Source organism: Sus scrofa, chromosome 14 (assembly GCF_054392235.1).
Source record: "Sus scrofa isolate SSC_HxYL_T2T_F1_AM1 chromosome 14, Sscrofa_HxYL_maternal_Yorkshire_Landrace_v2.0, whole genome shotgun sequence".
In the NCBI taxonomy this organism is placed as follows: Eukaryota; Metazoa; Chordata; class Mammalia; order Artiodactyla; family Suidae; genus Sus; species Sus scrofa.
Window position 1 is genome coordinate 33,038,846 of NC_139396.1, and position 144,179 is coordinate 33,183,024.

The 144,179-nt window shown below is 40.6% G+C and overlaps 1 protein-coding gene across 1 annotated transcript; it reads left to right on the top strand.

The window, feature by feature from the left end:
- Positions 1-1,442: 1,442 nt before the first annotated feature.
- On the top strand, positions 1,443-108,913 carry ELP3 (elongator acetyltransferase complex subunit 3). Its single transcript, XM_021072278.2, has 15 exons — positions 1,443-1,535; positions 6,542-6,641; positions 9,745-9,883; positions 18,506-18,576; positions 20,513-20,576; positions 22,330-22,398; positions 25,571-25,725; positions 49,202-49,363; positions 52,210-52,336; positions 60,687-60,880; positions 71,399-71,489; positions 73,793-73,858; positions 75,703-75,930; positions 76,832-76,913; positions 107,653-108,913. The coding sequence occupies exons 1-15, from the start codon at positions 1,517-1,519 to the stop codon at positions 107,727-107,729; spliced, it is 1,644 nt and encodes a 547-aa protein (XP_020927937.2). The 5' UTR covers positions 1,443-1,516; the 3' UTR covers positions 107,730-108,913.
- The last annotated feature ends 35,266 nt before the right edge of the window (positions 108,914-144,179 follow it).

The following is a 144,179-nucleotide window of genomic DNA, read 5'->3' on the forward strand; positions in this document are numbered from 1 at the left end:
ACCAAAAAGACTGAGAAAAGTAGACAAAACCAATAGGGTGTGGGGTCCATTCGTAAAAGACATTCTGGGTAGCTAACTTATGCCACTTGGTACCAGAATAACAATAAGGACAGATAAATACTACTGCTTTTGTCCTGATGGGCAGTCACAAAAGTTGACCGGGATAGTTTCAGGGTCATGATGGAGTCAAAGACTTGGAGTTACCTCAGTTCTAGTGGGAAGCAAGAAATTGCAACAGCACATATTCCTGTCTTTATGTTAATGAGAGGGGTTCTTAATTTCTGGTCCATGAATCGAAAGAATCATGGATGGGTTTCAGGAAAACATGATCATAAGTCCTGCCTCCAAACTTTACAAAACTTAAGTGTGTGTTGTGGGGTGGGGTGGGGAGGGGAGGGTTGTTGTTTGCTTGGGTGTTTTGGGGGTTTTGGCTGCACCTGTGGCAAATGAACGTTCCCCAGCAGGGATCAAATCTGTGCCTCCGCAGAGATCCAAGACAGTCCTTAACCCACTGCACCACACCAGGAATTCTGTGTGGGTTTTTTTTCTGGAGACACCTCCAGAGCTTTCATGATGGTTATTGATATGTGCCATTCATTTGAGACCAGGGTGATCAATAGGTTACTTCATTCCTGCAGGGTCCTTTCTTGGCTCTAAATTTAATTTTCACTCTGCCAGCTGGCTCCTCCTCCCAGATCCTCACTCACATTCCCACCCAGCCTGACAGAATGCACCCTGGGCTCCTACACCTTTATTAATTTTTTAATTTTTTAAATCAAAGCGTAGTTGATTTACAGTGTTAATTTCTGCTGTACAGAAAAGTGATTCAGTTATACACATATATATTCTTTTTAATATTTTTTTCCATTATGGCTTATCCTAGGATACTGTATATAGTTTCCTGTGCTATATAGTAGGACCTTGTTGTTTATCTATTCTACATGTAATAGTTTGCATCCACTAACCCCAATCTCCCATCCACCCTTCCCCCACCCACTGCCTTTGGCAACTCCAAGTCTTTTCTCTGTGTTTGTAAGTCTGTTTCATAGACAAGTTCATTTGTACCATCTTTTAGATTCCGCATAAAAGGTATTTGTCTTTTTGTCTTCACTTATAATGATAGTCTCTAGCTGCATCTACACCTTTATTTACAAACCACTCACATTCACCCTCTTATTGAGTTCCTGCTCAGCCTCTGTCCCTAAGCTTTGTCCAGCCCCTGACCACCACATCGAGGTTTCTAATGCCTATACTGCCACTGTATTCTAAAGCTTGCATCCTGCAGCCCTTGACCCCTGCCCGACTGCCTCCGGAGCCGTTTTACCCCGCCTCCTGCGGCTCCGCGAGCCGCCGCTGGGAGGCGGGGCGGACCCTTGCCCTTTTCAGGGATCAGCTTTACGATACGTGGACCGTCATTTTACGACAGGACGGGGTTGCTTTGTGGCTGTCGATTTTCTCTGAAGTCCGAATTCGAAGATACTTTTTCTGCGGTGGCGGCTGGCACGGCAGTGGGGAGATGAGGCAGAAGCGGAAAGGTGCGCAAGGGAGGGGAATCTGGGCGGGAATGGTAGAGAAGGGGCGAACCTCGGGCCGTCACGTGCTGAAGCCAGTTGTTCCCTCGGGAATCCGCTGCCTGACCCAGTCGCCGCACCACCTGTAGCCCATCTGTGGACTCTAGCCTCTTGCTTTCTCATTTTTACCTGTTGTGCCTTTTAAACAAGACTATCCTTTCTCTTCCTTTTTGGCAGTCTTTTGCATAAATGACAAGAAAAGCTTTATTTCAGGGAACGCCCTCCAAGAAGTTAACGTGGTAGTTGGATTTAACGCGTTTGTTTTTACGACTCATTTCACGTGCTTTATAAAAAAAAAAACAAAAAACCAACAATGGTGCCTTTCAGGAGCCTTCTACTTAGTATCTAGGTTATGTGTATTCTCTTTATCTTCAGAATAATTTTTTCTATCTTTATTTTCTTTCTTTTGTACACTGTTGACCCTTGAACGGCGCGGGGGTTGGGGGGCACAGATCCCTGCACAGCTGAAAATCTGAGCATTGCTGTCTCTGCCTTAGAAACGAAGGAACTGGTAAATAAAGCACCCAAGGGCAGGAAGCCGAAACGTTTTGGATGGAATCAGGACACAAATCCTAGTTCTTTTGATTCCACATATTATAATCTCTAATCAAGGGCAAACTTCCCCATACTTAATTTAAGGATCTGTAAAATAAAAATATAGATACTATATTTATTGAAAAAATCCACATTATCAGTGGAGTACGCAGTTCAAACCCACATTGTTCAAGGATCATTTGTACTTATTTTCTTTAAATACTACTTTCATGTTTTTAACTCCCAAAACTTGAGAACATATAATTCTCCACCGTGTATTGTGTCCTATTTAAATGCTTTTGCCTTGTAGCCAGCTTGTGTAACCTGTACTCTGTTCTTACCAAACCCTGTCAAAAAGCCTCTATTCTAGTCAGCACTCCTGCACATACAGATGTTCCTTCTGGATTACCCTGTTTTGCTTGTCCAAATCTTGCCTTTTCTTTAAAAAATCCCTCTGTGATTGATTACTTCCATGAAGGCTTTTCTTACTGTTTTACTTCTTCAGTTAATTCTTGACACCTTCAGTGCTGTACAAGTGTTTTAAAAAATCTTTACATGCATACTTCATTTTATTGCACTTAGCTTTAGTGCACTTCACAGATATAGTGGTTTTGTTTTTTGTTTTTTTTTTATTTTGTTTTTCATTTGAAAGTTTGTGGCAACCCTGTGGCGAGCAAGTCTATCAGTGCCATTTTCCAACAGCATTTCCTCACTTCATGTCTCTGTGTCACATTGTGGTAATTTCCACAATATTTCACGCTTTTCCATTATTTTTACCTTTATTATGATAATCTGTGATCAGTGATATTTGATGTTACTATTGTAATTGTTTTGGGGCCCCATAACTGCCGTGTAAGTTGGTGAACTTAATTGGTAAAATGTGTGTGTTCTGACTGCTCCACCTGTTGGCAGTTCCCCCCATATTTCTCCCTTCAGGCCTCCCTGTTCCTTGAGACACAATGATATTGAAATTAGTAACCCTACAGTGGCGTCTAAAGGTTCAAGTAAAAGAGTCCTACATCTCTCACTTTAAATCAAAAGCTAGAAATGATTACGCTTAGTGAGGAAGGCATGTTATGTCAAAAGCTGTTAGGCTGAACACTAGGCCTTTTGCACCAGAATTAGCCAGTTGTGAATGCAGAGGGAAAATTCTTGAAGGGAATTGGAAATGCTGCTCTAATGAACATATAGAATGTTAAGAAAGTGGAACGGCCTTATTGCTGGTACGGAGAAGGCTTCAGTAGTCTGGATAGAAGGTCAACCAGCCACAACATTCCCTTAAGTTAAAGCCTAATCCAGAGCAAGGCCCTAACTCTTTAATTTTGTGAAGGCTGAGAGAGGTGAGAAAGCTGCAGAAGCTAAGTTTGAAGCTAGGAGGGGTTAATTCATGAGGTTTAAGGAACGAAGCTATCTCCATAATGCGAAAGTAAAATGGAAGCAGCAAAATACTGATATAGAAGCTGCAGCAAGTTATCCAGAAGGTCTAGCTAAAATAATTCATGAAGGTGCTACACTAAACAACAGATTTTCAGTGTAGATGAAACAGCCTTATATTGGAAGAAGATACACCATCCAGGACTTTCATAGCTTGAGAGGAGATGTCAGTGCGCTGGCGTCAAAGCCTCAAAGGGACAGGTTGACTCTTGTCAGGGGCTAATGCAGCTGATGACTTTAAGGTGAAGCCGATGCTTATTTACCATTCTCCATATCCTAGGGTTCTTAGAATTATGCTAAATCGACTCTGCCTGTGCTCCATAAATGGAGGAACAAAGCCTGGGTGGCAGCACATCTGCTTACAGCATGGTTTACTGAATATTTTAAGCCCACTGTTGATAGCATATTCCTTTCAAAATATTACTGCTCATTGTCAGTGTACCTAGTTCCTCAAGCGCGCTGATGGAAATGTATAATGAGACCAAATGTCCATTCTGCAGACCATGGAGCAAGGAGTCATTTCATCTTTCAAGTCTTATTATGTAAGAAATAGGTTCTGCACATGTCGAAATGGCAGGAGAACTAGAAGTAGAAATGGAGTCTGAAGATGGGACTGAATTGCTGCAGTCTAATGATAAAACTAACGGATGAGGAGTTGCATCTTATGGATGAGCAAAGAAAGTGGTTTCTTGAGATGGACTCTACTCCTGGTGAAAGATTGCTGAAACTACAATAAAAGATTTAGAATATTACATTAAACTTAGTTTATAAAGCAGCAGCAAGTTTTGAGAGGGATTGACTCTAATTTGAAAGACATTCTCCTGTGGGGGAAATGCTATCAAACAGCATTGCATGCACCAAGCAATGGTTCATGAAAGGAAGAGTTGGAGTTCCCGTCAGTGATGGCTCAGTGGAAACGAATTTGATTAGTATCTATGAGGATGCATGTTTGATCCCTGGTCTCGCTCAATGGGTTAAGGATCTGGCGTTGCTTTGATCTGTGGGGTAGGTCGCAGACACTGCTCGGATCCTGTGTTGCTGTGGCTGTGGTGTAGGCCAGCAGCTACAGCTCTGATTCGACCCCTAGCCTGGGAACCTCCACATGCTGCAGATGCAGCTCTAAAAAAGGAAAAAAAAGAGTCAATCAATGGGGCAAACTTTCACTGTTGTCTTAGTTTAGGAAATTACCTGGATTTCCTGTTGTGGCTCAGCAGTAATGAACCCGATTAGTATCCATGAAGACATGGGTTTAACTCAGTGGATTAAAGATCTGGCATTGCTGTGAGCTGCAGTGTAGGTCGAAGATGTGGCTTGGATCCAGTGTTGCTATGGTGTAGGCCTGCGACTTCTGCTCTCATTCAACCCCTAGCCTGGGAACTTGCATATGCCACAGGTATGGCCCTAAAAAGACAAAAAAAAAAAAAAAAAAAGAGGAATTATCACAGCCATCCCACCCATCAGCACCCAGATCAGTAGGCAGCCTTCAACATTGAGGCAAGCCACTCTACCAGCAAAAATACTATGATTTGCTAATGGCTCAGGTGATGGTTAGCATTTTTGGGCAATAACTCATTAAGTGGTTTTTTTAAAAAAAGAAATGCACATTTACCCTACAATACAGGGTAAACATAACCTTTGTATGCACTGGGAAAACAAAAAATTCATGTAATTTGCTTTATTTCGGTATCTGCTTTATTGTGGTGGTCTGAAACTGAACCTGCAGTATCTCTGAGGTCTGTGTTTTTATCACCTGAGTCCCCTCTTCCCCTCCAAATAAATTCTTATGCAGAACCTCAATATTTAAACAGATAAAAGCCTAACTGCTTTCGTTGAAATGGACAAAGAGACCCTCCCTCTTCTCCTGCTTCCCCTCTACCGTCACCACCCCCAGCCTCTGTTACAGGTTTCCTCGGGTGCTTTTATAGAACTGGGTTTCAGGGTTTAGAAAGAATTTAGCCTTCTGTTATAATAGACTCCTTTTTCTTTCATATTGTTTTGTAGGTGTTAGCTTTGCCTCATTAAACTAGAGGTGGCTTAGTACTGTGAAAAAAAAACCACCTAAACTGTGGAGAAAAGACCTGGATTGGAGTCTTAACTATGTCATTTACAATGATGTCTTAACTTGCCTTAACTTTTCACACCTGAAGAATGGGATAACAGTAACTCCCTTCCAGTGCTGTTGTGAGGTTTCAAATGAGATAAAGTCAATGAAAGGGCTCCCTAAGCACTGTGCTTCTCTCTGATTACATCATTATTTTCAAACATCAGCTTTCTTTGCAGGCAGGAGGACTGCTTGCTTGGAGCCCCCAAGCTGAAATCTCAGTTTTTATCACCTGAGAGGGACTGGTGTTTTTTGTCTTGAGAGAAAGAGGTTAGATTGGCCTGACTTGGGTAGCTGCCCATCCTTGAACCAGTCAGCTGTAATTGAGGAGATGGGGTCATGTAAGAACTTGTCAGCATCTGCTGTTGCCTTTTAGATAAGAAGGGCAGCCTAAGTTGCCAGGAAAAGGTTATGATGGTGGATACACTATATTTTAGAGATGCGTTAAGATCACGTCTTTGTATTTCAAAGTAGTATTACATTGCTTTGTAATTCTACTTCTGGATACCTGAGACAGACAACTCTTCCTATTCCATCTACCTCTATTCTGAGAATTGGATGAAATAATGCATCTGAATGAAATTTCGGGAAATAAAAGGAAGCTATTTTAACTACTTTGGCCCTTTCCTGTGTGATTAGGTTCTTTTTCCTCATGTTTGTCTTGACTCTTTCATGTATGTTTGCTTCTAAAGTGAGCTCTTCCCAAATATGGGTGAAGCCAGGTTTGTTTTAAAGATATAAAATATATGAAAAAATTGTAAACAGTAAGGGTTTGGTGTCTTATGAACTTGAGCTATTCATTTAGCATATTGGAATGAGTTTGGAAGGAACACTGCTAATAAATTCAAAAGCTTTTACTGAATAATATGATTTTTTACATTGTCAAATGTTATCTTTCCAGGAGATCTCAGCCCTGCCGAGTTGATGATGCTGACCATAGGAGATGTTATTAAGCAACTAATTGAAGCCCATGAACAGGGGAAAGACATTGATCTGAATAAGTAAGTGAGTCTATAAAAAAGAAGGTAACCTTTTTCTTGGATAGTAGATCTCTTTTCTGGAATTATCAAATACTACTGATTCTATCTCATGTTTCATGTTTTAGTTGAGACTTTAGCTTTCTGCCCTGTCCAGTCATTATTTATGACAGAATTGTCTCATAACTTAATAATGCTGATAGCTTTAACATTTCTTGGGAAGTTACACTATAGCAGTCACTGTTAGTAGTGCATTGCATATATTAGCTCAGCTGATCCTCTCAAAAACTGTTAAGAGGTATGTGCTTATATCACCCTCATTTGACCGGTGGGTGCCCTGAGGCAGAGAAAAGTTAAATAACTTATCCAACAGCAAATAAGTGGTGATTGGCAGAGCTAGAATTTGGAATCAGGTCTTCTGTCTCCAGAGCCCGGGTTCTGTCCTTCTGTGTTATCTCATTTCCATCCTTTCTCTCTTCCCTGTGTTCTCAGAAGAAGCGGTAGCTCTCTCCCAAGAAAACTCTCTCTGGGGCCCTTGATTTCATCCAGCCATTCCCTACTGTTGAATCTCCTTGACAGGTTCATCCACTTCCACTACACAATCATGTTCGCCTTTGACTTTATTACATCTTCAAGTAAGAGTGGTCTTTCATCATAGAGAACAGACTTGTGGTTGCAAGGGGGTGGGGGAATGGGAGGAAGGAGCAGGAGTTTGGGATTAGCAGATGCAAGCTATTATATATAGGATGAATAGAAAGTTCCTTGGTGGCTCAGCAGGTTAAGGATCCAAACACACTGTCACTGCTATGGCAAGGGTTTGATCCCTAGCCCTGGAGCTTCTGCATGCTGTGGATGCAGCCCCCAAAAAGGGAGAGGGGGGATGGATAAACAACAAGTTCCTACTTTATAGCACAGGGAGCTATATTCTATATCCTGTGATAAACCATAATGAAAAAGAATATAAAAAAGAATGTATATGTATATATAACTGAATCGCTTTGTTGTACAGCAGAAATTAACACATTGTAAATCAACTATAATTTTAAAAAAGAGAGAAGAAAGGAAGAGTGGTCTTTCCTCTCTGCATCTTTTTGTTTACTGTATATTCACTATATAGGTCTGCTCTGGTGTAAGTGTCTTTCCCCCACCACCCCCAGGTCAGCAGCAGTCAAACCTCTACACACACAGCCTTTTCTCAGCCCCTGGCTTCTATTGCTTGAGATACTGCAGTGTTTTTCACCCCTTTCTTGGAACATTGTGCTCAATAAAGATTTGTTAAAGAAATAAGTAACCATTCTTTCTTTACTCTGAAGACATTATATGTTATTGATGTGTTTTTTCTATCACATATTTAGCATGTTTTTTTCCCTATCTTTGTTGGCGATACCCCTGATTACTCAAATCTTTTGTTTCTCATGAACATTTCTACTTCTTACATATTTTTGTCATTCTCTCTGATTTGGCACCTCTAAAGCTAAAGTGGTATCTTCCTTAAAACCAGCCCCTACTCAGATGTCCTCTTTGCCTAATGGTTTAAACCTTCATCCAGGCTTGAAACTCTAGTGTCATCTTTGAATCTTTTTTCCTTAGGTCCAATTAGGGTCGAAGTTTTGCCTACTCTTCAGTATGACTCCTACTTCCATTCCTTTTAAAACTTAAGTCTAGACTACTGCAGTAGTTTATGCTTTCAGTTCCTTTTACTGTCTAGCTGAATTAATTTTCCTTCATCTCATCTTTTATCGTGTCATTTCCATGCAGGAACCTTCAGCCTAACACCAATGCTTATGGAATTAAATGCAGCTTCCTCAGCCCCTTATGTAAGGCCTCTTGGTCTGGCTTCAGCTTACTTTTCAAATTTTATAAACTTCGCTACCTTTACATTGAAAACTACCTACTTTCTGTCAAGTTGGCCTACCTGTATTTTGTAAAATATGTTCATTCCTGGTTTTGCATCTTCACATAAGCTAGCCCATCTGCCCGCTTTTAGTGTCATTTCTGTGTCTTCACTGCCTTTCTGAAGCCTGTTCTCTTTTTCTGTGCCTGTTTTCCATGAATATCTCCCCAGCACACACCGAGTTCCTCTCTTGAACTCTGAAAGTGTTCATTGTTGTGTGTGTGTTTATTACATGCATATTTATGTCTGGCAGATTTTTTGTGCATACCTGTGTGCAAACATGCAAACATAAAGCATGAAACAGCTATGGCTTACACCTCCCAACATACCAAGTGGTCTCCCGTACTCATGTCAGAGACTCGATCAACATTTGTTGAAATGATTCAAACACCCCATAATATTTCTAGATGGATTAAAATGAGAAGAGAAAGGGACTATTAGGATTTGGCTAGCAGCCGCAAATCTAAGAGAAGCTGGTAAAACCATAGAGGAAAGCAAAGAATATTAGTTGGGATAGGATTCCTTCTGGGGGTGAGGGGTAAGGTTACAATGAGAAAGGGACCAATGGGTCTTCTGAAGTGCTGATCATACTCTCTCTTGGAGTGAGTGTGGTTGTTAAAGTATATTTATATGTTTTATGTTCTGTTCTTTAATATTTTGTGTTAGAAAAATCTTAGAAAAACATATACTTTATTTCCTGTTTGGTTCTGCATAGCTTTGCTTTAAATTGTTTTTGTTTTGTTTTGTGGCTTGAGACAGTGGTTTGCAACCAGGCATGGCACCCTCCTCCCCCAATCAACCCTGAAGATATTTGGCAATGTTTGATGCATTTTTGGTTGTTATAACAAGAAGGGGTGCTGGTGGGTAGAGGCCAAGGATGCTGCTAAATATCGTAGCATGTACTGAATGGTCCCCCACAACGGAACTGATGTGATCCCAAATACAGGAGAGAAAATGGTAGCATCCTTTGAAGCTGGAGCCCTACTGTGAAGGAGACCTACATTGTGTCACTGTCCTGGGCCCCTTCCCTGTAGTCATTAGTACTCCACAGTGAGAACAGGAGGTCAGGGATTTTGTTCTCTTTCCCTCACAGTTGTAAATGTTAAAGCCACTTGTCATCTAGTGAAAGCATAGGGAGTGACCAGAGGTGATGATGTTATTTACAGATTATCCTCTTGGTAGCTTGTCCGTGAAATACTGTGGTCTTGATAATTCTAGATGCTTTATTTTCAGGGTGAAAACCAGGACAGCTGCCAAATATGGCCTTTCTGCGCAGCCCCGCCTGGTGGACATCATTGCTGCAGTCCCACCTCAGTATCGGAAGGTCTTGGTCCCCAAGTTAAAGGCAAAACCCATCAGAACTGCCAGTGGGGTGAGTGATTCAATTCATCACATATTGATTGTGTATCTGTTCTGCCACAGATTCCTGCCTCCATTTAACACCTAGGTGATGAGGTGGGGGTGGGGGATTCAGACTAATAAAATTCATATGTTATGATACATGCTGGAGTGGAGATGTGCAGAATTTGCTGTACTTTAAGGAGTAGCTGATGTTACGGTTTTTGGTGTCTTTAAAGTGTAGGTCACAGCTTGGTGACTACCATAAGGTGGTAAATAGTGTTCAGCTTAAGGTCATGTCTTAGAAGATTGATTTTATAAAAGGCACTTTTAAAAGTTAATTCTATATGAGGTATCTGTGAAACATTCGACACCATGGAGGGTGATATGGGAGTTCAGAGGACAGAGATGTCCCTGAGTAAAAGGGACCAGGGAAAGCCCAGGAGGAAACATAGAGCTTGATTGGCATATAAACGGAGCTCGTGTAAGCAGAGAAGAGCAGCTGGAAGAGCAAAGGAGGCAAGGGCATGGGACCTAAGGCACAGAGGGAAAGATGACATGAGAGGTGTGTGTGCAGGGAGCTGCGGGTGTACCAGACCCACTGGGGCTAACAATTCATTTTGGAAAGCAGCAGGAAATTGGGGTGAAGAGTTAGTTTGCGATGAGCTTGTAAAAGATCTTAAATGTCCTGCAGAGATGCCAGATAATAGGAAACTGAAAGATTTTTACAAAGGGAACTGATCAGAAGCAAATAGATTTTCAGAAAATTATTTTGGGAACAAGATGTAAGGTAGCTTGGAGTCAAAAAGACTGGCTGGGATATTCTTGGTTTGACCTAGGTGTGAAGCATTAAGAGCCTGAGTTAGTGTAGGGCCTCTAGGATAAAAAGGATGAGTGTGAGAGATATGAGGGAGGAATTGATAGGATTTGGGCCCTCTTAAAACGTGGTACCCAGAGTTGAAGTCCGTGTTCCTGATGTGATCTAAGATGTCCAGTCTGTTATTTGGATGGGGACAGTACACTTCTGGTAAGTACAGCTTATATCACTTGCTGGGGAGCCATATAACCTGGTTTTTATTGCATTTATGACTAACTAAACCCCCAGAACTTTGACGCATAATATACCACAGTCCTGGTCTCTTCTCCTTTGTACCTAAGTGTTTTGGGTTTGTTTGTGCCTAGTGTAAAAGGCTTTTACAGAAAATTTAATAGTTCCAAACCTCTCACCTCCCATTTTCCCCTCCAGGAAACCACTTTTAAGTCTTAGCTGATTTCTTGGCATTTACTTCTGTGTCCATAAATAAGGTGCTTTCTAGATGTCTTGAATTTTCAGTTTGTGGCATTATGCATGGCCTTGCCTCTATGGAAGACGCAGGTTTAGCAGCCTTTGGACTGGATGGTGCACCTGCTAGATAATACTAAATAATAAGGATGAAAGCCATACAAAATGGGATAAAGTATAGAATAAGTTTCCTATTTGTCTCAGCATATTTTCCATTCCACTTCTCTAGAGGGAGTCACTTAATCTGTTTCTTAAGATCCATGATATAATAATCTGTGTGAATGTAATTGTTTAAATGTATGTATTTTATTCTGTAAAAAAAAATAAAAGTTTCAAAAAAAGAAAAAAAAATTGCCTGTTAGACCTCTCCCCTTTGACTGTCTATACACCCTTAAGTGTAGTATGACTAGAACCTCAGACTTGCTCATTCATCTTTCTTGTCTGTCTTAGTTCATGGTGCCCCCATGCCCTTAGTTTCCAGAAGATCTGAAATGCATTGTCCATTCCTGCTACCACTGGGGGGAACATTCTGGCCTTTATTATTTCTTATTTAGATTATTTCAGCCCTTTCTTAAAGGGCCTACTTTGTCTTACCTGCACCAAATAAATCCATCTTCTGCAGTGTCAACAGAGTGACTTGTTGAAAACATCAGAAGTACACAGCTGATTGTCATTCCCTGGCTTATATGCATTTTAACCTCCATGCTTTTATTCCCTGTGATTACTGTGGTGCTTTGTTTTTATTTTTATTCATTTTTATTTATTGTTTTTTAATGGCCGCACCTGTGGCATATGGAAGTTACTGGACTAGAGGTCTAACTAGAGCTGCAGCTGCCAGCCTACAGCAACGCCAGATCCTAGCCACGTATGCGACCCACACAGCAGCTTGTGTCAACGACGACGGGTCCTTAACTCCCTGAACGAGGCCAGAGATCAAACCGACATTCTCAAAGAGACAACATTGGGTTGCTAACCTGCTGAGCCACAAGTAGAAATCTCCTATTTCTATTTTTATTTTTTATTTTTGGCAGAAGTTAAATGTGTTTCTTTACTTTGTGTGTAATGATTTTTATTTTCTTTCCATTATAGCTGGTTTACAGTATTCTGTCATTTTTCTTTTCTTTTTTTTTTTTCTTTGTCTTTTTGCCTTTTCAAGGGCCGCTTCCCACGGCATATGGAGGTTCCCAGGCTAGGGGTCTAATCGGAGCTGTAGTCACTGACCTACGCCAGAGCCAGAGCAACGCGGGATCCGAGCCGCGTCTGCAACCTGCACCACAGCTCACGGCAACGCTGGATCCTTAACCCACTGAGGAAGGCCAGGGACCGAACCCACAACCTCATGATTCCTAGACGGACTTGTTAACCACTGTGCCACGACGGGAACTCCATTCTGTCATTTTTCTACTGTATAGCGTGGTGACCCAGTTACACATACATGTATACATTCTTTTTTCTCACATTATCATGCTGCATCATAAGTGACCAGACATAATTCCCAGGGCTACACAGCAGGATCTCATTGCTAATCCATTCCAAAGGCAATAGTCTGCATCTGTTATCCCCAAGCACCCCATCCATCCCACTCCCTCCCCCTTGGCAACCACAAGTCTATTCTCCAAGTCCATGATTTTCTCTTTTGTGGAAAGGTTCATTTGTGCCTTATATTAGATTCCAGATATAAGTGATATCATATGGTGTTTGTCTTTCTCTTTCTTACTTCACTCAGTATGAGAGTTTCTAGTTCCATACATGTTGCTGCAAATGGCATTATTTCGTTGTTTTTGTGGCTGAGTAGTATTCCATTGTGTCTGTATACCACATCTTCCTAATCCAATCATCTGTCAATGGACATTTGGGTTGTTTCCATGTCTCGGCTATTGTGAATAGTGCTGCAGTGAGCATGCGGGTGCATGTGTCTTTTTCAAGGAAAGTTTTGTCTAGATAGTTGCCCAAGAGGAGGATTGCTGGGTCATGTGGTAGTTCTATGTATAGTTTTCTAAGGTGCCTCCATACTGTTCTTCATAGTGGTTGTACCAGATTACATTCCCACCAACAGTGCAGGAGGGTTCCCTTTTCTCCACACCCTCTCCAGCATTTGTTATTTGTGGACTCATTAATGATGATCATTCTGACTGGTGTGAGATGGTATCTTGCTGTAGTTTTGATTTTCATTTCTCTAATATTCATTTTTTGAGCTTGTTGGCCATCTGTATATCTTCCTTGGAGAAATGTCTATTCAGGTCTTTTGCCCATTTTTCAGTTGGGTTGTTGGTTTTTTTGCTGTTGGGATGTATAAGTTGCTTGTATATTCTAGGGATTAAGCCCTTGTCAGTTGCATCATTTGAAACTATTTTCTCCCATTCTGTAAGTTGTCTTTTTGTTTTCTTTTGGGTTGTTTTTATTTTATTTTTTTTATAGAGCAGCTTTAGGCTTACAGAATAATTGAACAGAATGCATACAGAGTTCCCCTGTACTTCATTTCCGCCTCTCTCAGGTTGCCCTATTATTTATTATTAATACCTTGCATTGATTTGATACTTTTGTTGTACTTGATGAACCAATAGTGCTACGTTATTATTAACCGAAGCCTGTAGTTTACATTAGTGTCCCTCACAGTGTTGTACATTGTGTGGGTTTTGCCAAATGCATAATGTCCTGTGCCCACCATACAGTAGTATATGGAATAGTTTCACTGCCCTAAAACTCTCCTGATCATCCTTTCCTCTGCTTCATACTTCTGGCAACCACTGATCTATTTACTGTCCTTGTAGTTTTGACTTTTCCAGAATGTTACACAGTTGGAGTCAGTATGTTGTGTAACCTTTGCAGATTGGCTTCTGTTACTTGAAGAGTACACTTAAGGTTGTGCCATGTCTTTTTAATGGCTTGCTAGCTCTTTTCTTTTCAGCACTGAATAACATTCCATTGTGTGAGTGTGCTACAGTTTATGTTTATCCGTGAACCTATTAAAGGACCTCCCGGCTGCTTCCAGTTTTTGGCAATTGTGATGAACAAAGCTGTGATAAACATTTGTGTGAAGGTTTTTGTGTATACAAATTTTTCAACCCATTTGGGTAAATACATACTCAGGGGCACGATTGCTAGGTCATATGGTGAGAGTATGTTTAGATTTGTAAGAAACTGCCAAACTGTCTTCCAAAGTGGCTGCACCATTTTGCATTCCCACTAGCAGTGAATGAGAGTTCCTGTTGTTCCACATGCTTGCCAGCATTTGGTGTTGTCAGTGCTCTGGATTTTGGCTGTTCTGTTACATATGAAGTGATATCTCATTGCTGTAATTTGCAATTCCTGAATGACACATGATGCTGAGTATCTTCTCATTTTTTTTCTTTTTTCTTTTTTTTGCTTTTTTAAAACCACACCCATGGCATATGGAGGTTCGCAGGCTAGGGGTCCAATCCGAGCTACAACTGCCAGCCTACGCCACAGCCACACCAGATCCGAGCTGTGTCTATGACCTACCTCACGGCAACGCCAGATCCTTAACCTCCTGAGTGAGACCAGGGATCGAACCACAACCACGTGGTTCCTAGTTGGAGTCATTTCTGCTGCGCCACAACGGGAACTCCCATTCTCATGTACTTATTTTTGCCTCCTGTATGTTGTCTTTGATGAGGTATCTGTTCAGATCTTTTGTGCTATTCTTAATTGGGTTGTTTGGGTTTTTTATTGTGAAGATTTAAGAGGTTTTTTGGTTTTAATATTTGTAAGATACATATTTTTTATCAGACATGTGTTCTGTAAATATTTTCTCCCAGTCTGCGGCATGTCTTTTTAGTATCTTTCTCAGAGCAGAACTTTCAAGTTTTAAAGTAGCCCAACTTAGCAACTTTTTCTTTCATGGTTTGCATTTTTGGTGTTGTATCTAAAAACTCATCTCAAAACCCAGAATCACCTAAATGGTCTCCTATGTTATCTTCTAGAAGCTTTTAAGTTTTGCATGTACGTTTAGGTCGATGATCCACTTTGAGTTGTTTGTATTTGGGTTTTTTGTTTGAACATCATGATTAGTATCATTAATTACAACAGTAGCTACCATGTGTTGCCCACCTACTGGAGCCTGGCCACTGTGCTGCTGTGTTTTCAAATTAAATCCTGAAAATGGTTTTGAGAATAGGTAGTATTGTCTTCACTTTACAAAGTCGGAAAATACACAGAGGCAGAGAAGAGATTCAAAGCTTCCTCTCTCTGGCTGACTCCAAAGTCATTGCTTTTTCTACCTTATTGGTAATTTTTAAGCTGTATCTTAGAAAACTACATGATCCTTACATGTTTTTTAGGAGCTGCTGTAGGGAATAATAGGGAAGCCATGGGAGCAGGTTCCATCTCTGCTTCACCCAGGGCTATTGCTTTTCTCTCCTCTATAAATTGAGGTTTCAAGTAAAACATTACTTGAAAGGGGCATTCTACCACTTAAAAAATGTTTGAAAGCCACAGGACATTGCTTCCCCAGTCCACACTACCCCCTGCCTTCTTAGCTTAGTTAACCCTTACTCAGCAAGGCTATCAGCTCCTTAGGAAAGCGTCCCTAACTCCCTTGGTCAGGCTAATTAATTGCCTTCTCTGGGTAGCCTAGTATTTTCTACATGCTTCTTACCATGTGGTTTTGAAAAACCCTATTTCTCTTGTGCCTTTATCCCCTGCTAGGTGGTAGGATTTCAGAGGACAGAGGCAGTGCAGTCATATTTTTGTAGTCTTGGGACCCACCTGCTCTGTGTGTCTCAGAACCTGGCCTATGTAGTAGACCCTCAGTGAAAGGTTGGGAAATTAGATTGACCTCATCGGTGAGTGGTATGTGTGGTTTTGTCTCGTTTTAAATAAGAGCATTTGTTTGAAAATTGTAGTTGTTAATTCAGATCTGCAGATTATTTTAGAATTTCTCTAGATTGCTATTTAATGATTTAAATTTTAATAATTTTTGTTATGAAAAACAATCACAGACTTATAGAAAAGTTGAAAATCCAGTACAAAGAACCCTTTCTCCCAGAAACATTTGAGAGTCAGTTGCAAAGGCGATGCCTTTGAATACTAGAGTGTGTATTTCCTGCAAACAAGGACATTTTCTTCATCACCACAGTACAGCCATCAAAATCAGGAATTTAGCACTGATACCCTATCACTATCTAATCCTCAGACCTCATTCAAGTTTCAACAGCTGTTTCAATAACAACCCTACAGGACCCGGTTCAGAATCACTTGTGGTGTTTAGTTGTCATGTCTCTTCAGTCTGGACACTTTCTCTGTCTCTCCTTGACTTTGCTACCTTAATACTTTTAAAGATTTCAGGCAAGTCATTTTGTAGCATTTATCTGGATTTGGTTTAATCAGATGTTTCCTCCTAATTAGATTCAAGTTTGCATTTTTGACAGGAACATCACAGAAGTGATACTGAGTTCTTCTCATACCTTGTTGGGTGGTGCGTAGTTTGTTGTCCTCACAGGACATTCTGATTAAGGCGATGTCTACCAGGCATCCCTTTTGTAGTTAGTTATTCTTTTCCACTTTGTAAATGAGAAATTTTCTGTTTTGAAATACTTTGACGCTTTGTAAATATCCTCTTATCAGACTTCCGATTTCCTCATTCATTTGTATGAATGGATCAATGGTTTTACCTATTTGGTGGGTTGTAATCTGTTCGTATTTTTTTTTTTTTTGATGTGCAAATTTCCCCCGCTTTTGACCAGTGGGACCCTTTCATGCTCATTTCTGTTTCTTTTTAAAATGTCCTCATCATTCTTTGAGCAGTTTCTAGCTTTCTGTCATAATAAAATGTTTCAGGCTTATCTTGTACTTTCATTGCCCCAGACCTGGAATCAGCAGTTTCTTCAAGGAGCCCTGGTTTCTTTTCATGCAGAGGGGTATTTAGAGATAAAGATCTGGAGTTCCCGTCGTGGCGCAGTGGTTAACGAATCCGACTAGGAACCATGAGGTTGCAGGTTCGGTCCCTGCCCTTGCTCAGTGGGTTAACGATCCGGCGTTGCCGTGAGCTGTGGTGTAGGTTGCAGACACGGCTCGGATCCCGCATTGCTGTGGCTCTGGCGTAGGCCGGTGGCTACAGCTCCGATTCAACCCCTAGCCTGGGAACCTCCATATACCGCGGGAGCGGCCCAAGAAATAGCAACAACAACAACAAAAGACAAAAGACAAAAAAAAAAAAAAAAAAAAGGAAATAAAGATCTGAGTGCTAAACGTGCTCAGGGATGTCAGCATGCTCCCAGACTCTCTCAGTGGACCAGGCTAGGAAATATATATGTATATGTGCATACATGTGTGCATACACATTTATGTAACACATTTGCATCTATTTATTTGTGTATATATATATGTCTATGTATATATTTAAAACTGTGATTCTTCAATAGTACCTTTAATTTCATCCAGCCCACAGAGTTCATTTTAGTTTTTTTCCATTTTCATAACTTTTTTCTCTGACAGTAAGAAACCTGGCTTGCATTCATCTTAATGCACACCCTTATTTGACCAGCTGCTCCCATATGTAACCAATCTTGTAACTCCGCCATCACCTGCTTTCACAAGGAGATGCTCTTCTTACCCCTTTTGGGTTCTGAGAGATTTCTCTGAGAATATCTTGCACACACTCTGAAGTCTGGCTCCAACTAGTTACATAGTCTCTACGCTAAATATCATGGTCTAGTGGGAGGAGTTTGAATAAAAAAGGTTAGGTTTAGATATAAAGTAATTTGTTTCTTGTAAGCTATTTTAGTAAAACCAATCAGACACAGCAAGGAAGAATAAAAATCACCATGACCTCAAAAATTAGTGTCTTACTTTGCACTTAGTTTATTGTAAAATGTAATACAAACCAGTGTATACAATGTATATGTACATTTTGACATTAACAACATTAATCTTCAAGATTAACAATATTGGAAAGAGATCACCCTTGTACTCACAGCTCAGTTAAAAAATTACAGCATTACCCTTTGAACCCCTTTGTGTGCCTCCTTCTGTTTGCATTCCTCTCCCACTTCCTTTCTTTTTTTTTTTTTTTTTTGTCTTTTTGCCATTTCTTGGGCCGCTCCCGCAGCATATGGAGGTTCCCAGGCTAGGGGTTGAATCGGAGCTGTAGCCACCGGCCTACGCCAGAGCCACAGCAATGCGGGATCCGAGCCGTGTCTGCAACCTACACCACAGCTCACGGCAACGCCGGATCGTTAACCCACTGAGCAAGGGCAGGGATCGAACCCGCAACCTCATGGTTCCTAGTCGGATTCGTTAACCACTGCGCCATGACGGGAACTCCGTCCTCTCCCACTTTCTGAGAGATAGCCACTCTCCAGAATTTTGTGTGACTTATTTCATAATTGTTTTTTATTAATCTTTCCTTTATAGATTGCTGTTGTGGCTGTCATGTGCAAGCCCCACAGATGTCCACACATCAGTTTTACGGGAAATATATGTGTGTGAGTATGATGGTTTTGATCAGCTGTGTATGTGTCTTTATGGAACCAGTAAGTCCCCTAGAGCCTTGATTGATCAAATCAGTGCATGCTGGTAATATTTAAAACTTTGACTTAATAGAGTCATAAGTTAGTTCTTTGAAACAAGCAGCCGTTAATAGGATATTTCTTTTCCTTTTTTTTTTTTTTTTTTTTTTTTTTTGGTCTTTTTAGGGCAGCACCCACGGCATATGTAGGTTCACAGGCCAGAGGCAGCCTATCAGGGCTGTAGCCTCTGGCCACAGCTCCACCAGATCCGAGCCAAGTCTGCGACCTACACCACAGCTCAGGGCAACACTCGATCCTTAACCCACTGAGCGAGGGCAGGGATTGAACCCACATCCTTATGTATGCCGGTCAGATTTGTTTCTGCTGAGCCACAATGGGAACTCCTAATAATAGGATATTTTTTTTTTGCATTTGCTTTTTAGGGCTGCACCCGCGGCATGTGGAGGTTGCCAGGCTAGGGGTCTAATAGGAGCTAAAGCTGCTGGCCTATACCACAGCCACAGCCACGCCAGATCCGAGCCGTGTTGGTGACCTACATCACAGCTCATGGCAATGCTGGATCCTTAACCCACTGAGCGAGGCCAGGGATTGAACCCACAGCCTCACAGTTCCTAGTTGGATTCATTTCTACTGAGCCAGGATGGGAAGGGAACTCCTAATATTTCAATGCTATAAAAATGAAATATAAAGATTTTCTTTTGTTACAGTATACACTAAAAGATACATAGGTTGGACTGGGAGTTTGGAGTTGGTAGATGCAAACGATTACATTTAAAATGGATAAGCAATGAGATCCTACTGTATAGCACGGGAAACTATATTCAGTCTCTTGGGATAGACCATGATGGAAGATAATATAAGAAAGGGAATGTATATGTATGTATGACTTGGTCACTTTCTGTGCAGTAGAAATAGGCACAGCATTGTAAACCAGTAGTACTCATAAAAAATTTTTTTAAAGCTGAGAATGTGAAAAAGTGTTTAAAAATAAATAAATTAAATGCATGGATCAAAAAAATATAGGTTACAAAACTCAAAGCAGTAGATTTTCTGTTAAACTTGATGAATGAAACATGGACATAGGAGCTGCCTAAATTCCATATGTCAGCAGTTTAAAGTGAATTTGGATCAGAAAAGTGTCAAAATAAAAAGTAATCCTTGTAAATATTTTTTAATTTAGATAATTGGAAAAATTAGTATGTATGATTAATTTGTATGATTAAAAATTAACATGTATGATTCCAGATGAGAAGGTTGATTGGGAGAAAGATTTTCTTAAGGGTAATCACCATGGGTATTGATCCAAATTTAGGAAAACTTGAGCCCTGTTATTTGTCCCCAGAAGCTTATACTTGTAAAATAATGGTGACTTGGGAGTTTCCTGGTGGCCTAGCAGTTAAGGATTTGATGTTGTCACTGCTGTGGCATGGGTTCAGTCCCTGGCCTGGGACTTTCCACATGCTGTGAGCGTGGGCAAAAAATAAAATAAAAATTGGAGTTCCTGCTGTGGCACACCAGGATCAGCAGCATCTCTGGAGTGCTGAGATGCAGGTTCGATCCCCTGTGAGGCGCAGTGGGTTAAGGATCCAGTGTTGCAGCAACTGCTACATAGGTCGCAAGAGCAGCTCAGATCTGATCCTTGGCCCAGGAACTCCATATGCCACAGGGCAGCCAAAAAATAAAATTACATAAATAAATAAATAGTGACTGCAATATTCTGAAAATGGCTGAAATAGTGTACTATTGCAGATATTGCAAAGGTAGACTCTTCAGTTAGGATTTGAAAATGAAACTGGTTCAATCACGATTTTATGGAGACTGTAGATACTTGAACTAGACTGTTGAACTGAGTTTTGTATCTGACATCTTCATCCTTTTGTTGCATTGGCAGATACTGCCCTGGTGGACCTGATTCAGATTTTGAGTATTCGACTCAGTCTTACACTGGATATGAGGTAAAGTAATGTGACACTGTCCTGAGGCATGCTACATCCATGCTTGACCCATGGGGCGCTTTTACAAGTACTGGCTTTTAAAATTTTTGTATTTTTAAATTTTTTTCCTGATTACAAAAGTTATTCATTCACCAGAGTATTTGCTGAGTGTCTACATATATTGCTGTAGTCACTGGAGAAATACTTTCATAAGCCCTTACTGTTATTGCTATATGTCAAACACCGTACTCAGTGCTTTACAACTTTAAACCATATAGCGGCATTTTGAAGGGTGACGCTGTCATTCTCCCAGTTTGTGCATAAGGAAACTGAGGCCTAGAAGGCTTACACAGCTGGCCTTGGAAACTCAATCCCTAATAAGTGACAGAGCTAGGCTTTGACTTCTGTGCTTCTCAGCAGTACATTGCCCTGCATACAGCCATGAAAAACAAGTCAGGACTCTGGTCTTGTGGAATTGTCATTCTAATCCTGGGGGTAAGACGGGTAAGGAAGCAAAGAAAGAAATAGCAGGCACTGGTAAATGCAAAGCAGGGAAGTAAAGTCAAGTAAGGTATAGTCCCGGGTACATAAGGTGTATTTCAGCATTGGTGGCTTACGAAGGGATGGTCTGAGGAGGTGACATTTAAACAGCCCTCAGTGACAAGGAGGAGCCTTTCAAGAATATCAAGAAGGAGCATTCCCAGCAGAGAGAATAGCTAGAGCATGGAGCCGGGGTGGGAGTGACGGTGGGTGCTCTGGAGCAGAGCATGTAAGGGGAGAATGAAACTGGGGAGACAGATGACACAGGGGTTGTAAGCACTGCAGAGAGTTGAGGTTTTGTTATAGGGGTCATGAGAGGCCATTGGGGTGTGAGGCAGGGGAGTGATACACCCAGTATAGGTTCTTCGAAGATCATTTATTTGATGGCTCTAGGGGGGGCAGGATTGGAGAGGGGGCAAGAGTGAAGCAGGAGGCCAGTGAGAGGCCTTCGAAATATTCAGCCTCTTCAGAAGAGGCCAGCAGCCAGCAAGCCATGTGACTTTCTTTTCATATATGTGGTTTTTCATTTTCTTACCTGTTTTTTCATAGTGCACATTTTTAAAAAATAAAAAAAGGAATTTTTCAGTGAAAAGATTGCCTTTCATTGCTCTCCCCTAAGCACCCCTTTTCTGCTCCCAGCCCCCTGAACAATCAATATCATCCCTTTCCTGTTCAGCCCTTCAGAGATATTCTATAGATAGGAAAGCACAAACATATTCTTTATCCTACCTTTTTATGCCAAGGTAATCTGTCAAAACCAATCACCTTGCCTTTCCCACTTAACAGTGTATCTTAAAGAACTCTTTGTATCAGTGCATTGTTTCATGGCCATAGACTATTCCATTGTGTGATAGCATAAAGGCTTTTTGTTAAGCCATTACAAACGATGTTGTATTTAATGACCTGGTTTAAAGGTTATTTTATCAAGTAACCCTGTTGAATATGTGTGCACATCTCTGTCTGTGAGCAGTAGAACCAGTTGGTGGCCCTGGGCATTCTACAGGGTTTACACAAAGATGTAACTTACATGATCCAAGAAGATGCCTGCTGTTGAGACACTTAGGACAGCGGGAGTGCGGGCCTCCAGATGCTATGCAGGACCTTATTTTGAACCCTGACAAGACTGAGAAAGAAGAAAGCCCAAGAGAATTTTATTTTTAATACAACCCTTTTGAAACTACTTTTTATTTTTAATTCAGTGTAGGCATAACAGAATGTTTCTCTTTTTTCTTAGCCAACCTCCATGCGAGCTATCCGTGCCAGGTATGACCCTTATCTGCAGACGAGACACCGAATAGAACAGGTGAGGTTTTAAAAAGCATTTTAAAATTAGATTTTTATACTTAGATGGTATTATTGCTTGATTTGAGTTGAACCTGAAATAAGAACTAAAAGAGTCTTTCTCTCCTTTGTAGGTTTTTAATACCTATCTGAGGGAGGGGTACTATTTTGCAGTACCTCCCAAGGTCAAAAACACCGCTTCCTTTAAAGCCTGTATTATTTTCTGTAAGCTTTTTATTCTCTGAAGTTCTTTCAATTTGTAGAAAGTTATTTATGGTATGAAATTTATGGAATGTGGTTGTGTGGAAGGTCTTAGTAGGTGGGTGGATTAAATCTTAGCTTCCAAGAGGCAGGTGAGAATTGCTCTGACTTTTGTTGGGGAAAGAATAGGGAATTAACTGCATAGTGGGATGAGGGACACTTGGGAGTTTTGGAGTTTTTCTTTTCTTTCTTTCTTTCTTTCTTTCTTTCTTTCTTTCTTTCTTTTTTTTTTTTTGACTTTTTAGGGCCACATCTATGGCATATGGAAGTTCCCAGGCTAGGGGTTGAATTGGAGCTACAGCTGCTGGCCTGCACCACAGCCATAGCAACGCCAGATCTGAACTGTGTCTGTGACTTACACCATAGCTCATGGCAACACTAGATCCTTAACCCACTGAGCGAGGCCAGGGATTGAACTTGCATCCTCATAGATACTAGTCAGGTTCTTAACCCACTGAGACACAACGAGAACTTCCTGGAGTTGTTCAGTATAACAATTGTGGTGGTGGTTACACAGTGCTAACTAAGGATTTATAAAAACTCACTCACTTGTACACTTAAAGTTAGTAGGTTTTATTGTGTGTAATTATACCTCAGTATAACCGATTGAAAACAAGTACTGTGTAAATGGTCTTGCCTTGTTCAAGAAATCTGAACTTAATACAGATTTTCTTTTTCCCAACTTTATTTTAAACTTGTCTAGTTTAGGAGTTCCCATCGTGGCGCAGTGGTTAACGAATCCGACTAGGAACCATGAGGTTGCGGGTTCGGTCCCTGCCCTTGCTCAGTGGGTTAAGGATCCGGCGTTGCCCTGAGCTGTGGTGTAGGTTGCAGACGCGGCTCGGATCCTGCGTTGCTGTGGCTCTGGCATAGGCCGGTGGCTACAGCTCCGATTCGACCCCTAGCCTGGGAACCTCCATATGCCGCGGGAGCGGCCCAAAGAAATAGCAAAAAGACAAAAAATAAAAAATAAATAAACTTGTCTAGTTTAAAATAACGTGAGGACTGTCTGTAGTTTTTACAGTTTCTAGTAGGGCAACTAGAACATCTCAGAGGGAAAGTAGCACATACCATAGTCATAAGTTTCATCTGTGTTTAATTGTAATTATTAGTGAATACCATCCAGTTCTAATTTTCATGTCACTGTTCCCTAAGCATATGTGGGTCAGGATTGTCAGGTAGGAGACAACCAAACCTGGGAGGAGCCTACATAGATTCTAAACTGACCATTGTTCATTTTTGTTTTTAGCCATGATACTTAATTCATTTGAAATGTTTCAGTAGAGTTCAGAATGTTGATGTTTATCAGAAAGGAGCATGGTTTTGAAAGATTTAGAAACCAGCAGAGAGCAGTGATTCTTTTCTGAACTGTAAATGTACTGGGATCACCTGAGTGACTTTCCCAAAACGCATGCCAGATCTTCACCTCTGGAGTTCTGATTAAGTCTGGTTTAAGATCCAGGCAAGGTATTTTGAAAAAACTACCAGGAAGATTGTTATGTATCCCTTGTAAACACTCATAGGTATAGAGTATTATTTTAATGTTGATAGCTTTGTACACATTCTTACAAATATATATTACGTGTGTATGCATATGCATGCACGTATGCTTATGAATGTGTAACAATTTACATATGTATAAGGATGTATGTATGTATAAGCTATTTACTATTTTCAGAAACAAATATAAAAAAAGGTAACTTTTTGCCTATATTAAATGTGGACATCCTCTTTACATTGGAGTTCATAATTTATAGTCTACCTGACCTAGTTTTTTCCAAGCCTAAGATATGGCAGGAAATTTAAATATTTGTTTTTAAAAATTAGAATCTGAGCTTATTGTAGTTGAAAAACTGAAAGATCTGTACCATTCTGTCCCCAAGTAGAGGAGACAACATATATCAGATTTTATCAGACTTTTCCTACTCCCCCCACCCCCAAACAGGCTGAAGTGCCACCTGTGCCTAGAATCTTCACAATTGATTTAAAATTTTAACATTTTAGGGAGTTCCCTTTGTGGCACAGCAGAAATGAATCTGACTAGAATCCATGAGGATACGGGTTCCATCTCTGTCCTCGCTCAGTGGGTTAAGGATCTAGCCTTGCCATGAGCTGTGGTGAAGTTTATAGTTGTGGCTCAGATCTGGTGTCACTGTGGCTGTGGTGTAGGCTGGCAGCTGCAGCTCCGATTCTACCCCTAGCCCAGGAACTTCCATATGCCATAAGTGCGGCCCTAAAAAGCAAAAAACAAAAACAAAAACAAAAACAAAAAAAAACTTTTAACATTTACAATTGCTTTCTCACTTTTTCTTTCTGATCTCGTGTTTGTTTTCATTTGCATCAAGTCCTGATTATGTTGCGTACAATAGTCTTCTTTGTCCCCAGTGCTGACCACAAAGTCTGGCATAAAATATATAATCAGTAAATATTTGTTTATTATGTATTATTATATTTGCTTTACTGCCCTCTAATTTATATTCTGTGTCTTTTTAAATTTTCACTTAACTTTGCAGGTATTGACATCAAACTTCCTGTTCCTTACTTTTAATTCTTAATCTTCCTCATTTGAGCTATCATCATTTTTCTTTAATATCCTGGAGTCTTTTTTTTTTTTTTTAATCCCATTGAATTCACTTAATATGTTTAATTACTTCTGTCTCTCTCTCTCTCTCTCTCTCTCTCTCTCTCTTTTTTTTTTTTTGGTCCGCTCCTGCAACATGCAGAAACTCTCAGGCCAGGGATATAAGCCACACCACAGCAGTGACAACACGGGATACTTAACCTGTTGAGGAAGCCGGAAAACTCCTAATTGCTTCTCAGTTTTAAACTATACTGATGAAGACATTGGTGATGTAAAATTAGAAATTTGCAATACCCTCTTAGGGTAGTTGACTGTATCTTTCTAATGGCTAATGAATTTATATGTCTTTCAGTTAAAACAACTTGGTCACAGTGTGGATAAAGTGGAATTTATTGTGATGGGTGGAACATTTATGGCCCTTCCAGAAGAATACAGAGACTATTTTATTCGAAATCTACATGATGCCTTATCAGGGCATACCTCCAACAATATTTATGAAGCAGTCAAGTAAGAAATGCTTATTTTATCATATTCTCCACAGTGGTTGTCAGTTTATCCTCTGAGCAGCAGCTTATGAGAATTTCTTTTGCTCTGTGTCAACATTCCCAGTTCTTTTGGGATGGGGAGGGGAGAGGATTTCGTTCTTTTTATTTGCATATTTTTCATGTGTTGTAAGATTAAATAAATTTGTTCCCCAATTTTTTGAGATATAATTGACACAAGGCACTGTGTAAGTTCAGGGCGTACAGCATAATGATTTGATTTCGCATGCGACATAAAATGATTGCCATAATAAGTTTAATTCACATTCATCTTCTCATGCAGTCCTAGTTCTTATAGTTACTTTTGTTTTGTGAGGAGAGGGATTATGTTTCTAAAAAGTGATATGGGTCATTGGCATTAGTATTCTCATAGAATCACTGCGAGATCTTTTCAGCCTTAGTAGGCTGGCCTAAACTGCAGGAGTAGCTTTGATTGGGCTGGGTGAGCTCACCCTAAAGAGCACTGGGGGTGCTCTTAATCTGAAAGACTGCTATCAAATCAACAAAACAAGTGACTGTTATCTAATAATTATTGCTTTATTAATAACTATTTTTTGAATGAATCATTTATTCATTTCAAATTCTAGTTGACAGAACAGAAGAGAATTACGCATTCTTTTAATATCTTACATCTTAATTGTTAGTAAGAAGAATACTCAAGTTTCATATATAGTTCTATGATTTAAAAAGTGAAAGTCTTAAGTAGTTTTATTGTCAGAAATTTCAGGAATGCCTAGCTAAGTTCCTACATACTATTCCCTCTTATTTACTAAATATTAATTGAAGGCCCGCTAGGGACCTTGCACTGCCTGGACATTGGAACAACACAGTGAACAGGATGGATGTTGTCCTTGCCCTCATGAGGCTTACATTCTACTGGTTCAGCAAATAACAAACAGTGCATGCTATGATGGAGATAGACTACTGTGATGGAATGGTTCTATGGGTTCTGTCCATGAAGTGGTATTTAAGCTGAGACTTGAAGGCTAAGGAGAACTCAGTCAGGCCAAGCTCAGGGAAAAATGAGACAAAGACACTGAAATGAGGAAGAACTTGAAGTGTTCCAGGAACAGAGAGGAGCCAATGTGGCTAGATCCCAGCACACAAGGGAGTGGATGTTATGAAGTAAGCTCGAAAAGTTAGGTATGGGCTGGATCATGCATGCTCTTGAGGACTTAAAAACTGTTTTGAAATGCTGTCGGAAGTAGGTGAATGGTTTTAAGCAGGAGAGTGACATGTTCAGGTCTGTAAGTAAGAAGGTCGTTCTTGCTGCTGTCAGGCTTTGGTTGTAGGACGTGATCGAGGGCAGTGCTGTACACTGAGATGGAAAAGACGGAAGAATACATTTGTGGGAGAAAAATCAAGAATCTTATTTTGGATTCCCCAAGTTCGAAATACCCAGGATACTTTCAAGTGGAGATGTCCATGGGCTATGCCAGAGATGTCTGGGCTGACAGTATAAAATTGGGGATTATCAGCTCATAGATGGTGTTTGTAGCCATGCAAATAGACAGGATCACCGTACGGGAGAGTTTCAGATCTCAAAGATATACCACATGAAGAACAAAATTTTTTTATTCTTTTTTTTAAATTAAAGTGTAGGTGATTGACAGTGTTGTGTCAACTTCCACAGTATAGCAAAGTGACCCATCATCCCTTTCTTTTATTATCTTACATCATGGTCTATCCCAAGAGACTGGATAGAGTTCCCTGTACTGTGCAGTAGGACCTCATTGCTTATCCATTCTAAGTGTAATAATTTGCATCTGCTAACCCCAAACTCCCAGTCCTTCCCACTCTCTCTCCTCTCCCCCTTGGCAACCACAAATCTCTTCTCTATGTCTGTGAGTCTGTTTCTGTTTTGTAGAAAGGTTCATTTGTGTATTTTAGATTCCACGTATTAGTGATATCATGGTATTTGTCTTTCTCTTTTTGACTTCATTTAGTATGAGAATCTCTAGTTGCATTCATGTGGCTGCAAATGTCATTATTTCGTTCTTTTTTTATGGCTGAGTAGTGTTCCATTGTACATATATATACCACATCTTCTTAATCCATTCATCTATTGATGGACATTTAGGTTGCTTCCGTGTCTTGGCTACTGTGGATAGTGCTGTTATGACTATATGGATGGAAAAAGCAATTTTTAGGGCAGTTTTTACTGTGTGATGCCATCATTTTTGTGTACATGCATGTGTTAATATAAACACCTGGAAGAGATGGTAGAGTGATAATGGTCATGGGCATTAGAGTTGAGGAGAAATGGACTTGAGAAATGACATTTATATTTGTTCCGTGTACAGTGTGCTGGGCATTGTGAAAAGTATTCACTTATTTAATACTCATACGAAATCTTTGCGTTAAATATTTAAATTATCCCTATTTCACACTAAGACACAGAGAGATTAAGCATTTTGCCCCAGGTACACAGTTGGTAGAGTTGGGCTGAGAAACCCAGTCAGCTTTGCTTTCAGAGCCTGCATTTCGCTATAATGCAGGCCGGTGTACTGAGCATGTATCCATGTGTGTATGGGCACGTATGTGTGTATACCATCAGAGCTTCAAAATGCTGGGAGAAGTCTGGTTTCTTTTCTCTTGCATGCCCTCTCTTAGTGCCTTCAGGCTTTTTCTCTGGCTTTTCTTTTATATTGGGGAAGAAGGCCATGTAGCTAATTATAAGGTTGTTCAAATAGCACCCCTCTTAGAGAGTTTTTGGTAGGGAAATAAGTAGGACCAAATTTTGAATGAACATAAGGGTGCTTTCATTACCCTGTAATTAAAACAGTTCTTGGCACATAGTAGCCATGAGCAAATGTGTGAATGCATTTTGAATGTTCAGCCTGTTGGCCAGATATTGACAGCTTATGACCTGGGTAGAGCTGCCTCTTGGAATTAGGGACAAGGGCATCTTTTTGTGCTCTCCCTTCTCCTATTTCTTAACTTCTTTTGCTCTCCTTTGGGTTTATAAAACTGAAAAAAATGGAGAGACCTTTTCATAAGTGTAACTAAATCTTGAGGGTAGTTTGGGAGGCCTGGGTAGAATTCAACAACTGAGGGAATATGTGGGAGCAGCCTGCTTTGTTGGGTTGCCACTAGAGGATGCGACAAGTTAGTTCTATGTCCATGAATCTGGACTTTGAGCAACAGCTGGCCAGGGAGATCTCCATCCTGCAGGGGCTTTAGTAACAAGATGAGATGGGACCATATTTTTACTGCTCATTGAAAACTTTGATCATTCACGAATATGAGTCATACTTAGTAAAATGCTGAAGTCTGTCAAACTTTAGAAGAGTAATGATGTAATCCAGCTCATTCTTCCTAATAATACTGAAAATCAGATGATAGCTTAGAATAAAGTGCAGTTGGAGGAAAAACAGCCTTAAATAGTTCAAAGCCCCATAACATTAGGACATCAATAGTACCTAGGAGGGTTACTGACTGAAAACCATTGAACTCTTGAGAATTCCCTCTCAGGATAATGTGTTTGGACCATCTCATCTTTCCACCCGTGCTTATGCATTATATATTCTTTTCTCAGTGCAGCTGTTTTCGTGTTGCAGACCTTGCACATTAAGTGGATTTGAGCCATAAATATCTTGGTCTTCTCCTGCCCCCAACCCCCTTGAAAGTTTGCCACAATGCTATTCAGCCTATAGTTTGGGAGCCCTGGGTCATGTGAGCTTGGCCAACTGGAGATCTGCATAATGAATTTTTAGGATGTGGTTAGTTTGACATTTTCACCAATTGAAACTTAAAAGTTTTTGTTTTGTTCTTTGTGTGTGGTTTTAGCCTTATTTTTACAGAAATGGTCCTGTGTCTAGTGGTAAATTATGTTTTGGGGATGAAAGTGGACTTTTGTCCTATAACCTCAGATCATCATGTGGGTGTAGAAAAAGCCCTTTGGAGAAGAAAGCCTCTTTCTGTAATGGACTAGGCAGAGCCAGCGTTGTTTTGTTTCTGTTCTTGAATTTGCCTCAAGAGGGCAACAAACACTCTACTTTCAGATAAAAATTTATATGTGGTTTGAGTCTTCATTGCAACAAATCTCATGAATGGCTCTTGGGAAGTAATAAGAGTACACTGTGGGAGCCATAAAACCACCCATAAATGTTACACTGAATCCTGCCAACCCACTATTGACGTGTTTTGCTCTTTTCTCCTGGTCTCTGTACTTTTATGAGATAATCTGCAAAAAGGTGATTTGTGGCATCATGTTTGCTTCATTGAGGTAAATGTTTACTGCCAACCCCCTATAATAGAATCGATATTTGTTTTTTAGAGAAACTGTACAATTTGAAGTAGTTGTTTGCTTCTAGAGACTAGAACTAGAGACATAGAACAGTATTTTCAGATGTTAACATCTTTGCAAAATAAAGAGCAGTCCAGAGATACTGTTTTTTGAACATGTTTTCTTCAAAATTTTTGGAAGATATATTTAACTTGCTATTCTCTAAGTTATCTTGCACAGAGGGTGTTCATGAAAACTGTTTGGGTTACCCAGGGAGGCCCACCTCTCAGATGTAGGGTGATGATTTCATATTTATTTTACTAGTAGCTGACATTAACACAACTCCACAGCTATAATACTGACTTTGACTAGCTTGGCATGGGTGATTGTTTTTCTTTTAAAGATTAATTTTAAGTTAAAGGTTACATTTTGTGACGGATGCAGCAACGATATGTAAGGTTAGAAGTCTTTGTTCTAATTAGGGTCAGTTCTGCTATCAGCTCAGGTGTGTCCCTGCTTTGCTATCATGTGTCTTGTCTGATTCAAGTTCGGCTTTTTTCTTAAAAGATTAGAGTGAGGATAAGGAAAAGCCCTAACAAGGTGAACTTGGTTAGTAGCAAGCAGTATGTTGTATCCTTGCAGATGGAAACATTGGAAAGTGAGTGAACACAGAGTTCAAGGACAAAGCAGGTATGGTTTCTGTGGAGGCTCATTAAATCAAGCAAGGTGATAGTCACTCATTACTATCAGCTAGACTGAGACATCGGTGGTCTCCAGAGAGCATCAATTACTGGTGACTGTCATCCTCTAAAAGTCATAGCTCTGGAAATGAAAAGGACCGGTGGTGGGATCTGAGTCACCCGCTCGCCAGAGTGCAAATGTTGTCAAATAACTCAGAACAGCTTTTTAAAATAGTTTTATTCCTTTTTAATCAGCCTTGCCCAGAAGCAGTTTTGCATTCAGTTTTTAATGCTCCTTGGCTCTTTTTACACGATGCAATTTAAGAGGGTAGTTACCCATCAAGAAGTGGGTGAGTCATACCTTCTCCCTGTGGAATTTTTAATTCATTTCCGTTCTTTCCTCTTTTCCCCCTCCATCAGTGACTTCAAATCTTCCAGTTATCTCCTCCATTGTCTTGAAAAAGTGAGGGTGCGAGATTATGCTGAGTACCAGGCTCAGAAGACAATTTCATAGACTTGCAGAGTAATGAAGAAAGCAGAGCAGCTTGAGCAGGCCTGAAAGTGACCGCTCTCCTCCTGGCGAGCCTCAGAACCTCCTGCATTTCTGGGCTTTGGCTCTCATACCTGCCAGCCCTCCCTTTGCATATTGACCACTTTTACTTCCTCCCTTGGTCAACTAGATTTTTATAGATGGTGACCAGGATTATTAGCATTGGCAGGCTGCCCTAGGACATGATCTTAGCCATCATAGAAAGAGTTGATATTAGTTATTTTCTTCCAGTGTTTTATTTCAAACAGAAATTGAAAGAAATTTCCAGTGAACATTACATACCTGTTAACCTAGATTCTTAAACCTCCTTATCCAACTCACCAGTCTTCTCTCCATCCATCAACCCCTCTTTTTTTTTTCCCTGAGCTATGGCATTTGGAAGTTCCCAGGCTAGGGGCCAAATCAGAGCTGCAGCTGCCAGCCTACACCACAGCCACAGCAATGTAGGATCCAAGCCGCATCTGCGACCTACACTGCAGCTCACTCACCATCCTGAATGAGGCCAGGGTTTGAACCTGCATCCTCAGAGGCACTGTGTGGGTTTCTTAACCTGCTGAGCCACAATGGGAACTCGTGCTCTCTCTCCTTTTTCATTGCATTTCAAAGCAGGCTATAGGAGTTCCCTTTGTGGCTCAGCAGTAACATACCCGAGTAGTATCCATGAGGACTCGGGTTCGATCCCTGGCCTGACTCAGTGGGTTAAGGATCCAGCGTTGCCATGAGCTGTGGTGTAGATCGCAGATGCAGCTTGGATCCCATGTTGCTCTGGCTGTGGCACAGGCCGGCGGCTACAGCTCCGATTCAACCCCTAGCCTGGGAACTTCCATATGCCGCATGTGCGGCCTGAAAAGACAATTAAAAAAAAAAAATTACGCTGCAGACTTCAGTCCACTTCTCTCCAAATACATCGTCATGTACATCATTAGTTCACTGTGGTATTTTCTTTTCAAGTAAATTTACATATAGTGAAATGCACAAATCTTTTGGGTATTATTTGATGGGTTCCAACATGCATATATGTGCACAACAAAGCACTAAGATATAGAACATTACCATCATTCCAGAAAGCTTCCTCCTGCCTCTTCCCATTAAATCCTTACCTGCACCTCCCAGAGGCAGCCATGCTTCTCATTTTTTTTCCCTTTCATAGATTGGTTTGCCTATTCTAAAACCTCATACAAATGAAACCAGATAGCAATATACTATTTGTATAAGGGTCTTTCACCGAGCATTATATTTTGAGATTGATCAGTGTTGGGTGTTTCAGTAGCCCTCACCTTGTTAGTGCTAAATAGGATCCAATGTACTCAGAGACCCAGACCACAGTTTGTTATCCATTCTGTTGATGAGTAGCTGAGCTGTTTTAGTTTGTAGCTATTGTGGTAAAACTTCAGTGAACATGCTTGTGCTAGTCTTTGTGAATATATGTATTCCTTTCTCTTGGGTAATAACTAGAAGTGGAATTGCTGCATCATATGTTCAGATTTAATTGCCAGACATTTTTCCAAAATGGTTGTATCATTGGGCTCCCACCAGTAATGTAAGAGTGTTCAGTTGTCCCACATCCTCACCAGCATAAAGTGTTGTCAGTCTTTGTAAGTTTAGCCCTTCCACTGGGTATGTATTGGTATCTCACTGTGGTTTTAATTTGCATTTTCCTGATAACTAATGGTGTTGAACACTTTTTTTAGGTGCTTATACTTTCTGTATATATTTCCTTCGTGAAGTGTATGTTAAAATCTTTTGCCCGTTTATTATTGGGCTGTTAGATAACCTGGATTCTAGTCCTTTGATAGATCTACATTTTGCACATAGGAAAGCCCAGTCTGTGGTTTGACTGTTCATTATGTTAATATCTTTGAGCAGAGTTTTTTGTTTTGGTAATCTATTTTAGCAGTTTTTTCCTTTCAGTTACTACCTTTGTATTAGCTCTAATAAACCTTTGCCTGCCTCCCAAAGCAAGAAGATATGCTCCTGCATTTTCTTCTAGAATGATTTTAGCTTTTGTATTTATCTTTCATACTTAGGCTTGTGACCCATCTGGAATTAATCTTTATGTGTAGTGTGCGGTAGGAGTTGAAGTTTTTTTCCATATACGTATCTAATTGTTTCAATATTACTTGTTTAAAAACTTCTTCCCTTTCCCATTCATATTGTATTGGCATCTTTATCAAAAATCAATTGGCTATAAATTTGGGACTGGACTGTCTTCCGTTTGATCTGTTTTTCAGTCCTTGCCAATACCACACTGTCTTGATTACTGTAGATTTATAGTTTATAGTGTATGTCTTCTAACTCTGTCAGTGTCTTTCAAGATTGCTTTGGATACTTTAGGTCCTTTGCATTTCTATATAAAGTTTATTCTTGTCAATTTCTATTAGAAAGTATGATTTTCAGGTAGATGTAAGGTAGGATTGAAGTTGTATTTAAACTATATAGCAATATGGGCTAAATTGCCTTTTTTTTTTTTTTTTTTTGGCTGTACCTGTGGCATGTGGAAGTTCCCAGGCCAGGAATCAAACCTTCACCACAGCAGCAACCCAAAAGCTGCTTCAGTGACAGCACCAGATCCTTAACCTACTGTATACCACAAGAGAACTCTAAAATTGACAACTTAACAATGTTGAATAGTCCTATCTATGAACATAGTCTGTCTCCTCTTTTCCTTCAGTGTTTTTTAAAATTTCTCTTAGTAGTCTTCATTGGAGAGATTTTGTAAGATTTTCATTAAATTTATTTAAAAATATTTTTGTTTGTTGATGCTCTATTAAATGAAACCTTGAAAAATTTTATTTTCACATTGTTTGCAGCTAGTGTCTAGAGGACACAGTTCCTTTCTGTGTATTAACCTTATATCATATGACCTTACTAAATTCACTGTTTAGTTCTAAAAGTTGTTTTCGTGAATTTGCTAGGATTTTCTTCAAAAACAATCACGTAATCTGCAAATATAGTGACTTTTAACTTTCCTTTTTGAATTAGCATGCTTTACTTTTTCTTGCCTTTTTACTCCAGCAAGGACACTGTACAGTAGTTAAATAGAAGTGGTCAGAGCAAGTCTCTTTGTTTTATGCCCAGTAAATATAGGGAAAACATTTAATATTGCAATATTAAGTACAGTGTTACTTATGAGTTTTTGGATACATTTATTGGATTGAAGAAGTTTGCTGAAAGTTTTATCATTAACTCATTTGTTTAATGATTTCTCTGCAACTATGTAAATGATCAAGCTTTTCCTCATTATTCTGATAATGTAGATTAATTTGATTGATTTTTATTTGGTCATAATGTATTTTCTTTTTTATATATCACTGGGTTCATCTTGCTAGTACTTTGTTAAAGGATTTCGTTCATGAGAAATGGTGGTCTGTGATTTCCTTGTATGTAATTTCTTTGTCAAGTTTTGGTTTTACTGCTATGCCAGCCCCCTATAAAACAAGTTACAAAGCGTTTCCTCCTCTGTTTTCTGAAAGAGTTCATATAAGATGAACATTATTTCTTCTTTAAGTGTTTTCTATCCAACTATTCAAGACTGGAGTTTTCTATATGGGTTTCAGATGGGTAATTCAGTCATTTTTAATAGGTAAAGGGATATTCAGATTTTGTTTCATCTCTGTCCATTTTGTTAAATTATATTTTTCAAGGAATTTGTCTATTTCATCCAAGTCATCAAATTCCCGTATGCATAATACTCCCTTACTATGTTTTTAATGTTTATAGGATGTTAGTGGTCGCCCCTCCTTCAGGCCTGATGTTGATAATATTTGATCTCTCTTTTTTTCTTGACTAGTTAAGATTTATCAATTTTGTTGTTCCTTGCAAAGAGTTAAGTTTTGGTTTTGTTTATGTCCTCTACTTCATTCATTTCTGCTTTTATCTTTATTATTATATTTTCTTTGAGTTTTCTTTGCTCTTCTTTTTTCTGTGCCTAAGTATATAGATGGTATAGAGCTTTTTTCTTTTCTAATATAAGTATTTAAAACTTTAAGTTTTCCCCCTAGGCACTGTTTTGGCTGAATCCCACAAATTTTAATATGTTGTATTTTAATTGTTTTTCAATTCAAAATGTTTCCTAAGAGTTCCCATCATGGTGCAGCAGAAACAAATCCGACTAGGAACCATGAGGTTGTGGGTTCAATCCCTGGCCTTGCTCAGTGGGTTAAGTGGGTTAAGGATCTGGCGTTGCTGTGAGCTATGGTGTAGATGGCAGATGTGGCTCGGATCTGGCGTTGCTGTCGCTCTGGCATAGGCCAGTGGCTACAGCTCCGATTCAACCCCTAGCCTGGGAACCTCCATATGCCACAGAAGTGGCCCTGAAAAGACGAAAAAGACTTAAAAAAAAAAAAATGTTTCCTAAAATCCTTTGTATTGTGACCCATAGATTATATAGAAATGGGTTGTTTAATTTCCAAATTTCCAAAAACGTGGAATTTTTTTCTTGATTTCTTAATGTTATTGATTTCTACCTTAATTCTGTTTTGGTCAGAGAAGGGTCCATTCTGTAGAGTTTCAGTTCCTTAGTGTTTTTTTGATTGTTTGTTTATTTGTTTGTTTGAGACTTATTTTGTGGCCCAGCATATATGGTCTCTCTTGGTGAACATACTTATATATATTTGAAAGAACATGTGTTCTGCAGTTGTCAGATGTGATGTTCTATAAATATCAATAAAGTCAAGGTGGTTTATAGTGTTGTTCAGATGTGATTAGAGAATTACCTATTTCTCCCTTTAGTTATATTAGTTTTTATTTCACTTATTTTGAAGATCTGCTGCTGGGTGATACACGTTTATCACTGATATGTTTTCCTGGTGTATGAGCTTTCTATTATTAAGAAGTCACCTTTATATCATTGTGAAATGTTCTTTATCTCTGGTCTTGAAGTTTTCTCTTTTTTTTATGTTACTACAGCCATTACAGCCTTCCGGTGCTTACTGTTTTCCCTATGTATTAGCTTTTTCTATCCACTTTCCATTCAGATGTGTCTCTCTATTGAAAATTGGTTTCTTACAGATAGTAGTCTGCAGTAGTTGAGTCTTGTATTTTTATCCATTTTGACAATATCTTCCTTTTGTGTGTGTGTGTGTGTCTGTGTCTGTGTCTGTGTGTGTGTGTGTGTGTTTGCCTTTTCTAGGGCCACTTCCTTGGCATATGGAGGTTTTCAGGCTAGGGGTCTAATCAGAGCTATAGCTACCGGCCTACACCACAGCCACAGCAACGCCGAGATTTGAGCTGCGTCTGCAACCTACACCACAGCTCACAGCAACGCTGGGTCCTTAACCCACTGAGTGAGGCCAGGGATCGAACCCGCAACCTCACGGTTCCCGGTCAGATTTATCAACCCACTGAGCCACGACGGGAACTCCAGTGTCTGCCTTTTAATTGAAGTGTTTAATCTGTTAACATTTGACATAATTATGATATGATTGTATTTGCATCCATCAATTTAGTCATCCCCCTACTTTGATTTTCAGAGGCCAAGAGTAATGGTTTTAGTTAGTGCTGTCATTATCTAATCCTGTATGATGCATTTTTTCTATATCCTTTAATAGGGAATGTCTTAAGAGAGAGAATCCCATATGTCTAGCACAATGCCTTGAAGCGAGAAGGTACTTAGTATATGTCGTTAGATGAATGTAGTGGAAAGAACCAGCATTATAATTTAAGAATTAGATTTCAGGCTTATTTCTGTTATTATATTATTATCTGGTTTAAGCCACTTATTTGTTCTGCGCTTTAGTTTCTTTTATAAAATATGAGGAAGTAGGACTATTATCTCTAAAATTACTTCTTTTTCTAATATTCTGTGGTTTGAAGATTTCTCTTAGAATGAGAATCTTTATCTAAAATGTGTGTTTGAAAATTATTTTTCATCTGCTAGTCACTTTCTGCTAATGACAATTTTTCTGTAATGCATTTATGTGTATAGCCTTTAAATTGGAACATGAATACCATAGTAAACGAATGTGTAATAACCGTGATTGCTTTTTTCTTTTCTATAGTACTGTGTTGCTGTTGGTTCTTCAGCTGTCTCATTAGGAGTGTAAAATGGTAGCATTCCTGTCAACTAATGAAAGAAACAAAACCCAAAATATCAGGAGCTGTTACTCATTTATCTTAAACTTTGTCAGCTAGCGTGGTCCTTGATTAGACTCTAAGCTGTGTTAAACAGGTTAGTTTTTCATAGGTTTAACTCATTTAAAAATCAGAACTCTGTTCCTCTCTATATGATCAGTTTGTGTTGGGCAGAACCTTTATTTTATTTTATTACTCAATTTATTACATTTATAGTTGTACAATGATCATCACAATGCAATTTTATGGAATTTCCATCCCACACCCTGGCGCATCCCCCCACCTGCCAGCCTGTCTCCTTTGGAAACCATAAGTTTTTCAAAGTCTGTGAGTCAGTATCTGTTCTGCAAAGAAGTTCATTGTGTCCTTTTTTCAAATGCCACTTGTCAGTGAAAGCATTTGATGTTGGTGTCTCATTATCTGACTGACTTCACTCAGCATGATAATTTCTAAGTCCATCCATGTTGCTAAAAATGCCTGTATTCCATTCCTTTTAATGGCTGAGTAATAGTCCATTGTGTATATGTACCATATCTTCTTTATCCACTCCTCTGTCAATGAACATTTAGGTTGTATCCATGTCTTAGCTATTGAAAATAGTGCTGCAATGAACACTGGAGTACATGTGTCTTTTCGGGTCATGGTTTTCTCTGGATAGATGCCCAGGAGTGGGATTGCCGGATCAAATGGTCGTTCTAGTTTTAGTTTTCTGAGGAATCTCCATACTGTTTTGCACTGTGGTTGCACCAATTTACAGTCCCACCAAAGTGTAATAGGATTCCTTTTTCTCCACACCCTCTCCAGCACTTATTGTTTGTAGACTTTTGGATGATGGCCATTTGGGCTGGTGTAAGGTGGTGCCTCATAGTGGTTTTGATTTGCATTTCTCTAATAATGAGTAATGTTGAACATTTTTTCATGTGTTTTTTGGCCATCTGTATGTCTTCTTTGGAGAACTGTCTGTTTATATCTTCTGCCCATTTTTTGATGGGGTTGTTTGTTTTTTTGGTGTGGAGCTGCAGAAGGTGTTTATAAATTTTGGAGATTAATGCCTTGTCAGTTGATTCATTTGCAGAGATTTTCTCCCATTCTGTGGGTTGTCTTTTCATTTTGTTTAGGATTTCCTTTGCGGTGCAGAAACTTTTTAAGTTTGATTAGCTCCCACTTGTTTATTTTTGTTTCTATTGTCAATACTCTGAGAGGTGGATCTGAGAAGATGTTGCTGTCAGTTATATCAGAGAGTGTTTGGCCTATATTTTCCTCTCAGAATTTTATAGTGTCTTGTCTTATATCTAGGTCTTTAATCCATTTTGAGTTTATTTTTGTGTATGGTGTTAGGGAGTGTTCTTATTTCATTCTTTCACATGTGGCTGTCCAGTTTTGCCAGCACCACTTATTGAACAAGCTGTCCTTTCTCCATTGTATATTCTTATCTCCTTTGTCATAGATTAGTTGGCTCTAGGTGTGTGGGTTTAATTCTGGGCTTTCTATCCTGTTCCACTGATCTATATTTCTGTCTTTGTGCCAGTACCATACAGTTTTGATGATTGTTGCTTTGTAGCTGGGGAGCCTGATTCCTCCAGCTCCGTTTTTCTTTTTCAGGATGTCTTTGGCTGTTCTGGGTCTTTCGTGCTTCCAAACAAACTTTAAAATATTTTGTTCAAGATCTGTGAAAAATGTCCTTGGTAATTTGATAGGGATTGCATTGAATCTGTAGATTGCCTTAGGTAGTATAGTCATTTTGATAATACTAACTCTTCCAATCCAAGAGCATTTGTGTTCTCTTTGATTTTTTTGATCAGTGTCTTAAATAGTTTTTGGAGTACAGGTCTTTTGTTTCTTCAGGCAGGTTTACTCCTAGGTATTTTATTCTTTTGGATGTGATGGTAAACGGGATTGCTTCCCTAATTTCTCTTTCTGATCTTTCATTGTTAATGTATAGAAATGCTGTCAATTTCTCTGTATTAATTTTGTATCCTGCAACTTTGCCAAATTCATGGATGAGCTCTAACAGTTTTCTGGTAGTCTTTAGGATTCTCTAGGTATAGTATCATGTCATCTGCAAATAGTGATAGTTTTACTTCTTCCTTTCCAATTTGGATTCCTTTTATTTCTTTTACTTCTCTAATTGCTGTGGCTAGGACTTCGAAAACTATGTTGAAGAGTAGTGGCGAGAGTGGACATCCTTGTCTCGTTCCTGATCTCAGCGGGAATTCTTTCAGCTTTTCACCATTGAGAATGATGTTTGCTGTGGGTTTGTCGTATATGGCCTTTATTATGTTGAGGTAGGTTCCCTCTATGCCCACTTTCTGAAGGGTTTTTATGAGAAATGGGTGTTGGATTTTGTCAAAGGCTTTTTCCGTGTCTATTGAGAGGATCAGATGGTTTTTTTTCTTCAGTTGGTTGATGTGGTGTATCACACTGATGGATTTGCAGATATTGAAGAAACCTTGCATCCCTGGGATAAATCCCACTTGATCATGATGTACAGTCCTTTTAATGTACTGTTGGATGCAGTTTGCTAGTATTTTGTTGAGGACTTTTTTTTTTTTTTTTTTTTTTTTTTTATTAGGTCTTTTTGCCATTTCTTGGGCCACTCCCATGGCATATGGAGGTTCCCAGGCTAGGGGTCCAATCGGAGCTGTTGCTGCAGGCCTACACCAGAGCCACAGCAACACGGGATCCGAGCCGCATCTGCAACCTACACCACAGCTCATGGCAATGCCAGATCCTTAACCACTGAGCGAGGCCAGGGATTGAACCTGCAACCTCATGGTTCCTAGTTGAATTCGTTAACGATGGACCATCACGGGAACTCCCATTGTTGAGGACTTTTGCATCTATGTTCATCAGTGAAGTTGGCCTGTAGTTTTCTTTTTTGGTGGTATCTTTGGTTTTGGTATCACGGTGATGGTGGCCTCATGGAATGAGTTTGGGAGTGTCCCTTCCTCTGCAATCTTTTGAAATGGTTTCAGAAGGATAGGTGTTAGCTCTTCTATAAATGTTTGATAGAATTCGCCTGTGAAGCCATCTGGTCCTGGACTTTTGTTTGTTGGACATTTTTTAATCACAGTTTCAATTCCAGTTCTTGTGATTGGTCCATTCATCTTTTCTATTTCATCTTGGTTTAGTCTTGGAAAATTGTACTTTTCTAAGAATTTTTCCATTTCTTCTAGGTTTTCCATTTTATTGGTGTATAGTTGCATATAGTAGTCTTTTATGATCCTTTGTATTTCTGTGATATCTGTTGTTACTTCTTTTGCATTTCTAATTTTATTGATTTGAGTCCTCTCTCTTTTTTTCTTGATAAGTCTGGCTAAGGGTTTATCAATTTTGTTAGTCTTTTCAAAGAATCAGCTTTTCGTTTCATTGATCTTTTGTATGGTTTTCTTCGTTTCTATTTCATTGATTTCTGCTCTGATCTTTATGATTTCTTCTACTAACTTTAGGTCTTGTCTGTTCTTCTCTCTCGAGCTGCTTTAGATGTAAAGTTAGCTTGTTTATTTGAGCTTTTTGTTGTTTCCTGAGGTGCGCTTGTATTGCTATAAACTTTCCTCTTAAAAGGGCTTTTGCTGCATCCCATAGGTTTTGGAGTGTTGTAACTTTGTTGTCATTTGCTTCTAGGTATTTTTTAATTCCTCTTTGATTTCTTCAGTGATCCATTGATTGTTTAGTAGCATGTTGTTTAGTCTCCACGTGTTTGTGTTTTTTGCAGTTTTTTTCTTGTTGATTTCCAGTCATATAGCGTTGTGATCGGAAAAGATGCTTGATATGATTTCAATTTTCTTAAAGTTACCAAGGTTTGATTTGTAGCCCAGTATATGATCAATCATAGAGAATGTTCCATGTGCCCTTGAGAAGAATATGTATTCTGTTGCTTTTGGCTGGAGCATCCTATAAATATCTATTAAGTCCATCTGGTCTAATGCTTCATTCAGGGTCTGTGTTTCCTTATTGATTTTCTGTCTGGATGATCTGTCCATTGCTATAAGTGGGGTGTTAAAGTCCCTGACTATGATTTTGTTATTGTCCATTTCTCCTTTTATGGTTGTTAGCAGTTGTCATATATATTGTGGTGAACCTATGTTGGGTGCATAGATATTTAAAATTGTTATATCTTCTTCTTGAATTGATCCTTTGATCATTAGTTAGTAACCTTCCTTGCCCCTTAAAATGTTCTTCCTTTTAAAGTCTATTTTGTCTGATATGAGTATTGCTACTCCAGCTTTGTTTTGATTCCCATTTGCACAGACTGTTTTCTTCCATCCTCTCACTTTGAATTTGTATGTATCCCTAGAAGTGAAGTGGGTCTCTTGAAGACAGCATATATATGGATCTTGTTTTTTTATCCATTCAACCAGTCTATGTCTTTTGGTTGGGGCGTTTAGTCATTAACATTTAAGGTAATTATTGATATGTATGTTTTTATTGCCATTGTATTAGTTGCTTTGGATTTGCTTTTGTTGCTATTTTTTCTTTCCTTCTCTTGTTCTTTCCTCTTCTGGTTTGATGACTATCTTTAGGGTTGTATTTGAGTTGATTTTTCTTATTTTGCTTGTGTATCAATTGTAGATTTTTGGTTTGCAGTTATTCTGAAGTTTTGGTATAAGAGTCTATATATATACAAGATTGTTTTAAGTTGTTGGTCTCTTAATTGTAAGTGCATCTCCAGTGTCCTGCATTTGTACCCTCGTCTTCTCACTAGTTCTGATTTTGGTGCCATAACTGTGTGTGGATGATTTCGTATCTTTATTGTATACATTCCTTTACTGGTGAGCCTTGTCATTGGTGGTATTTTTGTTTCTGGTTTTGGCCTTTTCTTTTCTGTCTAGAGAAGTTCCTTTAGTATTTGTTGTAAGGCTGGTTTAGTTTTGCTGAATTCTCTTAGCTTTTGCTTATCTGTGAAGCTTTTGATTTCTCCTTCAAATCTGAATGAGAGCCTTGCTGGGCAAAGTAGTCGTGGTTGGAGGTTTTTTCCTTTCATCATGTTAAGTATATCATGCCACTCCCTTCTAGCCTGCAGAGTTTCTGCTGAAAATTCTGCCAGTAACCTTATCAGGGTTCCCTTGTATGTTATTTGTTTCTTTTCCCTAGCTGCTTTCAAGATTTTCTGTTCGTCTTTAATTTTGGTCAGTTTGATTAATGAGTGTCTCCAGGTGTTCCTCCTTGGGTTTATTTTATATGGTACTCATTGTGCTTCCTGGATTTGAGTGAGTGGTTCCTTTCCCATGTTAGGGAAGTTTTCAGCTATTATCTCTTGGAATGTTCTTTCTGTCCCTTCTCTCTCTCTTCTCCTCTTTGCACCCCTATAGTACGGATGTTGGTGCATTTAATGTTGTCCCAGAGTTATCTGAGACTCTCTTCATTTGTTTTCAATCTTTTTTCTCTTTTCTGTTCTGCATCCGTAATTTCCACTAATCTGAACTCCACCACACTTATTCATTCTTCTGCCTCCTGTATTCTGCTGTTGGCTGCTTCTAATGAATTTTTTATTTCAGTTATTGTATTTTGCATCTCTTCTTGTTTAAGTTTTATATCTTGTATCTCTTTGCTTACTGTTTCCTCTAAATTATCCATCTTTGCCTCCAGTTTATTTCTGATGTCTTGCATCATCTTCAGCATCAACAGTCTAAAGTCTTTTTCCTGGAGGCTGAGAATCTCCTAATCACTTAGCTGTTTTTCTGGGGTTTTTCCTTTCTCCCTCATCTGAGTTATAGTTCTCTGTCTTTTCATTGTTATAGGTTTTTGGTATGGTGACCTTTTCACAGATAATAGAGTTGTAGCCTCTCTTACTTCTGGTGTCTGCCCCCCTTGTGGCTGAGGTTGGTACAGGGGCTTGCTGTAGGCTTTCTGATGGGAGGGACTGATGCCCGCCCACTGGTAGGTAGAGCTGATTCTTATCCCTCTGGTGGGTGGGGCTTAGTCTCTGGATGAGATTAGATGCACTCTGTGCCTGGAGGGTCTTTAGGCAGCCTGTTTACTGATGGGTGGGGCTGTGATCCCACCTGGGTTGTTGTTTTCCCTGGGGCTTCTCAGCACTGATGGGTGGGGCCAGATTTTCCCAATATGGCCACCTCCAGAGAAAGGCACACTGCTGAATATTCCCAAGAGCTTTGCTTCCAATGTCCTTCCCCCACGACAAGCCACTTTCACCCCTGTTTTCCCAGGATGTCCTCCAAGAACTGTGGTCAGGTTTGACCCAGATTCCCATGGAGACTTTGCTTTGCCCTGCCCATGGGACCCTGTGCAGGTGAAAATCTGTGTGTGCCTTTTAACAATGGGGTCTCCTCCCCCAGTCCCATGGAGCTCCTGTGCACCAGCCCCACGGGCCTTCAATGCTGGATGCTCCAGGGGGCTCTTTCTCTCAGTGCCAGATCTCCACACATGAGAGTTTGATGTGGGGCTCAGAACTCTCACTCCTGTAGGTGAGTCTCTGTGAAACAGTTACTTTCCAGTCTGTGGGGCTTCCCACCCAGGAAGTATGGGGTTGCTTATATGGTGTAATTGCCCCTCCTATCTCTTGATGTGGCCTCCTCTTTGTCTTCTGGGGTAGGACATCTTTTTGACAGTTTCTGGTCGATTTGGTTGAAGATTGCTCAGCATTTGGTTGTAAATTTTGTTGTTTTTAGGTGAAAAGTTGAGCTCCAGTCCTTCTAGTCCGCCATCTTAATATGAAGTCCAAAAGCTTATTTTATAGACCCTCTTGACGTAACTGCCAGTGTCTAGAAAGCAAACTTGACAACCAGACCACCATCACAAAAGGAAAATATGTTATTTTTAAATCCTCAAACATCCAACTCAATCATTCTTAAAGTTAGAATGTCATTAGCAAGCATTATAAAGAACATAAAATTTTGTTGAGATATTTTCTAGATATGATTATAGCCAAAAAAGAGAATGTGTTTTGTGGTGCTGCTACTGAAGAATTACACCAGTAACCCCAGATTTTATTTGGCAATTCAAACAAACCTTCGGCTGTCCAATGAAGCTTATAAATTCTGCTTACTTGTTTTGGGACTGCAGTTGCAGAAGAGAGTTTGTACATTGTGAGTAATAAAAATCAATATTTTGTCTACATACCGTTACTGTTTTCTTTGTGATTTGGTTTGAGCAGGTTGAGTTTGAGGTGGAGAGATGTCCACATTGGAAAGGTTCCATAAGCCTCTCAGGAATTTGGCCTAGACCTTCAGTGACATTTCACAAAGGAAATGTAATGTAAGGCACATCCAACTTAATGAATGACAGAGGTTTTAGAGAGGACTGCAGCATATTACTCAGTAATCAGAGCTGTCCTTTGATGCCACAGCCTTTTTGGAGTGAATCAAAACCAGTTTATAGAAAGTAATAAAGGGTCTTGCACATTGGCGTGCTGTCTTCCTTCTGTGTCCCCCTTTGGCAGGGGGAGCTTAGTATGAGGGGACAATAAGTAGTAATAATAGATGTCACCTTTATAGGTCACTTTCTTTCTTCCAGAAATAGAAGCATGCTTTGTAAGAAATCATTTATATTCACTTACATTTCTGCCACTTCTAGCTCTTTGTTTTTAAGTGGTTCTTGGTTTTACCTGTGTGTCTTATCCCACAGCTAGATTGTTGAGCATCTCTTGGACAAGAACTGCTGTATCTTTTACTTTCTGTAGAATACCCAGCCTAGTGTTAGATACCTTCTAGGGTTAACTGCTTGCAAGAGTAGAATTATCTAGAGGCTGCTGTGGGAATAAAGAGAGACCTTCTATATCTTCAGTTATGCCTAATTCATTTATTCATTTTCATGTTTGTATTTTTCCCTTAATACTGAGGGAGCATTTTTATTGCTGAAGCCCCTATCTCCAAACATATATGAGCCTTCTGCCTTCCAGGAGCTTCTAGTATAGGTGGATAGACAGACATATCCACAAATAACAGGACAAACTCTATTCATAGTACTGGCAGGGTACTTTGGGGATGGGAACACATACCTACTGAAGGGCTCTGGGAAGATATCCCGGGAGGAGACATGTATTTGAGCTTTGTCTTAAAGACTGGGTAGCATTTGGTTTTTCTTTGCTTTTGTATTCCCAGGTGATTGTCCCATCTTCTCCTGCTACCCAAATGCCCCCTAGTTTAAAAAAAAAAAATGCTATCAACATAAGTTATTGTCTTAAGTTACGCTTCACAGAGCACATTAGCATCTTTTATAGTTGGTGCCCCTCCTATGACATATAAAAAAGTATAGGATTCAACATAGCCCCACACTGGTAGAGTATAGGCTTATATAAAATAACCCCATAATGCCGCAAGAAGGGAAGTGGAATTGGAATCAGAAAACCTGGGCAGAAGTCCTGACTTTGTTCCTTGAAAGCTCATGATTAGAGTTGGAAAATGTACATTTCCTAAATGCCCAAGAACATAACAAGTCTGCATCCTCTCCCTACCCCCCAAAGGTATGGTGGTTGAATTCATTACTAAAGGCTGGCTCTCTTAAATGATATGGCAGGTTATGGCAGGCCATAAAATTCCGGCTCAGATATTTTGCTTAGATAAATTAAAAGCCTTTATGCACATATTTGCATATTTTAAAAACCAATCCTATTGATGTCTTCACATCTGTGTTAAATGAGGAGGCAAGATTTATTGATATGTAGGACTAAATATAGCATTAACAAAAAATCCTTTAAAAATGATCTTATACTGTATAAGATGACCTTATACTCTGTCCTTTAGAAAATACTCCACTGTTTTTGCTCAAATTTGGTAAGAATTTCTGCTTAATTATTTTTCAGAAGAGAATACAATTCTAAAGCGAAGATAACAGTAAAAGCCTTTTGTAAATAGAAAATAATATCTTTTTAAAACTTCAGTTATTTTTTATTCCTCCATTTCTGTTTCTGTAAAAGGTAATGGCATCCTCCCCCCACCCCAAGGAAAGATGTTTTTGAAATAGAATTAACTTATTGTTTGAGAATGAAGTTTTTCTCTATGTCCTGTACTATATTCTAACTGCTTATGAAGAGACCTTATCATCCTTGCAGCAGCTTTCTCTATCAGTCTTGCGTGCTGCTTTGATGATTTGTGCAACAGAGATTAGCTAGTGAACGTCTCTTTCCTCTAGACAAATTCCCATCTGCGCAGTTGCCTATGGTTTTTCTCAGTAACATGGGGTAATATTGTACTGCCAGGCTTGCTTACCTAATGGCATCCTTTTCAGAAATACTGTTCTTTGGAAGTTCCTGTCATGGCTCAGTGGAAATAAATCTGTCTAGTATCTATGAGGATGCAGGATTTGATCCCCAGCCTCGCTCAGTGGCTTAGGGATCCGGTATTGTGGTGAGCTGTGGTGTAGATCGAAGACTCAGCTTGGATCTAGCATTGCTGTGGCTATGGTGTAGGCCAGCAGCTACAGCTCTGATTCGACCCCTGGCCTGGGAACCTCCTTATGCCTCAGGTGCAGCCCTAAAGAGACAAAAAAAAAAAAGAAATACTGTGCATAGATTTCCCACTGTGGCTCAGCAGGTTAAGAATCTGACTAGTATCCAGGAGGATTCGGGTTTGATCCCTGGCTTTGCTCAGTGGGTTAAAGGATCTGGCATTGCTCTGAGCTGTGGTATAGGTCGCAGACGTGGCTCAGATCTGGTGTTACTCTGGCTATGGCGTAGGCTGGCAGCTGCAGCTCTCATTGAACTTCTAGCCTGGCAACTTCCATCTGCCACAAGTGTGGCCCTAGAAAGCAAAAAAAAAAAAAAGAAAAAGAAAAAGAAGAAGAAGAAAGAAAAATACTGTGCTTTATAGAAATATCAATTAATAGGTTTTATGATATAGTTTTGGAATACCTGGTTATAAGATGCTCTCCCTTTGTTAAATACACTCATTTATAACTTTCTGCTTCTTGGTTTTGTTTTGTTTTGTTTTGTTTTCCAATTAACCTTCATGCAGTTTACTTTCTCCATAATATATTAGTGTTTTAATTTTTAAAAAATAATGTTTTTCTCCAAAGACTATAATTGGTATTCCAAGAAGGTGAGTTGAGTATATTCCTGTGGCATTACAGACTGCTGTTACTGCATGCATGCCTTGGTCCCTACCTCTTTGAGAGGCATGGGACTTTCTGATCTGATTGTCTCAGAGAAGCCAAGTGGTTCAGTATCCTGTCATAGGCAAGATGTGATAAGATCCAAGTCCTTTTTCATCTTAGGATTCATCATTTGGTAACTGTGAACTAGTTCTTTAGTTTTTGCTGCCTCTGGTAATCCTATATAAAACCTTAGAAGTACAGTAATAGTGCAAAAGGCTTTGAATGTCTAGAGTAAATGACTTCAGAATCATTAAGGTGATTCTTAACCTTTTTACTAATGATTATTATTAACATTTAAATAAGTTAGTTTTTATTGACAGTTTTGAATGAATGAACTTAAAGGGGAACAGTAGTTAGAAAACTATGAAGGTTTTATTGTTTTTATTTTTTACGAAAAAAATATGAACTTCTTTGGAAAGAAGGAGATTAAATGGTTAATAAAAGACTTCTCTCATCCTACCCAAGGCATTGAGAAAATTGTGAAAGGGGGCACCAAGAATATTTATTTCATTCTAGAACGTTTGAGCAGTTGCAGAGTGAGAAGAATTATTTCATTCTAGAAGTTGAAGAGGAGACATCTAATGTCCTATGCTGAACTGTTCAAGCAGTGTGGTAGAGTGAAACACACAGCAAGGATTTTGAAGTCAGGTAGACCCACCTTCAAATCCTGACTTGAATTGAACTCTGTGCCCTTGGACAAAGTATTTAATCACTTTAGGCACTTCAGTTTCTTTATCTGTAAAATGGGGATGGTAGACGCTGTGCAAATTGCTGCCGGGAGCATGCACTGTATGGAGAGTGTCGCACAGTCCCTAGCCACAGTGGCTTCTGTAAATACTAGTTCATGTCCCATCACATCATCAAAGAGCCCACTCAGCAAGTCATTTTTTACTTTTCTGGATTTTAGGCCACCATGAAGGCTGTTAACTCAAACTGCTTGAATCTAAAATGGTACTCATGGAGTTCCCTTTGTGGCTCAGTGGGTTAAGAACCCAACTAGTATCCATGGGGATGCAGGTTCAATCCCTGGCCTCACTCAGTGGATTAAGGATCTGGCATTGCCACAAGCTGTGGTGTAGGTCTCAGGTGTGGCTCGGATCCTGAGTTGCTGTGGCTGTGGCATAGGCTGGCAGCTGCAACTCCGATCTGACCCCTAGCCTGGAAACTTCCATATACCACAGGTGCAGCCCTTAAAAGAAAAAAATAAAATACAATGAAATAAAATAAAATGGTACTCACTACTCTGATACCTGGTTTTCAGTGAAAGAGAAAAGTGATTTGTAATTTTGTAAGTCATTGCAAAAATTAATAAGTTTGGCAAAAAGACTTTGTGTGTGTAGAAGACATTTCATGTGAATTATTCCTGTGATCATTAAATACCCCCGCCTCTCCACTTTCTTTTGTTTTATTTAATATGACTAAAATATGGAGTGGAAAATAAGTAATGCAGCTGGCTTTCACTTACATGAAAAATCGTTGCTAGGAATTGGAAAGTGGGGTTTTCACAGTTGAAATCACCGCTTTCAGGAGATGATGGTTGCAGCACCCTGCAGGAGAATAATAATGATAATGGTGATGATAGCATTACTGTGCTGGCTCAGTCACGGCCATCCCAGGAGGTGTAGGGACTATTATCCTCATTTTGCAGATAATGAACCTGGAGCACAGAGAGGTTAATAACATCCCCGTTTTCATAGTTAGGAGGTAGCAGAGCCGGGATTTGAACTCAGACGGTCTTGCTCCAGAGCCCATGCTCTTAACCACTGGGCTAAAGCTGGGAAGACAAGGGGAAGATGTCCTTTAAATGAGAGCGAATGTCCTGAAGTTGTATCAGGTTGCTTACCTTCGGTTTGCTTAACAGGTATTCTGAGAGAAGCCTCACCAAGTGCGTTGGGATTACTATTGAGACCAGACCAGATTACTGCATGAAGCGGCATTTGAGTGACATGCTGACCTATGGCTGTACAAGGCTGGAGATTGGGGTGCAGAGTGTCTATGAGGACGTGGCCAGAGATACCAACCGGTAAGACGGTGGCGAATAGTCTTGCACAAGCCTTCCTCTCCCCCACTGATTAGATCTGTGTTCCACCCCGTCTGAGGCAGAGGTCTAGGTCCCCTCCTTGCCAGGGTCATTCTTCCATCTGCTTAATTACTCCATCCTTGAGTTTTTCAGTCTTTCTCTGCTGGCTCTTTTCCAGTGGCTTATAAACATGCTCATCTCTCTTCCTAGTCTCATCAAAAGAGCCTTTCCCATATGGAAAGCAGAAGGCAGGGCTCAGGGTCGGTAGTTTAAAGTAGGAAAGAAGGCCAAGGAGAATAGGCACAAACAAAAAGGTTTGAACAAGAAGGAAGCCAGGATGAGGCTGAAGAGGTTAGTTCTTATAAACCAAATGCCAGTTGGCAGGGTGGTGAAAGAAAGGCTAGTGAGGTGATGGGTATAAACTTGGAGACATTTGGGAGTCTAAGGAAGGAGAGGAAGGAGGGTCGATAGAGCCATATGACATTCCGGCTTCAAGGAGGAAGTATATGTTGAGCTGGACCTTAAAGGCTGCTTCATTTTAATCGGTAGACATGGTGGAGGGTGGTGCTCGGAGATGGAAGGAAAGAGAAAGGCACAAGTCAGCATCTTAGAAACAACCAAGAAGAATCAGGCTGAGGGGGGTGAACACTTCCCTTGAGCTAATAGAGGTCTATGAAATATTTTTGAGCACAGGAAGAATCTGATGGATCTCTGACTTGAGAAAGCTTACCTTGACCCGGGTGCATTCTTGTAGGGGAAGGTTTGATACCAGAACGTGGGTTGAGCTGCTGCAGTAACCCAGGCTGTGCTGGAGAGGTGCCTTGGAGATGGAAGGTCTCTCGAAGGTCAGGGAAACTTCCTGAAGACAGTGACATCGAAGCTGAGACTTCCAGGAAGAGTACCAGAAGTCAGGTGGAGAAGAGGAAGATTGTTTCAGGCAGAAATTAAAATACGAGAAAACTCCAGAGGACAGGAGCACATAGCGCATTTAGGGAATCTGAGTGGTTTTGTTTGGTTGGAGTGCAGAGCGTGAGGTGGGAGAGTGGTGAGAGGTGAGGCTGAAAAGGGTAAGCAGAGGGGCCCTAGGAGTCAGCCCAGCGAGTCTGGGCTTTAATCCAAGGACAGGCCGCAAGCTGAGTTGTGCTAATAGCATATTTGCATTTTAGAAACATCGCTTTATGGGGGTCTCAGTGTGAGGGTGAATGAGGAACAGTCTAGAAGGGAGACCAGGTAAGAAGCTATTACAGCAATTTAAGCAAGAAATAATATCCTGGAAAGAAGTGTTTGGTGACTGAATGGAGATGAGGGTAAGAGGGAATGGGTAGTAGTGAGGCTGGAAGGAAGATGAGTTTCATTTTGGATAAACTGACTTTTTAGATACCTGTGGAACAACCAGTTGAAGGTTTGCTTTAGAGCAGGGCTGCCCAGCAGAACATTCCACAGTGACTGGAATGTTTTGTACCTGTACTGTCCACTGTGAGAGCACAGCCGAGGAACTGAATTTTTCATTTTAATTAATTAAAGATAAACTTGAGGAGTTCCCATCATGGCTCAGTGGAAACGAATCTGACTAGTAACCTCGAACATGCAGGTTTGATCCCTAGCCTCGCTTACTAGGTTGAGGATCTGGCGTTGCCTTGAGCTGTGGTGTAGGTCTCAGATGTGGTTTGGATCTGGCATTGCTGTGGCTGTGGTGTAGGCCAGCAGCTACAGCTCTGATTCAGCCCCTAGCCTGGGAACCTCCATGTGCCTCAGATGTGGCCCTAAAAAGATGGGGGAAAAAAAAAAAGCTTAACTTGAATAACACATGTGCCTCGTGACTACAGTATTGTCCAATACAAGTTTGGAGTGTAGGATATTTGGGTGTGGTGTCGCAAGAGAGGCCTGGCCCAGCTGTAAGTGGAGAAGTCATTAGCAAAAAGCCATTCGAGATTGAAGCCGTGGAAATGGATGGGAACCTTCACAGAGTAGGATGGAGTCCATGGTTTCTAGGATTTTTTTGTGGTGAATGGGAACGTCTCAGTGGTGAAAGGATTGACACAGGGCTTCAGTCTATGGTAGCCCCAAACTGTTATTAGTGTTTGTTTCTTCCTTGGGTGTAGCATTAAAATGTTAAGATGATTTATCCTGCTGGCCCCAAATGAGTTTGTCTTGTCACTAAATCATTCTCTTACTTTTTTTTAGGACTCTCCAACCCACCAGAGTGAAATCTACTTTGCATATAGATATCTCTCTCTCCCTCTCTCCTCTCCTTTCCTTCTCCCCTCCTCCCTCCCATCCCTCCTCCCTCCCTCTCTTTCTCCAAGTAAAATTATTTGTAAAAAGAGAGAGCAGAACAAGATGTTGCTTCTGCATGGTTTTGAGCTCATTATTCTTTGTGTGTGTGTGTGTGTGTGTGTGTGGCCACACCTGTGGCATGCGGAATTTCCTGGGCCAGGGATCAAACCTGAGCCAAAGCAGTGACAATGCCAAATCCTTAACCACTAGACTACCAAGGAACTCCCTCATTATTCTTGTTTTTTTACTTATTTACATTAGCAAGCTTATTTGCGTTGATGCTGCCAAACCAAATAATTTGAATTTACATTGACTCTTGTTACCCCCAGTTACTTACTGTCAGAACTTTGAGTAGGGGCATAAGGGGATTCTGAGAAACAGCTCAGAAGTAGAATTATCTTTTCCAGGCCTTCTCAGAGGTGGAGATGTAGAAATGACTTTCTAGGATTTCTTTTACCCTAACCATATTATTCTTTATTGTGGAGCTGCTGCTACATGTCTCAGAGATCATTTTCCTTCTGTACCTTGTACTCATGTATTTGTGTAACAGATAGTGACTTTTCTTTACTCAGGGGCCACACTGTGAAGGCAGTTTGTGAGTCATTTCACCTGGCCAAAGATTCTGGTTTCAAAGTTGTGGCTCATATGATGCCTGATCTGCCAAATGTGGGACTTGAAAGAGACATTGAACAGTTTACGGTAAGTGTCCTGAACTCCTGGAGCGTGCCTCTGCATGCTGCCTCTGCCCTCTCTGCTCTTTTTGATTATTTACTGTTGGTTTTCTCCACAGTATTAAAGCAGTACATCCTCATTATAACAGAGTAGAAAGGAGGGGTCACTTATAGCCCCAACACCAGATAAAACCCTCATGTTGTAATACACTCCCGGGACTTCCTTATGCATTAGCTTTTTTAGGGCATGAGGTGGTTTTTACATCTGTACACACAGACAAAACTAACATGTGTGACAGGTAATTATTTTCATAGCTTTTTCACTTAACATTATAACAAGCATTTGTTCCTGTTATTGCCTGGTCTCTGTTAAAATGTGAGTATGCTTAAATGCTTAATTTCTTTGGATAAATTGGCCACACTTTGCTTAACCACTTCCAACATTTTTTTAAACTGAAGATGTTATTAATTTTTGATATTATAAATAGACTGCATGTAAACGGTTTTATGCCTATAAGTTTTTGTAGTATTTAGGATTATTCCTTTAGGATACATTTCCTAGAGTAGAATTAACAGGTGAAGGTATAAACACTTTAAGAATCTTAACCATATTAATTAGTTGCTTTTCCAAAGGTTGTAACAATTTATACACATTTTAGCAGAGTTATGTTTTTCCCCAGATAATTCTCTCCTGTTTATGTATTTTATACACACACACATACACATACATACATTTAATGTTTTTATTTTTGTTGGTTTGTTGGATAAAAGTGCCATTTCAATTTGTATTTTGTGGAGTTCCCATCGTGGCACAGTGGTTAACGAATCTGAGTAGGAACCATGAGGTTTCAGGTTCAGTCCCTGGCCTTGCTCAGTGGGTTAAGGATCCGGCGTTGCCGTGAGCTGTGGTGTAGGTCGCAGACTCGGCTCGGATCCCGCGTTGCTGTGGCTCTGGCGTAGGGCCACAGCTCCGATTCGACCCCTAGCCTGGGAACATCCATATGCCCAGGGAGCAGCCCTAGAAAAGGCAAAAAGACCAAAAAAAAATTTGTATTTTGTAATTATAAGTAATACATTTTCAGGTTTGTATTTAATGTGTATAATTCTTTCATCTTTTTGGATTGTATGTTTTTGTCCTCTGACTACTCAATTGAATGTGAATATTTTTAATATTAACTGTATGAACTTTCTAGGTAAGGACATTATGGATTCATTGCTTTTTATATTTGTTAAAAATATTCCCCCCCCAAAAAAAACCCAAATATTTTCCCCAACCTAACGTTGGCCATTTACTTTTGTCTCTGTTGTCAGATCTGTCGTATTTACTTATTTATCTAGTGATGATTTCTTCAATACTTCTAAGCTTAGAACTGCCTTTTTCTTCCAGGATTTCATTAAACAGTGAAAGAAAATGTTCTGTTTTCTTCTAGTCTTCTTTTCTTTGAATTTTTATACCTAATTCTGGGGCTTGGTTTTACTTCTCACATGTTAGCTTGATTCATGTTGTCTTGGGAAATGGGATTGGTCAAAACTCTATTTTCCTTCAGATTCTCAGGTAGGGAAAGGAAAGTGCCTGAGGGATATCCTTTTATCTTATGGCTGCAAACACAGCACACAGCAGTTCCCGCCAGGGATCAAACCCATGCCATAGCTGTGACCTGAGCAACAGCCGTGACAACGCTGGATCCTTAACCTTCTGCACCATCAGGAAACTCCAGGGATATCCTTTTAGAGAAGAGGATGAAAATAATTATCAAGTTATTTCATCTACAAAAATACATTTATTTTGCTCTGATTATTAGAGTAGAATTTATCATGCCTTATTTATGAAGTTAATAATTCTTTTAAAGTATATTTTTATTATTTCTAAGCCTATGAATTACAGCTAAAGTCCCATTTATAAGACAGCATTAATTCACATGTTCACAGATATTACTAATTTCCCCACATTGACTGTATAATAGACATGAAGTCTAATATCTTCTCATTAGTACTCTTAGCCGAGTACTCAGACTTCAAGCCCTAAAGGTACCTAAGACACACTTTTCTTTAATATAGCTTAGGTGGGCCAGTGATATAGCCAGAACTCATAACTTTAAGTACCCTTGGAAAAAAAGACATGTCAAGTAATAGCAAATGGCTGAATCTCACTATTCATTTTCCTATAGTGTCTTTAAAATAAAGAATAGTTCAGAAATAATATTGCAAAGACAGCCCTTCATGTAAACAGCTTTATCTGCTTGTTTATAATCTTCTCAAAGAAACCCACAGGGAAAATGCGTAGACCATATGCCTTTCCTATTGCAACCTAGCAAATGAGTGACAAAATAGAGCTAAAATGAGAAATCTGATTTCTCTCTAGAGGAAAATTCTCTGAAAAGTTAATTTATAGATTGCTTTCATAGGATAATGGGAAAAAATAATAACAAACCTGAACATGCACTTCACAAACAGGATATTCAGATATTCAATAAAACTATTCAAAAGTTCTCAAAGTCATTAATCTTCAAGGAAATGAAATTTAAAATTATAGCGCATGGCTACTATATATTTGTCAGAATAGCTAAGAATAGCTAAAATTAAGAAAGACAATAGCAAGTGCTGGTAAGAGTATGGAACAACTGGGATTCTCATTTACTGCTAGCAGGAATATAAATTGGCACATCATATTAGAAAACTGTTGGACAGTATCTGCTAAAACTGAACATATATGCATACTCCATGACCCATGACCCAGCAATTCTACCCCTACGCATATGGACACATATATTTACAAAAGACATGGTCACAAATTACTGTGGGTATTATCATCAGATTGGGAACAACCCACATGTCCATTAAAGCAGAATGTATAAATAAGTTGCATTGTAGTCAAACAATGAAATACTATAAAAGTAAGAGTCAATTAATTATGACTTCATGCACCAACATGGCTGATTCTACTCAACATAATATTGAGCAAAGGAAACCAGGTTCAAAAGATGACCGAACATACAGTTCTATTAACATGAAGTTCAAAAGCTTTGGGTGGAATTGTAACTGGAAACAGACATGTGGTGGGCTTCTAAGGTTTTGGTAATGTGTTTTTTTCTTGATTTGAATATCTGGGTGCTGGTTACATGATTTGTAAAAATCTCTCATACACTTAAGTTTTGTGTACTTTTCTATATCTAAGGTATTTCCATAAAAATTTTACTGAAAAATCTCAAAACTAGTTTTTGTTTAGGAACTCTTGTTTGGGCCTATTTGGAATTCACAACTTTTCCTAAATTAGTAGGCAGTACATTTTACACTTTTAAAACTTTTTTGGAGTTCCTGTCGTGGCTCAGAGGTTAACGAATCTGACTAGCATCCATGAGGATATAGGTTCAATCCCTGGTCTTGCTCAGTGGGTGAAGGATCCGGCATTGCCATGAGCTGTGGTGTAGGTTGTAGATACAGCTCGGATGCTGTGGCTGTGGCGTAGGCCAGCATCTACAGCACCTCTTGGACCCCTAGCCTGGGAACCTCCATATGCCTCGGGTGCAGACCTAAAAAGCAGAAGGAAAAAAAAAAGCCTTCTTTTTTCCCTATTTGGATTCTGGAGCCAGACTGGGCCTAGTTTGAGACTCCTGGTCCCACCACTTAGTAGTGGGTGGTTATAGTTTGTTCCACAGTTTCATTTCTGAAATGAAGCTTTTGGGAAGATTGGCAGAGATGATACATGCAGCACACTTAGAAAAATGCCTGGTGCATTGTGAGGTTCGGTACATCTTTGCTGCTGCTGTTGTCACTGCTCCCACTACCCTGTATGTCATCAGACAAGAAGTCCTGTTTGCCACTCCCTCTGAATATCTTTCAAAGCTGTCTCCTACTCTTCATCCCCACTGCCACATCTTTATAGTTGATGCTTTTGTCAGCTCACTGCAGAGGTAAACAGCTTAGTTAAGTCACATGGCCACAGTAATGTTCTCTTCTAATGTATCATCCACATTGCTACCAGAATGATATTTACTAAATTAATTTTTACCTTTATAATATAAAAGGTATTAGTTAATAAAATTGTTATTAAATAATATTTGAAAATCCACTGAGTCTTTTAGGAGTCGTCTCAAAACACAGTTGTCCTCTGCTGCTTTCAGCTGTTGGTGGGCTTGGGGATCCTAATATTTACCGCTGTTTTCTTCAATCCATTGCTTGGCTTGCTTTTTTCTGATTATCAGTAGATAGATTCTCTTATAACCTGTTAATTCTTTTTTTTTTTTTTTTTTTTTTTGGTCCTTTTTGCTATTTCTTGGGCCGCTCCCGCGGCATATGGAGGTTCCCAGGCTAGGGATCGAATCGGAGCTGTAGTCTCTGGCCTACGCCAGAGCCATAGCAACTCGAGATCTGAGCCGCGACTGCAACCTACACCACAGCTCACGGCAACACCAGATCGTTAACCCACTGAGCAAGCGCAGGGACCAAACCCGCAACCTCATGGTTCCTAGTCGGATTCGTTAACCACTGCGCCACGAGGGGAACTCCTAACCTGTTAATTCTTTTAACTCTCTTCCCATTCTCCCAGTATTGTTAAGTCACTATTTTAGTGACATTAGTAGTCAATGTTTACACTACAATTTTTATGTAAATTATTATGGTTCACATGGAACCAAGTAATATACTATGCTATACTTTCTTTTCTTAAATAACTTTTGTTTTTCCTAGCATTGGCAGTAAAAATGTCTTTTTTTAAATTTGCTTATCAGTTACCTGAGTTGCTGTAACCTTCAGATGTGCCTTCTGGGTGTTAAAGCCTCTTTCTCTTTCTCTTGCACATGCCTATCAGGTCTTCTCTGAGATTCTGCCCCCCCCCCTTTTTTTTGGCTGTTTGGGCTGTACCCCAGGCATGTGGAGGTTCCCAGGCTTGGGGTCAAGTCGGAGCTACAGCTGCTGACCTACACCACAGCTCACGGTAACGCTGGATCCTTAACCCACCGATCGAGGCCAGAGATCAAATCCACAACCTCATGGTTCCTAATCAGATTCATTTATGCTGTTCCAGAATTCCTCTTAATTATTTTTTTAGGCCAGAGACATAGCTCCTGGAGGTCTTATCTTCTAGCTCCACACTAGACTGGCACTTCTCTGTGCCTGGTTCACAGGGCTCTTCCTGAGGGCTCCTCAACTCTACTCTCTGGGGTTAGATCCTTTGGTTTTGGAAATCAAGTTAATGCTTTTTATTGGTTTATTCCTTTATTGAAACACATTCCCTGGAAGCTTTCTAAGAGATAGTTCATCATGGGAAGTGAGCTTTTTACATGCTTAAAAATGTCTCTCTTCTACCATTACTCTTCAAGAATTCTATAAAATTATTTCCCCTCGTTTTTTAAAGACATTGGACCACTGTCATATAGCTCTTGTAGTGCTGTTTAGGAGCATAATGTTCTTATTCCTTAATCCTGTAGTATGTATTACCCTATTACCTGTTTGTTTTTTTTTTTTCACTCTGGAAAATTTTAGGACCTTCTCTTTGTCCTATATGTTGTGAAAATTCGCAGGGGTATGTCTGAAAAGTTTTTTTAAATTAACCATACTATGTTTTGAAGGACTCTGTCATCTGAGAAATTTCCTTGTACTACTGTGTGTTTTTCCTCTTTCATTTTCTGTGTTCTCTTTCTAAAACTCCTATTATGCATATTCTTTTTCATCTGTCTTCTTTTTCTGCTTATTATTTTCTCACTTTATCTTTCAATTTTCCTGTTAGATGTTTTTGTTACAGGTTTAATTTCCAAGAGTTCTTATATTATCATTGTTTGGTTTTCTGTAGCATCCTATTGTTCTATGGGTGTAATATATCTTATCTCTCTAAAGGAATTATAGGATTTTTTTTAAGTTTTATTTTTCCTTCATGCAATGCCTCTGTTTCTTTCAAGTTCCTTTTTGTCTTTTTGTTTTGGTTTGACCTTCATGTTCTAGACTTTGCTCCAAGTATCTGCTAATCCTTAGCCAAATGGTCAACTTTAAAAGTAAGGGGTGAAAAACCAAGCTCTTTGTGGCTATCTGCTGGGATGCCTGTGGGATGTTCATGCAATAAGCCCTCCTTTCCTTAGGGGATTCCCATATGTCAGTATCTTGAACTCGTATTTAGGGCCATTTGATTAAACCAGAGGTGAACTCTCTTTTTCTTGGGGAGTGTGTGTAGGTCACAGAAAATTGGCTGCTGGCGTCCAAAGCACTGGGCAGGAGTCCACCAGTCACTGTGCTGGCTTTCACTTTATCTTCCTGTTGTCAAGCTTTGATCCTCACCCAGATCTTCTTTTGTACCTGGAATCTCAGAGTCCAGTGACTTTTAGTTTCTCCAGGGAATGAACAGGTAGGTGACTGCCTATAGAAGGACTAAGGAATAGGGGCAAATCCCTCTGTGTACAGACTTTGCTCCCACGCTCTCTTGCATCCTGCCTGGTTCCTGCTACTTCTGCTCCATGAGCTTTCCTGGGACTCTGATGTGACTGAGCTACTCTTTCATCCATATCCCCTTGTGCAGATAGTATGTTTGCTGTTTTCTTCATTTGCAAAGTCATTTACCAATCTTCCATTTTCTGTCTTGCCAAAATTTATTGCCCCTCCTGTCTCATCTGATGTTCTCTTTGTTCTTCTGGGTTTATGCTTTTGAAAAAATTATTTGCTGTTATTTTAGTATGATTTTGAACACGAAGGGAAAAAACTCCACATATTTTAATTCTCTATGTTTAACCAGAAGTCCAAAACTAATTCTATTCATCAATATTCTTATGAAAGAAGTATTTCAGCCCACATGTCTCCTAAATTTATTATGTAAGTAACCAGAAGTAATTTACTGAAGTCCTTTGTTCCAGTATGGATGCAGACTAGGTAGAGAGTGACTTGCATACATACTCTTTGTGGATGGCTATAGAATATTTATTACAGATGTGATGAATCTTTAATATATAAATGTTACAGAGAAAATTACAGTTGCAGTAGAATAGCCCTAAGAGCAAATGGTGCACAAAGATTATAGCATTTAAGACTACAACAGAAATCAATGAGAGAGATCGAAAAGTCTATAGTCATATTTCTTCGAAAAGCAAGTTAAACAATAGAAAGCTCTGCAAGAAAAATGTAGCACAGGATAAAAAAGCATTTTCACAGTTCACAGATGCAGTACCACTGGCTGCATAGACGCCAGCGCTGGGATCGGGGTGAGAGGGAGCTGTGTGAGTCCACCCTGACTCCTCCATCACATGCCAAGCAAAAGCAAGATAAGAGCAGCTTGGCAGTGCAGAGTCCTGGGAAGGAGAATGCCTGTGTCTCCTTGCTCCATCCCAAGTCAAGAAATAAGGCAGCCAGCGGGGACGATACAGCACAGGAAATGACTGTGTCAGAGGAGACAAATCAGATGTATTGCTCAGTGGCCAGATAATGAATGGCAGTGTCTATCTGGGTTAGGATTGGTGCCAGTTGTCCTGAGGACAAAATACTCATATCCAGGGGTAGGCATACTTTTTCTGCAGGGGGCTATTTAGTAAACATTGTAGGTTTGCAGGCCAGCTGATGATCGGTGTCAGAACTTTCAAAAGCTTAAACAGCTAAAGGTATTCCAGTATTTATTTATTGATTTATTTGCTTTTTAGAGCTGCATCTGTGGCACATGGAAGTTCCCAGGTTAGGGGTTGAATTGAAGCTGTAGCTGCCGGCCACAGCAACTCGGGATCTGACCCACACGTCTGTGACCTACACCACAGCTCATGGCAGTGCCTGATCCCCAACCCACTGAGCAAGGGCAGGGATCGAACCTGCATCCTCATGGATACTAGTCGGTTTCCACTGCGCCACAATGGGAACTGCCTTTTTTTTTTTTTTTTTTTTTGTATTCCATTTTTAAAGGAGGAGACAGTCTGGAGGTGAAAGGTGAAGACAGGCATCAGAGAAATTGTCACTGTGATGATGTTAAGAAAGCAATAATACAGAATTCCAAAAAAATTGTTTTAAATGAAACAATTTGTATTTGAAGGTCAGGAAGGCTTCTCTAAAGAATTGGCATTCGAGCTGAGACCTGAAGATTAGCTCGATGAAGAAAAACTGATGAAATTTCCAGGTGGAGGAAATTGCTTCTGCAGAGGCAGAAAGGCGAGGTGGTGAGGGTGGCATGCCGTGACAGCGTGGCAGCGGACAGGGGCTGGGTTAGCAAGGGCTTGGCCGTCCAGCACACACATTATTTTGCTCCGGTGAAGACTGTAAAAATAGTGAGTTTCTATTCTGTCTGCCTTCCCTCACTTGATGGAAAGGAAGGGCAGTCTAAGGACCAAATAGGTGTGAGAGAAACCAGTCCAGAATTGCAGCCTTACTGTGAGTAACCTCTGCCTAACTAATGGAGAAGTCACTTTCTCTCTTCACAGGAGTTTTTTGAGAACCCTGCTTTTCGTCCCGATGGTTTGAAACTCTACCCTACCCTGGTGATTCGTGGAACTGGGCTTTATGAGCTGTGGAAATCAGGAAGATACAAGAGTTACTCTCCCAGTGACCTGATCGAATTGGTGGCCCGGATCCTGGCCCTTGTACCCCCATGGACTCGAGTGTACCGAGTACAGAGGTACTGTGTTATTTTCTGTGCCAGAAATAATCAGTGACAGGTCTTTCTGTCCACAGTTCCAATGAGAATAGTCTGAGTGCAAATTGAAGGGTTTGAATTTTTTTAATTAAAAAATGGGACACCTAGAATGCTATCTGTAAATAGGATGAAAATGAAAGAATAGCAGGTCCAAGCCACTTTGCCAGTATCACATTTATTCCTGTGTTCATTCATCCACGAGCCAGGAGATGAGGATGATGGCAGGTAGGCATGGTGTTTGGTTCCAGGAGCTGATGATCTGTCTAGCATTTCCTTTTTCAAAGATCTGCTTCAATCCAGATACAGCAACGAGTGTGGGAGGAAGACCTGTAACCATGTATCTGATTTCCTTGTTCTGGAGCCTCTGATGAAAAAGAGTAGCAATAAGCATTCTTTACAGATATTAATGTAAACGTGGGGAAAGAGTGGTGTATTCCTAATGGTGTGAAGGAAATCATCTTAACAGGTTTTTTTCCCCCCAGGAGTGAGAAACTAAGATCTCATTTACAGTTGTGAACATTTTTTAGACTAGAAACATAACTTTGAAGAAAACATTTAGAAGCCGTAAATTTACCTATTTACCTACAGTCCTGACAAAGCCATTCCTGCGTTTCCTGGTCATTAAGGCACATTTCCACCACCCTGCCAAAAATTGCCCAGATTCCAGTATTACCAATACAAAGTGAAATGGGGACTGGCAGATGCTGTCCAGTTAGCTGCTGTGACTAGTACTCCACTGAGCACAGAGATTGTGCTATTAATAATAGAAAGCAGAACTGTCAAGTAAAGGAAAAGTATCAAGGATATATAATTATGAATTTGCTTAAAGGTCAAAGGCTATACATATTTCTGCCACAGTGTATTGATTTTCTTAAATTTTTAAAATGATTGGCCCACATTAAGAACCTAAACTGCTTAATGATCTCTATTTCTTAAAATTCAGTTAAAAATACTAAGGAGATAGTGGATAGAAAATTCACCTTTCAAAATCGTTTGCATTAGAGTTCCCATTGTGGCTTAGCAGGTTAAGAACTTGACTAGCATCCATGAGGATGTGGGTTTGATGCCTGGCCTCCTTCATTGGGTTAAGGATCCAGCATTGCTATAAGCCGTGGCATATGATGCAGATGCAGCTTAGACCTGTTGTTGCTGTGGATGTGGTGTAGGCTGGCAGCTGCAGCTCTGATGTGACCCCTAGCCTGGGAACTTCCATATGCCATAAGTGCAGCCATAAAAAGAAGAAGAAAATTATGTACATTATCCTTCCTCTTCTTTTCAACTCTTCTGGAACAATTCAGTCTCAAAGACATTAGGAGATACTGAGCAGTGCAAGCATCCACATGGGGTGCCACAGGGCCCAGAGCTCAGAGAGAGGCTGCTTGAAGAGGAGAAAGAGGTGTGGTTCAGGCTGTTGCAGCCCAGATGTGTAGGAGGGCATCTCACTGCGGGCTGACCTGGCACCAGCTGTCAGAGCTTAGCAGGGGGAGGAGGATGTCTCCAAGGGCTGCAGAGACAAGGACAGCAACAAAAGGTCGGTAACTTGTAGGGGGTTGATCTGATAAGCGGATAATATTAAAGATAATGGGAACTGGGTTTTTTGTTATCCCAAAAGGTAATTACAAATATGAAAAAGGAGAAAATTAGAATGTCCCCCATGGTGTTTTGAAATAGGAGATATTGGTGTGAACTGGTGGTTTTTGCCATATTGGTAGATATAGAAATAATTGTAAATGTAACAAAGGATAATAAGTGCCATGTGTGCATGCATGTGTCCTTTTCACAGGCTATTTAATGGCCATGGTTTTTGCATTTTTGTGCTATTTATTGGTGATTTTACTGTTTAAAATGGCCTCTTAAGTACAGCGCTGAAGTGTTGTATAGTGTTTCTGAGTGCAAGAAAGCTATGCTGTGCCTTGTGGAGAAGATGCATATGTTAGATTAGCTTCATTCGGACATAGCACCATTGGCTGTCAGTTCAATGTTAATGAATCATCTATCTATCTATTTAGAGAGAGAGACCTTAAACAGAAACACATGTACAACAAGGCCATGTATTGATCAGTTGATGGGATGTTGTGACCAGAGGCTCACAGGAATCTAACCCTGTATTTCTCCTAGGAATAGTGTTTTCATATTCACTAAGTTAGTGTCCCTGGCAACCCTGTGAATAAGGAGAATTGACTGTACATTGTTTCAAAGTTTCAAAGTACCTCCCACAATATGCTCTTTAGTTACAAAGTGAAAAAGAGTAACTTGACCATTGATAAGCCTGGCAGCTGATCAAAGTCAATAAAATTGGTAATAGTACCAGTCACAGTTGTGTGCCACCTGAAATTATGTGTCGAAAACACAGCATCACTTATGTGTTACGCAGCCAGAAGTCCATAATGTGAATCTAGTTATGAGGAAACAACAAACAAATGCAAATTGAACATTCTGAAAAATAACTGGCGGAGTTCCCTTTGTGGCACAGTGGCTAATGAATCCGACTAGGAACCATGAGGTTGTGGGTTCGATCCCTGGTCTTGCTCAGTGGGTTGAGGATCTGGCATTGCCACAAGCTGTGGTGTAGGTTGCAGATGCAGCTTGGATCCCATGTTGCTGTAGCTGTGGTGTAGGCCGGTGGCTACAGCTCCGATTCGACCCCTAGCCTGGGTACCTCCATATGCCGTAGGAGCAGCCCTAGAAATGGCAAAAAGACAAATAAAATAAAATAAAATAAAATAAAATAAAAAACTGGCTTGTAACCCTCAAAAGTATGAAAATCAAGGAAAGAGTTTCATTTTGAAGGAGACCAAAGAGATTTGATAATTAAACACAACACAGTGTTCTGACTAGGTCCTTTTGCTGTACAGGACAGTATTGAGACACTGGTGAAGCTGGAATGGAGTCTAGGATCCATCTGTAGTAAAGTGCCAATGTCTGTCCTGATTTTGATGGTTGTATTATGATTATATAAGAAAATATCCTTGTTGTAGGAAATATTCTGGGCGAGTTGAGACATCTTGTTCCCAAATATACTTTTAAATACTTCAGGAGTGTAGTTATTTATACTGCACTTGGGAATTTTTCTGTGACTTTGAGATTGTTAGAAAAATGAAAACAATAGAAAACAAATATGCAGTTAAGTAGTTAACAACAGTCAAAGGAAAATATCATTTGCATTTAAGTGACTGGGGCAGCCAGACAACAGTGTAGACACCACTTCCCAGCAGTAGAGCTTGACAACAAACATCACAGACTAGATAGAAATTTACAGCCATATACACCATAGTTGTTTTTTGGTTTTGGTTTTTTTTTTTACCAAGAGTAACAAAGCATAGATCACATGGGCAATCAGATAAGAATTCATATTCTCCTCATTCATTTTTAGTTTTAAATTTCTTACTGCTCTAACCTTTGGGTCAAAGCAACAAACACATTACTATAACATTAAAAGCTTAATTTTATAGACATTATGAAATATCATTGTGGACATTATCCTGACTTCCCACCAGCTGAGAAAATAAGGACTTGAGACAACAGGAGCAGCAAGTATAATCTCTTTAGGAAAATTGTAAAGGAGTCATAACAGGAAGAATTAAAAACACATATTATACAACCAAAAGATTGTATGGGGAGAAAGGCATGATAGTATGGATAACCAACTTGAGGCTGATTAAAAAAAAAACCTCCATGGCTCAGCAGCTAAGGATCCTGACTAGCATCCATGAGGACATGGGTTCAATCCTTGGCCTCACTCAGTGGGTTAAGGATCTGGCATTGCTGTGATCTGTGGTGTAGGTCACAGACATGGCTCAGATCCCCCGTTGCTGTGGCGTAGGCCAGCAGCTACAGTTCCAAATGGACCCCTAGCCTGGGAACCTCCATATGCCACTGATGCAGCCCTAAAAGACAAAAAGACAAAAAAAAACCAAAAAACCTCCCTGTTCCCAGTTCTGTCTTGACTGCGTCCCAGCTCCCTGGAGAATCGGCCAGTAGAAGAGACCCCTGCTCTAGTCCAGGAGGCAAGACTGTCAGTTATATTTCTCTATCAATACATCACTTACAGGGTTTATGTGGAACAGGTGGTGCAGAGGGATGTAGACTTGAGATTTTATGACACTCTATTACTTTACCAATAAGCGGCTGAATGAAAACTTAATAGGATCGTGTAAAACAAGAGGTAAAAATCTCTTTCAAAATGTAAAATTGGTGATGTCCTCAGTGAGTCTGAGGATAGTTTGTTGTTTGAAGAGAGTAATGACCCAGTTCTTAACACAGCGAATGCCTTTGGTGGAGAGTCATCTGCAGTCTAGCTGTGATGTCAAATTTTCATGCTTTGGGACTGATAATTTACTTTTTTTTTTTTTTTTTTTTTTGGCCTCCCTGCAGCATATGGAGTTCCCAGGCCAGGGATCAGATCCGAGATGCAGTTGCAGCCTAAGCTGCAACTGCCGTAACACCAGATCCTTAACCCATTGTACTGGGCCAGGGATCAAACCTGCGTCCCAGGATGCCGCTGATCCTCTCGCGCCATAGTGGGAACTCCTGTTTAACTTTAAAGGCAATTATTTTCTGCATTTTTTTAAGATAAAATCTATAATATTTTTCATTTTATTTTTATACTTTTTATGTTTTTCATATAGCTATAATATTGTTATACAAGTTTCCATTAGAATTCTGGTTTTTATGTAGCTTACTGTGGACTGATGGTCAATAAAGCATTTGTTTTTCTATAAGCATGGGCAGAATTCCTTAAATATATTATGTTACTTTATGTTTTACATTGACTATTACCAAACTGTTATTGTGGCTACCTACATAGGAATTTATTCAAATTTATTATATTTTGCTATGTTTTTTATTCATTTTATATATTTTTTTCTTTGTATATTATATTTTGCTTAAAATGATTCAAATTTATATTGACTTGCTTTTTTCCCTGTAGCTAATTATTTTTCTTTCGATAACAGTTATCTCTTTATATATAATTTGCCAGTCATGGAATTTGGATCGTAAAGGAGATAGATGATGCTTTTTATTGAGATATTTTCAGAAAAATCTTCATAAATTTTACCTTTCAGAGGACTTTTGAATGATCTTCTCTTTACTGGTCAAATATGGAGGCTAAGGAACCAACAAAGCCATGTCCACGTTCATATAGTACACTAAACACTTAATAACAAATTGATAGGTGCATTTTGGTAAAACAGCTTCCTATCTCTACATAAAAACTTTATACTCCATTAACTATTGTTTTTAAAGTTATATTCAGATATAGCTAGAATTTGGTATATCTAGACTTCTAGAAAGAGACTTGCATCAGAAGCGCTAAGGAAAGTGTTAATGGGTAGCTCAAGCATTATATACAAATGTGAACAAGAGAAGGCTAGTGTTTGGACATTGTTAAGGGACTGAGAAACCTTCTGATTTGGGAAAAGAGAATCATATGGTTCTGACTGCAGTGTGTCTTCCAGCTTCAGTTTTGAACTTTTAATTAAAACGTATCTGAAAATGTAGAAAACTGATCGTGGTCTTCAAGTGCAGTTCACCACCCTCACTCTGTTGATTTGGAAGCAGTTGGTATGTTTTACTAGAAAAAAAACGTTGGCAAAGCAGAAAACCTCCTCCCAGTATGTTTAAGCCATGTGACTTTAATAATTATAGTTTATTTTTGTTTTAAATCATAGTAATGGAAAATCATATGTGTCTTTGTGTTCTGTGCCTTTGGGAAATCTGGCTATTTCTTTGTAGGTTCATCTAGTGACAGCTTCTACTCATTATAAGCAATTTGCTTAGTGTTGGCTAGTGAAGCTAAATTTGTACATGGAGAAGATGATTTGGGAATTATTTTTTAGACATGTTATCAGAAAGGAGGAACAGAGAAAGGAAAGTGGGAGGAAAGATATTTCAAGTGAAAACAATGTTTTACACTTGTCTTAAAAAAAAAAAAAAAGTACAGGTGTTCCCATATGGCTTAGTGGGTTAAGGATCCGGCATTGTCACTGCAGTGGCTTGGGTCATTGCTGTGACACAGGTTCAATCCCTGGCCTGGGAATTTCTGCATGCTACAAATGCAGTGCCCCCAATTAATTAATGTAAAAATTTTTTAATAAAAAATACTATAATTTACTGTTAGATTCCCTGATTTTTTTTAATTGGTCATTTTTCCCTCACTGCCCCCCCCTTTTCTTAACAAACTTACACATTAAATGTTTTGACAGTTGATTTGATAACATCTTACTGGGTGTTTTTATGAAGTAGCAACCCAAGAGATGATTCTGTACTGCAGCCCTGAAGGGTGCAGTCAATGATTAAATGTAAAATTCTGTCCAGACACATGATGGAACCACATTAAACGGCAGCTGCCCACAGGCTATTTGACAGCTGTCTGCCTTGATGTGATTTTTAAGTCACTGTGAAGCATTAGAATAGAATACTAATTTGCAACCAAAACATGCTTCTGAAGTGTGAGAAACTTCAGACCACAAAAGCCCTAGACATCACTTTGAAAGGTTTTTGATGAGCAAATTGCAAATATTTGTGCCTCTAAGCTTGAAACATTCATTGCCTGTTGAAATAGAAAAGCGAATATTCTTTTTTTTGTCTTTGTCTTTTTTAGGGCCTCACTGTGGCATATGGAGGTTCCCAGGCTAGGGGTCTAATTGGAGCTGTAGCCGCTGGCCTACACCACAGCCACATCAATGCTGGATCTGAGCCGCATATGCGACCTACACCACAGCCCACAGCAACGCCAAATCCTTAACCCACTGAGCAAGGCCAGAGATCGAACCCGCAACCTCATGATTCCTAGTCAGATTCTTTTCCCCTGCGCTATGACGGTAACTCCAGAAAAGTGCATATCAAGCCAAGAAAGTGAAACTAGTTTGAAACAAATTGAAAAACCTAAAAAACAAATTGAAAAACCTAAAAAATTAAAACCTAAAACCAACTAGATAGATGTGGCAAGTTCAGATGGTCAGTAATCTCACCTGGGTTTTGAACTCCTCAGAGACTGTAGTAGTGTCTGTTTATTCTTAATATATTACTTTGCGCAGAGATGATGCTCAGCATATATAGAACATGCTCCCTTCATTTTCAGTGAAAAAACTTTATCATTGAAGGTGGAGTTTACCACATTTTTGTTACCTAATGAGGAAAAACTCCCATCTGGTATGCTCCAGGCATTTCACTGCCAAAGACCATTAAAGCCATGTTGCATTTTTGTACTGACAGACATAAGTTTAAGGACATTCATGAACTGTCAGCATCATCATTAAAGCCCTATGTCACCAGATCCACAATGACTTGTGCTTCATGGTAGTCAGTGTCAGGTTCAGGGACCTGGGACCTGTGTTCCATAGGTCCTTAAACTTAATGCTCTGCTCTCACCATCTTGAAATTATTAATAATTTTTTAACAAGAGGCCTCCCTCCCCGTCATTCACATTTTGCACTAGGCCCCACAAATCATTAGCCAGCCCCTTTTTTTTTTGTATTGACAGCAGCATACCTGGCATCTGAAGAAATGGAGAGTAGAAGTAGTGAGTGCAGGGGTGGCAGCTAAAGTAGTTGGGAGATTGGTTACATTGAGCAAAAAGTTGTCTGAATGAGCAAATTATCCACATAATCTCACAGCTTTTTAAATTTATGTATAGAAATAGTTATATATATAGATGGAGTTCCCGTCATGGCTCAGTAGAAACTAATCTGACTAGTATCCACGAGGACGCAGGTTCGATCCCTGGCCTCACTCAGTGGGTTAAGGATCTGGCGTTGTCATGAGCTGTGTTGTGTTGTAGGTTATAGATGCGATTCAGATCTGACATTGCTGTGGCTGTGGCATAGGGCAGCAGCTACAGCTCCAATTCAACCACACTAGCCTGGGAACCTCCATATGCCTTGGGTGCAGCCCTAAAAAGACTATATATATATATATATATAATATTTTATTTATTTATTTATATTTTATTTTTATTTTTATTTATTTATATTTATATTCATATATATATACAAATGTATATACATATGTATTTATATTCATGTGTGTGTATATATATATATGTATATATATACACACACACATATATACAAACATAAATTTCTTAGTGGCATACATTGGGAAGATCTAGAGGCAATGATACCTCAGTAGTGATGAGCACAGTGATGCCCAGATCTTGGTTCCTAAATACCACTGTCCTCTAAAAGGAATCAGGGTTGCTTGGGTAAATGGCCGACTCCAGGGCTGGGGCAGCAAACATCTTGTTGTTCCAGAAAGTCAGGAAATATTCAAAGAATGATGGGGGCATGTCAAAAGCACCAAGAAGCTAGTCTAAATTCATGCCCACGGACCAAATCTAAACAACAAAATAAATAATGTTAATATCAGATTAAATTTCATTGAATAAAATAGAAATCTATGAATTCATAAATAAATGAATAAATAAATAGAGAAGGGAACATTCTTCCTTGAAATAAAAGCTCAACTAATAAATGCAGAAGGGGCTCTAGAACCACTGACGACCGTTACGGGGAAGGTAATAGAGCAGGAGTCATCCGTGGATGCTAGACTGTAGTTGGAGGGTTGGAGATCCAGCTCTCATACTGTAGCAAGTGTCCTTTCAGTCTGGTTACTAACAGATTTTGCACATTTTTGTGCTTTTTGTTGATTTTGCTTTTTAAAATGGCCCTTGAATACATTGTAGAGGTGCCATCTATCTAGTGTTCCTAAGCAAGAGAAAGATGTGATGTGTCCTAGGAAGAAAATAAGTGTGTTAGATAAGCTTCATTGTGGCATGAATTACAGTGCTGTTGGCCCCAAGTTCAATGTTAGTGAATCAATTCTGTGTTAGTAAAGCGTCTTTAAAAACATAAAACAAGGTGCTGTGTTGATCAGTTGAAGGAAACTAAAGGCTCACAGGAACCTATCCCTGCATTTCCTGTAGGAGCAGTGCTGCAGAATTTGCTAGTTCTTGGCACATTATAGAACTTCACTGCCCTGAATAACCAAAATCAAATGTATCTCTCACATAATGGGTACTAACAGTCATTAATAACAGCAGTTGATTTTATCAGATTAATTTCATATCATGCATAACAGTGTTTTAAAAAAAAGTTGCTTGCACATTCCTTGCTAAAATAAATTATTTTTTACTTCACTAACCTTATTTCAGTTTCATCAGATTACTAATTTAAAATGTATTTGATTTTAAGAAATTATAGTTCCCAAGATAGTTTATTTTACTAAAAAGTACAAGTAAACCATATGAATTAAGTAATCACTCTAAAAATTTTCTTATATCACTCTCGTTTGTTTGTTTTGTTTTGTTTTTTAGGGCCGAACCCATGGCATATGGAAGGTCCCAAGCTAGGGGTCAAACTTGGGAGCTACAGCTGCCAACCTACGCCACATCCACAGCTATGTCACTCTCACTTTGAACTCTCTAATACACCATTGTCTTAAAGGATTTGGGCTTATTATTGCTTTATGGTAACTTACAGAGCCTAATAGATTTATTGAGTATAGTTTTTAATGCTAATTGATTGGCTTTTGATACTTTTGAGTGAGTGGGAAATATGAGAATCAAATGGATGAATTAACTGTTTTTATGTAACACTTGGAGAGATAAGTGAAAAGGAAGACTCAAAATGATTCAAAAGCAAAAATGAGAAGAAAAGAATTGGCATATTCTTTAAGTCTTCTAATGGAATACACATTAGACAAAACAAACTGGAGACATGTCTTTAAATAGGAGATGGGCTGAGCACATTCTTCAGATTTTTTTGAACTGTTCTGTCTTTAGATACTCATTTTTGTATGGAAGGGGTGTTGAGGGCTACTAAAATGAAACTCATAATTTCAACTTTTGGTTGAAATTTCCTTGATACCTGGCACTTTACACAATATTAAATGCCAGGAAATAAATTTTATCTACTCCCATCTTTAGGCGGGTTCTTATTCTAACGTGAAGTCACTTCTAATTTAGAGTTTTAGGAAACAAGAATTTATTCTTTGAGACCAGTTGTCATCTAAGCCAGGCTTTTGCTCTCTGGTTACTTGTCATTTAGCAACTGTGTGGGAAAGTGTTTATAAGCTACAAATCAGTGTGTCAGTAATAATTTTTACTTTTCCTCTTTAAACAAGTTGGATTTTGTTTTTTTAAAAGTTTTATTTCTTGTTTTGTTTAGTACAGATGCCTCTTCAGCCAAAAATCTTTAGCGATGGTTATTGGACATTTGTTTTGTACTTTGTAATCTTATACAGTGATTTTCATTAGGTGTTTCTCACAACAACCCTGAGTGATAGGTAAAAATCATAATTGCATAGATGGGAAACCTGGGGATAGAGAAGCTGTGAACCTTGCTTTCTGGTTAAGAAAATTCAGCCTCTGCTTTCCTGGTCTGCTTTGTAGGTTTTGGGAGGGGGGGCTTTTTTTTCCCCCCTTTTTAAAAATATCCCTGCCATACTGCTGTAGGGCATGATTTATATTTTGCAACAGCTGATGTTCTTCTCCTACAGAGATATCCCAATGCCTTTAGTGAGCTCAGGAGTAGAGCATGGTAACTTGAGAGAGCTGGCATTTGCAAGAATGAAGGACCTTGGAATACAGGTAAGAGTCTATCCATGACTATTGAGATTAAAGTAATCTGAGACACAAAAACTTGTGATACTGTCACATTACAAAGTTATAGGTTTCATGTATCAAAAGCTTTCATGTATCAAAGCCATTCTTACTGTGTAACGTGTTGAGGTTGAAGCTAGTGGTTGCAAAGCCTGCATCCTATTCCTTACACCCCTCTGCTTTCTTCCAAAAGAGTGTAGGTTTGTCGATTTAATGGTTGTTTTCTTCTACCTACTCAAATAGCCAACTATGTGTTTGACTCCTTTTTAAAGAACATTTTTCTTTTAAAGTATTGGGTGTTCAATTTTTGACTGGTGGTTATAGAAGAATATGACATTTGAAAAAATGTGGATTACTTGCTGAAATAATTACCAACGTGATTCTCTGGATATACCAGTCTCCCTCGCCCCAACCCATGTCTATTCATTAACTTATTTATTTCACAAATAGTTACAGAGCATCTCCTTTTTGTTCTCCCTGGAAATACAAAGAACATAGGAATCTGCAATTTCACAGTCTTTGTGGGTGGTTTTGAAGTCATGATAAGGTTTCCATGCCCAGGGAACTGCTTCTTAGAGCTAAAGAGAAAAAGCCAGGAGGGTGTTCAGGCCTGAGCACTGATTCCTGGCCTCTGCCTTCAGAGAGCCTGATTCACTAGGTCTGGGATGGAGCTGCAGGATGTTCTCACGCACGGCACAAACATGGAGCACACTTTGAAAGACACTATTTTAAAGACTGCATATCATGTTTGTGAACCTACCCAAAACATTTCGTTCTCTCTATTGCGGAGGAAATTTTTCAGAAAATTGTTTGTCCAGGGGAGAGTTTGTGAACGTTATTGGTTTATTCTACTAAAAAAAATAAACAAAGTTCTAGAGAAACAGCAAATGTGTGTACAGTAATTAACAGCCCCAGACAAGAGTGTGTACTTGGCTCTGCTTCCCAGTCCCCTTGTTCTCCAGCTTCTCCCTCCTCTGAGAATATCGCACATGGCCAGAGTGACCTCCTTGGCCTGATTAGCCTGATAACCTCATCATCCAGCCATCATCTTTAACCTTGTAGCCCTCATAAACCTTGATAGTCTCTTGTAAATAAACTGGGATCGAGCCTAAAGACTGGAATTCAGTCATAGCCAAAAAAACGTCTAGTTCGTACTGGCAGTGTCTTTACTAGAAAATTAAGCACACACCAATCTCTGCCTTAAAAAGCATTCACCTCCCTTCCAAAAAAAGCAAAAATTATGCAAGTGTTCATTATGAGCATGTAATATGGGTTCCTGGGACATAGAAATAGCTTTGTTTTTACAGAACTAAATAATGAGCTCTTACTTTCCTCATGAAATTCCATCCATATATAGCAGTCTTTGCTAAATAGGCTGTTAGTAGTATAGCTATATGGTATCATCACATTTCCTAGGGCCATCTTTTCTCACTGGTAGAAAATATTAGAATCCTAGAAATAATTTTTACAGTTTGTTCTATAGGGGAAAATATGCCATAGAACATAGAGCAGATTACTATAAGTGTTTTGTAATTATAAATGTCAGGCTGTATAGCATGCACATTGGGTTATGGAATAGAAGTGAGCATTGCATCCTTTAATTTGGCCATGCAGACCTGTCACTGCTTCCATATCATCTCCAGGCAGCTTTGTGCCTCTCAGGGGCACTTGAAGAGCCAGTCTCTGACCATGGTTCAGATTGAATAATAAATAGCTCAAGTTTTTTTCTTTCCTTTCTTCTTTCTTCCCTTCCTTCCTCCCTCCCATCTTTTCTTCCACAGAATGCTTCTCTGCAAAAAAAAGCCATCTTAGCATCCCTCTTTTTGATATTTCTAAAATGATACAAATATGGTGATGCTAAAAATAGTAAAGGAAGAATTAAGAATTCACTTTTTACTCTTCTATAAACATAGGTTTGGATTGCACTTTCAGATCATTTATATCATCTGGGTAAAAACTTTTCAGATTTTTAGGATGTATGTTCTTTACTTTCATTATTACCTATTGATCTCCTTTGGATTCTAAACTTATTTTAATAGCAGTACTGTACTAACTTCATGTATTTCCATTTAGTTTTTCCCTGTCCTCAGATTTATTAAAGGTAGCTTCATTTTTAAATTCATTTGTTTTTTCTCAATGTAAATTATGTCTAAACTTAATTTTGAGCCTAGGATTTGGTGAAAGTTTCAATAAAAATTGAATTAGTTACCAGTTTTATATTTGCCCCTCCTTCCCACTTGTTTTTCTTTTCTCTTTTCCCTTCCTTCCTTTTTTTTTTTTTTTTTTGGCAGTGTCGAGATGTGAGAACCAGAGAGGTTGGAATCCAAGAAATTCATCACAAAGTACGGCCATACCAGGTTAGTTAGTTTCTTCATTTTATAGAAAGATTTGGTCCTGTCCATCAATCTTTGTCAAGCCTGGGCCTACACCTACTTACCAGTAGAATCCTAGAAGTTATTGAGTAAACTAAGAGCAAAGAATAATTGAGAATCAGGTAAGATGTCAAGCCAGGAAAACCAGATATGAAGAATCAGGTTAGGAAGACCAAGTTTGAACTTCATTGTAGGTCAGCACTGTATGGTAGAGCTTTCCAAAGTGTTGGGAATGTTCTGTAATCTATGCCACTTAGTATGGTGTCAACTGCCAGTCACAGATGACAGTTAAGCACTTGAGAGGTGGCTAGTGCGAAGAGTACTTAAGTTTTTAATTTTATTTAATTTCAAATAATTCAAATATAAATAGCCAGATGTGACTTGTGGCTACCTTCAGGTAAAGCTGAATGTGGTCTGCTTATTTCTATGTGCAGCTGTTAAATTATTGCCCATTGGTGGTAATCAGGTGAATAGATCAGCCCTATTAATAGGGGTTCCATAAATTTTATTTATAATGAATTAACTTCTCTCCTACAATGTTATGTTAGCTATTTGTCAGCTTTGCTGTGGGGTTTAGCTCTCCTGTGGGAACCCATTTGAAAAAGGCTAGAATAGATGATGTTTCTGTTCTCAAAATGAATTGTTTATTTAACTGACATTTTTCACATTTCAGACCTTTTGAGGAACAAAGTTTTAGACCCAGGCACAGTTAGCTGATTGCCAGATTCATGTGCAATCCAGTTATTCAGCAAACATGATGTACAGAAGGAATGTAAATATTATTCTAATTACTCACCTCACTGTGGGTCCAGTCTGCCCATTGTCAGAATATATCTAGGTGTGACCATCCCCACAGTTGTGGCTTTCCATGTATTGTTTGTTTATATATTCCATGTAGGTATATCGTTTATTTATGCAAAGTACAGGGGCCACTTGAGCAGTGAGCAAGGGTCAGAAGCCCATGTAGATTGCCAGCATAGAAGCTTCCCCCAAAAGCTACTCTCTGGTGATTAGATTTTATTTGATATGTTAATCTCATAACTAGACATACTATTTTAAAGGTCCTGTGGGGTATTTTTTTCTTAAAATCCCATCAAGGAATAAGTGGCTAGTAACACAGTTTTTCCACCAAAGCAGGTTTTAGCGGCAGAGGGAGGGACTAGAAAATGACACCCTGGAGTTCCCTTCGTGTCTCAGTGGTAGTGAACCCAAATAGTATCCATGATGATGCGGGTTTGATCCCTGGCCTCACTCAAGTGGGTTAAGGATCTGGCGTTGCTGTGAGCTGTGGTGTAGGTCACAGACGCATCTCAGATCCTTCATTGCTGTGACTGTGGTGTAGACTGGCAGCTGCAGCTCTGATTAGACCCCTAGCCTGGGGACTTCCATATGCCTTGGGTGCAGCCCTAAAAAAGACCAAAAGAAAGAAAAGGAAAGAAAAATAAAATAACACATAACAATTCTGGGGCCCCAGGGGGCTCGAGAGAGCTACACAGGTGACATGATAATTTCACCTTGGAGACTCTTCAGGAAGGATCAGAGATTTAAATACATGGGAGCATTTACTGAGCCAATCTCTGTAAGAATCTCAAGGTTAATGAGGTTCAAATATTTATGAAATTGTGAAATTGTTTTCCTTTTATAGTAGTCCATGAACAAGGAATGAGCTCTCACTTAATCTGTTATTTAAGAGACAAGTAAAAAGAACTTAGTTTGTGATTATTTAGTCTTTACCCCTAATTGTGGATATTAGTCTAAATAAATACATGTAATGATAAAAATGTACTTTGCGCTCTAATTTTAAAGTTTTTGGTGTGCTTATTGAACAGGTCGAATTGGTAAGAAGAGATTATGTTGCAAATGGTGGCTGGGAAACATTCTTATCATATGAAGATCCAGATCAAGACATCTTGATTGGCCTCCTGAGGTTACGAAAGTGTTCAGAGGAAACATTCCGCTTCGAATTGGTTGGAGGTGTTTCCATAGTCCGAGAGCTGCATGTGTATGGAAGTGTCGTCCCCGTAAGCAGTCGGGATCCCACTAAATTTCAGCATCAGGTATCCTGGATTCCATGGCTAGTTGACTCTAATTAAGAAATTGCCCAAAGGAGGAAAAGAGAAAAGGAATTGGGGGGTGGGGTGGGCACAAGTGGGAGCAGAGGAAGAGGAGAGGGGAAAGGGAGGTGCGGAAACACAGGAACCAATGTTGTTGTTCAGAGATGTTTCCTCCTTAAACTACATCCCTCTGGGTGTGGGGGTGGGGAAGAGACAAACTGAGACTCAGTCAAGTGGAATATAATAATAGATTGAACCGCATGAAATTGCTATTTTTGAAAGTCAGAAATGCTCTAATACCAGCAATTTTGTGTGATTCAACTATTTTGGAATCAAAGGAGATGATAATGTGAAAGAGGGCACTTACGAAATGTTAAAGGACGTCATAAACGCAGCTCTGTGGTATGTGGTGGAACACTGTTCCACTCCCCCCAAACAGCCTAAATAAGGAACTCACTTTTTTAAATTTCTGGAAAATAGGTTAAAACGACGAGTGGAGGATACAGTTTACACCCCCAAATTGCTGATTTAAGAATACTGCCTGGTTTCAAAAAGCCTTTTAGAAATTGAAGGGGTGACTAATAAATACAGGATTAGATGCCCCAGACTTTCATCACCTGGAGATTGCCCAGAACATGTTTAAAAAGAGACCGAGGTTGAGAGGCAGGTACCCCCTTGCTGTGACTGGATTATATCGTTCACAGAACACCCTTTGATGACTTCTGTTGCAAAGTTATTCCTAGTCTGCTGCCGTGTGCTTTGGGTGTAACTGAATGGTTTCTTTCCTTACGTGCATGAATGGTTCTCTCTCTTTTTAAAAGAGTTTAGCAACTAAATGTAAATATTAGCTTTCTTGATGACTTCTTTCTTTCTTCATCCCTAACCTTTGTGTTGCTTCATTTAGGGATTTGGCATGCTGCTGATGGAGGAAGCAGAGAGGATAGCTAGAGAAGAACATGGATCTGGGAAGATAGCTGTTATATCAGGTAACTGGGGGAGGGCAAAGTTCACGGTTCATTCACATTTTTAACTTGGTACCACAATTAAAAGTACCTCAGGCCTCTTTTGCCCTTGTTTGTCACTGTTAGGTTCAAAATTGGGCAGAGTCAAATAGGGAAAGACGGGGGCTCAAACGTAAAATTCCTAGAAGCAGTGTGGCAGAGTAGAGCTGGCAGAAGCTCCCCATCTCTGAGGGGCAAGATCAGTAATCTGTACACTGTCTTCCCCGTGGTCTGTCAAGCAGGTCATCGTTCTCAACTCCTCTCTTGTGCTTTGTGCCCAGTGACTCTGTCTGGGAAAATGAAATTTGATGATATGGATCCAAGAAAATCGTAAATCAGTGTGGAGATTGTCAGTATGGTTGTTCAGAAAATTAGAGTAGACGCAGTTGCCTGTACAAGATGTTTGAAGGAAGAGTTCCTTGCACTTAAAAATTGTCTTCAATGACTTTGTTCCTTGGGAACAGCCTTCCCCGTTTGGAAACTTTCCCCTTACCTAACCTAGGACATAGGTAGTCGGGGAAGTAGGTTTGAAAAGGAGAGTCTGGTTGTAAGTGGAGCAAGAAATAACATATATACCCTTTCACTGCTTCTCTTACAAAATTTGCTATTCCTAATGTGAAGCTAACAGGGTAAAAGCCATTTTCCATCCATCATTTCCTTTCCCATTAGACTATAGCATTCTTAAAGTTGGAATGAGGCTTTTTTTTTTTTTTTAAAGAATAAGTTGTTACCAATCAATAAGTCGGTAACTTTGCCTAGATTTTAATGATTATAATTATGAAAATGTAATGACCCGGGCTCACTTAATTATTTAGTCTGACTGTGTTTTTTGGCATTACCCAGACATATTAATAAAGCTTTTTTTGGAGGGCGTGTTGTGCAATGACTTGATATGAGATCTCAGTTCCCAGACCAGGGTTTGAACCCAGGCTGCAGCAGTGAAAGTGCTGAATCCTAACCACTAGACCACTAGAGAACTCCCAATAAAGCAATTCTTAACATGGCCAGCTCTGTATATTTCTCTGTTATCTTTAATCCCACTAAAAAAGTAGCAACTAAATGAGGTTCACCTGGTTGGTACTGATACTGGTAATAAAAAGAAAATATTTGCAGAATTCCCCCAGTGGCACAGGGGGGTTAAGGATCTGGTGTTGTCTCTGCTATGGCTCAGGTCACTGCCTGCCCCTTCCCCGAACATCTGCATGCCATGGGCATGGCCAAAAAAAAAAAAAAAAGTTCTCAGTTGTTTAGCCTGTGATTGACCAGAAGGCAGCCTCCCCAGGGAAGGGCCAGAATGATTCAGAACTCACTGTACATGTGCATCTGTGGATCACCTGAGAGTTCGGGGCCTCTTTTGCCAGAGCGCTGTCAGTGTTTTCTATGCACTTCTTCCCAAGCTTTGTGAATCATCTGGAGATCTTGTTAAAATGCAGATGCTGACTCATTGGGTCTGGGGTGGGACCTGAAAGCCTCAATTTCTATCCCACTCCCCATGATACGTATGCTGACCATCTTCAGACCACACTTTGAGCAGCAGGTTTTGGTATTCTCTTCCAGATCATGAAGGAAAGGTATTCTCTGTGGCACGGGCAGTACTTGCATTCCCAAAGTCTGATGTGTGTTTGTGTGATTTTCTGGTATCTGGGGGAACCTGATCAATTGTAAAAGTGAAGAGCATCTGTATTCTATCACTTCTCCACATTATTTAGTTTACCTTCATGATACCTATCTCTTTGGAGAAATGTCACATTCAGAGAGGGCCTCTGACTTGCCTGAGGTCACATTCAGTTGCCCTTAAAAACCTCAGTTGCTGCTTTTTGAGCAGTGTCTAAGTGGACGTCAGCATCTATCCTCTTCCTAGCTTTTATTGTAATCTAAATGATAGCTCAATTTCAGATCATCTGCTTGCAGACTCTAAAATAACAAGAAGAGACTTACTAAAAATAACGGGGAAGAACCTTTCTCCATATTAGTGTCACAGTAGGACTACTAGGTTTCTTCTGCACAGGGATTTCTTTGGCCAGCGGGATTCTACAGGAGCAGCCCTGGAATGTCTCCTTGGAATTCAGGGGAGTTCTGTACAAGGAGTTACTTCCTGTCTCTGGTCCATAAGCCCCATGGCTCTCTATTTAGGAAACCAGGGCCTTGACTTTGTTTTTGCCTCAAGATATGATCACCCTTCAAATGAAAACACCAAGTGGAACATTTACTCTGTGTATGATACGTCTTATTTCTCTAATTTAATAATATATTACTGTTCTATTTAAGTTTCTGAATCAGACACCTGAGGTGTCCATTATTTAGAACTTCCAAGAAAGCAGATTTAAAGTGTTTTTTTAATTGTAATGTGGGTTTTTTTGGTTGTTTTTTTCCTGTATTTGTTCAGTTTTGACTTTGATCTTTCTGATTTGAGTATAGTACTTTTTGTGTGTGTGTGTGTTGTTGGTTTTTGTAAAATGTCCATTATTCTCCATAGGTTGATCCTTAGAATGAAAATCTCTTTGTGACTGGTGTTTGTGTGCTGCATTTATTCACAATACTTCAGTAGATGTGTATAAGAAGAGACACCTGGGTGGGGTGGTGGGGAGGGTGTGTGTGTGTGTGTGTGTTAGGATTCTGTTTCTGCTTTGATAGTAACTCTTCTTGTGATCTTGAATAATATTGCTAGATCTCCATGGACCTTTATTTCTTTACTAAAAGTAAATGTGTCAAGTTATCATTTACAGTTCTAACACTCTAGAATTCTGCCCCTCAATATCTTCATTTCTTTTAGTTCTCAACAGACCGATTGTGTTTTACTGATTGTATTTTAAGTAGATTCTTTTCTGAAACCATGTTAGGAGACCATTTAATTTTATTAGTAATTGATCTCAGTCTCATTGTAGCTTGGGTATTTAGATGATAACATTTCCCATAGGTAGCCAATCATATCCATTATTTATGAATGCATATCAACCTGAGCATGCCAACTAGCGATACTTTGTGACCTGTAACCTACATTTTGGGGGGTTTTTGTTTTTTGTTTGTTTTCTGACCTTGTCCTTGATTTGTAAATCCATCCTTATTCTGGTCTGTAGGCTTTTGTATAACTCCTACACAGTGGTGGCCTAGATACTCTGTCCTGGCATAACTAGTGGCTCAAATAGGGGAGAGACAGATCATTTATCATTCTGGTTACTGTGACTGTAAGAGTAATGAATTTATGTAGCATTTATGTATTTATTTTTAATAATGCTTCTCTCTTTGTCTTTTTTTTTTTTTTTTTTTTTTTTTTTGGTCTTTCTAGAGACACACTCGCGGCATATGGAGGTTCCCAGGCTAGGGGTCCAAGTAGAGCTGTAGCTGCTGGCCTACGTCACAGCCACAGCAACATGGGATCTGAACCCGCCTCTGCAACCTACACCATAGCTCATGGCAATGCCGGATCCTTAACCCACTGTACAAAGCCAGGGATCAAACCCGTGTCTTCATGGATACTAGTTTTGTTAATCACTGAGCCACGACGGGAACTCCATATGTAGAATTTTTTTTAAATTACATTCTGATTCATTATGACTTCGCTTCAACTTGCCAGCAGATTTCCTCTGTTACTTGGATTTATAATCTTTGATTCTGCTTCTAGACAGTTTTGTTAACTATATGGGAGACCTGATTTGAATCACCAGTCAGAAAGACTCCATACATACTACTTTTCCACATTAAAAAACAAATTGTTCTTTACCTATTACCTCAATATATTTTGTTTATAAAAGGTATAGGGCATGTCTTTCATAGCTGATTTATCTTTGAAAAGATTAACTGTACAGCTACCTGAGAAAATCAAAAACTCATTTCTCAGAGTCAAAGAAAGCACTTTATCACAGTGACTTTTAAGTTTATTCAATTTATTCATTCGGTTTGTTATGTATAATTGTCTTAGTAAACTGTTTTGAAGTTAACCATCAACTCTAAATGTGAAAATTAAACAAAGCAAAATGAAATGTCCAACTTGATCAACATCAAAGTCCCTCCATATTGAGCAGCTCCTCTGTGCCAGGGCCCAGGACTGAAAGGGCAGATAGAGGAAGGGGCGGGGGTGCCACCCTGACTATTTAAGGATGTTTGTGGTGGGCTAGAACAGCTCATTCAATCTTCAGCCTTCACATTGTCCTAAACTGCGAAGAAAAACAAGGTTTTCCCTACTTAGACTGTTTTCTTAACTCAGAATTAGTTGCTTCAGAGTAAAAAAATAATCTTTTTCTATGTAGACAAATGGGTAAATCAGTAGCATGAGAACAACCAGCTTATAAAATAATGTGTAGGCAGGAAATAACAGATAATTGCTGCTAAATATCTTGAGCAATTGATTAGCCCCTATTAAATCCAAGTGCTTTATTATCGTTCACCAACTTACTCATGTCGCTTCTGTCAACACACATGTGTTGAAGAGCAACAAATCTTATCTTCTTAAGTCCATGATGTTTATCTACTTGGTTGATCAGTATTCTTTCATTATACATGTTGAGATGGAACAGTTTTTTCTCTCCCCTCTCCCCTCTCTTATGGTGGAAAGTGCAAAGATTACACTGCAGAACCTAACCACAATATTTGAAATGCCATCACTAATAATCACCATGGAAACTGGAGATCTCTGATGTCACACTGCCCGTACCATTTCTAAAAGGGCAAATATAACTGTTGGTAGACACTATTTAAAAAGCTACTTAATACTCCCAACAAAACGATTTTTTTTTTTCCCTTTAGGCAGTTTTGGCTAGGTATCAGATCCAATCATGTTACCGTTCCTCTTTGCCAGGCTAATTGCTATGCATCAAGACGAACAGCTTATTCCCCAAGCTCCCCCTTCTACCTTCGTCATAAGCAGTATCCTATTTGTGTTCCTTCAAGTAGAAAATTAACATGGCCATTGGCCAGGAATTGTACAGGGCTGACGGATCAAACAATGGTGATGAGAAATGAGGAAAATGTCTGAGTGTTTGATGACAGAAATCACTGAAGTCAGAGACTGATAGCCATTTTGTTTAAACCTATTCAAAAGGCAAAGAAGAGGGAAGAGGAGAAGAGCTTAAATATAGCATGAGCAAACGAGGCCCTGTGGGGATGAGATCATTCTAAATCATGATGCTCAGAGTTGTATGACTCTAAAGCCACATCTCCAGTCCCTACTAGAGAAAAAAATTAGTGCGCCTGAGACATATATCATCCAGTATGGCTTCCTAGGACTGAAATTAATGGTCTTGTACTCGAGAACCACTGATTAATCAAATGACACGTGGGCAGAAAATAACAGTTGTTTTATGTCATTGAACTACAAATGGCTAAGATGTGCTTGCTGGACCCCAGAAACTTTGCCTGTATTCCAGGCTGTGACACACCTCCCTACATTCAAGGTGAAGGTAGTTTTATTCTTTGCATTATAATCTAGTTGGAAAAAAGGGTACATTTGTAACTAGATCTGTCTGGTAATGGACTCATAAGCCTTACTAAAATGCCTAAAAAAGCTTTTCCTCATTTTGGCTTACCTATTTGCTAATGGACCCAGAAAGCCTCCCAAGTGCAAGCCAGTTTGTGGCACATATGTTAATATAGGAATTCTCAGAAAGAAAAGAAAAAGATTGCTCTTTTACAGTTTCTGTTTCGTCCCTTTACATAATTTATCTTTTTATAAATTATCCCCTAACAAAGTGCATGTTTGTTAGGGTTCTGTATAGTCCTCTGTTTCTTTCACTTTGATACTCTAACAGTGGTCATAAGTATTTCTGATGCACGTTCCAGTGAGATTTTGTGGTGGTGGTAAATATCTTTCTTTTCAGATGCAACATAAAATATTGCTTTATTACAGAGCTTTGTTAATTTCAGTATCATTATTAATTAGACCCACAGTAGGGACATAGAATACTGTTTCACTGGATAGCAAAGTAGCTAAATGTTTGCAAAGTGGTGACTGTATTGCAGCTAGACTGAGGAGGCACTGTTGCATAGCTCCCTCAGGATGGTTTACTCCCTGACTTGATGTTTATTCGTTTGTAGGTGAATCAGATACCATGTATAGTACATTGCCTGTCAAGTGCATAGGCCCCATCCCTCACTTGGCATCACATGTGTATATCAATGAGTATGTATTTTTTAAATATTCCCAAATAGGCCACTAGTGAGTTTCCACTGTTGGATCCTGTGGGCAGCTGTATTTTTGTTAATGTTTCCTGGGCAGAAACTAGTGATACTGGAGTTCCTGTCATAGCTGAGTGGTAACGAACCAGAATGGTATCCATGATGATGCAGGTTCGATCCCTGGCCTCACTGAGTGGGTTAAGGATCCAGTGTTGGCGGTGAGCTGCAGTGTAGGTTGCAGATGCAGCTAAGATCCCAAGTTGCTGTGGGATGTAGTATAGGCAGGCTGGCAGCTACAGCTCCAATTTGACAACCCCCGGGGAACTTCCATTTACTGCGAGTGCAGCCCTAAAAAGATAAAGAAAGAAAAAAAGAAACTGGTGATACCAGTAGATACGCTGATTGGCAAGTGCTGTTACTCTTCCCAGACCCATGTTGTTGGGTCTTCTTGTGTCTCCAAAACATGTGCACTAAAGTCCTGAAGGACAGCCTTGCTGATGTTGACATAGCTATGTCTGTAGACTTTTTCTCCCCATCCTAGTCCTCTTCATTTATGGATATTGGGGATGATGCTTGTATAGTTTTGCTTGGGTAGAGGAACGATGTTGGATTACGTGGTTCCTACTAATATTCCTGAGAGGTCTGGGAGCTTTGATAGAAAGAACTGCCTTTTTTGTAAAATTACACACTTCATAGGCTTTTTTCTGAGGAAAGATGTCTTTTCCAAAGTGGTCTAGCCCACACCGCTTACCATCTGCTGTCTATCACAAAGGCTCTTTTGTAGTTTGGTGCAATGTCAACTCCTTATCAGGTGTAACGTTCATGTGATTTGTACTGTTCTTCTCTCTACGTATTTGGCATTGCTATAACCTATTTGGTTTGATAAAGCTTTTTTCTTTTAGATCTTTTAGAGGCAGGAATTTGGCAGATTCTTCCCCTTTGTGTGAGCAGATAACTAAATAATGCTGGAAAATATTGATGGTGCCTTTTTTAGCAACAAGCAAGGTATTGATATTATAGAACCTTTTTAGTTGGGGCATTTATAATTCCAACAGGACACACAGGGAATTTCTTTGGTTAGCCTGGCTTAAACTGTCATCTCTAACCAACAGCTCACATTTATAAGACATTAAGTGGTAAATTTAGGGTTTTAAATGGTGGCTGTGGAATAATGTTTCCTTATGTTCCTCACCCTCTACCTCCCAAAGCGGTTTTCATGTTGTCCACCATTTATGAATGAACAGATCTATACCCTATGTTACCTCTTACTGCAGATTCTACTGATCAGTGCTTGTCTGGGTTATATTTGTGGTGTAACACATCACCCCCAAAATTAGTGCCTTAAAAGCAACCATTTTATTTGCTGAGTGATTCTGTGGGTCAGAAATTCATCAGGGCATAGCAAAGATGGCTCACCTCTGTTCCGTGAGGTCTAGGGCCTTGGCTGGTGGCTTAAAAGGCTGGCATCTGACTGGGGTGGCTTGTCTGGAGTGTCTCTTCTAGCTGGTAGGGGGTACTCGGCCAAGGCTGTCAACATGAGCGCCGTGGTTCTTCTCTATGACTTGAGCGTCTCCTAGCTTGAAGGAGGTGAAGGCCTTGGCCTCGAAGTCCCAGAACACCTTATATGCATTATTTATTGCTATGTAATAAAAAATAAAATAAAAAAAAAAACTTAGTGGCTGAAAACAAGCAGTTCTCTCACGGTCTCTGTAGGTCAGGAATCTAGAAATGATCTAGGTGTGTGCCTCTGGCTCAGAGCATCTCATAAAGCTGCAGTTAAGGTGTCAGCTGGGGCTGTAATCATTTCAAGATTCAAGTAGGATTGAAGGGTCCACTTCCAAGTTCACTGTGTGCTTTTGGCAGGCATGAGTTCCTCATAGGCCGTTGGTTTCAGGGCCACAGGTTCTCCCAGTCCCATGTGGGCCTCTCCGTAGCGCTGCTCATCACACGTCAGCTTGCTTCCCCCAGCAGAGTGACCACAGGCAGAGCCCCTTTGAGATGGAAGCCCTAGTTTTTATAAGCTGGTCTCAGAAGAGAGCCGACAAGTCCAACCCATCTTCAATGGGCAGGATTTAGACATGACTGTGAATGCCAGTAGACAGTGAACTTTGGGGGTCATTTTAGAAACTGTCTACCATGATGTGACTTCTGCCCCATTCTTTTGGTTAAGGAAGTCAGTGGGCCAGCCCAGATTTAAAGGGAAAGGAAAAGCTTCCACTGCTCAAAGAGAAAGGATGTGGTAGTGGCTGTCTTTGGATACTAAGTGAAAGGATACATTTTCATTAACTTGTGATTAGTAGGCATCCAGTCCCTTTCCACAGGAAACTTCATTTAGCCTTCTCCCAGGATGGACTCTCTTCGGGCTTACCTAGATTCAAAGGTTCTTGCCCCAATCCATCATACAGCCATCATGGCAGCGGTTACACCTAACGCTGTCCTAAGCAGAGTTTGGCAGGCTCCACAAGAGCACCTGCATCTGACCTTCAGTCTGCCATCGCTTCCATGAGGACATTCCTCTACTTCCCCTTACAGGCCTGTCTAAATATCTTGTGCTTTGGGTCTGTGATATTGACCATATATTGTCCTTCTAGGTAATGGATTATATTAAGGCTATCTTTGGGCTGAGGGCAATGTTTTCCCTGGGGAGAGCTGACCTAATTAGATATTCCTTCCTCTCCCTAACACGTGAAGATAGTTAATGCACTTTAAAGTTTTTTCTACCCCCATTTAGGGAAGAAGTGAATTGTATACAACATAAAATTTGCCATTTATAACCATTTTTAAGTGTACAGTTTAGTGGCATTAGTTACATTCACAGTGTTGTGCAATCATCATCACTACTTCCAAAACATTTTTACCACCCCAAACAGAAACTCTGTACTTACTAAGCAATAATATCCGATTGCTCCATTTCCCAAGCCCATGGTAACTTCTAATCTACCTCCTGTCTCTATGAAATGGAATCATACATCATGTATCCTTTTGTATCTGGCTTATTTCACTAACCATAATGTCTTTAAGGTTCATCCCTGTTACATGCCTGGGTGTGTGCGCGTGCGCGCACACTCACACACATTTGTGTTGTTTCCATATTGTGAATAATGTTGCTACCATATTGGTGTACAAATACCTATTTGAGTCTCTGCTTTCAGTTCCTTCAGTTGCTGGATAAGTGGTTATTTTGTTTTAACTTTTTGAGGAATCACTAAATTGTTTTTTATAGCTGCTCCACCATTTTACTTTCCCATTAACAGTGCACAGGATTTCAGTTTCTCCACATCCTTGCCTGCACTTGTTTTTTTTTTTTTTTTTTTTTTTGGTGTGTGTGTGTGTATAGCCATCTTAATGGATGTGAAGTGATGTTTTATTGGAATTTTAACTTATATTTCCTTAATGACTAAAATGATGTTGAACATCTTTTTATGTGCTTGTCATTTTTGTATCTTTAGAAAAATGTCTAGTCAAGTCCTTTGCTTATTTTTAATCAGATTGTCTTTTGTTTCTGAGTTGTAGGAATTTTCAGTATTTTCTGGCTACTAGAATCTTAAATGATCTCTAATGTGCAAATATTTTCTCCTGCATATACTCATAAAGATAGTGGTCTGTAGTTTTCTTCATGTCTTTGTCTAGCTTTGGTATCAAGGTATTACTAACTTCATAGGATGAGTTAGGAAGTGTCCCACTTCAGTTTTTTGGATGTGCTTCAGAAAGATTGGTATTGATTCCCTAAATGTTTTGTAGAAATCACCAGTAAAGTCATGTGGTCCTGGGCTTTACATTGTTGAGAGGATTTTTATTATTCATTCATTTGCTTTACTTGTTATGGAACTGTATAGACTTTCTCTTTGTTCTTGGGTCAGTTTTTATAGTTTGTATTTCTAGGAATTTGTTCGTTTCAACTGGGTTATCCATTGTGTTGGTGTACATACATATTCATATTGTTATTTGTGTTCTCTCATAATTCCTGTTATTGCTAGAGAGTCAGTAGTAATGGTTTTCATTTCTAATTTTAGTGACTTGAGTCTTCTCTTTTTTTTCTTTGTGCTTTATTAAGACCTGTTTTATGCCTGATATATGATCTAAGCTGGATAATGCTCTGTGTCCACTGTGGAAAATGTGTAAACTGTTTTTGTTGGGTGATGTGTTGTGTTAGGTCTAATAGGTTTAAAATGTTGTTCAAGTCCTCTATTTCCTTATTAATCTGACTTTTCTATCCATATTGAAAATGTATATTGAAGTCTTCAACTCTTACTGTAGAACTATTTCTCTCTTCAGTTCTTTTTTCCAGGCTTTCAGCAGTCTGCCTGTAATGTTCTCTGGTGCGGATCTCTTTGAGTCTATCCTGCCTGGAAATTGTTGAACTTCCTAGAAATGTAAATTTAAGTGTTTTATCAAGTTTGGGGTGTTTCTGGCCATTATTTTTGTAAATATTTTTTCCTACCCTTTGTCTCTTTCATCTCCCTCTGAGACTCATATAATGTGTATGTTAGTATGCTTAGTGGTGTTGATGTAACATAGGTTCCTTGTTTTAGCTATTATACTTTTCAGCTCCAGTATTTCTATTTGGTTCCTTTTTATAATTTCTTTTTATTGAGGTTCCCCCCTTCATTTATAGAGTGTTCTTATTTTTCCTTTAGTTATTTTTATTTTCTTTTTGTAATTGAAAAAATATTTGACATACCACTGTGTAAGCTTAAGGTGTAGGACCTGTTGATTTGATACGTTTGTGTAATGCAGTATCATTACCACTGTAATGTTATGGACAACTGCAAGATATCACACACTTAACATTTCTTTTTTGTGGTGAGAATAATGAAGATCTAGTCTCTTAGTAGATTTGATGTTTGCCATACAGTATTGTTATCTATGATCATTATATTGTATAGCAAATAACCACGACTTATTTATCTAGAGGTGTCAAGTTTGTACCCTTAGCAATATCTTTCCTATTTCCCTATCCTTCAGCCCCTGGTTACCACCATTCCACTCTCTTTTTACAACTTTGGCTTTTTTAGTTTACACATGTAAGTGATATACTATATTTCTCTTTATCTGACATATCACTTAGCATAATGCCCTCAAGATCCATCTGTTTTGTTTCAAATGGTATAGAAAAAGCTTTCCTCCTTTCTTGTTTTTTTAAATTTGTGTAATGATGTTTTTTTCCATTATATCTGGTTTACAGTGTTCTGTCAATTTTCTACTGTATAGCATGGTGACCCAGTTACACATACATGTATACATTCTTTTTTCTCACATTATTGTGTTCCATCATATGTGACTAGATGTAGTTCCCTGTGCTAAACAGCAGGATCTCATTGCTAATCTGACTTCCTCCTTTCTTAAGGCGGAATTATATTTGTGTGTGTGTGTGTGTGTGTGTGTGTGTGTGTGTGATAGTTTCTTTATCCGCTGACAGACACAGGTTGTTTCCATATCTTGGCTATTGTGAATAATGCTGCAATAAACATAGGAGTGCGTGTATCTCTTCAGTATGCTGTTTTTGTTTCCTTTGGATGTATGCCCAGAAGTGGAATTTTCTGGATCATATGGTAGTTCTAAATTTTTGAGGAGCCTCCATCCTGTATTCCACAGTGGCTGTACGAGTTCACTTTCCAGCAGTGTGTAAGAGGCTTCCCTTTTCTTCATGTCCTCACCACCAGCACTTGTTCTCTCTTATCTTCTTGATGGTCATTCTAACAGGTGCAAGGTGATATCTCATTGTGGTTTTGACTTGCATTTCTCTGATGATTAGTGATGTTGAACACCTTTTCCTATATCTCTTGGCCATTTTGATGTCTTCTTTGGGAACATGTCTATTTAGTTCCTCTACCCATTTTTAAAATTAGATTGTTTTTGGTTATTGAATCGTATGAGATTTTATATATTTTGATATTAACCCTTCATCCATTAATATCGTTTGCAAATATTTTCTCCTGTTCTATAGGTTGCCTTTTCTTTTTGTCCTTTATTTCTTTTGCAATGCAGAGGCTTTTTAGTCCGATGCAGTCCCATTTGTTGACTTTTGTTTTGGTTTGTGCTCCTTTTGTTCTTTGTCCATGGTTTCCTGTAGCTCTGTAAGCATAATTAATACAGTTGACTTTGCCTAATAATTCCCAGTGTTTAGGATCCTCAGGCATAGTTTCTGTCAACTCCTTTTTTCTTGTGAATGAGCCTTAGCTTCCTGGTGTAATCATTACAGTTTTTTGTTTGTTTGTTTACAGCTGCACATACTCAATTATAAAAGTCAGATTCTCTCCCTCAGGGATCTCTCCCTTGAGGGCTGCAGTCATGCCTTTATATTCTTCAAACTGCTTTTTTGCAAAGTCAGTATTTATTGTTGCATGTGGTCACTAAAATTTCTGTTTCATTCTCTCTGCCATCAGCCTGTTACCTGACAGGGATTTCCTTCAATATCTTGATCTTGAAAAGGGGGTGGTGAGGGAATCTATCTCTTCAAATCTTCTAGTAGATATGCTTATAGCCCACTGTGGCTCCAGCCAGCCCCTCTAGGACTCGGGGGCTGTCATTGGTTCACTTACAAAGGTTCAGCAGCCTCTCCCTTCATCAGGCACTCCCTAGGTTGCTCTAAGTGCCTTATCAGGATCTGGGATCTCCAAATAGTTGGCTTTGATTGTTTTTTCCAGCTTCATGCTTGTTTCAGCAAAAGGACTGATCTCTAGAGTCATCTATTCTACCATTTTCCTTCCTATTTTTTTAAAGACTATAAATAGAGGGGATTCCTGTTCCTACCACATTATCCATGGCAGTCTTTAACTTCTGCAGAAACACACTCATGATCTGGGACTTGAGCAGAGTAGTGAGAATGATCTGTGACAGCAAACATTCTGTGCTGGTGGGCATAGAGCCACTCCTTTTTGAGGTAGATGATTGTGGGCTCTCCTCTGTCAGACTTCCTCTGAAGAATAAACCCAAGAACTGTAAGATTGCCCTCCATCATCACCCTACTGTAAGTTACCACAGTGGCTTCTATTAGTTTCTCTATACTTGCTTTATATCACCTGCTTTTATTCTTTGTTCTTTTTACTTTGTTATCATCTTTGGTACAGCCATTTCAAAAGGGACAGGGGAACCTTCGGGCTGCTGGGTAACCAGCTGAATCTTAAGCCTCTCCTAAAATGTTCTCTGTATCTTCCAAGGTGGTGGAGAATAATGTACTAATGTGCTGTGTTAATGACCTGCAGTAGCTGACTACTTTGAAGAGCTAAGATTATTTGTGGGTAACCTTGTAAGGGTTTGTTTTTTTAACAGAACAGGGAAAAAAAATTCTCTCTCAAAGATTTTGGGTCATTGAGTTAATTGGCTCTTTTTCAAACGTTCAAAATAAAAACCTTTCCCTAACTCTGATATCAGTGTGCATTGTTGAAGAGTGAAATATTGCCATCCTGCTAAGAGATCAATGAGATGTAATAACATCTCATTTCAGTAGCAAATGAATGAAACTAATGAATACATTTGCCTTGTATTAATGCTGCAAGGCATATATCAAGCACTCAATAAATAGTTGATTAATTGAACCCAAAAATAATTAAAATAGTTTTTTGAATTTGTTTTTATTTCACTGATTTTTTTATTAAAAGGATTATGAATCATCTCAGTCTTGCAGCTAATCAGAAAAGTCAGAAATTTAAGTTTTAAAGAATAGATTTAGCATATTTTCTCTTTTTTCGAGTTTGGCTTTAGGAATGTGATGTGAGCTCATTATTAATTCATTTCAACACCTATCTAGCCATGAAACACAACCTTGTGTCCTACAAAGATAGTGTCAAAGAACAGAAGTGAACCTCTAGATTTCTAATTCATTTTCCTTCTTCAGACATGAAAATGTCTGCATTATTGGGCCAGAGTTTTTCTTTCCTTGAAGAATCCCAAGCAATAAAAATCTTTAATTTCCAGGCTCCTAGTATATACTCAGTAAATACATGATCAGTTAAACTTCCTTCATTATTTCTTCCTCTATTAAATAACAGTAGAAATTTCATATTCTTTCTTTGTCCAGTTGGAATCACTAAACCCGAGTTTTCTCATTTTCATTTTACATATGCATAAAGGATTGCTTTCCCCATTTAAACAAGGATTCATGTGGTGGGAATTACTTAATCGTATCTTCTCCTTTTCATTTTTAAAAGTTGGCAGTGAACTATAAAAAATAAACAGCAAAGTTCATTCAGTGTTAAAAAATGAATTGTGGGAGTTCCCATGGTGGCACAGTGGTTAACGAATCCAACTATGACCTACACCACAACTCACGGCAATGCCGGATCCTTAACCCGGATCCCTGCCCTTGCTCAGTGGGTTAAGGATCCGGCATTGCCGTGAGTTGTGGTGTAGGTCACAGACTCGGCTTGGATCCTGCGTTGCTGTGGCTCTGGTGTAGGCCAGCGGCTATAGCTGCGATTCGACCCCTAGCCTGGGAACCTCCATATGCCGTGGGAGCGGCCCAAGAAATGGCAAAAAGACAAGAAAAAAAAATGAGTTGTTTAACCAATGCCCATTTAAGACAAGAACATAACCAACATCTAAGAAGTGTCCCCTCTTGTCCCTACCCAATCCTAATCCCCTCCCCTCTCCTTGCCTTCTTCTTTCCCCCAGTACCCTCTCTTTTCCTGTTTTCTTCCATCTGTTTCTTTATATTCCACTACCTAATTATGAATCAGTTAACTATATATACTTTTGTTATTTTTAATTTTAAATAAGTAGGATTTTAGTATATTTTCCTTTTTGTTCTGGCTATTTTGTGCAACATTATTATGAGATTGAGTCATTTTGTGTGGCTCTGTTCATTCATTTTCACTGATAGACAGGATTCCATTATGCCAATATCTCATAATTTACCTGTCTTAATCTTGCTGAATATTTGGGTAGTTTCCAATTGGGCTTATGAATATTCTTAAATATGTATCCTAGGGCCCATATACACACATTTGCAGGTATATATACCTAGGAGCAGCACTGCTGGATTTCATGGAGTACATATGTTTTAACTATAAGAGTCTGCAGAGTGGTTTTCCAAGGTGCTACCAATTTTCACTCCCACCAGAAATGTGTGAGAGTTTCAGTTGTTCAATATGATGAGTATATAGTATTAATTCTTTATAGTTTTTACATTCCCTGGTGACTAATGAAGTTGACCACCTTTTCATATGCATAGTGGCCATTTAGATAGCCTCTTTTCTGAAGTGTCTGTGTGTGAGATATATTTTTTCAAAATTCCACACATCATTACTATTACAGTTATAACTGTTGTTATATACAGTCAATATTCACTTAGATTTATTGGTATATTTACCACTTTCTTTGCTCTTCAGTTCTACTGCATCTCTAAGGTAGTTTATTCATTTTCATTGATGTGTATGATTCTATGGTGTGGATATATCACAATTTATGTTTTACTTCTGATATATATTTATTTGGATAATTTGCAAGTATTATTTCCTCTGTGCCTAAATGATTTATTTTAGTAATAATCTGCTGGTGGCAAATTATTCTAGTTTGATTATATGAAATATATTATGCTTATTCTTTTCATTGTTGTTGAAACTGTTCTGTTTTATTATTGCTGAAATTAATCTTTCATTTTTTAAATTTTAATTGAAGTATAGTTGATTTTCAATGTTGTGGTAATTTCTGCTGTACAGCAAAGTGATTCAGTTATACAGATACACACATCCATTCTTTTTCAGATTCTTTTCCCGTATAGATTATCACAGAATATTGGGTAGAGTTGTCTGTACTATACAGCAGGTTTCCATTAGCCAGTCATTCCATATATAACTTGTGTGCATATGCCAGTCCCAAAGCCCTAATCCATCCCTACTCCCCCCAACACCAGTTCCCTTTGGTAACCGTAAGTTTGTTTTCAAAGTCTGTGTGTCTGTTTCGGTTCTGCAAATAAGTTCATTTGTATCCTGTTTTTAGATTCTACATATAAGTGATATCACATGATATTTGTCTGCTTACTTCACTTAGTATGATAATCTCTTCTAGGTCCATGCATGTTGCTGCAGATGACACTATTTCATTCTTTCTTATGGCTGAGTAGTATTCCATTGTGTATATATATATATATCACATCTTCTTTATTCCACTGTTGATGGACATTTAGGTTGCTTCCATGTCTTGGCTATTGTAAATAGTGCTGCAGTGGACATTGGGGTGCATGTATCTTTTTGAATTATGATTTTCTCCCAATAGATGCCCAAGAGTGGGATTGCTAGATCATATGACAGTTCTATTTTTAGTTTTTTAAGGAACCTCCATACTGTTTTCCACAGTGGTTTACCAATTTACATTCCTACCAACAGTGTAGGTGGGTTCCCTTGTCTCCACATCCTCTCCAGCATTTATTATTTGTAGACTTTTTGTTAAAGGCCATTCTGACTGGTATAAGGTGGTACCTCATGGTAGTTTTGCATTTTTCTAATAATTAACGATGTTGAGCATGTTTTCATGTGGTTTTTGGTCATCTCTCTCTTTGAAGAAATGTCTGTTTAGATCTTCTGCCTATTTTTCTGTTGGGTTGTTTATTTTTTTTTATATTAAGCTGCATGAGTTGTTTGTATGTTTTGGAGATTAATCCCTTGTCAGTCATTTGCAGATTATTTTCTCCTGTTGGATGGGTTGTCTTTTTGTTTTGTTTATGGTTTAATTTGATGTACAAAAACTTTTAAGTTGAATTAGGTCCCATTTGTTTATGTTTATTTTTATTTTCATTACTCTAGGAGATAGATACAAAAAGATATTGCTGTGGTTTATGTCAGAGTGTTCTGCCAGTGTTTTCCTCTAAGAGTTTTATAGTATTGAGTCTTTTAGGTCTTTAATCTATTTTGAGTTTATTTTTGTACGTGGCATTAGAGAGCATTCTAGTTTTATTCTTTTACATGTAGCTGTCCACTTTCCCCAGCACCACTTAATGAAGTGTGGTGCTGTTTTTTTGTGCCAGTACCATACTGTTTTGATGACTGCAGCTTTGTAGTATATAGTCTGAAACCAGTGACCCTGATTCCTTCAACTCCGTTTTTTGCTGCATTCCATAGATTTTGGATCGTTGTGTTTTCGTTTTCATTTGTCTCTAGGTATTGTTTGCTTTCCTCTTTGACTTCTTCGGTGATCTGTTGATTGCTTAGTGACATATTGTTTAGTCTTCATGTGTTTTTGTTTTCTGCAGTTTTTTCCTTGTAGTTGATTTCTAGTCTTACAGCATTGTAGTTGGAAAAGCTGCTTGATACAAGTCAATTTCCCTAAATTTACTGAGGCTTGATTTGTGGCCCAGAATGTGATATAGCCTAGAGAATGTTTCATGTGCACTTGAGAAGAATGTATATTTGGCTGCTTTCAGATGGTATGCTCTATAAATATCAATGTTCTATAAATATCAATTAAGCCCATCTGGTTTAATGCGTCATTTAAGGCCTGTGTTTCCTTACTGATTTGCTGTCTGGATGATCTGTCCATTGCTGTGGGTGGGGTCTTAAAGTCCTCCATTATTACTGTGTTATTGTCGATTTCTCCTTTTGTGGCTGCCAGCAGTGCCATTATATATTGAGTTGCTCCTGTGTTGGGTGCATATGTATTTACAATTGTTCTGTCTTCTACCTCAGTTGATCCTTTGATCAATGTTGTGTCCTTCTTTGTCTCTTCTGTCTTTATTTTAAAGTCTGTTTTGTCTGATATGAGTATTGCTGTTCCAGCTTTCTTTTGATTTCCATTTGGATGGAATACCTTTTTCCATCCTCTCACTTTCATTCTGGAGGTATCCCAAGAACTGAAGTGGGTCTCTTGCAGACAGCATATATATGTTTTTGTATCCATTCAGCCAGTCTGTATTTAATTTAGAGCATTTAATCCACTTATATTTAAGGTAATTATTGATATGTATGTTCTTATTGCCATTTTGTTAATTGTTTTGGATCTGTTTTTGATTGTCATTTTTCTTCCTTTCCTCTTTCGTTCTCATCTTGTGGTTTGATGACTGTCTAGTGTTGTATCTGGATTGCTTTTTCTTATCTGTGTGTGTATCTCTCCTGTATTTTTTGGTTTGAGGTTACTGTGAGGTTTTGATATCGGAGTCTATTTCTATACAAGATTGTTTTAAGTTGCTAGTCTTTAATTGCAGTTGCATTTCCATTAACCTGCATTTGTACTCTCCTCATGATTGCTGGTTTTGATATCATATTTGTGTGTGGATGATTTCCTACCTTTACTATATGTTTGCCTTTACTGGTGAGCTTTCTCATTTGTAATTTTTTTTTTTTTCTAGTTGTGGCCTTTTCTTTTCCACCTAGAGAAATTCCTTTAGTGTTTGTCATAAACCTGGTTTGGTGGTACTGAAATCTCTTACCTTTTGTTTGTCTGTAAAGCTTTTTATTTCTCCATCAAATCTGAATGAGAGTATTGCTAGGTAGAGTAGTCTTGGTTGTCATCACTTTAAGTATATCATGGCTCTCCTTCTGGCCTGCAGAGTTTCTGCTAAAAAATCAGCTCATAACCTTATTGGGGTTCCCTTATATGTTATTCGTTTTTTTATTCCTAGCTGTTTTCAGTATTTTCTCTTTGTCTTTAATTTTGGTCAGTTTAATAGATACATATCTTGGGGTATTCTTCCTTAGGTTTTTATTCTATATGGTATTTACCATGCTTCCTGGACTTGAGTGAGTGATTCCTTTCCCATGTTAGGGAAGTTTTCAGCTGTTATCTCTTCACATATTTTCTCCGGCCCTTTCTCTCTCTCTTCTTCTGGCACCCCTATAATGCGACTGTTGATGCATTTAGTGTTGTCCCAGAGTTCTCTTAGACTGTCCTCATTTCTTTTCATTCTTTATTCTTTTCCATGTCAGTAGTTTCCACCAGTGTGTCTTCCATCTTGTTTATTCATTCTTCTGCCTCCTGTATTCTGTTACCGATTCCTTCTAGTGAATTTTTCATTTTGGTTATTGTGTTGTTTCTCTACTTGTTTGTTCTTTAAATCTTCTCTCTCTTTGTTAAATATTTTTTGTAATTTCTCAATCTTTGCCTCCAGTTTTTTTTTTTTTTTTTTTTTTTTCCTCCAAGATCTTGGATCATCCTGTCATTACTCTAAATACACTGCTTATCTCCGTTCTTCTGGGGTTTTTTCTTGTTCCTTCATCTAGAGTGTATTTCTCTGCTGTTTCATTTTGTCTAGTTTTCTGTGTTTGTGTCCTTCCTTCTGCAAGCTGCAGGACTGTAGCCTCACTTGCTTCTTATGTCTGCCCCTTGTGGGTGAAGTTGATACAGGGGCTTGTGGCAGGCTTCCTGGTAAAAAGGATTGGTGCCTGCCTACTGGTAGGAGGGTCTGTGTCTCTGGGTGTGTGCCTGAGAAGACTTCCCACAGCCTGTCTACTGATGGGTGGGGCTGTGTTCCCACTCTGTTTGGCCTGGGGCTTCTGAGCACTGAAGCCTGCTGGCTGTTCTTCCTTGGGACCAGATTTTTCCAAAATGGCAGCTTCCAGGGGAGCGCACACTGATGATTATTCTCTGGGGACTTCACCTCCAGTGTCTTGCCCCCACACTGAGCCACAGCCATCCCCTGCTTTCCCAGGAGACCCTCAAAGACCCACAGGTAGGTCTGGCCCAGATTCTTAAGGAGTCCCTGCTTTGTCCTGGGACCTGGTAGCCATGAAACCTTGTGTGTCTCCTCCAAGAGTGGAGTCTCTGTTTCCCCCAGTCCTGTGGAGTTCCCTGTGCTCAAGCCCCACTCACCTTCAATGTCAAATGCTCCAGCAGCTTCTCCTCCCAATGCTAGACCCCCAGGCTGGGGAACCTGAAGTGGGGTTTGGAACTCTCACTCCTGTGAAAGAGTCTCTGTGCTATAGTTATTTTCCAGTCTGTGGGTCACCCGCCCACCTAGTGGGTATGCAATTGCTTATATTGTGAAAGTGCCCCACCCACTATCTCATTGTGGCTTCTTGTCTTCGGGTGTGGGATATCTTTTTTGAGAGCTTCCAGTGTATTTCATCGATGGTTGTTTAGCAGATAGTTGTGATTGGGGTGTTTTCTTGAGAGGAGGTGAGCTCAAACCTTCTTTTCTTGTCTCCCTATCATTGTCTTGCTTATTCTTAAGTAAGTTTTCATATGTTGACTTGTCTCAGAGTATACCTCATCATTCTCATTATTTGCTGAGCGTTTTGAGAGAATTTGCCATCCCGAATACTTCAAGACTTAGATGATGTTAGCTTCCTCCAGGGAAGATCCCTGTTTTCTTTTGCCAGGCCTCTCTGAGGGCACTAGTTGTCCAGGAACAAGACTTGAGGTTCATGTATGTCATTTAGATGATCCTTCCCCCCACTTCAAAGTGGAGCCCTCCAGAGAACAGTCCAGAATGAGGACCTTTAGGCTGGGGTCTGTGCTTTTGCCAGGCTCTGAATTCAGACCCTTGTCCTTCACCTTCTTCAGTTTTCAAAGCAACTCTGCCTCTCATTTGCTCCCGTCTTCCTTGTAGTGTAGCTATCACCCTTCATGAAGGGGAGTGAGATGCAGGGTGTTACAGCTGCTTCTCTGCCTCTGGTGCTCATGTACCTCCTCCCATCCTGTTTGTCTCTGGCCAGCCTTTGTGGATCTCAGCTGCCCTTCCTGGATTGGGATCACCACTGAAGCAGAAGAGGCTCTACTCCCTTCTCAAAACTCACATTTTCTCCTTAGTCTCTGCCTGTTAATTAATAACTGTTAGATCTTTGATTTTTTTTTTTTATTTAGTGGAAGCATTTTTAATTTTGTCTAAAATTTTACAAAGTGTCTTCAGCTGGAAAGTTGATCCTAGTCACTTAGTCTGTCATAATCAAGCCTGAAGTCACCTTCTTTTTTAGCTTAAATACTCCTGATTTGTCTTCTTTTCCTCTGGGTCTAGCATCCACCATCAATCCATCTTTGTTGCCTTTTTAACCCAAACTCCATATCATATTTCTCTTCATTTTAAAAAGAGTGACCATGTTCATCAAGTTGTTATTGAAAACTATCTCCCTTCCTAATAGTTCCCACATTAAGCCATACCTGTTAACAAAGGTTTAATTACCTGCCTATGTTATCAGAACCTTTTATGCAATTAGTCTTTTCTTGCTGAGCCCTGTTAGTGAAATGGAAATACTCCACCATGTTTGTTTCATCCAGTGATTTATCCAACAAAGGACACCAAAAAACTGGAAAGAGATATAGGACGTAAAGTGACTGAGACAAGTCAGATGTCTTTTCTGTGCTATTAAAAAAAAAAAAAAAAAAAGATGTTCTCTTACCAGAGCTGACTTGATGTTTAAAGCCAGAGTGGGGGAAGCAGGGTTACGCATCACCCACAGCACAGGCTCTGTGGCTTCTTAGGAACACCCCTGCCAGCCATGGAGTCAAGCTGGCTCTGAATTACAGTTCTTCCATTTCCAAGCTCTCTGGCCTTGAATTGTGACCCTTTCTGAAACTTACACGCTTCACAGAATAGTGACCTCAGTCTCCTTGGTGCATGTCGAGCATCTGGCATGCGTGCCCAGCCTGTATTTAAAGGCTCAAAAAAGTGTCACCTTCCTCTCGCTTTGTACTTCACAGTCACTCAGCTGTTACTTCTTTTGTTTTGAGATGGGGTTAGCTAGAATCACAAGCTACACTGAGTTGAAGCTCATTTCCTGCTCCTGACTTATTTTCCCCTTTAAAGGGAAGATGTGTTGATTTTCAGTTTCTAAGCTTTCCTCTGGTATTGGATTTATCCCCTTAGAAAGAAAGGGCTCTAGTAACCTGGAGAAGCAAAGTGGTTTGCAGTCAAATCAGGTACCACATTGGCGAGTTTACTTTTGCCCACATCCTCTATATTTATATAAAAATAGATTCCATATTTCCTAATAGAGAGGCAGAGTAGAATTTTAAGTAAACAGGTAGGTGTGTTCCATTTTCATCTTTGATTCATCTTTTTAAGGTTTTGTCATCCCCCCCCCCCAACCCAACCACTTTTATTGAAGTGCACTGAGCCAGCACATAATTAAGCTGCTCTGTGGCCCATGGCCAAGGCAGTTGGCATGTACATTTTAGGTGATTTCCTCTTTCCTCAGTATTTAGGGTAAGGGAGATTGTCTTAAGCTAAATAGTATACATCTTTCAAAGAGAGGGGGAGAAAGCTGAAGCGTTTTTGTCCACCTTGAGGGGCTTGAGTCTTGAAGGCACTTGGCACAGAGAAAGGCGGTCGCCCTGGCCTCGCCCAGCTGCAGGTTCACTGGGAGGCCAGCAGTTCTTGACAAGCAGCCTTGGAGCTTTAGGCCAGAGAGCAGAGTTGAGACACAGGCTTTCCCACCCAGTTGGGGCCTGCCCCGCCCTCTGCTCCTCTCATCCCACCTAGAACAAACAGTGTACTCTGCCCTGATTTAACACTGGGCCCTGCAGTGTGTCCGTGTCATTAAAACATCACCTCCCATTTTAATAATCTAATTTTTCATATGTAAAGCTTGTACACCCACACAAAAGTTTATTTTCTTCCAAAAGAGGTGCATGCTCTGGGGCAGTGTTGACAGCCAGGAAGGTAAATACAGAAGCTGGACACTAAAGCCCCAATCTCAGATTATCACTATCACTTTGGGCATGATTCAAGGTATTCTTTTTTTACCATATCTCCTTTCGCCTCTCATAGCTAGTAGTAGTGAAGATAGCAATATTTATCCTGCCTCCCAGGGTATAGGTAAACGCCACTTGTGGATTCGGGAACTCAGAGGATGAAACAAAGCAAGCATCTGGACTGCCCCACTCCCCTTCCTTGATGCTGTGCTGACAGCTGCAGATTCTGCCCGTAGGGTACCCTGGGGACTGCTGCAGGGAGGTCACTCCCGCTCACCCTGCCCAGGCCATCGTGGAGAGGACCGTTACTTGTTACTTGTAAGGCTGCCGCCAAGCCTCTCCTCAAGGGCAGGAGCAGCCTTACGCAGAGGCCCGTGAGACAGCTGCCCGCGTCAGTCCAGGAGGCTGGCTGACGTCAGCTATGAAATGTAATTGCTTTTTCTTGGCAGGGTAACAAGAGGAAAGTTACCGTGACAGGACTGTCTGGGAGCCCTGCTAAACCAAGGAGAGGAGGTGGGAGCCGAGTGTGGCCTCCTCCCTCCCTTTCTAAACTGCCTAAGAATGCTAGTAATTTGCCAGCTTGCTCTGCAGAGTGTAGAAATAGAGGAAAGTCTTTCTTTCAAGAAACAAGAGGCACGAAGAAATACAAATGGGGAATATTTTTGTTTAGTTGTTTAAGTAAGAGATTGGAATCCAGACTGGCTAGAGGTCAAACTTGTCTCCCTAAATACTTAACGTGTCCCTGAAGGTCCAGAAGTAGACTTTCCATCTCAGTGCTATTGCATGTTATTGAAAACAAGAATAAGAGTTTGAAGATAGGCCCATCCTTCAAAAAGGCACATAATAAGCTTGAGTGCTTCTCCTCAAGCTGGAATTTGGTTCCAGGGCCCACCCCTGTATTAGGACACAAGTAGAGCATTCAGGAGGCCTCCTTGCTCAGGGGGAGTCTGACTAAGGAATGCTTAGTTGTACTGCAGTAAAGCTATTCCTTCAACTGGAACACCTAAGAAACCAGGGCCCCCCAGATCACAGAGCTTTGTGGTTGTCCAGGGGCTGTCCTGTCCTTGGTAGGTGTAAGGAACAGCTTCTCTCTCACCTGCAGCTATTTATGATGGACAGATGTAGGCTGTGGCATGTTTAGAGAAGTAAAACACTTTGACCAACTGCATACCTTCAATCTGATAATAACTGGTAAAGAAGATGGTAAAGATTACCATCATCTTTATTTGAAAGAGAATTAGACATGTCGCTAGTGTTTGAGCTGAGCAGAACCAAAAGGAAATATTAAATCTGTTTTGTGACTTCAGGTGGGTAGAGAGCTAGCAGCTCTAAAAGGTCTGATGGATTAATTGATCCTTGTTAAGCTGGGTAGTGGGTATATGGAGGTTCAATATGCCATCATCTCTACTTTTATATATTTGAAATTCTCCATAGTAGGTTGTTTAAGCCCATGGGAAGTGACATCTGTTGTGTAAAAAGGTGTAGGAATAATAAATGCTTATCATTTGTGGGTTTGAAGAAAAGGGAACCGCCCTCCTCCACTGTTGGTGGGAATTGGTACAGCCCCTATGGAGAAGAGTATGGAGATTTCTTTAAAAACTAAAACTAAAACTACTCTATGGTCCAGCACTTTCACTCCTGGGCATATATCTGGTGAAAACCATAATTCAAAAAGATGCATGCACCCCCAGGGTTCATTGCAGCACTATTTACAATAGCCAAGACACAGAAGCAACTAAATGTCCATCAGCAGATAAATGGATAAAGAGGATGTTGTCTGTGTATATCTACACACACACACACACACACACACACACACACACACACACACACACACAATGGAATATTACTCAGCCATAAAAAAGAATGAAATAATGCCATTTGCAGCAACATGGATTGACCTAGAGATTATCACACTAAGTGAAGCAAGCCAGCCAGAGAAAGGCCAGTATCACATAATATCACCGATAGGTGGAATCTTAAAAAAAAAAAACATAAATGAACTTATTCACAAAACAGAAATAGACCCACAGACATAGGAGAAAGGTTGGGAGAGGGATAAATTAGGAGTTTGGGATTAACGTATGCACACTACTATATATAAAATAGATAAGTATCAAGGACCTACTGCATAGCACAGGAATCTCTATTCAATATCTTGTATGTATATAGAACTGAATCACTTCCTTGAACACTTGAAATAAGTAATGCAACATTGTAAATTAAATATATGTCTATTTTTTAAGAAAGGCCAGAAATATTTCTAAAAACTTTAGGGGAAGTTTCTATTAGAGATTATAGTGTAAGTCAGAAAGTTGCCTCGACATCTTTAAACTGAAAAAGTAGGAAATCTAACTTGATTAAGAAGCCCTGCCTTTCATCCCTTTTATATTGAGTCATTCCCACTACCTAGCAGCTAACATAGGGCTAGTTCTTCTTTCATTTCTCTTTTTTAAAAAATATATCCCAGAGTTCCCGTCGTGGCTCAGTGGTTAACGAATCCGACTAGGAACCATGGGGTTGCGGGTTCGATCCCTGGCCTTGCTCAGTGGGTTAAGGCTCTGGCATTGCCGTGAGCTGTGGTGTAGGTTGCAGACACGGCTCGGATCCCACGTTGCTGTGGCTCGGGCATAGGCCGGTGGCTACAGCTCTGATTAGACCCCTAGCCTGGGAACCTCCATATGCCGTGCGAGCGGCCCAAGAAATGGCAAAAAGACAAAAAATATATATCTATATCTAGATACAGATATAGACATATCCCCCAGGAGCATATTTCCTTATGTGTTCACAACATAACAGTAACTGAATCTAGTACAGAAAATCTGCAAGCATTTATCACTTGTTGATTATATGCAGACACTGTACTAAGCCCTGAAGATAGAACTCACTACTTCAGAAGGCTTACATTCTAGGAAGACCTGCAAGTAGAATAAAGCACAGTGTGACAGCTAAGTCGGTCGAACTCTACCTAAAGGATACAGCCAGCGTGGAGAGGGGGATTATGAATTTCAGTTTCTCTGTAGAGAGGGTGGGTATGTGCAGAGTCTCCTGGTGATGGCAGTGTCTGGGTGGGAGTTCAAGGACAAAGGGGAGTGCCCTTCTGCTGATGGGCAGCATTGAGGGGCAATTGCCAAGCCAGCCCAGTGGTTTCGTGAAATTATGCCTAGCTTGGTAATTCCGGTCTGTAAGGAGTAAGGTCAGTTGCAGCAGAAACTAAAGCTGAAGCGGTAAGCCAGCCTGAACGTGAAAGACCCTGTCTGTCAGGCTGAGGAATCTGAGCTGTCCTGGGACTTGCCCGCAGGAGAGCAGTGTGGTCAGGACTACCACCCTGAGTTGTGGTTTTAAGTGGTGACTGGACCTCATGTTTATCTCTTCCTGTCCTCAAGCTCAGATGTCAGTTACAGTGTTTTCAGTCACAAGTAACACAAAACTCAATTCAAATAGCTTAAACTCAACACGGATGAACCAGGAACCGTGAAGATACTATGCCAAGTGAAATAAGCCAGTCACAACAAGACGAATACCGAATGATTCTACTTACATGGCATACCTAGAGTAACCATATTCTCAGAGACACAGTAGAACGGGGGCTGCCAGGACAGGGGGGAGGGGGAGTAGGGGCTATTATTTAATAGATACAGAGGTTCGGTTTTACTTCTGGAGACACATGATGGTGAGGATTGCACAACAGTGTGAATGTACTTACTGCCACTAAAGTCTAGGCTTAATAACGGTTGATTTGGAAGCTCCCGTGTGGTACAGCAGGTTAAGGATCTGGCATTGCCTCAACTGCATTCCATCCCTGGCCTGGTAATTTCCACAGACCATGGGTGCACCACCCCACCAAAAAAAAAATTGATTTGTCTTATGTATGTTTTATCATAATACAAAAAAATACCGAAACAAAATGGTGGAGTTCCTGTTGTGGCTAGCTGGTAACGAACCCAGCTAGTAACCATGAGGATGCAGGTTCGATCCCCGCCTTGCTCAGTGGGTTAAGGATCCGCAATGCTGTAAGCTGTGGTGCGGGTCACAGATGTGGCTCGGATCCCACGTTGCTATGGCTGTGGTGTAGGCTGGCAGCTGCAGCTCTGATTGGACCCCTAGCCTGGGAGCTTCCATATGCCGAGGGTACGGCCCTAAAAAGAAAAAAAAAAAAAGCCTCAGTGAAATAGGAAACATTATGTTGTAACTCCTTCCTAGGTAGAACAGCTTCGGGGTTGGTTGGTTCATGGTTCAGCAATTTCAGAAAGGACCCCAGTTGTCTGCAGCTTCCCATTCTGCCAGCCTCCAAACATCTGCTTCCTCCTTGGTCACTTTTCCCCAGGAAGACACCTACCCTGGTCAGAAGTTTCTTTCCCAGAGACTCACAGATATGAAGAAAAAACTAGTGGTTACCAGTGAGGAAGAGGCAGGGTAGGGGTAGGGGATTAAAAGATGCAAACTACGATGTATAAAATAAATATGCTACAGGAATGTATTGTACAGCATGGGGAATATAGCCAATATTTTATCATAACATTAAAGGGAATATAATCTTAAAGAATTTTGAATCATTGTGTTGTACACCTAAAACTAATTTAACATTATAAATAACCATACTTCAATTTTAAAAACATTATTTCCAAAGCATCCAAGAAAGGAGACCATGTAAAGAGCAAGAAAGGCTTCCAAAGTCACATATCATTCAACATTCCACTCGAATGTCTAATAGCAATTTCACCTACAACAGAGCCAGAACCAAGCTCCTGATGTCTTGCCACACCCCTTCTTCTCATCATCTTTCCATCTCACTAAATGGCAACTCATTCTTTCTCCAAACCATTCCTTTACTCAGGCCAAAAACCTTAGAGTCTTCTTGGGCCCCTCTCTTTATATCACCCTCTACATCTGTCAACCAATTCTTTGTACTCTGCCTTTAGATGTTTCCAATTTCCAGCTACTCTTTACCACTGTGACTCTGTTTTGGGCCACCACCATCTCTTACCTAACTTTTGCAATAGCTTCTTAACTGGTCTCCTTGTTTGTGCTCTTGATCGCTTATCCACTCATTGAACAAATATTTATTGAGTACTTATGTGCAGGCGTTGCTCTGGGTACTAGCAATTCTGCAGGTACAAATCCCTGGCCTCCTGGAACTTTCATCCTGTTCTCAAAATAGTCAGACTGATGTCTTTGAAATGTCAGTCAGTCATGTCACTTCCTTGATCAGAATTCTTCTATTTATGCTGTAGTCTGTACATGTAACTGAGGAGGAAGAAAAGCACATTTTAATCTTAAGGTGCCTGTGCCTCAACCAAATGCTGTCATGTCACAGAGCATAGTTTGAGTTGGTTACTGACTTTAAGGTGGGAGAAAGAGGGTGGAAAAAAAAGTTTCTAGCAAGTAGGATTCTACAAATGAAAAGCACTTCATTGAGTGACTTCAGAGGCATCTATGTGATACCATGGTCACTCCATTAATTTCTTAACCACCTGCCTCTCATCCTGCTCTCCTGCCTTACTTCCAGCTCTCAGAACACACTGAACATCTATTAAATGGGTGTGTCCACTCTTGAGCTTTTTCTAATTGAGCTATATAACATACATGCAATCAAGTACAACCTTTTAAGTGTACTGCTTAATTTTTGCATGTGTTCGTTCCCATGTCACTTCTAACCCAGATTAAGATATACCATTTTCAGCATTCCAGAAGACTCCCTTGTTCCCTCTCTCAAGTCCATATCATCTTCCAAATATAACTAATATTCTCTCACCAGAAAATTAGTTTTGCCTGTGTCTGAATTTAGCACTGGGGGAATCTCTTATATCTGGCTTCTTTTGTACAAAATTTGGTCTGTAAGATTTCTCCGTGTTGTTGCAGATAGCTACCGTTCCTTTTTGTTGCAGTATAATATTCCATTGTGTGAAAATATCACACTTTATCCATTCTACTATCAATGAATATTTCGGTTATTTCCTCTTTGGGGTATTATGAGTAACAGCTTGGCTATAAGCATTCATTTCTCTTTTCACTCTGGGAGTATCATTGCTGGATCATGGGATATGCTTATGGATGTAGGACTTTAGGAGATGATGTAAACCATAAAGTGGTGCCCTCTGGCGGGTATGAGATTTCTTCCTGGGCCCAATGCATCTGAGCTGCTGCCTGACCCTGTATTTGTCCTTCCTGGTTTTGTCTTCCCCCTACTCTATCCCAAGCCATGGTGTTAAGCAGAAGTAATGATTAGAACACAAAGACAAGGTAAAATTGCACAAGATAGAATGTCAGTAGTCCTTAGATTAAAAGGGAAATTCTCCAGGGACCTATTATTACACGGCACCGTTCTGTTACCTCCATCACATCAGCTTCAGTTCCATTTTCTTAATACTTGAACAGTTTTGAAGGAAGTGGGAAACAAAACACGGTGGGAAATCCTGTTCATAAGTAGCAGATGATTTTGCCTGAAGAATTAGGCTAGACTGGAGAGAGCTAACAAAGATTTGATTGCAGAATACACAGTGACCAACAAAATTCATGGAGCTTCCACAGGGGGAGGCCGCCTGGCATTCCCAGCACACCGTGGGGAGAGCTGTGGGCAGAGCCCTGGAAAAGACACTGTCTTCCTTTATGTTACACAGCAAACTACAAGACAGCTGACGCACATCCCGCAATTTTGCAACACCAGTGGGATGACCTACAGTTAGCTCAGTTCTGACACTATCCCCCAGGGAAGGCATCAGACTCCACAGGTTTCGGGCTGAGTCCCATAGGACTGCCCACCCTTCAGATGCCAATTCCAAGTCCACAATTCCGAGTCCAGGTTGTTGTCACCTATGCTTCTGACCAACAGGCTGTCAATCAGAGGTTCCCATGCCCCCCTCCCTGCCTTGGATTCAATTAATTTGCTAGAGCGCACAGCACGAGCAAAGCCTGAAAGCTAGACAAAGAACCAGACACACAGGGAACTTGGAAAAATTAAAAATTCACCAAGGCTGAAGCACAGTTTTTCAGGGGAGTCATAGCAAGAGATGAAGTGAGAAATGTAATCAGATATCACATCATGAAAAGCTTTAAAATAATAACAGCAGGAGCTGTGTTTAGGAGGAATTGGCTTTTTCCAGACTCTGGACTAAACACATCTCAGGGACTCTCTCATTTAATAGTCCACATCCTTAAAACATAGGTACACTATTACAGATGATAAAATGTAGGTACAGGGAAATTAAGTAATTGGCCAAGGCCACAGCCTTTAAAATGACAAGTCTAGGTCTTAAGCCCATATCCAACTGATCCAAAGCCCACACTCTTAGCCACTCCTATAGATAATACCATATAAGCCGTGCTTTATCCTCCTGTGAGCTCAGCTTCTTATACATGATTGTTTTATTATAGAGGCACCATTTAGGATAATATTTCTCAGACTTAAGTAAGTATATGTATTCCTTTTAAAGGAAAAAAGTTAATAGACCTTTAGTATTAGCTTAAATCAACTAAAGTTCCTTAAATGTATGCAAAATAAAGCCAGCATAAATAAATATACCAATTAATACCAACAAAACTGTAAAACTAATGAAATGCAAATTAAGTGGCATTATTTTAATGTCACTGCTGGTGTTTTGCTGAAATCTGGCTGAGTGAGTGTCACTAACACTTCTCCCAATCGGCACACCTTCACTGCTGGTAGCTGTGAGGACCCCTCCCTGCACCCCTCTTCTCATCCACCCTTCCAGGAAACCGGAAGGCTGTGGCTTCAGTGCACACATGGACACCTCACACGTTACATCCACAACTCCCGTTCCCCTGTAACACCCAAAGCCCTGGCGCATCGTGCCACTGGGATTGTAAATCCCTAGGCTCTGATGTATAGTTTCTGTGTTTTAATGCAACTTGGATTCAGGATCTTTCAAAGTTTCAAACTTAATGAAATTCCATCTGGAATGGATTCTGGTCTGCGAATGAGAGTGGGCGAGGGAAACAGGGGCTGCCAGGAGGGCACATGTGCTGGCTTTTGAGGGTTACTCAGGTTGGGCTTAGCAGAGGCTCTACTCACTTTTGTTCTGCTCCTTCGCAGGGGTCGGCACCAGGAATTATTACAGAAAGATTGGCTACAGATTGCAAGGTCCGTACATGGTGAAGACACTGAAATGACAGCCACGTCAGTCCACCTTGAGGCACATCCTCCCCGGCAGAAGACAGATTCAGAATGTCGTGAACACTCAGCAGAGAAGCTGAGCAAAGCAAATGGACCTCCCCGTCCCCTGTAAAGGAGCCTCCCCCTCCCCCTGCAGCCACCGGAACTGGAAACTGCGTTCAGGGCCGGATGGGCCGCTGACTGAGCCCTCAGAGCCTTGGCCTCCAGCCCTACCCCACCCTGCCCCTTCCTGCATGTTCTCAAGACGTCACTTCCATTTTCAAGACTTATGTCCTATATCCAGTTTCTACGTCCTGCATGAAACCTGCAAGTGACCTAACTGCCATTCGGGCACAGGGACAGAAGCAGATTAATCAACTCATTTGGACACCACACAGTTCATGAACTAAAACTGGCCATGTCATTGGAGGAGGAAACTTAGAAGTAGGTTATGTATAGGCTTTAGGGACAAAAAGGTTGGGACATGTGAAAACTGTCACACGTTGATTTCTGGCCTGTAACTACATATGCATTCCGGCATTAAGTTAGGGAAACAAGCTTTTGTGCTCATGGAGATCATTCTGGTTTCTGTGCTGCTGTTTAAAGTGTCTGGAAGAAGTGAGCCTGGAGGCCTGTGTTTCAAGCTTGAAACCAGCCTTTCTCATTTGGGCATCTACCGTCTACATTACTGACATGCATTTATTTCACATTTTTTTATCATCTGTACTTCCCACCTTCGACAAGTGCAAAAACACCGTGGGTGGCACTTTCGCCCAGAGGAGCTCTTGGCTTTGCTGGTCACCTGTTCTGAGCAGGCAGAGTCTGCTCTGCGCGTGTCTGCGCTTGTGTCGCCCCAAGTCCGGATGTGCATTCACAAGCTGTTCCTGCATTTTAATTCTTTAAGATGGATTTTAGTTTGTTCTAAATGGAGAAAGGCCAGAGTTGAACTGATAAAGGAAAGCAAAAAGAAAAAAGAAAACAAGCCCAAACATAAAACTAGAAAGAAGATTGGCTTTTTCAAAGGTTCGTCTTACAGAACAGCCTCTCTGTAAATAACCTCAGGCGACTCAGCCTGCAGAGGGGCAGTTCTTAAGAACATGGCTAAACCTGGCTTCCCTTGGCTTCGGTGGCATTTTACAAAGGTTTATTAAATGGAATTGATTCTTCTAAAGGTTCAAAAAATAAAACCGTCATCATACAAGGAAGAATCATGTAAGGTTTGTCCTCCTCCCCATGAACGCTGTGACATTCGCCTTGAGCTTACAGGTTCAGGTTTCCTGTCTGAGGCCCTGTTTATTTCCTCCTGGGAGCCGTGTGCCATTTTGTTAAACCACCATAAGGCAAATGGCATTGGCTTCCCTGCGGGCTCGCTGTGGAACTGCAGATGTGTTCCATGAGGGCCGGTCAGGGAATTCAGCTACTTCTCAGTTATGCTGGTTTTTTCTTTTTAAAAATAAAATCATAAAACTAACAAAGCGCATAACCATCCTGGGCCGTTCGCACACGGCATAGAGGACTAGGTTCTGGACAGGCTCACCTCTGCCTGTGAGAACCTGAGCCCCATTTTCCCATCCGTCTTGCTTACCAAACCGAGGCCCATAGACCAGGAGACAACGCTCAGGTAACTAAGGAACTTCCCTGGAGAAGCATGGTTTTTCGGCACAATATTAAGAAAAAAACAAGCACAGATCGGCACATATACAGCGAATCCATATGGCCTTGGCACCTGGGAAGGGAGTCTTAGCTTTGGAGGGGCCCCAGCATTGGTGTCCCAGGAAGAGAGGTACTTCATCTTTTTAACATGAACATTGTTTATTTCTGGTCAGTGTGCCCTTTTGCTGTTTGGGTCTTTTTTTTTTTTTTTTTTTTTTTTTTTTTTGTCTTTTTTAGGTCCACACATGGAGCATATGGGCTTCCCAGGCTAGGGGTTGAATTGGAGCTGCAGCTGCTGACCTACACCACAGCCATAGCAACACAGGACCCAAGCCACGTCTGTGACCTACACCACAACTCAAGGCAACGCTGGATCCTTAACCCACTGAGCGAGGCCAGGGATTGAACCTGCAACCTCACGGATGCTAGTTGGGTTCCTCAACCACTGAGCCATGACGGGAACTCTAGTGTGCCCTTTTCTTTAATAATTAAAGCAGATGCACATTGTACATTTGATAGGCCACAAACAGGCTGTTCTATTTATAATAAACTTCAAGTTAACTCCTGTATAAGCCAGGATGACTTCCCCAGGCCTCAATACGTGAGCATTTTTTCTGTCAAGCCTTTGTGCCCCTAGAAGCCTCAGCAGCTCCCTTGACTGCATGGCACCTCCACAGCCCGGCTGGCCTGGGCCCCTAGAGACTGGTGCTCTTAGTCCGGTGGCCCGCCTGGTAAGAGAGGTCAGTTAGGCATGAGCCCGTCGGCCTCAGCAAGAAACCTTTAAAGCTGCAGCCCGTGTTTCTGCTCTGGATTGACTGCCTCCTTAGCAACCACCTCAGGCCCAGTCAAAGCGCTCTGCTTTTGATTCAAGTTTTTGTTAAATCATCTTTTTTTTTTTTTAATCAAGCCCTTATCAAAAACAGACTGAAGTCTATTTGAATAGAAAATGAGATTTTAAAAACACATCAGCACCAAGTGAAAGGGCCTGGTAAAACTCACTGTTTCTCCAACTTGCGGATGACTATGGGACCTGTTTAAAGGAGAAAATTCCTACTGACCCGAAAGAAGATGGAAAAGTACAACGTAAAAAAAACAAAGCCTAGAGTTCCCACTATGGCCCAGCAGGTTAAGGCATTGTCTCTGTGATGTCTCGGGTGGATCCCCGGCCCAGTGCAGTGGGTTAAGGATCCAGTGTTGCTGCAGCTGTGGCTTGGGTCGTAGCTGAGGCTCGGATTCGATCCCTGGCCCAAAAACCTACATATGACGCAAGTGCAGCCAAAAAAAATAAAAATAAAAACAAAAACAAAAAACCCTATTCCCTGAAAACATCTTTCAAACTGCAAATTTTCATTTCCATATTTTCCTGTTTTTTTTTAAGAGTATCATCTAATTAAAAATATAAAATTTTGTTCACAAAGAACTTACCCTTGAGCTGATGAAAAAGCTCAAGATCTAAGTTCTGAAAACCAGGGCTTCTCTATTAACTGAAGTGATAGGCAAATCCCCTCACCTTTTTGAGCTCCATTTGTAACGTGAGAGAAATGCCTATCCAGGGTCAGCATAAGGATCAGAAGCGGTCACATTTGAGAAACGTGGCCTAAACCATGACATTCCCTGTATAAACCATTATTACTCCAGTGAAGTGGTTTCTAGACAGATGTGTAACCTCAGGCCAGGAAACTCACCCTGCCTCTCAGCAAGTTTCCCATCTGTAAAATAGAAATGATAAACATTTCTCCCCTGTGCAGCAGTAGTCAGGATTAAATGAGCTCAAGTATGTAAGTTTCTGAGAACAGGGCCTGTGAGGCATAAACACACTGTTACTACCAGTATCTAATGAGTACAGTATTGGGCCCATTTCAACAAGGAGGTTTCTTAATCTGATGGCAGTAGAATCTGATTTTTTTTTTTTTTGCCTTTTCTAGGACCGCACCTGTGGCACATGGAAGTTCCCAAGCTAGGGGTCCAGTCGGAGCTGCAACTGCCAAGCCTATGCCAGAGCCACAGCAACGCAGGATCCGAGCTGCATCTGCAACCTACACCACAGCTCACAGCAACGCCAGATCCTTAATCCACTGAGCAAGGCCAGGGATCGAACCCGCAACCTCATGGTTCTTAGTGGGATTCGTTAACCGCTGAGCCACGACGGGAACTCCTAGAATCTGATTTTTTATTCGAATCTAAATTTTGCTAGAAGCGCATGTCAGAATAGCATCCCGGTGCTCTGAGGCCTCCTCTGCCCCACCCTCTGGCTGGGCCTGTTTCATTCACACAAGCCTGGAGTTACAAATTGCCAGATCCACACTTTGAGGAACAGGAAGATAGCTGAGAGTCTGCAACTATAATAAGCATGTTAAAATATCACTGTCATTCTGGGGCCTTCCTGGATAGTGGCCCAGGATCAGCGTGGACTCTGCTCTCCCCTGTGTGTGCTGGAAGCTGGGTCCCCTTGGGGGTCCCCTGAGGGAGTGTAGCTGTCTTTCAGGCAGGGAAGGGGAGCCATGCCCCATCTGGACATCAGAGTCTTTTGTGCCAGCTGTGTGTGTGCGTGTGGTGGGGGCCGGGGGCGGGGGTTCATTCCATGAGGGCAGGATCAAAAACGAACTTTACAGACCTTTTAAAGAAACATAGACAAATTAACACATGCCTATTAAAAGGAGCAAACGAGCTGCCTTTTCACAATAAACCTGCAGGCTTATCTCCTCCCCATCTCTTCCTAGGCCTAGAGTACCCTCCATGTGGAGAACCCCTCCTCCAAGGCAGGGGACAGCCGTCTGAGCCCAACCGCATGTACTTCTTCAGCCAGGTCACCCTCACTGCAGCCCTCTAGGTCAAGGCTAGTCTCCCCCCATTCACAAATGAGGACATGTGCTGGTGTCTTCATCACTGGGCCTGATGTCACAGGGCCACCACGTTGCCCGGCGCAGTCAGTACCAGCCCTAAACATCCACAGACTGTGTACCCTGCAACACGAAAGGCGCCTGCAGAGTAGTGCAGCACGGCAGCACTGATCTGCACTGCTAAGTGGATTGAGGATTCAAACCCGAGTCACTGACTCAGCCTTTCTCACTTCACTGCACCCCATGTGTCCATTTTCAGGGGGAAAAAATATTTTCAATCAGCTTATGTTTAAAGAAGATGCTAACGGAGGTCTCTTGTGGCAAAGTGCATCAAGGATTCCACATTGTCACTGCTGTGGCTCCAGTCACTGCTGTAACTCAGTTCACTGCTGTGGCTCAGGTTCGATCCCTGGCCCAGGAACTTATGTATGCTGCAGGCGTGGCCAAGAAAAGAGAATGGTCACAAGTAATGAGCAACAAGTCTGCTTTCGTATTATTTCACCCTCCCAGAACCCAACCTGTGAGCCTAGTCCTGTCACCAGGCCAAGTTTTCCCAAGTGCCGGCAGGAAGGACAGAGTGTCATCAAGAGAAAACACAAAGCAAAGGGAGAGGCTGCCCTTTCCACTTAAAGGAAAATAGCTTGATTGATTCTAAAGATTGTACATGCCCATTATAACACACTAAAATGAAACATAAAAGCACAAAATAACCTGAAATCAGAGACAGTAGGAAGCCCTATAATGGATGTCCTTCCATCCGTCTCGCCCACACACAAATCAGTTTTACATAAAGTGGTCACATAGCACTGTGGCTCTGTTACCTTTTTTTTATTTTTTTTTATTTATTTATTTTTTTAACAGCAGCATCTGCAGCATATGGAAGTTCCCAGGCTAGGAGTCAAATTGGAGCTGCAGCAGAGGCCTACGCCACAGCCAGAGCCACAGCCACGCCGGATCCTTCACCCACTGAGCAAGGCCAGGGATCGAACCTACATCTTCATGGAAACTATGTTGGGTCCTTAACCCACTGAGTCACAATGGGAACTTCTGTAACCTTTTTTACTACGCAAAAGTAACTAATACAAACTTTTCCCCATGTCAATACACACAGATCGACTTCATCTTTTTTAATGACTGCCTAACTTCCCACTGTCAGCAGAGGCCACACTTAAACAGATCCTTCATATTGTATAAACTTTTATATTCTCATTGTCACAACAGCTAGACTCATGTATGAAGCGTGGGGGGCTGCACATGTTTGTTGACTGGTACTAAGATTTGTCTTAGTTTTTTCTACAAGTGTCACTCATCTGCACAGTCTTCTGGGTCCCTTTCTGTGCTTCTTCACCCCCAAGCCTTTTGATCCCTCATTCGTGACCCACCTTTCAGGAGATGGGGGAGGAGCAACCTGTGTGGGGTTTGGCCTCCCTCCAGCAGAGGCAGCAGCACGTGAGACTGGGATCTAGTCCCAACACACAAAAGGCCAAGCTCTGTTGCACTGAAAGGCACGGGAGCATGAATGTACCTCTTTTGAGGTCAGAAGTGGAGGTGACCCATCTTTTCTCCCCTGATGGAAGTTACTGCTTCAGGTCAGCTTCCTCACCTGCCCAAGCCCCCAGGGAAGATTATCCTCCTGTCTCAGGCTGATCTTATCTGCGAAGTTTTGTGTGTGAGCTCAGAGCAGGCAGGGAGGGGCCCAGACGTGGTCCCTGGCCTCCAGCTGCCTGGGTTCAAGCCTGGCTTCCACCCCTGTCTAGCTTTGCAAAAGCTAGGGTGTTGGACCCCTGCATGCTTTTGGTACTGGGGCAGCAGGCAAAGGAGTATTTACATCTCCTGAAGGAAGGGAAAGGAAGAAACCACTGTGGAAAGGGAGGAAGAAAGAGAGATAATATCTAAGCAGATAGGCCTGGTACTGCCCTCACGACAACCCTCCGAGGTAGGAATTTTGGTCCCCATTTTACACATGAAAAACCAAGGTTCAAAACAGTTAAGTAAAGGGGAGTTCCCATCGTGGCTCAGTGATTAACGAATCCGACTAGGAACCATGAGGTTGCAGGTTTGATCCCTGGCCTTGCTCAGTGGGTTAAAGATCCAGCGTTGCCATGAGCTGGGGTGTAGGTTGCAGACACGGCTTGGATCTGGCATTGCTATGGCTGTGGTGTAGGCTGGCAGCTACAGCTCCAATTCGACCCCTAGCCTGGGAACCTCCATATGCCGTGGGTGTGGCCCTAGAAAAGGCAAAAGGACAAAACAAAACAAAACAAAAAAACCAACAAAAAAACAGTTAAATAAATTAACCAAGACCACAAGGCTGGGAAGTGAAAAGCTCAGTAGAAAGGCAATGGATTAAAATTCACAAACTTGCAAAGACTTAAGCACCCTAATACCTATGAGTGGTGGTGGCTCTAGAATTTCTAAAACAAATGGTTTCAGGCTGGCAATCGAGTTGGAAAGGGATTTTTTTTAAAGCTGTTTGCCTAGTAGACGCTGTTTGCTCTCCACCCCACCAACCTCAAGCCACTTCTTGGCGCAACTGCCAATGAGCTTTTCTTTGAAAACAACCAGATGAATAAATAACCACCAAGAGATACATCCGAATAAAGAACGTAGAAATAAGGACAGTAATTAACCAATCTATTCAAATAGAGAATGGGAAGTTCCCATCGTGGCGCAGTGGTTAACGAATCCGACTAGGAACCATGAGGTTGCGGGTTTGGTCCCTGGCCTCGCTCAGTGGGTTAAGGATCCAGCGTTGCCCGTGAGCTGTGGTGTAGGTTGCAGATGCGGCTTGGATCCCGCGTTGCTATGGCTCTGGCGTAGGCCAGCGGCTACAGCTCCGATTCGACCCCTAGCCTGGGAACCTGCATATGCCGTGGGAGAGGCCCAAAGAAATAGCAAAAAGACCAAAAAAAAAAAAAAACAAATAGAGAATGGAAACCCAGTACTCTGGAAGTTACTCTCATAGAAAAGAATGGAAGCTTCTAGGTTAAAAGAGAGGATTGAATACACACCTCTAGTTTGGCTTCCCAACAAAAGCTCACATGAAACTAAAGAGGAATTTTTTTTTTTTTTGAAATCCACAAGAATAAAAGAAGAGATAAAAGGGATACAATTTGGGAAGCTTTAAAGCAAATAGACAACAGTAATTCACGTGGCCCCTGCGACTGGACAGTGGAGAAAGTTCCAGGACAATTTAAGCCACAGGAACTGGCAGCACCCCACACAAGAGGAAGGGAAGAGCCGGAGGAGGCAGAGGAGGATGGATGGAGTTCATCCGACAAGTCCTGGATCCCCACAGCCTTCCCTCCATCTGGCGCATGCGCTGTTTCCCCCTTGGCAACAGATTGGCACTGCGATCTCTTAAGCAAGTGAGTCAAATAAGAAAAGGTCTTCAGATAAGGGTTCTCTAGACAAATCTGAAGGTTGGAGTAAGAAAATTGAGAACAGGGTGATGAAGTAATCTGTGCATATTAAATCATGAGTACAGTCATTTGGGGGTACAGGCTTCAATATATAAATTTTGGGGAGACACAAACATTCAGCCCATCAGAGAAAGGCTTACTGATTCTGCCATGGAATGGCCATCTGGCTTGTTTCTTTCATTCATTCTTTTTTTTTTTTTTTTTTAATTTTCTTTTCATTTTTGGCTGCCCTGTGGCATATAGAGTTCCTGGGCCACGGACGAGATCCAACTATGCCATAGCTATGGCAACACAGGATGCTTATCCCAATGTGCAGGGCTGGGGATTGAACCTGCGTCCTGGTGCTGCAGAGATGCCACTAATCCTGGTGTGCCACAGCAGGAATTCCTGGAAATTCATATGAATCCTGGTGTGCCACAGCAGGAAATGCATATGATAGTATCTTTAAGTCTTTCCTCTGAGACTGGTTATTCTCCAGAAGAGTCTTTCCACTTCTGGCCTGTGGGGAAAGTCTTGCCAGCATTCTGCAAACAGCTGAGGAAGATGGTTGGAAGTCTCTGTACTCATGATTTTATTTATTTATTTACTTATTTATTTTTGCTATTTTAGGGCCTCATCTATGGCACATGCAAGTTCCCAGGCTAGGGTTCAAATCAGAACTCTAGCCACCAGCCTATACCACAGCCACAAGGGATCTGAGCCTCGTCTGCCACCTACACCATAGCTCACAGCAATGCCGGATCCTTAACCCACTGAGTGAGGCCAGGGATCGAACCAGCATCCTCATGGATCAAGTCAGGTTTGTTAACTGCTGAGCCATGAAGGAAACTCCTGTACTCATGATTTAACAACACCCGGGAAGGTGCATAGCCCAGCAACACTCAAACATAGAAGAGGGTATGCAAGGCAGAGCGGATGGCTTGCAGAGCAAAGCCGGTGGCACCAACTGTCCAGGCAACACGGGGAGTGGGTCATCTTGAGTCAAAACCACAAACAAGCCTTGCTGGACTTGGAGGGTTCTCCTCTTCACCCAAGTGGGAGAACTTATCCATAGCCTTACCCACAGCTGAGTGTAGTTCCTGGCCCCTTCTGACCAGAATACCTCATCAGCAACATCTGGAAGGTTCTTTGGAGCTGGCCTTCCCTCCTGCCTGGGCAGGGAGCTGAGTCATAGCCCCACTCACTTCAGAGTGTAGCTCCCAGCATCACCTGACCCAATAGCCTGTCCATGACAACTGGAAGCTGCACAACCGAGCAACACTCAAGCAGAGAATACAGTGTGTGAGCAGAGAACACAGGTGGGCAGAGAACACAGTAGGTGGGAAGAGCTGATCATGTGCAGAGTGAAGCCTGTGGCCCTATTCATCAAGGGAACTTGTAGCATGGGTCAGCTTGAATCAAGAACACATAGAAATAGGCTTCTTGGCCTTTGAGCTGATTCTCCCACTCCACCTGGGCAGGCAAGGTAGCCTCACCAATTGCTAAATGCAGCCCTCAGCCCACCCTACCAGGGAAACTAACCAGAGCACATGGAAAACTGCATAGTCTATCAGTGGTCCTTAAAAGGCACTTGAACAGACAGCACACTTGTGGCTTTCCCTATTTGCAGAGCAAAACCTGTTGTGCCATCTGGCCAGGGAATTAAGTGCAGTCTTGCCTACTTGGGTCCCCAAAGAAGGAGCTGTGAAGATCCTGGGGCCCATGCTTCTGCCCCCGTCGGGCAGGAGAGCTGATTCCATAGCCCCATCTATTACTGAGCAGAGTACCCAATCCGAATGAGTAAAATTGATTGGAAAACCAAGGCAACCACAGAACTCATCCTACAATCTTGCTTAGGCAGAGAACCAAGCTTGTTTGGGTGGGGAACCAAGCCAGCCATCCTAGCCAATTGTTCTCAGCCAAAGGCACAACCCCATTCTGCCACCTCAGAGCAGAGGCAGTGGCTTCACACAAAAGTAGACCCTGTTAGCAAGTCTCACCTGCCCAAGAATGTTACTAGCACACACATACAGAAACCCAAACTGAGCTGACTCGTGAAGAGCTGGTTCTGCCAAAGGAAATCTGTAAAATCTGGGAGAAAAGACCACTTACTCAGATGGACAAATAGCAACATGAGGAATCAAGGGTTATGAAAATCAGGTAAACATGACACCACCAAAGGAAATCAACAAAGGTCTGATGACTGACCCTAAAGAAATGGAGATCTATGAAGCATCAGAGAAAGAATCAGAATAATCCTCTGAAAGAATTTTTGTGAATGACCAGAACACAGAAATAACTAAATGAAATTAGGAAAACAATACATGAACAAAATGGGAAGTTCAACAAAGAAATATAAACCATCAAAACAAACAAAAAACCTCCAGAAATCCTAGAACTGAAAAATATTAATGACTGAAGAAAATACAATTAAAGAACTCAATGGAGAGCCTCAAAAGCAGATTTTATTCTGCAGAAGAAAGAATCAATGACCTAGAAGGCAGGATATTTGACTTTATCTAGTCATAGGAGTAAAAAGGAAAAATAATGAAAAATCGTGAATAAAGCCTACAGGATTTATGCAACACAATCAAAAGAAATAACATCCATATTATGGGAATTCCAGAAGAATAAAAAGAGAAAGGGACACAAAGTGTATTTAAAGTAATAATGGCTGAAAACTACCCAAACCTGGAGAGAGAAATGGACCTCTAGATCTCTGAGGCCCAAAATACTCTAAAGGGGTTGAACTTGAATAGGGCTGAATCAAGATATATTACAATTAAATTGTCAAAAGTCAAAGACCAAAAAAAAAAAAAAAATGGAAAATAGCAAGGGAAAAGAGAAAGATCTCATATAATGAAAATCCAATAAGACTTTTCAAGCCAGGTGAGAATACAATGACATATTTAAAATATTGAAAGAAAAAACCTATCAACCAAGAAATTTATACCTGAAAAAACTGTCCTTCAAAATGAAGGAGAGCTACTTCTTCCAACAAACAAAATCTGTGGTGGTGGTGGTGGGGTATTTGATCACCACTAGACCTACCTGACAAGAGTTCTCTGAGTGAAAGTAAAAGGATGCTATTTAGGAGTTCCTGTCATGGTGCAGTGGTGAACAAATCTGACTAGGAACAATGAGGTTGTAGGTTCGATCCCTGGCCTAGCTCAGTGGGTTAAGGATCCAGTGTTTCCATGAGCTGTGGTGTAGGTCACAGACGTGGCTCAGATCCTGAGTTGCTGTGGCTGTGGTATAGGCTGGTGGCTATAGCTCCAATTAGACCCCTAGCCTGGGAACCTCTATATGCCAAGGGTGCAGCCATAGAAAAGGCAAAAAGACAAAAAAAAAAAAAAAGATGGTATTCAACATATTAAAAATATAAGAAGCTAGCATAAAACTTGATGGTTATGATAAATACTTAGTCAAAGTTAGAATCTGTAATATGACAATGCTGGTACATAATTCACTTACAGCCCTAGTTTAAAAGTTAAAAAACAAATGTCATAAAAATAACCATACTATAATAATCTATTATTCATTGCATAATACAAAAAATAAAAGCAATAGAAAATATTAATTAAAATAAGAGTTGGTTCTTTGAAAAGATAAAACTGACAAACCTTTAGCTAGACTAACCAAGGAAGAGAGAGAGGGTCCAAATCAACAAAATTATAAATGAAAAAGGAGACATTACAACTAATATGACAGAAATACAAAGGATCATAAGAGGCAACTATGAACAACTACGTACCAACAAACCACACAATCTAGAAAAAATGAAAAAATTCTTAGAAACATTCAATCTACCAAGATTGAATCAGAAAGAAACTGAAAATCTAAACAGACCAATTACTAATAAGGAGATTGAGTCAGTAATCAGAATCACTCAGTGATGAAAAGCCCAGGAACAAATAGCTTCACTGGTGAATTTTATCAAACACTTAAAGAGGAATTAACTCCAGTCTTTCTCAAAGCTTTGCAAAAATCATAGAAGAGCAAATACAAACTTATTTTATAAGGTCAGCATTACTCTGATATCAAAACCAGAAAAGGGCACTACCAGAATAGAAAACTACAGGTCAATATCCCTGGTGAAAATGGATGTAAAAAAATTCTCAATAAAATATTAGCAATCTGAATTCACATTAAAAGGAACATTCACTATGGAGTTCTCTTGTCTTACAGTGGGTTTGGGATCTGACATTATCATTGGGGCAGCTTGGATCACTGCTATAGCTTGGGTTTGATTCTGCATGCTGTGGGCATAGACATTAAAAAAAAAAAAAGAAAAAAAAGCAACATTCACCATGTTCAAATTGAATCTAATCCTAGGATTCAAGGATGGTGCAACATATGCAAATCAGTTCTGTGATACATCACATTAATGGAATGAAAGAAAAAATCATATGATCATCTCAATGGGTGCAGAGAAAGCATTTTACAAAATTCATTATACTTTCATGATTTTAAAACCTCTTAACAAATTAGGTATAAAAGGAACATATCTCAACATAATAAAGACCACATATAACAAGCCCACAACTAACATTATATTCAATGGTAAAAGGGTGAAAGCATTTTCTCTAAGATCAGGCATAATACAAGGGTGTCCACTCTTACGACTCCTATCCAACATAGCACTGGAAGTCCACACCAGAGCAATCAGGCAAGAAAAAGAAATAAAAAGTATCAGAATTGGAAGGGAAGATGTAAAACTGTCTCTATTTGCAGATGACATAATTGTATATATAGAAATCTGTTAGATCTAATCAATGAATTCAGTAAAGTTTCAGAATACAAAATCAACATACCAAAATGTTAGCATTTCTCAGAGTTCCCATTGTGGCACAGTGGTTAATGAATCTGACTAGGAACCATGAGGTTGCAGGTTTGATCCCTGGCCTTGCTCAGTGGGTTAAGGATCTGGCATTGCTATGAGCTGTGGTGTAGGTTGCAGATGCAGCTCGGATCTTGTGTTGCTGTGGCTCTGGGGTAGGCAGGCAGCTACAGCTCTGATTAGACCTGTAGCCTGGGAACCTCCATATGCCGTGGGTGTGCCCCTAGAAAAGGCAAAAAGACCAAAAAAAAAAAAAAAAGTTAGCATTTCTATATACTAACAATGAATTACCTGAAAAAAATAAAGAAATCCATACCATTCATAATAGCATCAAAAGCAATAAAATACTTGGGAATAAATTTAACCAAGGACGTGAAAGATCTCTGCAATGAAAACTACAAGACAATGATGAAAGAAATCAAAGAAGATACGAATAAATGGAAAACTATCCTGTGTTCATAGATCAGAAGAATTAATATAGCTAAAATGTCTGTATTACCCAAAGCCACCTATCAATTCAGTGCAATCCTTATCAAGATTCCACAGGCTTTTTTTTTTTATTGCAGAAGTAGAAAAAAATCCTAAAATTTATATAGACCCACAAAAAAATCCAAATAGCCAAACTGATCCTGAGAAAGAACAACAAACTGGGAGGCATCATACTCCTGATTTCAAGCTATATTATAAAGCTACAATAATCAAAACAGTAAGGTATGGCATTAAAAACAGACACATTATGAATGGAACAGAATCAAGAGCCCAGCAATAAACCCTTACTTATCCAATCATCTATTATTGGGCAAGGGTACCAAGAACACTCAATGGAGAAAAGACAGTCTCTTTAGTAAATGGTGCTAGGAAAACTGGATATTCACATATAAAAGAATGAAACTAGACCCCTAACTTACAACTCACAAAAATTAACTCACTCTGGGTTGAAGACTTAAATATGAGACCAGAAACCATAAAACTCCTAGAAGAAAACATAGAAAAATGTTCCTCGACATGGGTCTTGACAGTGGTTTTTTGGAAATCATACCTTAAAGCAAAAGTAACAAAATAAAAGTAAACAAGTGGGATTCTATCAAATAAAAAGCTTCTGCATGACAAAAGAAATATTATCAAAATTAAAAGACAACTTACAGAATGGAAAAAATATTTGCAAGCAATATATCTGATAAGGTGTTAATATCCAAAATTATATATAAAGTATTCATACCACTCAATGGCAAAAACAAAAAATAATCCAATTAGAAAATAGGTAAAAGATCTAGACATTTTTCCAAATAAAATATATAAATGACCAACATGTACATGAAAACATATTCAACATCACTAATTGTCGGGTAAATGCAAAACAAAACCACAGTGATATATCACCTCATACTTGTTAGAATAGCTATCATCAAAAAGACAAATAATAAATACTGGAAAATATATGAAGGGAAACTTCATGCACTGTTGAGGGAAATGTAAGTCAGTGCAGCCGCTGTGAAAAACAGTGTGGAGTTTCCTCAAAAAACTAAAATAGAACTACCATATGATCCAGTGATTCCACTTTTGAGTATAGAACTGGAAAAATCAAAAACACTACTATGAGAAGATACATGCACCCCAATGTTCACAGTAGGACCATTTACAAAGCCAACATATGGAAACAACCCAAGTGTCCATCAACAGATGAAGGGATAAAGGAGATGTTATATACAATATACAATGGAATATTACCCAGCCATAAAAAAAGAATAAAATCTTGCCATTTGCAACATGGATGGACTTGAAGGGCATTATGCTAGTGAAATAATTCAGACAGAGAAAGACAATACTGTATGATACCACTTATATAAGGAATCGAAAGAAAATTTGTGAATATAACAAAAAAGAAACAGACTCACAAATACAGAAAATCAGCTAGTAGTCACCAGTGGGGAGAGGCAAGATATGGGCAGGGGATAAAGAGGTAAAAACTGTGATGGATAAAATAAATAGGCTACAGAGATGTATTGTACAACACAGGGTATATAGTCCGTATTTTATAATAACTATAAATGGAGTATAACCTTTTTAAAAAAGCACACGGCTCAAAGATTTTAATTAATTAATGAGGTAACCCGAAAGATGTTAAAACCTATCAAAAGACCAGTTGAGAAGCTAGCTATGTACATATAGGTAATTAAATCATGGCTTAAATACAAAACTGGTTAGTGGCCAACAGGGTCATAAACCATAACATTTGGGGTTATCTATTCCACTAGACCGAATTGAGTTCCATCTCTGACAACCATCTGAAAGTTAACTTAACCTCTGTCCTTTGGGGCTTGTAAATTATCTATTACATAGAGTCTGGCCCAGCATTGCACTGAAAGAACACCTAGTAATCTCTTTTTCCTATTTCCAAGTTTCAGATAACTTTTCTTGCAAAAACCACAAAAACCCAAACATACAGAAAAACTGACAAGATGCGAAGCAATGGGAAACTAATTCATCTCTGTCAAGGTAAGTTCAAACAGGCTTTTAGGAACTCCTGCTGTGGTGAAATGGGTTAAGAATCCAACTGCAGCCCTGGCCCAAGAATATTCATTAAAACAAAACAAACACAATCTTTTAAAAAACAAGTGAAAATACAGAGCAGGGATTACAGTCTCAGAGCCCGCAGGGGATTAACATAAGTGAGTGAAGTGGATTTAAGAAAAAGATCAACAAACCAAAGTTTAATAACCTACGTGTAAGTAGATCTTTGAGGTAGGACATGATGATACTCTTCCTGTTGTCTCAGAGTCTGGGCTGAGGTCCCCAGGCTGAGGATAACAGTGACAAGGACTTCTACTTCTACAGCGAGCTGGGATCTAACAAGCTGTATGAGTTTAATAAATGAGAGCAGATCCAATAACCCAGCAAATTAGAGCAGAACCAACGTAGCTGGACACCCCTAGCCTAGAAAGAAAAGACTGAAAGGGGGAAGGGGAATTATTGGAAAGGAATTCAGGAGAAGAGAGGAGGAGGCAGGGGGGTCCTGGAAGGGAGGCCAGGGGTTGAACCCGAAAACCTCATGGTTACTAGTTGGATTCGTTTCCACTGCGCCACAACAGGAAATCTTTTTTTTTTTTTTTTTTTTTTTAGGGCAGATTCTTCTGATGGTTTTATTTATTTATTTATATTTTTTTGTTTTTTTTGCCTTTTCTAGGTCTGCTCCCATGGCATTTGGAGGTTCCCAGGGTAGGGGTCGAATCAGAGCTGTAGCCACCAGCCCACGCCAGAGCCACAGCAACGTGGGATCTGAGCCGCATCTGGGGCCTACACCACAGCTCACAGCAACGCCAGATCCTTAACCCACTGAGCAAGGCCAGGGATCAAACCTCATGGATGCTAGTCGGATTGGTTTCTGCTGAGCCACTTGACGGGAACTTCTCTGGGGTCTCTTTTATGAGGGCACTAATCCCATTCATGGGGGCTCCACCCTCATGACCTAATCACCACCTGAAGGTCCCAGCTCTTAAGACCATCACATTGGCAGGTAGGATTTCAACATAGGAACGTTGGGGTGGGGGCTCATTCAGACCACAGCAGAGGTCATAGGTGAGCGAAGGCCAGGATAGGAAGAGAATCCACTAAGTATGGCAAAGGGGTCAGGGCAAACATCTTTCCAGAACCCCAAAATGCACCTCATGCATACAGAGTAAAGAGATACCAGGTGGCCTCATCATAGCACCTCTTGTCACATAAGGTTTCATCCTTTTCCTCTGTGCCCCACCCTCACCTATGAGGGGCTTTAGCAGGAAGACAAGAAAGTGAGACAGAGCAAGACAGAGCCAGAGGAGTTCCCATTGTGGCTCAGTGGAAACAAATCTGACTAGTATCCATGAGGATGCAGGTTTGATCCCTGGCCTCGCTCGGTGGGTTAAGGATGCAGCATTGCTGTGGCTGTGGTGTAGACCCACAACTGTAGCTCCAACCGAACCCTTAGCCTGAGAACTTCCATATGCTGAGGGTGTGGCCTTAAAAGCAAAAGGGAAAAAAAAAAAAAAAAGACAGAGCCAGAGTGGACACCCCAGACCCCTTCCTCATGCCTAGAGGAGGAGTCATGCCTCGAACTAGGCATGACTTTGTCATGCTGACTTAGGTCCTTGGACTCTTATGTGCCTGCAAGGAGACTGCTCTTGCAGCTAAAACGAGGAACCCATGGATCTGAGAGGCTGGGGGTACGGGGGTGCAGGGAGGGAGATTGATGGAATTGTGTGAAGATGATAGTGGTAAATACTAATAAGGCTGCTCCCTGACAGTGCCTGCTGAGCTGCTCCATATAAGGAAAGGCAACGTGGAAGCTCCAGTGGAGTTCCTGAGGAGAGAGCTATGAAAGTGGGGGACCCTGACCGAGGGAGACTGGAGACTGACCTTAAACCTCTCATCCAGATGAGGAATATAAGTCAGATGGGAGAAGAGACTTTGAAAAAGGATTGCTTAGAGAGACCCCCCTCCCCTTTCCTCAAAGAGGGGAGGAGAGTGTACATCACATGAGTTAGGCTTCAGCAGACCCCTCTGTGGGCTTGCTCTGTGCCCCACCTGCGTGGGCACAGCATCGCCCTCCAGGGAAATCAAGAAGCTTCCAACAGCCCCTCCAGGGAAAGGGAGAGGAATGGGAGTGAGGAGGGAGGGAGGGACAGACTCCCAGGATGTACCTGGAGGCAGAGGCATGTGTGTTCCCAGGGGCTAGAGGGGAGCCACACAGAAAGGGGCCAGCTTGGGGTCCCAGGGCTGGCCCAGAAGGGCGCCCTAGAGGGGCACCTAGGTCTCTGCCAGGAGAAACCAAAAGCACCCCAGACTCCCAGGGCTGCAGAAGGAGTTTAAGTGGCTGACAAAGATGCCTGACTTTCTGCCCTGCGTTGGCCCAACCCTGTGCCGGCCCAGAGGGCACAAAGCCACCCTGCCTTGTGTCTAGTCCCAGCCCTCCATGCTGCAGGGGGTGGGGAGGAAGCCTGACACCACACCCCACAGTAGCAGCCCCCCATCCCCCACCAGGAGAGGGCATAGGTCACACCCTTGAAGTGTGGCTATTATATGGGATGGGATATTCTCACTGTGGAATTGAGATTGGGTTGAGGGACTTGAAGAAAAGGAGGAGCATCTCATGACCTAAGAGAAGTCATAAAAGTCCCTGAGGCCCCCTAAGAACCTGCAGTAGCTGGGCTCATTCAAGATAATAGCGACATTCTTCGGATCCCGCCCCATCTGCTCAGCCCATTCGATTAGCATGGACAACACTGATTTCTATTTTAAATGGAAAACTTGAATAACAAATATTTAACTATCATTTTTGTTTTAATTTTTTTACCTATGTGAGAAAAATAGACATGGTTTTTCCCTCTGTACCAAGATCTTGGTACCAGGTACAGGATCTGACCCTGCTCTGCAACTAGAGAACGCAGCCTGGAATCTGTGACAAAGCCTGTTGCCTGCCATTCTGGTAAACAATAAATTATTCTGGCCTTCAAGCCATCAGTCACTGCAGCCATCCTGACAGTGAGCCCTGAGGGGACTCAGGATAAAGAAAAACAGGACGCTGGTCCTAGACAGTTAAGGGGCATATCCAAGAAATCATTTCAACTAGTCCAGACTCTCTCATCTTCCTATACATAGAAAAGCATTAAAATCATCAACTGAGATGTCTGGGATATTTTTGTGATTAGCAGTAAACTTTTGCTGTTATACTACATTTTTTTCAGCAAAAACTCCTATATATCCTGGCTCCTTCCTTAGCTCTTTGGGGTTGCTTTTTGGTTTTGGGGTTTTGTTTTTATTTTTGTTTTTTTAGGGTTGCCCCCTTGGCATATGGAAGTTCCCAGGCTAGGGGTCAAATCAGAGCTGCAGCTTCAGTCCTACAGCACAGACACAGCAACGTGGGATCTGAGCCACACCTGCGACCTACATCACAGCTCACAGCAACAGTGGATCCTTAACCCACTAAGCGAGGCCAGGGATTGAACCTGCATCCTCATGGATGCTAGTCAGGTTTGTTACTGCTGAGATGATGGAAACTCCTTCCTTAGTTTTTTGGGGATGTCCCTCAGAGCTTTCTGAGAGGCTGCTTTCCAGGGCTGTAGTCCTCAGTAAAACCTCAAATAAAACATAATTCTCAAATTTTAGGTTGTGCTTTTTTTTTTTTTTCAGTTGACAAATCCTTAGCCTGGAATAATATACTGGATGAAATCGTTTTCAACCATGGAAAGTTTACAATGAAATGAAATTCATACTATCAATACTTTGGGGTTAAGGTTAGAAATAATCTATGTATTTGGTATTGAAAATGTCATTTGTCAGAGAATATGACATTTTAGATCATTTGACAGAGAAGCTTATCATTCCAATTTAAAATATGCAGTTGATTTTCAGACCTAATGATTTTAAGCGGAAGGGTGTGGTTTTGTCTAAATATGCAAACCATGCTGGAGTATTTAAGAAAACTTGAGAGTTGTGATAGTGAAATATTTATGTATTAGCTGTCCAAGAAGTTTTAAAAATTACTTGAACAACAACAAAAAGACAAAAAAAGAGACAAAAAAAAAATTTACTTGAGAAGGTTTTACATGTTGAGGTCATAAATTGCCCAGTTAAGGATTTGAAGTGAATAAAAAGAAAATCAAGGGTATTGAATTTATATGAAGTTATCAATGTGATTTATCGTGTTTAAGGACATTTTATTAACTGAGCTGAAATCAGGACTGGTTTTGAAGAAGGCTTAACCTGCACACCACGTAGGGAGAGGTGAGAGGATTACAGCAGTCTGATAATCTGGAGCCACAGTCAATGTCCTTACCCTTCGTGGCTCTGGAAGCTACACAGCAAGGTTAGCTGAGCAAGTCAATATCCTAAAACGTCTCCATGGTGGGCAGGTCACAGCATTTGTTTATTCCCAAGAACTGATCATAGCAGGAAAATCTACAAAAGCCCAAGCGGGGGGCATTCAGTGAGAGGAAAGCCTGCTACGGGGAGGGCCATGAGGATGAATAAGGGTGGCTGGGGGGCCAGCACACAGAACCCCAGACTGAGGGCTCTTACAAACCTGCAGAGAAGCCACAGAGCAGAGTCCACTCCATAGCTGGACCCGGAGTAGGCAGGCCCAGCCTAGGACATTTTTTAGCACCTGGTGTTGTCAACTGAAAAAAAAATGCACAACCTAAAAATTGAGAATTCTGTTTTATCTGGGGGATTTGCTGAGGACTTAAGCCCAGGAGGCAGCCTCTCAGATGCTCAGAGGATGGCTCCAAAGAGGTAAGGGCGGAGCCAGGATATAGAGGGGTTTTGAAGAAAAAATAGCAATAAAAAATAAAACAAAAAAAAACAGGTAATCAAACATCAAAAGTGTAGTGCTAATTATTAAAGGAAAAACGGACGTCTCAAATTAATGAACTTAGCACTGTTCTGTGTATGGGAAGATGCAAGAGTCTGGGCCTACTGAAATTATTCCTTCAAAAATGCACTTGAACTATCAGGGGCCAGTATGCTGTTTTCTTTGTCCTGAATCCCCTCAAGGTACACAGGCTTCAGTGGCTGCAGTGGCTGATGGTGGCCGCAATGTCCTTTTGTTTACTGATATGACAGGAGACATTCTTCATCCTTAGGGGAAAGACCAGTGTTAGAAAGAAGTGGGCAGAACAAGATGAAGGAGGGAAGACGTCTGAGAGCTCAAAACACAGCAGCGAATGGACAAAAGGCAGGGGGTACACAGAGCTGCAAATACAGTGTGTATCCTTGACCCCACTCTGACGTAGGAGGTAGATGCGCCCCCGGGCTGAGAACAGTGGGGGCTTGTTAGGCTGAGGAAACTGGGCCTTGCTTCTCTTTGACACCTCGGAGAGCAAGTTAATGGCAGAAGCTGAGCTCTGCTGGCCTAAAAAAAGATAAGATGACCACATCAACCATTCCTGGGGTCAAGCAGATGTCCCCAACTCCACATGCCCAGAAAGACTCCTAGGGGTCAAAAAGGGAGGGGGCGCCAGGCCATTATAAGCCCTGATAACCATCCCAGAACCCTGTGCTCTGGAATCCATCTTGGCCAAAAATGTGCCCGCATACTGGGAAGGGCCCTGGGTCCCGTCAGGTGTGGAAAATACAACAAGGAAAACAAAGACCCAGAAGAACTACCCTGTATAAGTGGTTTAAATCACCTCCCTGGAGCGCTCCATTCAGGAGGATGCCTGCACCTGCGCTCCTCTTTTGGGTGTGTATTAGTCCTTTGCCTCTGTCTTAAATAAACTACTCTGGGTGCTCTCCCACATGTTGTACTATGTCTCTAATAATAAACTTTGTACCCATTTTTACAGTCCCGGCCTCCTTAAAACATTTTTGTTTTCAACAGGGGCAAGAATCAGGGCAATTCTGCTTTTAGCTCTAGCTGGTCTAGGGGTTAGGATTCCTAGTTTTCACCCAGACTGCCCAGGTTCAATTCCTGAGCAGGGAATTAAGATCTTACTTCAAGCCATCACTCATTGCTGTCTCTCTGAAACCAGATCTACTCAGGGACAATGACACAAGGTTTTGTTTTGGGGTTTTTTGGTTTCTGGGTTTTGGGGGGTTGTTTTTTTGGTTGTTTTGGTTTTTTGAGTTTTTTTGTCTTTTTGCCTTTCCTAGGGCCGCTCCCAAGGCATATGGAGGTTCCCAGGCCAGGGGTCGAATCGGAGCCATAGCCGCTGGCCTACGCCAGAGCCACAGCAACGTGGGATCCAAGCCGCATCTGCAACCTACACCACAGCTCACGGCAATGCCAGATCCTTAACCCACTGAGCGAGGCCAGGGATTGAACCCACAACCTCATGGTTCCTAGTCAGATTTGTTAACCACTGAGCCACGACAGGAACTCCTGTTTTTTTGTTTTTTAAACAACCATGTCTAAGTAGAGAAGGCACATGAGCAGGGCCTGGGGGCTCACCCACTGCCCCCTCCAGGCTGTGACCATACCTTGTTCACCTTGGTATTCCCAGAGCCTAGCACCCACGCGGCCTCAGGAAACATTTGCTGGAAGAAAGGTACAGAGGTCACGTTCCTGCTGTGGAATCATGAGGTTATTGGAGAGAAGCTGAGCAGCCTCAGCGCAGGGTATTGCAGTCACTGTGTTGTTTCTCGCTTCATCTTTAGGCACTTGTCTTGCTAGACACACAAAAATAACCAAAGCTGCTTTATATTTGGCAGCCTGCTTTTAATATTGAAAGTCAGGAAGGTTCACTTCAAATATTTTAACAAAAACTCTCCTATGCTTTAAAATGGCCACATGGATCTCCTACTGGGAACTCGGGAGACTTTGTCCCAAAGTGTTTTCTCTTGGCCTCTCTGTCCCGATCATGACATTCCTTCCCACCTTCCTTGGGCTCAGTGGGTTAGACAATTAAACATGCTCACTGCCCTGACCTCCCCTGTCAGCTCTCCACATGGGACAATGGCCTCTACTCTCATCGGAGACACGTCATGACTCCATTAGTGACCGTGGTGTCCTGTCTTCCTGGGCTCCAGTCACCCATGTCCAATTGCATACTTGACATTTCTACTGTAATGGCCCGCTGTCACTTCAAAGACACCTAGAATTAAGCCCAAGCCCCTCCATCCCCACAAAGGAGCTGCCCCACCTGACTTCTACTTCTGTTAATGGCTCCCATAGCCTCCCAACTTCAAGTTCATGGTCGTTTTGGACTTGCTCACTCTCTTGCCTCCCTCCTCTCCCCACTGCAGATGTGGCCCATTTTGGAGTTTTTTCCTTAACTCTTCTCTAACATTCATCTGAATTTTCACTGCTTTGACCATTTTTTAGGCTCACACAACCTCTACTCCTAACAGAGCTCCCTGCCTCCATTTTCTCTGTCCTTTAATCTGAACCAACAGATTAATCTTCCCTAATTGCAGTAAAAGTAATAATAGCCAACATTTATTAAGCACTTCCTAGGTGCCAGGTTCTGTCAGAAGAGCTTTACAGATTCAGTATTCACAGGTGTCTTCATTTTGTTATTAAAACTTGAGGCACAGAGAGGTTAACCAGCACACCCAGGAACACACAGCTAGGTGTGTAGAGAATGAGGATGACATAAGGATTGCCCCCTCCACTATCTGCAGAATGTCACCCAAACTGTGTCCCCACAGAGTGGCCCCCACCTCACTCTCCAGACTCCTGCCCCTCCCTTGGCCAAATATTTCTGGTGCTTTCCCTCTCTGTCCTCCTAGGCATGCCCTCCATTCTTTCTGCCCTCCTGACCCATCTCCCTGGCACAAGTGCCTGGGCCCTCCTTCCATCACCGCACCTCTGAGGCCATTATAGCTCCTTGTGGTCCCTGCTGCCCCTGGGCCCTGTCATTATCGTCAATGTCACTGCCAAGCAACACCAGCAGTATATTCCCTTTGGGAGTGTAAGTGCCAAGTAGGACGTTCTAGCAACATGGACTTGATGGGGCCATTTTGGCACAGAAAATGCTTTGAGGCTGCAGAATCTGAACAGTCATAGCTAAATATAAATGGGCTACCGTTTTTGCTTTTTGCTTATTGTATTGTATTTCATTTTTAATAACTAAGAAGTAGTAATAGCCATCCTTAACGCTCACTCTTTCCCCATTTCTCAGTCTCTCCCTGAGCCTGGCCTTTGCTCAGGGATGGAGTGGGAAGAGGTGGGGAGGTGGCAGGTCTGTGGTACACATGACCTGATCTTTATTTTCCTTAGCTCCTTTAACTTTTCCACTAGGATATATATGCACATGGCACAAAAATTCCAAAGGTACAAAGGATGTATCATGAGAAACAATTTTCCCTTACTACTTACTTGATCTCCAGCCACCTGATTCTCTCCCAAAGGCAACCATTCAACTTTTTTTTTTTTTTTTTTTTGGCCTTGCTCACAGCATGTGGATGTTTCCGGGCCAGTGTTCAGCCTGGTGCCACAGCAATGACAATTGCCAGATCCTTAACCTGCTGGCAACTCACCTTCTCGGAGATATTCCATGCATGCTCAAGCATATACATGTATATGCTTGATGTTTCTAAAGATGCGAGTGTAATCTTTTGTTTTCTGACATTGCAATTATCGATACATAGATGTTAAAAAGTATTCTGGTATTGGTGCAATTACTACTTAACTGGTGTAGAACTTCAGTTTTAGAGATCTGTTACACAAAATGTGACTATACTTAAAGCCTCTGAGCTGTACATTTAGACGTGATTAAGACGGTAAATGCAATGTTGTGTTTTTTTAACCATCATCTTAAAAAATGATCTTAATGTCAAAATGACAGCATTGACATATCAGCTTTCCCCTCCCAGCTCTTTGAAAGCGACTATACATCTCTGCACCTCTGCCCTCCTCCTCCCCAGTGCCCAGGGCTGGTCCAGTGTCCCAGCTCAGAACAGACACTCAATCTGGTCTGGCGAGGTGGGGGACTCAGTGAAAACCACGGCGTAGAGCCAGGAAGTGAGAAGTGGAGGGTGGGGGAGCAAGCGAAGAGAGAAGGATGGAGGGATAAACCCGGGTGAGAAACCCAGACCTGAATTTGGAAAGCGGACGTGAAGTGGCACAGTGAAGGGCACCTGCGGGCCAGTGGCCCCGCCCCAACCACAAGCGCATGGACCAATCAGGATGCGCGGCGTGGGAGAGGCCCCGCCTCCCTTTCTGCTGGGATCTCTCTCATCCAAGCCTGACCTCCTGAGGAAAGCGGCCCCGCTGGGCCCACCTTCACTGCAATTTGTTCATTTTACAGAACTGGGCTCTGCTCAGCCTTCCCCAAACAATCACCATCCCTCTGAGAAAATTACTCCTGTGATGACTCAGAAGGCGCCATGAAGCACTGAATCACCACTGCGCTCTCTTGCCCTGCTCCACAGCTTCTGCTTTGTTTTCCCTTCCAGAGACAATTCAGGATCTGTTTCTGTGCTCTTGACCCCATACGACTGGCTACCGCTGCTGGCTACACTGAAATCAGCAGTAACCTTGTCCCCAACTCATTGTTTACCTGAAACTGGCTGTCACTGATAAATGCCCTGCCTTGTCTGGCCACTAACCAAGTTGAAAAAGAGAAGAAAATCAGATCAACAAGAGAACAAATCTGTACTTGGCTGAAGCCCATGCTGTTTCTAAATGACAAGAAAGAAGTTCATGCCCCTAACTGAGACTCTGAAAAAGCTTTCTCTGTGTTTAAAAACTGTTTAAGAATTATTCTAAATGATGCCACTTTGAAAAGGACCACAGGGAAGGCAAATGAAATGCTCCTTTAAAACAGGAATTTTTTTCTTAAAAAATGCCCAGCAATTTACATGCAAAAAGAAAAAAAAATCTAAACACAGACCTTTCACTCTTTCCCAAAATTAACTTAAAATGGATCAGAGACCTAAACATGAAATACAAATTATAAGCTCCTAGAAGATGCCAGAGGAGAAAGCCTAAAAACCTTGCATATGTGATGACTTTCTAGATACACTACCAGAGGCACAATGCATGAAAGAAACAATTGCCAACCTGGAATTCATTAAAATTTAAAACTTCTGCTCTGGAAAAGAACCTAACAAAGGAATAGGAGACAAGCCACAGATTGGGAGAAAATCTTTGCAAAAGACATGTCTGATGGTGTTCTTCAAAATATACAAAGAGCTTTTAAAACTCAGCAATTAAAAAAAAGAAACATTGAAGAATATGGCAAAAGAAATGAATAGATACCTCAGCAAAGAAGATATAAAGACGGCCAATAAGTGTATGAGAAAATTCTCAACATCATGTGTCATCCAGGAATTGAAATTAAGACAAAGAAATACCACTGCCCTCATACTAGAATGGCCAAGATCTGGCACACTGACAACAGCAAATGCCAGCAAGGATGTGCAACAACAGGAACGTTTATTCATTGCTGGTGGGAATGCAAACTGGTGCAGCTACCTTGGAAGACAGTTAGATGCTTACAAAACAATGCATTCTCTTACCCTAAAATCCAGAGATCATGTTCCCTTCATATCTACCCAAAGAAGTTGAGAACTAGGTCCACAGGAAAGCCTGCTCATAAATGTTCATAGCAGCTTTACTCCTAATTGCCAAAACTTTGAAGCAATCAAGATGTCCTTCCGTAGGTGGTTCATTCAGAAGAGAGAACACTGTCAGCACTACAATGCAATGAAAAGAGGTGGATGAACCTTAAATTACTTAAATTACTAAGTGGCAGAAGGCAATCTGAAAAGGCTATATACTGTACAATTGCAACTATAGGACATTCTGAGAAAGGCAAAACTAGACAGTAAAAAGACCAGTGGTGGTCAGGAATTGGGGGGATGTGGAAGGATGAAGAGGTGGAGCACAGGGGAGTTTTAGGGCAGGGACACTGTTCTGTAAGATACAGTAATGGTAGATATACGTCATTATACATTCATCTAAACCCATAGAACAGACAACACCAAGAGAGAAGCCTAATGCAAACAACAGACTCTGGGTGATAATGTTGTTCACCGTGAGATTCACTGATTGTAATAAAGGAACCACTCTGGGGAGGGGTTTTGGTAGCAGGGGAGCTGTATGTGGGGCAGAGGGCATATAGGAAGTCTTTGTACTTTCTGCTCCATTTTGTTGTGAACCTAAAACTGCTCTAGAGATTAAAGTCTACTAAAAATCATAAGAGGGAAGATTTTAAGAATAAATGAATAGTCAAGGTCACATTGAAAATAATGTATATGCCTACCATCCCTACCATAAATGACCACATGAACCTCTCAGGGGTCTCCACGCTCATTCTCCCTTGGACCTGTTGATATGTATGTATTCTGCCCTGAATTTTTTAAGCCATACCATCAAGGCATGGCACAGTAACATTTAAAAAAAAAATTAGTCTCCTCATATTTTCCCCTTGGCCTTCCTCATTCTAATAGACTCCATTCTCAGTCTCAGGATGTAAATTTTTATCACCATTTCCTTGGTTGAATTAACAAGTGGATTGGCTAGATTGTGAGAGACATTAGGAAGACAGAAGCTGGAACCAGGAGGAATTAGAAGCTTTGCATGAAGGCTCCATGCAAGGCCCATCAGTTGCTCAAATCTCCATGGAGCTCTGGGGACCAGTGGTCAGAGCACTTGATGGGATTCGAGAAGGCTGACTCACATAATCAAGGGCATTATTCACCCAGTGCAAGTGAAGAGACCATTTAGAAATTAAAAAAAAGATCTGACCAGCCCTTTGCACAGATGCGTGCATGCATGTAACTGAAACATGCAAAGAGTTAAACTCATTTGCATATATGCATGCATCTCAGGTTAGACATAAATTATACACTCAAGAAGATATGCGCTCACGGGCATATATATATATATATATATATGAGGAGACTAATTTTTTTTTTTAAATGTTACTGTGCCATGCCTTGATGGTATGGCTTTAAAAATTCAGGTCAGAATACATACACATGTATTCTTTTTTTTTTCATTCTTTTTTAGGGCCACACCTGTGGCATACAGAGGTTCCCAGGCTAGGGATCAAATAATGTTTAGTTGGGTGGATATACCACATTTTATTCATCCCCTCTTCTGTTGGTGGGCATGGGGGTTGTTTCCATCTCGCAGGTATTATACAGCTACCATGAACACTGATGAACAAATATGTGTTTGCCTATCGGTTTTCAGTTCTTTGGGACATATATCTAGGCATGGACTCACTGGATTATATGGTAATTCTATGTTGAGTTTTTTGAGGAACTGCCAGACCTTTTTTCATGGTGACTGTCCCATTTAAAATTCCCACGGGCAGTGGGTTCCAATTTCTCCACATCCTCATCAATACCTATTAATTTCTGTCATGATGATCATGATGAGGATGACCCCGAGAGCCATTTAAGTGGGTATAAAATGGTATCTGACTGTGACTTTGATTGGCATTTCCCCAATGACTCATGATGGTGAGCATCTTTTCATGTTCTTACTGGCCACGTGTATATCTCCTTCAGCAAAGATCTATTCAAGTCCTCTGCTCCTCTTATCTTTTTGTTGTGAGATCATTTTTCTTAGTGGTCCTTGATTTTTTGTTGTGTTGTTGTCTGTTTTAATTTTACGGCCATGCCTGCAACATATGGAAGTTCTCAGGCCAGGGACTGAATCCAAGCCACAGCTATAACCTATATTGCAACTGGGGCAACACCAGGTCTTTTAACCCCCTGTGCCAGGCCAGGGATCATGCCTATGCCTCTGTAGCTACTGGTACCACTGCAGCCAGATTCTTTTTTTTTTTTTTTTTTTGTCTTTTTGCCTTTTCTAGGGTGGCTTCCTGCAGCATATGGAGGCTCCCAGGCTAGGGGTCAAACTGGAGCTGTAGCCACCGGCCTACGCCAGAGCCACAGCAACGCGCGATCTGAGCCGCGTCTGCAACCTACACCACAGCTCACAGCAACGCCAGATCCTTAACCCACTGAGCAAGGCCAGGGATCGAACCTGCAACCTCATGGTTCCTAGTCGGATTCATTAACCACTGTGCCACAACGGGAACTCCCACTGCAGATTCTTAACCCACTGCACCATAGCAGGAACTCCTAGTGGTCCCTGTTTTTAGCCCATATGTGTTAGTGAGGAAGGCCCAGAGGTTAATTTCTTGTCCCTCACTGCTGTGACTACACTAAGATGGACAAGCCTGTCTGGGACCACATTGCTGCCCTGCATTGCTCTGTTGTTCTCAGTTGCAAGTCTGTCATTCTTACATCATCTGGAGACTCCAAGTAGCCTGACATTCACTACAGGCACTGCTGTAAGACAGGTCTAGTTAAAGCATAATCATCACTTGAAGAGAGCTTGATGCAAGGAAGATTATGGCTAATTTCATGACATAAAGGGTCTCATCCTCCCCTTTTTAAGAAACTAAAATTTAAAGAGGTTTAAATTTATACCTACCACAGAGGAAGTAGTCAGTAATCTTTTTATCATTTGCAACGTAATCTTGATGTAAAGTGTGAGCGGCAGTGGTGGATGAGTTATATTTATATGAGGAAAAAAATCTGATTGATTCATTGCTAACTGCTGAGATGTCAGAGAAATATTCCATGATGAATGGAATTGAACCGTGGGGCCCACACCCACTCACCTGGCAGAAGCTGCTCCACTAACAAGCATCGCAGTGTTCCTTAGAGCGGGTTAATGTGTGACCTTCATCAGAGGCACCGGGGTTGCTGGTTAAGAAGCATATTCCCAGGTCCTGCTCCAGCCTGGAAATATATACTTTCTGCAGCTGGACCCAGGAACCTGAATCTCAACATGTTTCCTAGGCAATTCTTATGCAGAGCACAGTTTGACAAAATAAGGCTAGAGGGACTTTATCAGCTTCCAAGGGAACTGGCAACTTTACTATACAGAAGGGGTGATTACTTTAAAGTCCTTAGCCTAAGCATAAATAGGTGTTTAAAATCCCCTCCTTGAATCCTATGCTATAGCATAAAGAACTATATTCAATGTCTTATGTTAAGTCATAACGGAAAAGAATATATATATATATATATATATATATATATATATATATATATATATATATATGCGGCAGAGCCACAAAAGGAACTTCTAAAAAAGAGTGTTTATGAGTTCCCATGTGGTGCAGTGGAAATGAATCTGACTAGTATCCATGAGGATAACAGTTCAATCCCTGACCTCACTCAGTGGGTTGGGATTCCAGCATTGACATAAGCTGTGGTGTAGGTTGCAGATGCAGCTTGGATCCCACATTGCTGTGGCATAGGCCAGCAGCTGTAGCTCCCATCTGACCCCTAGCCTAGGAACTTCTATATGCCATGGGTGCAGGCCTAAAAAAAGCAAAAAAAAAAAAAGTTTTCATATATATAGCAATATATATTGTATAATAGAGTATATATATATAGCTATATATATATATAGTTATATATAACTGAATCACTTTGCTATATAGAAGTTAACACAACATTGTAAATCAACTGTATTTAAATAAAAGAAGAAAAGATACATGTACTTCAATGCTCATGGCACCACTACTCACAATAACAAAAAAGACATGAAAATAACCTAAATGTCCATTGACAGATGAATGGATAAAAATTACACAGAAACTAATAAAATAATGTCATTTGCAACAACATGGATGGACCTAGAGATTGTCATACTAAATGAAGTCAGAGAGAGAAAGACAAATATATGATATCACTTATAAGTGGAATCTAAAAGAATGATACAAATGAACTTAGTTATAAAAACAGAAATAGACTCACAGACATATAAAACAAATTTATGGTTACCAAAGGGGAAAGAGGAAGGATGGAAATTTGGAATTTGGAATTAGCAGATACAAACTACTACATATAAAATATATGAATAATGAGGACCTACTATATAGCACAGGGAACTATATTCAATATCTTATAATAACCTATAGTGGAAAAGATTCTGGAAACTGAATCACTTTTGCTGTATACCTGAAACATTGTAAATCAACTATATTATATTTTAAAAATTAATTTTAAAAGTTTTTTTAAAAATCCCTTCTTCTAACAGGTGCTTAAGGAGTTCCCGCTATAGCTCAGTGGGTTAAATACAGATCTGGTGGTGCCACGGCTGTGGCGTAGGTCACAGCCACAGCTTGGATTCTATCTCTGGCCCTGGGAAATTCCATATGTCATGGGTGCAGCCAAAAAAGGAAAGCAATACAAAAACAAAAAGCAAATGCTCAAGACTTTTTAAAAAGGGTTGTCAGGTTAGAATCATGATGATTATCTTATTTCTAGTTATTATAGTCCAGAGCTATAAAAATATGCATTAACCTTGAAATACCATGTCCAATATTTCCAACATATACCTACTTAAGAAGACATTTTTATGTCCCTGTCTCCCTCTTTCATGCAGTCAAAGAGTAGAAACAATCCCATGTTCAATAACATGGGAGAGGCTAAGCTAGTCCAATAATACAATGAAATAGTGTACTTATTAAAGTTGTATTTAAAGACAATGAAATAACAGGCGGCTTTAATGTGACCCCAAGGAAGACAATATTTACATACGCTGACGATTATAACTTTGTATTGTAGAAAATACAAATAAGCAGTTGGAAGTCGGTTCCCCAAAAAATTAACATTGACCCTCTCTAGGCAATATGACTATAGCTAGTTTGTTATCTTCCTACTGTTCAATCTGTCCAGTTTTAAAGACTACATACTTTTTTTTAATCATGCAAAAATTTTAAAGAAAAGGGGCGGAGTTCCCATTGTGGCTCAGCGGTAACGAACCTGACTAGTATCCGTGAGGGTGCAGGTTCAATCCCTGGCCCCACTCAGTGTGTTAAGCTCGTTGCCAGGAGCTGTGGTGTAGGTCACAGATGTGGCTTGGATCTGGCATTGCTGTGGTGCAGGCCGGCAGCTGCAGCTCTGATTCCACCCCAGCCTGGGAACTTCCATATGCCAAGGGTGCGGCGCTAAAAGGCGGGGGGGGGGGGGGGGGACATTTTATTGCCATGAATAATTACCACTACTCAGTTCAATTTCCCTAAACAGTGGTTGAGCATCAACCTTCCTTCCCACCTGCATCAGAGTTCCATCTAATCGAAAATGCAAGGAAGTCAAGTCTTCCAGAAACTGAGACTTAAGAGTTTTTCTCTCTCATCCTTCACTGGGCTGGTTTCCACACAGCAAAGCGCCGAGGGCCTTCACTCTGATTGTGGACTTTTTCACCCAACTGCAGGAAATCATCGAGACAGGGTGTAATGCTTCCTGAGATAAAACTCAGCCACTGAGCAGAGTGAAATTGATTCATCTGAAAGCACAGAGGTATGAAACTTAGTTCTGGGCCCCGAGCTGCTCTCAACTGTCTGGCTGATGTTGGGTAAATTACTTCCCTTTTCTCAGCCTCCATTTGTCTGAAAACGAGGAGGTTTGGCTCAATCTGGAAGGCCTCTCCAGCCTTAATCATCTGTGAATCCCCACTTAAAGAAGTCAACAGCCCAAGGAGATCACTGTTTTGTGGAAAATATCCTCTGGTAGGTGTGGCTGTGTGAGGGCAGGAGAGGGAAGCCAGGAGAATTGATTGTCAAGAAATCGTAAACAAAGGGCACAAAGATACAGGGGTCTTTGCAGTGTTGCTTCTAACGGTGACAATAGAGAGACAAAGTAATTTGTAAACTGTACAGGAAGAATATAATATTTGGTAGTCATTTAAAATTTACCTAGATCTGGGTGAGGAGATAAATGAGGAGTTTGGGATACACACACACACACACACACACACACACACACACACATACACACACACAATTACATAGAAAACAGATAATCAACAGGGACCTACTGTGTGGCACAGGGAACTCTACTCAATATCCTATAATAACCTATATGGGAAAAGAATCTGAAAGAGAATGGATAGATGTCTATGTCTAACTGAATCACTTTGCTGCATACCTGAAACACACACAACATTGTAAATCGACTATACTTCCCTAAAAAATTTTTTTGGTCTTTTTAGGGCCATACCCTGTGGCATATGGAAGTTCCCAGGCTAGGGTCAAATCAGAGCTGCAGCTGCCAGCCCACACCACAGCCACAGCCACAGCCACGCTGGATCTGAGTCTCATCTGTGAACTACACCACAGTTAACAGCCAACAGCAGATCCTTGACCCACTGAGTGAGGCCAGGGATTGAACCTGCGTCCTCATGGATACTAATCAGATTCATTTCCAATGATCCACAACAGGAACTCCGAACTTTTTTTAAAAATAAATAAAATTATCCTGGAATTCCCGTCATGGCTCAGTGGTTAACGAATCCGACTGGGAACCATGAGGTTGCGGATTCAACCCCTGGCCTCAATCAGTGGGTTGAGGACCTGGCGTTGCCGTGAGCTGTGGTGTAGGTTGCAGACACGGCTCAGATCCTGCATTGCTGTGGCATAAGCCAGCAGCTACAGCTCCGATTGGACCCCTAGCCTGGGAACCTCCATATGCTGCAGGAAGCGGCCCTAGAAAGGACAATAAATAAATAAATAAAATTATCTAGATCTGTACCTACTGACAGAGAAAGCTATTCATTATGTATTGAATGGAAAAGCTACTTATAGAATATCCCGTTTTGAAATATGTATATCTTCACACAACTCTTGAAAGGTTAATAGTGATTATTTAGTGGTAGTGAAATTGCTGGTAAGATTTTTCATTTGGTTTATCTGTAATTTCTCATTTTATATACCAAACATGCCTTACTTGTATAATTAAAACAAATACACAGAGTAGGTCCATCTGGGTTCTCTAGAGAAACAGAACCAATAGAAGATATATGTGTGTGTATATATATATACACACACATACAGAAACACACACATACGCATGTATAAATACACACAAAGAAAACCAATAAGACAGACAAACATATACGCAGGATACATATATACATATATATATATATTGCATGAGTATATGTATAAAGAGATTTATTTTAAAGAACTGGCTTCTGTGATTGCAGGGCCTGGTTAAGTCTAAGATCTGTAGGGTAGGCTGGCAGGCTGGAGACTCAGGCAGGAGTTCATGCTGCAGTTTTGAGGCAGAACTTCTTTGAAAAACCTCAGGTTTTTCTCTTAAAGCTTCCAACCGATTGGCTGAGGCCCACCCACATTGAGGGTCATCTCCTTTACTAAAAGTCAACTGATTACATATGGCCGCCACATCCACACCTTGATGAGTGTTTGATGAGACAGCTGGCACTACAGCCTAGCCAAGGTGACACTCAAAATTAACCAACAGGTAGCAGCATTCTTTTCAAGTGATTCTTTTTTTTTTTTTTTTTTTTTTTTTGCTTTTTAGGTCCACACTTGCAGAATATGGAAGTTCCCAGACTAGGGGTTGAATCGGAGTCACAGCTGCCAGCCTACACCATAGCCACAGCAACACTGGATCTGAACTGCATCTCTGATCTATACCACAGTTCTCATGGCAAGGCCGGATCCTTAATCCACTGAGCAAGGCCAGGTATCGAACCCACACCCTCATGGATACTAGTAACCCGCTCAACCACAAGGGGAACAGGTGGAGAGACATTTTAATTCACTGAGATCTCAGGGGGCCTAGGCCCCACAGCCTGTCTTGATGAGGGGCTGTTTCTCTGAACAGAACCTACAGGGGTAGCCCTTTCCAAGACCTCTGTGTGGGTGGCAGGGCAGGGAGGAGGAGACAGGAGACCTGGCAGAAGGCCAAGGGTGGGTGGAAATGATCCCTCCCTGATGAGAATATAAGGAAGCTTAACCTCCCAGGCTGTGGACGAGTTTCAGTCAAGATCACACAGACTTTCAAAGGGTGCAGGAATCGCCCACAGACATGCGGTTTTTTTACAAATCAAATTCAAAGAGTTAGATGGTTTTGCAGAGTCTCCTTTTCCCCATGTTGGTGGCCATGGAGTGGCGCCGACAAATGTAACATACATTTCATGTAGATGTCTCTGGCATTAGCAGTTGAAATAAACCAGCGGGATGATCTCGTGGGAGAAGGAGCAGGCTGGTCAGCGGCGGGGTCTCAGGTACCAACCATCACCAGTCACACAACTGATGATGCCCAAGTGAAGACAGAGACGTTAGAGAAAGTGAAATAGGAGCACCAGTGATGAGTGGAAAATACTGAGATATGAATAAACAACAGGTTCTGCTGTACAGTACAGGGAACTATAGTCACTATCCTGGGATACATATAATGGAAAAGAGTATGAAAAAGAATGTATATATGTGTATAACTAAATCACTCTGCTTACAGCAGAAATGAACCCAACATTGTCAATCAACTATACTTCAATTAAAAGTTTTTTAAACATACCAAGAAAAAACCTTGCTGCTTCATTTGGGAAAATTACAAGGCAAAACTAGACCATCTTTGTCTCTCACTATTTTTGGCAAATAAGAGGGAGGAAGAGGTTGTTTCTTTTTCATTTCTCAGTTCTGGCAGATGAGGGGTCTCCACTCTCCACAGACCTGACTGCTCTGCCAGTTTTCTCATATCTCTATGCCTTTTCAGAAGCTCGGGGCACTGGTTATTTTCTCTTTGCTTTCACTGTTTGCACAAGGAGCATGCACTACTTTTATAATCAGGAAGAAAAAAACAATTGACATTGAAAATATCCGGCCATGGAAACAACAAAATCCTACTGTACAGCACAGGGGTCTGTATTCAATATCCTGGGATAAATCACAATGGAAAAAAATATGAAAAGGAGTGTATATATCTGTATAACTGATTTACTTTGCTATACAGCAGAGATTTAACACAACATTGTAAATCAACTACATTTCAATTTTAAAAAAATTTATTTTTAAACTTGGCAAAGGACTCCTTCTTTCAAGACAGTCATTTGAGGTAATTCTCTCTAAAGCAAAAATCCTTTGAAATGGTCCAATAAATCATAATATAAGGGGTGATATGTATAACAGGGCTAGAAAATGAAAAGAGGACCATAAACGGACCAGAAGCTCTGAGGAGTTACTAGAAATGCTGAAGTAGTTGAGAGCAGGGAGACATATCTGGAGAGAATTAACTGATACCCTTTTCTGCAGGGTGATTTAGCAGTATATTAATTATAAATGTGCACACCCACAGCCACAGCCACACAGCCCCTGGGGATTTATCCTACAGAAATAACAGGTCAAATGTGCAATGACAAATGTACAAAGATGTATGTTATGATGATAGCTGTAGTTGCGCTCTTTTGTGTATCTCTAATATATACATTTTATATTTTAAAAATATATTTAACTTCACTTCTGACCTTCACCGAAATATCCCCCATTCATGCGCTCACTCTGAAAGTTGAAACCAATAAAAGAAAGCATTTCATTACCATTATTATGCAAATATTGTCCCACGCTGGGCTGCATAGCATGTTAGAATTACATTAATTTCTCTGTGGATTCACCACCCCACTTGAAAGAAGAATATCTCTAACATCAAGGAAAAAAAAAGCTTCTCTACTTTCACACCCCATTAGCTCCTTATAATTATGTCATATTTTATGTTGGCTTATATATTTTTTATGTGGTTTTATCCCTTCTAATTTTCTTTCCTTTCTTTAATCATTTGCATTCGTAGTCTCAATCTTTTAGTCATATTCTCCATTCTGTGAGCCCACCCCCACCCAAGTCCTCTTCTTTGTGGGCTGGGCAGTTTCAATGTTCATCACACACCATCTCCTAGAACTTTCCTGCTTATTCTCCCAGGACATCAAGTCCCTGTTTTCCCCTTTCCTGGTTCATATCCTTGTTTTCCTGGAGAACATCCTCAAGTAATTCCCACAGAAGGGGATATAAATCACATTAGAAATGAAAAAAGAAGCACAGCTCCCAATGCTGCAGAAATTTAAAGATAGGAACTACCAACAAAATAAAAAGTCAGCCCACAGAATGGGAGAAAATATTTGCAAGTGATGTGACCCATAAGGGTTTAATATCTAAAACATACGAAAAGCTCATACAACTCAGTACTGAAAAAGTCAACCAATCCAATTCAAAAAATGGGCAGAAGACCTAAATAGACATGTCTCCAAAGAAGACCTACAGATAGCCAACAGGCACATGAGAAGATGATCAACATTGCTAATTATCAGAGAAATGCCAATCAAAACCACAATGAGATATTACCTCGCACAGGTCAGAAGGTTCATCATGAAATGGCCTACAGATAAATGTCGAGGAGGGTATGGGAAAAAGGATCCCTCCTACACTGTTGGTGGAAATGTAAATTGGTACACCCACTGTGAAAAACGGTATGGAGTTTCTTTTA

Excerpts from the sequence above, each read along its gene's own strand:
- ELP3 (XM_021072278.2), top strand. Across the intron at positions 60,881-71,398 it reads CGAGTGTACCGAGTACAGAG|AGATATCCCAATGCCTTTAG; the intron begins GTACTGTGTTAT and ends CTTCTCCTACAG. Across the intron at positions 75,931-76,831 it reads CCACTAAATTTCAGCATCAG|GGATTTGGCATGCTGCTGAT; the intron begins GTATCCTGGATT and ends TGCTTCATTTAG.